The 112,651-nt window shown below is 45.3% G+C and overlaps 3 protein-coding genes and 1 non-coding gene across 7 annotated transcripts; 1 reads left to right on the plus strand and 3 right to left on the minus strand.

Moving 5' to 3' along the window:
- Positions 1-13,299: 13,299 nt before the first annotated feature.
- TMEM128 (transmembrane protein 128) lies at positions 13,300-22,628 on the minus strand. The gene is made up of 5 exons (XM_068543227.1): positions 22,514-22,628; positions 20,720-20,861; positions 17,390-17,548; positions 15,224-15,332; positions 13,300-13,954 (listed from the first exon to the last, which is right to left on the minus strand). Exons 1-4 carry the CDS (start codon positions 22,608-22,610, stop codon positions 15,233-15,235), a joined length of 498 nt encoding a protein of 165 aa, XP_068399328.1. The 5' UTR covers positions 22,611-22,628; the 3' UTR covers positions 13,300-13,954; positions 15,224-15,232.
- Positions 22,629-42,966: 20,338 nt separating this feature from the next.
- LYAR (Ly1 antibody reactive) lies at positions 42,967-61,727 on the minus strand. Its single transcript, XM_068542284.1, has 9 exons — positions 61,610-61,727; positions 56,299-56,473; positions 54,793-54,907; positions 51,622-51,729; positions 51,421-51,504; positions 47,825-48,224; positions 47,027-47,113; positions 43,716-43,801; positions 42,967-43,218 (listed from the first exon to the last, which is right to left on the minus strand). The coding sequence occupies exons 2-9, from the start codon at positions 56,418-56,420 to the stop codon at positions 43,084-43,086; spliced, it is 1,137 nt and encodes a 378-aa protein (XP_068398385.1). The 5' UTR covers positions 56,421-56,473; positions 61,610-61,727; the 3' UTR covers positions 42,967-43,083.
- Positions 61,728-61,853: 126 nt separating this feature from the next.
- Positions 61,854-85,550, plus strand: ZBTB49 (zinc finger and BTB domain containing 49). 4 transcript variants are annotated; one of them, XM_068543230.1, is made up of 8 exons: positions 61,854-61,931; positions 67,437-67,607; positions 69,542-70,644; positions 73,607-73,653; positions 79,719-79,792; positions 81,277-81,359; positions 81,451-81,612; positions 84,546-85,550. In XM_068543230.1, the coding sequence occupies exons 2-8, from the start codon at positions 67,456-67,458 to the stop codon at positions 85,208-85,210; spliced, it is 2,286 nt and encodes a 761-aa protein (XP_068399331.1). In that variant the 5' UTR covers positions 61,854-61,931; positions 67,437-67,455; the 3' UTR covers positions 85,211-85,550. The 4 variants fall into 4 exon arrangements, with proteins under 4 accessions (XP_068399331.1, XP_068399330.1, XP_068399329.1 ...); XM_068543229.1 differs by lacking the exon at positions 61,854-61,931 and adding an exon at positions 61,952-62,073; XM_068543228.1 differs by lacking the exon at positions 61,854-61,931 and adding an exon at positions 66,774-66,867.
- Positions 85,551-95,432: 9,882 nt separating this feature from the next.
- Positions 95,433-95,505, minus strand: TRNAG-UCC (transfer RNA glycine (anticodon UCC)). Its single transcript has one exon. It is a non-coding gene; the product is annotated as a tRNA-Gly (tRNA).
- Between the last annotated feature and the right edge of the window lie 17,146 nt (positions 95,506-112,651).

Raw genomic sequence — 112,651 nt, forward strand, 5'->3', positions numbered from 1 at the left:
CGGAGCTGACATTCTGGTGGAGACACACTCAGTGGATAACTATTTAACTCGCTGAGAAGCTAGAGAGTATCAAACATGAGGCAGACTCATGAGGCAGACTCAGCCCTGCCTTCCAGGAGCTCATGACCCAGGACTGCCTAGGGTGGGAGAGTTGGGTGAGCCCTGAGTCTGCCAAGAAGGGTGAGAGGTTCCTGGAGGAGGCACCGCCTGTACAGTTGTTTTTGTGGGAGTTTTTTAACAACTTAATTGGAGTATAATTGCTTTACAATGGTGTATTAGTTTCTGCTTAATAACAAAGTGAATCAGCTATACACATACATATATCCCCATATCTCCTCCCTCTTGCGTCTCCCTCCCACCCTCCCTATCCCACCACCTGTACACTTTTGATAGGAGTAGGAGCTGGCCAGGTGACACGGGGCAGGGCAGAGGAGGGCATTCCAGAGAGACGATGAAGCACGTGCACAGAAATGAGCGTGAAAAGGCAGGTGAGGACTAGGAAACGTGTTCATCAGTATGAAGCTTAGAGTGTGCCCTTCAGCTGGGTGTCCCCAGAGCCAAGCCAGGTGGGTGCTCAGTACATAAACCAAAGAGTTAATGAATGCACAAGTGGATGGAAGCTGTATGAATAAGTGAAGTGTCGTCTTCTCATCAGATCAATGGGAGGTGGGACTCGGGATGTGTTTCCCCCCCAGTGCTCTAGCCCCTGACCTTGCTTCGTTTTCCTTCTTAGCACACAGCGTTACCTGGAATGTGTGTATATCTGGGGCCTGTCACTCCCACTGTAATGAAAGCTCTATGAGAAGGATGTGGCCTGTCTTGTCCACTGCTGTATTTCCAGCATGTAGAACAGTGGTGCCCAGCACATAGTAGGTACTCAATAAATATCTGTTGAATTGTGTCCCCCCAAAAGATGTTGAAGTACCTGTGAATGGGACCTTCTTTGGAAAGAAGGTCTTTACAAATGATCAAGTTGAGGTCATTAGTGTGGGTCCCAATCCAATATGACTGCATCCTTATAAAAAAGGGAAATGTGAAGATAGACACATACAGAGGGAAGAGGATGTGAAGATATAGAAAGAATGTCACCTGCAAGCCAAGGATTATCTGAGACTACCAGAAACTAGGAGGGGCCTGGAACAGCTTTTTCCCTCTCAGTCCCCAGAAGTAACCAACCCCTCCGACACCTTGATCTTGGATTTCTAGTCTTGAGAATTGTGAGATTATAAATTTCTGTTGCTTAAGCCATCCAGTGTGGTCTTTGTTAGGGCAGCCCCAGGAAACTAAGACACCCAGCTTATTCCTTCTGTGGTCCCCTGGGGACCTGTTCACCACTCCATCCCTCTATTTCCCACATGGCATAATCTATTTTTTAACTGTCTTTCCTATTCTGAGCTCCCTAAAGGCAAGAACTACATCTGGTTCATTCTGTTCTCTAAACCCAGCATGTGTTTTTTTTCTTTTTATCTATTGAAAAATGGGTCCTAAGCACCTCTCATGTGCCAGGTATGGGACCAGGCCTGGGGGCAACAAGATGAAACCCACAGTTTATGCCAAATGCCACAGGAACCTGGGAGAGAGAGAGCTTAGTTAGTGTCTGACAAGTGGCCAGGGCTCCGTGAATGCCCCAGAGTCCCATAAAAACCACCTCTGCTTTTATTTCACTCTACAAGTTTACAAAGCACGTGCACATCCGTTATCTCTTTTTCATACATCAGCTCAAGTCAACACGAATGCGGAGGGAAAGGCAGCACCAAGTGGTGGTTAAGGGGATGAGCTCTAAAGCCAGGCTGCGAGGTTTGATTCCTGTCTCCATCACTTCCTGCTGTGCGACCCTGGATGAGTTACTAAGACTCACTGTGCCTCAATTTCCTCATCGGTAAAAGGGAGCTCTTAATAGTAACGACTCTTACAAGTTTCTATGAGGACAAAATGAGTCGATACATATGAAGCACTTTGGAAGGTGCCCGCCAAATACAATGTACCTAAGACCCTTTGTTATTTACTGAGCACCTACTATGTGTCAGACCCTGAGCTGACGCTGTGTGGCAGAGGCTGCCAACTGTCCATTAAACACATGCTCCCCTTCCGGAGCATAGAGCTGTCACAGGGAAGTGTCTGCCCAGCCAGGGACTCAATTCCCAGTGCAACTTGCATCTAAGTGGACCAAATGACTCAGTTCTGGACAGTGGGGGTGCGGACAGAAGTGACACACACACTCGGGGTCCTAGCCCATGAAAAACCCCTACACAATCCTCCATTTTCTCCTCCCCCCCCACCCCGCCGCCACCAGCCAGATGTTGACAGCAACACCCAGGGCAACCTTGGAGCCTCGTGCTGAAGACGGCGGAGCCTGTCAGCCGGAGCCCCCAGTGACAGGTGAAGCACATTCTCCCTGCTGAAACTGGACCCTACATGAGTGAGACATGAGCTTCTATTGTGCTAAGCCACTGCAATTTGGAAAGGTATCTGCTACAGCAGCTAGCATGACCCTTAACTCGCTTAGAATACAAAGATAGATAACACACAATCCCCATCAGAAAATCAGGTGGGACTCCCTGGTCTGGGCTACCTCGATTCTTTTTAATAAGCAATGAAATGTAAGTTTCTGGACACCAAACAGAGAAACTGAAGTCTGTCCCCTTTCCTCTCTACTCAAGACAATGGGAAAAATTGATTGAGAGATTTACCCACGCTGCTTTCTGCCTTCTGCGGATGACATTTTTTCAAAGGTCTGAACTGCACAGGAACCTCAATGTCTTCTGATTGATCCCAGCTCAGCAGTGGGCAGACATGGGGGCGTGAGAAATGGTGGGCTCTGATGGCATCCAGGCCCCTGGCGTTCACCTCTGGAGCACGTTACCCCACCCACATTCCACGGTGAGAGCTGGTCGCAGGGCTCACCTAGTTGTAAGGGGCTGGGAATGCCTTGACCAGGCAGCTGCTCTCCTGTGACAATTCGGCGCCTCTTGGATGATGCTGAGAAATGCTGCCCTGAAACAGGGGCTCCCCAATTTCAATGAGGATGACAGAATCCCCAGAGGGGAAGAGGCCAACCAGACGTGCTTAACTGCCACAGATAACACGGGCACAGTTACTCTGATAGGCAACAGGACCCGAGTGCCAATTAGCAGATTTTGCCCCACTTATGTTTGCCGGTGGCTACATAATCCCAGAGTTCCTAAGAATAAGAGAGGTGAGCAGTGTATTAGCTTCCTAGGGCGCTGTAGCAAAGTACCACCAAGTCGGTTCCGTAACAGAAATTTCTTGGCTCACAGTTCTGGAGCCTGGAATTTGGAAATCAAGGTGTCGGCAGGCACAGGCTCTCTCTGAGGGTTCTAGGGAGGAGCCTTCCTTGCCTATTCTAGCTTCTGGTGGCTGCCGGCGATCCTTGGCGTTCCTTTGCTTACAGTTGCATAACTCCAATCTATATCTCTGTCATCACATGGCCATCTTCCCTCTGTCTGCGTCTGCCTCTTCTCCTCTTTTATAAGGACACCAGTCATATTGGATTAAGGGCCAACCCTCCTCCAGTATGATCTCATCTTAACTTACATGGTAATTACATCTGCAAAGACCTTATTTCCAAATAAGGTCACATTCAGAGATATCAGGGGTTAGGACTACAACATAACTTTCGGGAGGCATAATTCAACCTACAACAGGCAGCCTATTAAAGCATTATTGGATCTATATAACTGGAAAATCTCTAGAGAAGGTAAATAGAGACCTATCTTGAATCATTATGCAAGAGAGTCAAAAACTCTCAATTCCCACACCTGAGCCAGTTCACAGACCTGGAACCCTTGAATGAAGAGGGGGCCGGTCTCCTCGAGAAAAAGCTCTGGAACGCTGGCACAAATATACTGGGGATCTTCCTCCAAGGCTCCCCAAAAGGACATATAGCATTACAGCAAGGTGATCATTCACTGGGGAGAGGTCCAAACCAGGTCTCCTTTTCTTAACCTTTTCTTTTGAAATAATATTAGATTTACAGAAGAGTTGCAAAGATAGTATAGACTTTCCTATTTACCCTTCCCCCAGCTTCCCCTAATATCTTACACATCATGGTACCCTTGTCAAAATGAAGAAATTAACACTGATGTAAAACCGTTAACGAAACTACAGGCTTTATTCGAACTTAGCTACTTTTCCCACTAATGTCATTTTTTCCTACACAGATCTTTTGGAAAACACTAGATATGGGCTCTGAGTGGATGCTAAGTCCTGAGGATTGGTGGAGTCCATGGTCATTTCTTTTGCTGGGAAATAAATTCCTTGATCAGAAGCCAAGAACACCCTGACAATTTTATATGAATCTCCCTGAGTGTACGGATGGGAAAGCTAGCAGAAGCACCATGGGAAGGAAAGGCAAATACATCTTCAGGATGTGTGTCTCATCCAGGAAGGACAAGTCTCCACCCCCTCCACGACGGAAGGGGCGCCATACAACCAAACACCCACCAGGCAGGTCTCCCCAGGGAAAGGGGCCACATCGGCAGCTCAGCGTTGACCTCTGCTCCTGGCATCTGTTCCAATGTGACATACTAAACCACCCAACTTAGTAGTAAATAACAACCATCATTTTGTTGCATTTTGTGGGTCAGAATTTGCAGAGGACACACAGCAGGAATTGTTTTTTCTCTGGTCTACAATGTCTAGGTCCCTCCCTGGGAAGACCTGAACAGCTGGGGTGACTCAATGGCCAGGGCTGGAATCATTTAAAGGTTTCCTCACTCACATTCTGGTGCTTGGAATAGGATAACCCGAAGGCTGGGCTCAGCTGGGACTCTCGACCAGAGCACCCCCACGTGGCTTCTTTATGTGTGGCTTGAACCTCTCACAGCGTTGCGTCTGGGTTTTGAAAGGGAGCATACCAGGAGGGAACATCTGGCAAGCAAGCATTCCAAGAGAACTAGCAAAAGCTGTATGGCCTTTACGACCTAGCCTGAGAAGCCACATAGCATCATTTATGGCATCCTATGTTGGTGAAAGCTGTCATAAGCCCACCCAGATTCAAGGGAAGGGGATAAAGATTCCCCCTCTCAATGGAAGACGTTTCCAAAATTTTATTTTTTCAGATCATCACAGCAGGTTCTGCACTCAGCACTCTGTTAACCACATCAGCCTTGGAGAGGAGATTTCTGTGTTGCTGAGCACATGCATGGCCTCCATTCCTGCCACCGTGTACCTTGTACATGGTCCCGTAGAGCAAGCACTGGGGTGGCTAGGCAACGAGGCTGACGGACTCCCACAGAGCAGCCATTTCATCCCGCTGCTCTGTAGGGGACGCCGCTGGTGAGCATTCACATGAGATGCAAATCTTCATACCCTGAATCCATTCTGAGAGGTCCATCCACACACTTTTCCCCAAAACCTCCTTGTAACCAATCTTCAGATTTTATTTCCAAGTCACTGGATATCTAGACAAACTGGTAGCCTGTTAGCAACCACCCATGAGTTCATGTATATTTGTACTCTGGACGTCTCTCAATCCAGACAAAGTGAACAACCCTATGTACCACTCAACATTCTGCCCACTGGGAAGACTTTCCTTTACCACCCTTCCCTTCAGGGATCCCTTTGGGTGGGGCTGTAATGCTGCAGCTGTCCAGGTGGTTGGACATCATATCATGATGGTTGGTGTTGTCATATCACATAGAGCCACCCGTAAACTAAGCCTGAGCTTTTTCTCATCAGTCATGAAAAAAACCCCATGAGACCATAGGTGTGAATTAAAGGAAAGGAGACAATGCAGGAGGAGTGGTTTCAAAGGAACCTGAGCCACCTGTGCATGCAACTTATTCATGGTTTTCAACCCTGCTCAAGTTCAAGTCTTCTACATCATTCCTACTCAACAACGTATCACTGCTGGGCATGCCCAACCTTGTGGTTTGGTGGGTCAGACGACTCCAGTCCATGCCATAGATGGACGTTCAGTCTCTACCAGGGCTTAGTAGCAAGTGAGAAGTTATTTCTCAAAAGGGAGGTAATAATCTACAGAAGAAGGTATGGATTTGCTCTAAAATCCTTGTGGTCTGTGCTGTGACCCTCCTAGTGGTTTGTGCTAGAGTCTCCAACATAAGACCACTATTTGCCACAAACACTTCAGGTGCCATTGGCTTTGTTGGGTTATAAGATCCAAGTGGGAGAATGTGTGCACTACAGCCTGGAGATGCTTCCGAGCCTTCTCTTGCTCCAACACCCACTCAAAATGGGCAGCCTCGTGAGTTCCTCAGTAAATAGGTTCAAAGTAACACACTTAGATGTAGTCTATGTTGCCTCCAACGTCTAGAAATCCCCATAAGTATTTGCCTCTTTTTTAATGGGAGGAAGAACAAGGAGCAGCACCTTGTCTTTCATCTTGGAGGTGATATGCCAACACGTTCAAGATCACTGAACCCCCAGAGACTTCACCAAAGTTATAGCCTCCTGAATTTTAGTAGGTTTTCTCGTCCACCCTGTTTCAGATAAGACATCTAAAGTACTGGCTGCTTCCATCATCAGTGTAGTGGACCAGTACGATGCTGTGTAGAATGTCAGATAATCCAGTTCTGTATTATGGGAGATAACAAGAGTCAGGTAGCTCTGAGGCAAGGCTGTGAAGGTGCACTGTTAGACCTGCCTGGGAAAAGCAAAAATGGTACAGCCTCCACTATTATGGGATCCTATCATTCCAACTGCTGCTAGGGAGACCAGTTCTATAACAGCATTCCTGCCTCAGCATGGCCTACAGAGGACAGTCACTGTTGACCAACTCAATGATGCCTATCCCTTCTTACTGGCATATTTCTTATCTCCATGATAAATGGAGAGCCTTTGGGGTCCTCCAAAGATCAGCTGGTAGGTTTTCTAATCTTACGTGGTGGACCCATTTGAGCACGCCCACTTTCCTGAGTCCGTTGATCCCTTCCCCTACAATGTGTCATGGCGATCCTGGCATCTCTACTTTGTTTAATGTGGGCCATGACTTTTTCCAAGTCTCCAAGAACCATAACAGCAGTGGATTAGAACCACCTCTTCAAGCCCTTGCCAGGGTGTTAAATCCTGTTTCAAAAGGGAGCAACCACACTGACGAACTCTCCCTTAACCAATGTTATAGTCTGCTTTTAATAAAGCACCACCATGATTTACTCCCAGGCACAGGCTCCTGAAGTATTTGTCAGTATATGTCATTCAGGTCCTGAAGCACCTTTGCCATATGATCCCTCTCTCTACTTAGCAGGCCAGCACATCCCCAGTAAGGCTATGCAAGCATTTGATCCAGAATAATGGATGGGTGGCCAGGAGGGACATGGGGACAATTCTGGAGGCGACCAAGCATTGCTTTGTAAGGTTCCTACCGCCTCTGGGGCCTCAGCATGGTCTTCAAGCAAGGAGTGGCTCTATCACCCAGTAAGGGAGAGGTGGCCCTTCTGTAGGTCCAGAAGGTTCTGAGGGATCTAGGAGTCCAAGGTTCTCAGGTGCATTTCACCAGTTATCCCCTTCCCAATTCTCAAATTCCTGCTCCTTCCCTATCAGGGCTCTGACTCTGGTGGATGATATTTTCCTAGACTGAGAATTCAGCCTTCTCTGCTACTCTGCCACTCTCACAATTCAGTTCTGTGCTGATCCCTAGCTATGTCTACCCTCCAGCTCCAGGAGGTAAAGATTTCTTTAAATGCTACCAAGAAGCTCTTCTGGGACTTCCCTGGTGGTCCACTGGTTAAGAATCTGCCTTCTAATGCAGGGGATGCAGGTTCGATCCCTGGTCGGGGAACTAAGATCCCACACGTCATGGGGCAACTAAGCCCACACACCGCAACTACTGAGCCCAGGCGCTACAACTAGAGAGCCCATGCGCCTCAACAAAGAGCCCGCGTGCCGCAACAGAAGATCCCTCGTGCCACAACTAAGACCCGACACAGACATAAATAAATAAATAAATAAATAAATAAATAAATAAATAAATAAATAAATAAATAAATAAAATATTTTTTTAAAAAAAGCAGCAGCAGCAGCAGCTCTTCTACTTCTCACTCTCTGAGACTTGTTCTAGTGGAAGAACCACCGGCTTCCACTAAAAAAAGGATGACACAGAGGGCAGAATAGAGCCCAGAGGGTAGAGCCTAAAGCTCTGCACAGTCCTAGGAAGCAGCACTGGTCCCTAATCAAGAGAGGGAGACATACGCCCAGCTGGCTTTCAGAATTTTTAGGGAACAGAGGCCACGTGCCTTGTTACCCCTCTTTGAACGGGAATGTTATTGCGAGCACCCTATGTCTATCTCACCCCTGTATGTTTGGTGTGTAATTAGCAGGTAACTTACCTTTAAAGGTGTGCAGATTGAGAGGACCTTGCACCTGATGAGGCACCTTTTATTGATTTAGACGATGAGATCCGGGAGCTCAAGCCTGAACCTGATGCTGTAATGGGATGAAACTTCAGTGATTCCTGAGGATAAATGACTTTTGCATGTGGAAGGAATCTAGAGAATTTATGAACAGAGATTAGACTGTGGCAATTTTCAGTTTTCTTTTTTTTTTTATTGAAGTATAGTTGACTTACAATGTGTTAGTTTCTGTTGTACAGCAAAGTGAATCTCATATATATATATAAAATTCTTTTTCATATTCTTTTCCATTATGGTTTATACAAGATATTGAATATAGTTCCTTGTTCTATACAGTAGGACTTTGTTGTTTATCTATTTTACATATAGTAGTGTGTACCTGTTAATCCCAAACTCCTAATTTATTCCTCCCCCATCCCCATTCCCCTTTGGTAACCGTATGTTTGTTTTCTATGTCTGTGTCTGTTTCTGTTTTGTAAATAAGTTCATTTGTATCATATTTTAGATTCCACACATAAGTGATATCATATGACATTGATATTTGTCTTTTTCTGTCTGACTTACTTCACTTAGTATGATAATCTCTAGGTCCATCCATGTTGCTGCAAACAGCATTATCTCATTCTTTTTTATGGCCGAGTAGTATTCCATTGTATTTATACACATCTTCTTCATCCATTCATCCGTTGATGGACATTTAGGTTGCTTCCATGACTTGGCTGTTGTGAATAGTGCTGCTATGAGCACTGGGGTGCATGTATCTTTTAGAATTCAAGTTTTCTCAGGATATATGCCCAGGAGTGGGATTGCTGGATCATATGGCAACTTTTTTTTAGTTTTTTAAGGAAATTCCCTACTGCTCTCCACAGTGGCTGCTAGACTATGGCAATTTTAAAACACGACCTCCTAATTTTTTGGTACTCCTCCTTGAGGATGGGGCAAAGCCATGTCCCCTCCCCTTAAATAGGGGATCTGTGACTGCTTGACCAGTAGCATAGGATGGAAGTGACACTCTCAGCTTCTGAGCCCACGCTTTAAGCAGTAGCTTCCATTTCCTGTCTCTAGGAACACTGTGGTAGGTGGAGTAATGGCCCCAAAGACGTCCACACCTTACTCCCTGGAACCTATAAATATGTTGTGTTACCTGGCAAAAGGAACACTGAAATGAAGTAAGGATTTTAAAACACGGAGATAATGTTGGGTGACCCAGGTGGGTGGGCCCAGTGTATTCACACGGACCCTTAGGAGTGAAGGAGGCAGCAGAAGAGTGGGTCAGAGCAATGTGGCAATGGAAGAAGAGGCAGGAGCATTTCAAAGTATAAGAGGGATGTGTTGACCCACTGTCCTAGGCTTTGAAGATGGAGGAAGAAGGCTACACAAGCAAGAAATGCACGTGGCTGGTGTCTCCAAGATGAGAACGGCCCTCAGCTGCCAGCCAGCTGGGAAATGGGGATCTCAGGCCTTCAGCTGCAAGGGACTGAATTCTGCCAACGGCCTGAAAGAACAAGAACGTGGACTCTCCCCTAAGAGCCTCCAGAAAGGGATGTAGCCCTGCCGAGACCCATATTAGACTTCTAACCAAGGAACCGTGAGATAATCAATTTCTGTCATTTTTAGCGCTATTGGTGGCAATCTGTTACAGCAGCATCAGAAAACTAACGTAAAAGCTCACCCTTGAATCCCAGCTACTATGCCATGAGGAAACCCAAGCGGCCCATGAAGAGGTCCAGGCGGAGTGAAATTGGCGGCCAGCACCATCTCGCCAACCACGAGGGAACCACCTTGGAAGTGGACCGTCCAGTCCCAGTTGAGTCACCCCATGCATAACAAGCTGTTCCTATCAATTCCTGCTCAAATTTCAGATTCCTGAGCAAAATAAAGGGTGGTGGTTGTCCTAAGGCACTTAGTTTTGGCGTGGTTTGTTATGCAGTGATAGGTGATAACCGGAACATACAGACAGATGCACGTGGAAGTCAGCCCAGGGTATGAGAAGGAATCCCAGGTTTTGTGGTGGCACCATGACAGGGGTGGAGGGATTACGAGGAGTCCTGCTGGTCCTGAGAGAGAGAGGGGATCAGGCTGAGGGCTGGGCGTGCGGGAGCAAGGGAAGCAGTGAGCTGAATGAACTCCAGGGTCCACTCCTACTCCTGAGTGTGGGCTGGGGAGGGGCCAAGTTCCTGACATCCTTTTGGACTCTATTTTTATACATAAAGGAACATTATACACACTCTTTTGCGTCCATACGTCATAATACAATTTTTTTTAATGAGGAACACAATTGGATATCATGAGCCTAGAGAATTCTTCGGTGGAATTTTGCTGTAAAGGGGACCCAAAAAGTGGTTAATAACTGGAGAAGCGTGAGGGAGCCCTATCTTGGGTGTTTGTTTGAAGATGGTAAATAGCACAACACATTGGTATGTGGATAGGAATGATGCATCTCAAGGCATCATGAATATACCCAAAGTGAGGTATAATAAGGTTTGCCAAAGCTACAGCTCTACTAAAAACTAGGTGCTCACATTGCTTTAGAAATAAAATAGCTACACATTACATTTCTGCCGAATTGGGAAAATCCCATTCCTCAACTTCAGAATTGAATCTGAGAGACTTAGAAGAGATCTTTGTGGCCTTTTTAGGAATAATTCACTCTTCTGTTCAACTCCCAATCTTCCCTTGACCGGAGCCTGCAATTTGGCTTCTTTCAAATTAGTCCTTAGTGTATGCGAAATATTCCTGATTGTTATTTATTTTTATGAATTCTATGTAAACATTTCTTAAAATCTACCAAGCTCTTTCCCACCTCAAGAAACACTGAGCTGAATCAAAGTCTTTAAAATATTTTTAAGTGAAGGGCAGTTATCCTAACTGTGGCCACAGAAGAGGGCATCTAATAACCCCTATTACCTAGGACCACCCCACCCCACCTCCCCAAATGATTCTACTTATAAAGATTTGGCTCTTAGCTTTTCCCTCGATTCCTTTCCAATGTATTTCTCTTTTACTTAAGCATAGCCAGAGACCTTTTCTTGTTGTTGTTGTATAAAACCAAAGAACCCTGAGACAGCCAGCATGTTAAATGCTATTAAGTCTCCTAGAAAGACCATTGCCTCCCAAGCTAGGTCCCAGACACAGATTTGGAGGGAGCCTCAATCTGGTTTTTACCCTAGGGAGCTAAGTTCGATTCTGCTATCTCTGTGTTCCCTGACAATTCGAACATTCTAGCTTCTGCAGAGACGTCTCTGCCCAAAGTGATTGGAACAGGATAGTTCTGGAACGAGGCTGCACGTTAGAATCACCTGGAGGACTCTTCACAAGACAGCCTTGTCACCAGCTGCAATGGGAACCTCTGAGCAGCAGGCCTGAGGCAACCAGTGTGCAACCCGGGTGGAAGACTCGGTCTTGACACTTGGGATTGTCAGTCAGGGACATTTTTAAGAGCACACGCTTGCTTCTACCATATCCCTGACCTTCACGATAAACATTCACAACTGTTAATTCCGTTATTCATTACTATTCTGAGTGGATGCTCCTCCCACAGGCTTGTTTAGAAGCAGCAACAACACTGCTTGACACAGTTTTTATTTAATAATTATAACAAGGGCTTCCCTGGTGGCGCAATGGTTGAGAATCTGCCTGCCAATGCAAGGGACACGGGTTCAAGCCCTGGTCTGGGAAGATCCCACATGCCGCGGAGCAACTGGGCCCGTGAGCCACAATTACTGAGCCTGCGCATCTGGAGCCTGTGCTCCGCAACAAGAGAGGCCGCGACAGTGAGAGGCCCGCGCACCGCGATGAAGAGTGGCCCCCGCTCGCCGCAACTGGAGAAAGCCCTCGCACAGAAACGAAGACCCAACACAGCCAAAAATAAATAAATAAATATTTTTTTAAAAAAATAATAATTATAACAATAGGAAAAGACCCACAAATAGTCTGCACAGCACTTATTTAATGGGCACAGGGACCAGGCATGATCCTGTTTAAACAAATTTATTCAGATGTCTCTTTGTAACAGAATCATCTCCTTACCACCCTAGCTATACCACAGTATCAGCACTTGGCTAACTGGATTCTAAGGACTGTATTACACAGAAAATCCCAGCCTTAGGTTTCTATCCAAGTATCAACAGTAAAACTACTTTTCAAGAAAAGAAAAATGGAAGGAAGGGAGGGAGGGAAGGAAGGATTTCTTGCAGAATCTGCCCAAAGACTTTGTGGGAGTTGTCACAGGGGTACGTCCCTTGGCCCCCCACAAGTTCCCTCCGGAGGGTCTGAATCAGTGCTCTAATCCTACTACCTGGGTTTGCAACCTCAGCCTTGCACTGGACCCTCACGTCACTGACTGACTTGGCCACCTGATTCTGACCTTCGCCAGACTTTGCTCCTTACTTTAAATGACTCTCTCCACACACCCTCACATGCATATGTACACAAACTGGGCTTGATTCTGTTTACCGATCATGCCTGCCTCTTCCCATTCCTGCTCTTTGATCTACTTTGTCTTTCATTCCCTCTCCATTACCATTTATTGAGTGAGCACCTACTGTGTGCCAGGCACTGTAGTAGGTGTTTCATAAACATCATTCTTATCACCCGCAACCCAACAACACAGATATTGTTCCTGCCTCACAGCTGGAGAAAGATTAACTGCTACTCAAGGTCAAGATTAACTACTACTGCAGGGTGTGATCCGAGCCAGACACAAGTGCTGACTGAAACATATCGTCACCTGAAGCCCCTTGGGGGTGGGGAGCGCAGAAACCAACATAAGGTACTTAAAATGTCACAATGCTTACGATGTTTAGGTTTAATGTAAACATATTTGCATTTGAAAGGGCAAATACTGTCTTCCATTGGTCTTTGAAAAGCAGAGTAGCCTTCTCTAAAAAGAAGCCTTATTTCTACAGTGAAAGCGCTAATAGCTGAAGACAGAAACAATTCCAAAGTCTGTATTAACAAAACCCACAAGAAAGTTATAGAAATACTTTATTTAAATATTAAGAAAAAAATTACACGTACTTAAGATGATTAAAAGTTCGTATGTTAAACAAGTGCTAAAAACCCAGTAATTTACACAGTGATAAAATCTTAAGTGATGGGAAAACACAAAATCCTTTCAACTGGTCCTCCTCCTAACAAAACTATTATAAAAATGGTATTATATAGGAATTGCTGAAGTTGGGTTAAAGGCACATGACACTATCATTCCTTATACACAGCCAGTCATCTCATACACTGAACTGCCCCCCCCCCTTAAATGGAAGAGTGAACAACATCTCTACACTATCCGGAGTACATTATGCATCTCTAATGAAAATTCATTTAAATTTTTACACCAGCAGTTTCTCCAATGATCCAAACAGATTAACACTGCAAATTAGTTATTTCTGTCTTGAATAGAATATTTCTACTTTGAATCTGAAAAATTCGATAATGAGTTTAGGAATATGCAAATGAAATATAATTTATTCTGATTTCAACTACAGAGCTATAAAGTTACAGTTCTTCCAAGGAAACCATTCACTTCATAGATGCAAAACACACTGTAGCTTTTCCATTATGTCTGCGGTGCTTTCAGCTAGCAGGATGTTAATCATTCACTTTAAACTGACATGCCCTTACACCTGAAAGAAAACCCAAGCGAGACATTCTATCTCAGGCTGTTGGATTTAATATTGAAAAGCACAGTTCAATCTCCCTGCCTACAACACTCTCTGGCTCTCTGTTAGCAATTATAAGTTGATGTCGGCAATAAGTCAAAAGCTCCTGAACACGTGGAAAAACTCAATACTGAACAGCCAGAAATTCAAAGGGGACAGGGTCAGATGAGGGAATGTTCTTGTGGCGACAGGTCAGCAGGGACAGAGGACATACTGTGAGAGTCCAAACGGTCCTAGACACAGCACAACGTGTGGAGGGGCCTCTGCACATCAGCATGTGTGTGCTAGCAGCTATTTTCAGACTAGCAACAATGAGAGGACATCCATTTCTTCTTTACCTGGTTATAGGGACTTTCCTTTAAAACTCCAAAGGGAGAACATGCTGTCTGCGAGCTGAAATGTCAGTTTTCTTTTGCACCCCAATAATTGAGTGCATTAACTTTTTCTTCTCTAGGCCTCAGTTTCCCAAGTTTACTTCTCTGGGTCTTAGTTTTCAAGTTTACTCCTCTGGGTCTCAGTTTTCAAGTGTACAAGTAAGTAAACTGACATATGGAGTAGATTTTCTCCAAGTTCTAACATAAGCAACATGAAGAGAGGGACCGTCTGTCTTTTTCACCATGTCCCTAAGCATGTACAGTGAGTACTCTGAACACATACTTATTCAATAAATGAGTTATCTGACAATTAGCAAATAGACCCCATTGTGAAGGCAGCAGGCCCAGGGACACAGTGGTCTCTGGGGAAGCAGAAATTCTATAAATAACATGGAAGGAAAAGGCTGATGTGCCATCCATCAGATTTTTATGAGGCAGCCAGGACAGTTAGAAAACAGACTTTTCTTCTCAACTGGGTAAAACTGCCCATTCTTCCCATATTCCCATTAACTAAGAACGATCTAGCCAATAGTCATCTGTATAGAAGTAGATGGAAGTCTACTGCAATAGAAAATGGATCAATGTGTGAACTTATCCATATTGGAAGGTGCAAATACTCTCTTCATGAGATCTAGGAAGGTCAGGGTGCCTTCTCTAAAAAGTAGTCCCTTAGAACTAAATTATGCAAATGGGAAGGGATCACAGTCCCTTCTACCTCAGAGTTCAATGGATGAACAGCTCTCGTGTAAACATGACTGAAATAATTTACTAGTCTGCTATTGCTATGTCCACTGAAAATTATCATGAAAGACTTTTTCAAATGCATTCATTATTAGAAATACCATTCCAGAAATCTTACCTTTAGAAATCATCCAAGGAGTGAGATCAACATTACAACCCCCATAAACTGGGTAAACAACAGCAGTGGAGTGAAAAATGACCACACATGCCATAAAGCAACATTGAAGCTGAAAAGAAAAGGACAAAATAGCCACACAGTTCACAACTATAGCTATACTCTATACAACTATATTCTACTGTAGAATCTAGATTTAAAGGACTCACTTTTACCCGGTTTGGGAAAGCTCATTCAGCCAGTAACTTTCTATATATAAATCATGTTTCTCAGATATGTGATTTAGCCAATATTGGAAATATCACAATTTCTTCACAAAGTACTCAGAACTGGAATCACTAAAGCTCCTCTAACGAGAGCTGGCCTGGCTTAACAGAGACTTCAGTCTCTTAACATTAGTATCTGTAAAGGAACACGAAATAAAATGACTACAGCCTGCTTTTACGATCTCACACACTACCAAACTATAATGGTAAAAAAAAATAGACGGTTAAAGTATTTTTCTGTTAGAAACAGAATGAAAAAGTAATCATTTATAAGCTGCTATTAAACTTTCCATTGAGAAAAACACTATTCCTGTCACCAAGGTAAGAATAACACACTTTCTAAGTGCAATGATTTTTATGAACTGAATTTTTCAGAGCAGAAGTTAATAAAGGAAAATTATAGTCAATTAAATAAGTGTTTCAGATAGTTAATGACTAACATAATATTTTGAGAAGTAGAAATTTAAATAGCTATAATCCTACTGTTCTTAAAAATACAATAACATTTCTGGGGGTGACATTAGCCTTATAAGAAATTGTAAAATAAGACAACTGTCTACACTCGTCACCGAAGGGTTAATAAAAAACCGCATCACAATGTAACATATGTCAAACACCCATAAACTTCAACTACAGAAAATATATAATAGAAAAAATACATTTAAACTGAATATGTACAAAGGTGTGTGGTTTTCCCCAAATTAAAATGCAATTAATATAAAGAGAGGAAAAAAACCTAAAAGGCCATACACAATATTCAGTGTAGTTTTCTCTCTGGTTGGCAGGATCATGGGATTTACTTCCTTTGTGTTTTTCTGGAATTTACAGATTTTTCTTTAATGAGCAAGTTATAAAATACTTTTAAAAACATTAAAAAAACTTTTCATTGAGAACCTCTTAGCTTATGAAAAATGATGTTAATTGTGGCATTATTTATAACAGCGAAAGAATAAAAAAAACAGGGAGCTGGTTAAATAAATCATGATATGTCCATGCAGTGATAATGATGTAACTGTTAAAAAGAATGAGACACATCTATATGTACCGGTATGGAAGAATTCCAAACTCAATTTAAAAAAAAAAAAAAAAAAAGATCACTCTGGAAAACTGTTTGGCACTATTTACTAGAGTTGGAGGTATGCATACCCGATGAGCCAACGATTTCCCTTCTAGAGATATGTATATATGTATGCATGTACATACACATCCAACAGAAACACACACAGGCACACAAGACATACACAAGAATGTTCTTAACAGCATCACTCATAATAACCCCAAACTGGAAACAATCCAAATGCTATCAACAGCAGAACAGATAAACTGGGACTTGGTTATAAGACGGAATGCTGAACAGCAATGAAAACGAGCACCTGTTATGCACAATATGGATGAATCATACATAACGTTGCATGTAAACAGTCAAATGTAAAAGAATACATACTATATGAACCCATTTCTATAAGAGATGCAAAAGAAAGCAATTACCATGAAGGTGGGGACAGTGTTTACCTGCGGGCAGGAATGAAGGTAGAGTGACTGGGAGGGGGCACGGAAGGGGTCAGAGGGGGCATGGAAGGGGTTAGAGGGGGCCAGAACAGATCTTTCTCTTGACCTCGTTAGGGTTTACACCAAGGCTCACTGCATGATAATTCAGCTGTACATCTCAGATTCTTCCACTTTTCACAATGAAAATGATTTAAAAAGCAAAATGCAATATACATATATAGCATGTCACCATTTGTATTTTAAGTAACTAAATATATAAGTAAAGAAAGATACTACTGAAAAGGGAATCAAGGAGACTGTTTTCCCATTATTCCCTTTTTTTTTCCCCTCTTGAATTTTGTACCATGTACATCATTACCTGATCAAAAAAATTTTCATTCCAAAGGTAACTTACCAAATTCCTGCTACAATAAAAGTAGCAGTTGTAATAGGTATCAGCGTTGGATACTTGATATCATAATCTTCAATTCCACAATACCATTCCAGATAGACTATGCAGTAAAATGCAATCGATAAGCTAACAAGCAACAAGGCACCACCAAACAGAAACCAACTGTAGAGACAAAAATAATACCCTTCTATTATCCTCTTTTACATCCTCTGCAGCCTAATAGTAAATAATCTTTTTTGACACATCTTAAATGTGACATAGGCTCATATCGTTGCTGGCTTACCATATCAATGGCAGTGACCCCACTTTTGACAGTGCATGTACCTGAGAAAGGTTTTGTAAGTTTACCCTTGAATACAGGTGATTTGAATTTTGAGTCCTGTCCCGTAACACAGGGCCTACCAGCCAGGTATGACTCAGCCCTGCTACTAGAGAAAGGAAGCATCTTAACTTACTGAATCAGAATTTCTATGCCTATCTTTAGAAAGATGTTATTTGCAATTTTGCTACAGACTGTGTGCAGCATACCTTGGGTCTAGACAATATAAACTACTTATAAAGGCTCTTCAGATACCTGAAGCTGACTAGAAATTCAGTGATTGTTAAGCAAATATGTACACAAAAATAAAGTGGTTTAAAAAAAAAAGTGCTAATTGACAGCACTTAACAAATCAGATATCTTAAAAGTTTTCATTAATAGACTAAATATCTATTTCTAAGAAGAATATCAACTGGGGAAGGGGCAGAGGGACCCACAGTTACTCAATCCCAGCTTGCAGAAAGTCTAGATCTAATAGGAGATGGGTAGGTAAGGATGAGAGTGAGACACATGAAAGGATGAAAAAGTAAGACTTTAAACACACACGCACACACACTTTCATAAACTAACCGACAAAAAATGACGTTTTCTTTAAACATACAGGAAAGCTAGCGGCTTTCTGGTTGTTTCTGAAGTTTTGAGTGTGAGAGTAATAAAGATTTCAACAGATACCATCAACTCCTCCAAGTTAAGCAGGGTTTCTTGAAATACTGAAAATCAATTTGGAAGGAGTTAATTCATACTGCCTCTCGTAAAAGATTTCTAAATGACACCCTCCCGTTCCTAGAATATCTCCAGTCCTCCCCCAAGGGACAATGGCTTTTTGCTCCTTCCAACTCCACACAAGACCTGGCTCAGTGTGTGTGAGAAAAAGCTCATCGGCCCCTTCCTTCCAGCCCCTGCTGGTCATGGGAGGAGGCCAGATTTGGAAAATCAGAGGAATGAACCCTTTTCGAGAAAGCAGAAGGCAGCCTGCACGTACTGTCTGTGGGTAGCGCTCTCCCGCCACAGCCACCCCAACTCCCCGCTGCTTAGCGAGGCCTCAGCAAGAATGCAACACTACTCTACTCAAAATCCTCAGCCTTCGGCCATGTGTTTCTGTCTCGTTTCCTCTAAGCTGACACTTCTTTGAGGACAGGCCTATGACTCCCACTTTCTTTTCATGCCCCCCAGTCCTGGTCCAGAGGCTGAGTCCAGGCTCTGTCACACACCACCGGTGGGCTACTGGGTGCCACTACTCCTGTGGGCGCCCCCAAACACCTTACAGTGTAGTGAGCTATTCCTTACCTCACCATCTCCTTTAACTACTAAGAATACTTACTAGTATTCTCATATACAAGGATACATAGGACACAAATGGAAAAATCCTCTCATCTCTCCTGAAACCTCAAAAAGGCCTACCTCCTGAGGTTGGGCTGGACTGGGTGCCCCTTCTAGGTGCACCCACGGCATCCCGCACATACACTCGTACACGCAAACAGTACGCACCCCATGACTTACTCATCTATCACAGCCTAAAATGAGCTGGTGGAGGGTGAGAAATGTGCCTTGTTCATCACTGTCACCATAACTGGATACATCTCAGGCTCTCATTGAGATATTTCATGAACGAAGCAGCAGGTGCTACTGATGGTGCCTGAAACAACCATCCCTTCTTTTCCCAGCCCAAGTTCTAGACCAAGTGAAAGACACAAAGGAACCAGACTGATAAAGACCACCTGTCAGCTTTTTTACTGATGGAGCTACAAAAAGAAGACAGCTTTGGTGAATGGTGACAACGTTCTTCCTCACACTGAGACCCAGAAACAGACAGACTTACCCACTGGGTTTCAAGTCACAGTGAAAACCTAGAGACCTTCTCATGTCAGGGTCGCCCCATAAAATAATGGTGCAGAAAAACAGCCCAGAATCTGTGCTTCCCATGGGCAGCTGGCTCCCAAGAGGAAGAAGGTGCTGAGCTACATGTCTGGTTCTTCATCCCAAACCCTATCAGGAGGTCTAGCACCTCCCAGGGAAGGAGCCAGTGAGGGGAAGGGCCAGAAGATGGCAGTGTTTAGGGAAAGCTCCTGCTTGTGGAAGTAAGGAACGGGAACAAGCTTTCTCCCTCCCATAGTTTACATAACATCCCCCCCACCGTCCCCCACCTGCTTTCCCCGGACCACCTGCTCCCTTTCTCTCCTCAGGCACCCCTCCAGCAGTCACTGCTCTTCCTGAGGGCCTCTGCGGGAGAGACTGTGTGTCCCCCAATCCCCAACGATATCACCGGATCAAACAGTCCCGTCTGCACCTTTCTAGCCCCGCTGGTACTTCCAAACAATTACACTTGCGCTTTAAGCAAACCACCCCTCTCGATGCCAGCCCCAATGCTCACCAACACCTCTCCCTCTTTTTCTGTTACCTAGGGGCCTCCAGAACACTCTCCAATGTTCAGTGAGGACTCAGGAGTGTGATGAACAACCTTCCCCTCCATGTCAACTCCTGGATTATACTACAGAGATTTCAATCCTCATGAACGATGGACTATTTGACATCCTGCCTCAAAGCTCCTGACTCCTCCCACCAGTGACCTCAACTCTAATTCAATCACAGCCTGTACATGTAGTTACCTTGTTGGCTGTAACTATTCTCTGAAAACGAGCTCTGAGACCCAATTCCCACCCACCACACAATTCTCATTCCCTCCTCCCAGTGCTCGTGTACTTGATCTTCTTAAAGACCTTCAGTCATTCTCTCTGCATGGTTTACAAATGGATTAGGTCCTTCTTAAATTCACTACCGTCCTCATCCAGAAAACACCTGTGCTGAAAAAGCCCAGTGAAATAATTTCCAGCCTCACCCACTCTGCGGTATGTGCCCAGAATACACACTCTCTTTTTCAACTCTGCCTCACCAGCACCTCCAACACCATGCCCGGCAGAAAGTAGGTGCCTACTGAGCGTTTGAAGAATTCGGCTCACAAAACGTGAAAAATAAAACACACGTGTCTACCTTACGAAGCAATAAAGTTTTCTTACCTATTGGTGTGAAAGTTTTCTTTAACGGCTTGAAAGAAATCAACATAATAGGTCACAGCAATGGATGCCAAAATCCAGAATCCAGAATGGATATTAAGTCTCGGAAGAGGTTTCTCCTTTTTCTCAACAGGTGTAGAGGTTTCTGCAAACAACGGAGAGTTCAGCTTATGAAGTAACCATTAACTTCACAGGAAAAATTATACCTTGTTTTTTTTTTTGGCCACGCCGTGCCGCTTACAGGCTCTTAGTTCCCCAACCGGGGGCTGAACCTGCTCCCTCGGCAGTGAAAGCGCGGAGTCCTAACTACTGGACTGCCAGGGAATTCCCCCGTTTCTTCTTTTTTTTAAATTACACCTATTTGAAGTCAAATAAAATAATTTCCTAGAGCTTTCTAAGAACCACATTCTCTCCCATTACAGTACCAATTTCTTCTGTAAAGCCACCAAAATAGGTTTATATTTTCAGAAATAATTAATAGGAGCCTGCCATAAAACCTGTCCGACATAGTCAACTTTTTTGCCGCTCAATGAGTTTTGCAACCAAATTTATTTATACAGTCTTTTGGAAAGAATAATGTCATCTGGTAGTATAGGAATTTTAGTGCTATGCTTCATATATAGTCTAGGAAAGTGATTAGTCCTGCTAATCAAGAAAAATGCAAGTGGCAAACATTAGAACACAAAATGGACTTGATTTTCCAAAAACACTACTTAAACTACATATTTTAATTTTTTAAACAAACACAACCTTTTGGGGCAGCTCAAAAGAGGAAAGGGCACACTGGAGGTCCAGTCCCAACATGGCACTGTCTTAGACAGGTGATGGACAAGTCAAATTCCTTCCATTCGGGACCCAATCTGAAAGAATGGGTCAAATGGGGTCTAACAAGTTCCCCATGTGACTGACATGCCCTCTCTCTCAGTTCATGTGAGAACCACTAGTATGTAGCCAAGGTTCCCGAGCTTTTAGCTGACCATCAGAATTCCTGGGAAGCTTATTCATAATACAAATTCTGCGAGACACCCTCAAAATTTAGAAACCAGCATGCCTGCGCATGATGTTTTCTGCGTTTACTTTTTAAAAATAATAAATACACAAGATTTACAACATACAGGACAAAAAGATCTAAGGTGAAACCTCTCTCTTTATCCTTAACCCCAGTTCCCCAGCCCCAAAGCAGCTACCAGTAAGAACGTCTACTGAATTCTTGCATATTCTATGCATCTACAGGTAAACACACACAGCATGTTATCTGGTTTGAACACAAATGGTGGCATACCATACGTTGTTCTGCGCCTCCCTTTGAAAAGCATCCACATTGGTACATAAAAGTCTGCCTGCTGTGTCATGTATAAACAGCCAAGTGTATGTAACCAGCTCCCTGCTGACGGACAATTAGATGTTTCCAGTCGTTCGCTATTACAAGCAAAGCTGAGATGAAGGACTTTGCACACACGCCCTTGTGTACTGCTACGAGTACGCTCCTCTGTTAGGTTCTTAGAAATACAATCTGTGGATATTTTTTATTTTAATGGATATTGCCAAACAGGTGTTAAACCAGCTCTCCTAGGAATCCTGAAGACCAAGATGCGCAGGGCTACCTGATCTCTAAGGGTCTTTTACGATAGTAAATACCCGACTTGCAAAACTACTTGGTAAGCCTTGAAAAAACGAAACCCGGTCCCTCCTGACTGGGTAGGGCTGCGGGAGGCCCGCGGGGCCGGCCGTGTCCGGCGCCTCGCCTCCGGGAACCTCGGCGCGACTCGGAGCGCGCCAGGGCGGGGGGTGCCTCACCCGGCCCGGCGTAGCCCTCGCGGTCCAGCTGAACCTCCACGTCCCGCGGGAACAGGTATCTCCGCCGGAGTCGCTCCCGAGCCTGTAGAGAGTCCATCTTAGCACCTCCCAGAAACTGGGCGGTAGTGACGTCAAGCCCACCGGAACTTCCGGCATCGGTTCGCCGGCGGAGGGAGGGATTTCCTTTTGTGAAGGGGAGAGACTGTGTTGTCTTCGCGGTTTTAGTTCGTGAGAACGTACGGAGGGTTTGGCTTTGCTATCTCAGTGCTCAAATCCGCAAACATGATTTGAATTTCAAAATATTTATCCTTCCCCACCTAAAGATATCCAGTTTTGTTCCGAACTATGGAAGCCCAGAAGGATCAAGCTTACCGATGCCGGCGAATGCGCGCGGGCGGGTGTGCGGGGCCCTACGGGGGCACTTCGTTGCATTTATGCTCTGCGTCCTGAACCCCGTGGCTCCTGTATGCCCAAAGCATCTCAGCCCCCAGCTTCTTTCCTCCTCCTCCTCCTCCTCCTCAGGAGTCGCCCAGCAAACTTGAAAGAGTCAGAGGCCACCCAGGAGGAGGAAAGGACCGCTGGGCCCGGCCCGGGAACCTGCGGTGGAGTCTGGGCCTGGCGCTGACCGCTCGGGTGGGCTCAGGCAAGAAATAAACCTTTCTGGGCCTGTTTCCTCTTCTGTACAACGGGGATTATACCTGCCTCATGGATTTGTTCTGGAGTTATAAATGTGAAGCACCCGTATGTGGTTCGTGTTAGCCCTTTTCTTACGGCTTGTGAGAAATTGCCCCCAGCCAGAAACGTGAAAGCTAAATTTGTACTTTCCCAGAAATCCGTCGGTTCCCATCACTCACGCTCATAAACTGAAAAAGACCGTGTCACTAATTCACAAGTTTTCCTCCGTCAGTAATCCTGTTTGCTACTCTCCTGCCTCCTTCCTACCGTGTCATATGTTGAGAAATTTTGTGCTTAACCCTTCAAACTTTTGCTGAGCACCTACTGTCTGCTAGGAACTGTTAGGCACCATGCGAGGCAATGGAGATAAGATGGATAAGACATGACGTTGCCCTTGAGGAGCTCCTGGGCCAAAAATGACCACAGAGACCTAGTACAGTAGAAAGCAGTATTTATAAATGTATGGAAGCGTTTCGTTAATTCAGTCAACAAACAATTTCTGAGCAGCTACATCTGCTAAAATGCTGAGGACAGGGGTAAGTTAGAATCTAGTGGTGGAGACGATTTCCATCCAATGCCATAACAGAGATACTGCACATGGGGTTATGGGAGCACCGAATAAAGGGCAGCCCTTCATTCTGCTGTGGTACGTGGGGACCAGGGAGAGTGGCTTGAGGTAGGTTGAATACAGGGATGGATAGTCCAGAAAGCCACCCAGGAAGTAAAATCTGAATTAGTAGGCACTCTTTAATATCTCTATGTGTTGTGAGTGTTTGCAGAAGAAATGCAATAAATATTCAAGAAAAGAATGTCAAGTTTCTACAGGTTTATTTCTATCATTTCTTCAGCCCTTGTAGCAAACCCTTTGGAGCAAAGGATTTAACAGCTGGGTGGATCATATGGCCTTTGTACACAATACCTCCTTTTTCCCGTTTTGTTTTTTTCTTTTTCTTTTCAGACTCCTAAAGAACCAGGGTTTATCTCTTCAAAGCCAACTGGGGTCTTTGCCCTCCCTTCTCCTTTTGCTTGTACAGGGTTAGAAGCCTTGTTAACAGGAAGTGAATTCCTCTTATCAAATACAGTCTTCTGTTGATTGTCTCCTTGTAAAAAGGTCAGTGCTGGGTCTCCCTTGTAATTGAATATTCCCGAGAGCATCGTAACCATTCCAGGGTTTCCATATGTAGTATGTTTGGGTCAGATCAGTTTCCCCTTTGGTGGTTTCAGGGCCTTTGTATTTGGATCCGAATGCCTTTCAGCTTTTTTTTTCCCCCTAATATTTTAAATGCACTTCTTGCAGACCATATTGATGATACTTAAAAGCAGGTTGGAAAATATCCGGTATTTAATGACCACATCTTCATTGCTAGGGCCCATTAAATAAGTTCTTCAATGTGTGTGTTGTGCACCGAAATGATAGATATATGATATCAGATTGCTACCAACCAAGAAATTTCATTTTGACTGTGGATTACTTTTGGGGAAAAAATAAATTTGACTGTGACCTTTGCTGGCCTTCCCTTAGCAATGTGGTTAAATCCACGGTGTTTATAGACTATTGAATCCTGGCTCCATCAATCTGGATTCCTTGGGCAAGTTATTTCATTGTTCTAAGTATCAGTTTCCTCATATGTGACACAGTGGGTACCAGAGTGAAGATAAGTGTATACCAATTGTTTAGGCTAGTGCCTCGCACATTCAAGCAGTGGTAGTTATTAATTGGCCTTGCCAGGCTTTCTGGATTTGGTTCCTGCTTACCTCCTCATCAATTATTCCCTTCTCCTTGGGCTCCAGTTACTCTTTGTTGCAATTTTCCTTTTGCTTGTACTCTCCCAGTTGACGGGGGGCTACAACCATGTCATAGCTGCTCCCCAGTGCCTTGCAAACACCTGGCACATAGCAGGTGATAAAAGAAATTTTTACATATTGAGATACAGGGAAATCATTCTGGCTTCTACATGAGTTAACTTGAATTTTATGCTAACTAAAATAGCCTGTTTGTGGCATATCAAACCTACTTTGTACATCTGTTTTATTTTTTTAAATTAAATTATTTATTTATTTATTTTTGGCTGCATTGGGTCTTCGTTGCTGCGCGCGGGCATTCTTTAGTTGCGCCGAGCGGGGGCTTCTCTTCGTTGTGGTGTGTGGGCTTCTCATTGCGGTGGCTTCTCGTTGCGGAGCATAGGCTCTAGGTGCGAGGGCTTCAGTAGTTGTGGCACGCAGGCTCAGTAGTTGTGGCTCGTGGGCCCTAGAGCGCAGGCTCAGTAGCTGTAGCGCACAGGCTTTGTTGCTCCGTGGCATGTGGAATCTTCCCGGACCAGGGCTTGAACCCGTGTCCCCTGCATTGGCAGACGGATTCTTAACCACTGTGCCACCAGGGAAACCCTGTACATCTGCTTTAATTATTAAAGAAAAGGGCACATTGACCAGATGTAAAGAATGTCCATTTTAAAAATAAAGATTAAATGCCCCTCTTCCTGGGACGCCAATGCTGGTCCTCCTTTGATGATAAGACTCCCTTCCCAGGTGCCAAGGCCATTACTGTATGTGCTGTATGTGTATGCATTGGTGTTTTTTTGAAACCTTGAAGAAATGTATCCCTGACTTGTTTAATGTTCTTTGTTCTGACAAGATATAAAACTGTGCTGAAAACCTGCTTCTCCAGAGCAGTTTCTTAGAGTAATCTGGGAACCAGGCTTCCGGGCTAGTCCTCAGTTTGGCGCAAATAAAACTCTTTTCTAATTATTGATTGTTTGTTGATTATTTTCGTCGACATAGGAATTCCATTACCCGGTTTTCACTTTGACCCTTGGTCACAATTAACTCTGGTCTTTGGTGTAGACATCCCTTCCTCTGAGAAAACACTTTTCTCCCTTCTGTAGTACTCCTGCAATGTTCTCAAGAGGCTGACCCTGCCCTAGGAGAGGGCACATTACCCAGACCAGACCTGTCAGTCCCCAGGACTTAGGCTAGAGCTGTTGGGAAGACCTCTCTGAGGTCAGTGTGGGCTTGTCACCATGGAGACACACAGAGGAGTCCACCTTAGGAAGGAAGCTCTGAGATGCAAGCCAAGCCAAGCAGTCTCATAGCACTGTTTCAACCCCTGAATCCAGCCAAACCCTACTTAAGCTAGTTAAGAACATGAACTCTGGAGCCAGCTGCCTGGCCAGCTGTCATTACTGGTTCTGTCATTACTGGCTGTTTCAACCTTGGGCAAGCCACGGATCCTCTCTTTTGTCTACAAGATTGGGTAAAGATTAAAACTACTAATACATGCAGGGATTGGTTCAAGATGGCAGAATAGAAGGACGTGCACTCACTCCTTCTTGCGAGAGCACCAGAATCACAACTAACTGCTGAACAATCATCGACAGGAAGACACTGGAACTCACCAAAAAAGATAACCCACATCCAAAGACAAAGGAGAAGCCGCAGTGAGACAGTAGGAGAGGCGCCATCACAATAAAATCAAATCCCATAACCACTGGGTGGTGACTCACAAATTGGAGGACAGTTATACCACAGAAGTCCGCCCACTGGAGTAAAGGTTCTGAGCCCCATGTCAGGCTTCCCAACCTGGGGATCCGGCAATGGGAGGAGGAATTCCCAGAGAATCAGACTTTGAAGGCTAACAGGATTTTATTGCAGGACTTCGACAGGACTAGGGGAAACAGAGACTCCACCCATGGAGGGCACACACAAAGTAGTGTGTGCATTAGGACCTGGGGGAAGGAGCAGTGACACCACAGGAGACTGAACTAGACCTACCTGCTAGTGTTGGAGGGTCTCCTGCAGAGGCGGGGGGGCGGCTGTGGCTCACTGCAGGAACAAGGACACTGGCAGCAGAACTTCTGGGAAGTACTCCTTGGCATGAGCCCTCCTGGGGTCCGCCATTAGCGCCACCAAAAAGCCTGTAGCCTCCAGTGCTGGGTCCCCTCAGGCCAAACAACCAACAGGGAGGGAACTCAACCCCACCCATCAGCAGACAAGCAGATTAAAGTTTTACTGAGCTCTACCCACCAGAGCAACACCCAGCCCTACCCACCACCAGTCCCCCCCATCAGGAAGCTTGCACAAGCCTCTTAGGTAACCTCATCCACCAGAGGGCAGACAGCAGAAGCAAGAAGAACTACAATCCTGCAGCCTGTGGAACAAAACCCACATTCACAGAAAGGTAGACAAGATGAAAAGGCAGAGGACTATGTACCAGATGAACGAATAAGATAAAACCCCAGAAAAACAACTAAATGAAGTGGAGGTAGGCAACCTTCCAGAAAAAGAATTGAGAATAATGTTAGTGAAGATGGTCCAGGACTTTAGAAAAAGAATGGAGGCAAAGATTGAGAAGATGCAAGAAATGTTTAACAAAGACCTAGAAGAATTAAAGAACAAACACCTAGAAGAATTAAAAAACAAACAAACAGAGATGAACAATACAATAAATGAAATGAAAAATACACTAGAAGGAATCAATAGCAGAATAACTGAAGCAGAAGAACGGATAAGTGACCTGGAAGACAGAATGGTGGAATTCACTGCCATGGAACAGAATAAAGAAAAAAGAATGAAAAGAAATGAAGACAGCCTAAGAGACCTCTGGGACAACGTTAACACACCAACATTCACATTATAGGGGTCCCAGAAGGAGAAGAGAGAGAGAAAGGACCTGAGAAGATATTTGAAGAGACTATAGTCAAAAACTTCCCTAACACGGAAAAGGAAATAGCCACCCAAGTCCAGGAAGCGCAGAGAGTCCCACGCAGGATAAACCCAAGGAGAGACACACTGAGACATATAGTAATCAAACTCACAAGTATTAAAGACAAAGAAAAATTATTAAAAGCAACAGGGGAAAAACGACAAATAAAATATAAGGGAACTCCCATAAGGTAGGCAGCTGATTTCTCAGCAGAAACTCTACAGGCCAGAAGGGAGTGGCACAATATATTTAAAGTGATGAAAGGGAAGAACCGAGATTACTCTACCTGGCAAGGATCTCATTCAGATTCAACAGAGAAATCAAAAGCTTTACAGACAAGCAAAAGCTAAGAGAATACAGCACCACCAAACCAGCTCTACAACAATGCTAAAAGAACTTCTCTAGGCGGGAAACACAAGAGAAGAAAAGGACCTACAAAAACAAACCCAAAGCAATTAAGAAAATGGTAATAGGAACATACATATCAATAATTACCTTAAATGTGAATGGATTAAATGCTCCAACCAAAAGACACAGGCTCGCTGAATGGATACAAAAACAAGACCCATATATATGCTGTCTACAAGAGACCCACTTCAGACCTAGGGACACATACAGACTGAAAGTGAGGGGATGGAAAAAGATATTCCATGCAAACGGAAATCTAAAGAAAGCTGGAGTAACAATACTCATATCAGACAAAATAGACTTTAAAATAAAGGATGTTACAAGAGCCAAGCAAGGACACTACATAATGATCAAGGGATCAGTCCAAGAGGAAGATATAACAATTCTAAATAAATATGCACCCAACATAGGAGCACCTCAATACACAAGGCAAATGCCAACAGCTATAAAAGAGGAAATTGACAGTAACACAATAATAGTGGGGGACTTTAACACCTCATTTACACCAATGGACAGATCATCCAAACAGAAAATTAATAAGGAAACACAAGCTTTAAAGGACACAATAGACCAGATAGATTTAATTGATATTTTTAGGACACTCCATCCAAAACCAGCAGATTACACTTTCTTCTCAAGTGCACACAGAACATTCTCCACGATAGATCACATCTTGGGTCAACAAATCAAGCCTCAGTAAATTTAAGAAAATTGAAATCATATCAAGCATCTTTTCCGACCACAATGCTATGAGATTAGAAATCAATTGCAGGGAAAAAAACCATAAAAAACACAAACACATGGAGGCTAAACAAAACGTTACTAAATAACCAAGAGATCACTGAAGAAATCAGAGAGGAAATCAAAAATACCTAGAGACAAATGACAATGAAAACACGATGATCCAAAACCTATGGGATGCAGCAAAAGCAGTTCTAAGAGGGAAGTGTATAGCAATACAAGCCTACCTCAAGAAACAAGAAAAATCTCAAATACACAATCTAACCCTACACCTAAAGGAACTAGAGAAAGAAGAACAAACAAAAGCCAAAGTTAGTAGAAGGAAAGAAATCATAAAGGTCTGAGCAGAAATAAATGAAATAGAAACAAAACAATAGCAAAGATCACTAAAACTAAAAGCTGGTTCTTTGAGGAAAACAATAGCAAAGATAAATAAAACTAAAAGCTAGTTCTTTGAGAAGATAAACAAAATTGATAAACCTTTAGCCAGACTCATCAAGAAAAAGAGGAAGAGGACTCAGATCAATAAAATTAGAAATGAAAAAGGAGAAGTTACAACGAACACCACAGAAATACAAAGCATCCTAAGAGACTACTACAAGGAAGTCTATGCCAATAAAATGGACAACCTGGAAGAAATGGACAAATTCTTAGAAAGGTATAACCTTCCAAGACTGAACCAGGAAGAAATAGAAAATATGAACAGACCAATCACAAGTAATGAAATTGAAACTGTGATTAAAAGTCTTCCAACAAAGTCTAGGACCAGATGGCTTCACAGGTGAATTCTATCAAACATTTAGAGAAGAGCTAACACCCATCCTTCTCAAACTCTTCCAAAAATTGCAGGGGAAGGATCACTCCCAAACTCATTCTATGAGGCCACCATCACCCTGATACCAAAACCAGACAAAGACACTACAAAAAAAGAAAATTACAGACAAATATCACTGATGAATATAGATGCAAAAATCCTCAACAAAATACTAGCAAACAGAATCCAACAACACATTAAAAGGATCATACACCATGATCAAGTGGAATTTATCCCAGGGATGCAAGGATTCTTCAATATACACAAATCAATCAATGTGATACACCATATTAACAAATTGAAGAATGAAAACCATACGATCAACTCAATAGATGCAGAAAAAGCTTTTGACAAAATTCAACACCCGTTTATGATAAAAACTCTCCAGAAAGTGGGCATAGAGGGAACCTACCTCAACATAATAAAGGCCATATATGGCAACCCCACAGCAAACATCATTCTGAATGGTGAAAAACTGAAAGCATTTCCTCTAAGATCAGGAACAAGACAAGGATGTCCACTCTCTCCACTATTATTCAACATAGTTTTGGAAGTCCTAGCCATGGCAATCAGAGAAGAAAAAGAAATAAAAGGAATCCAAATTGGAAAAGAAGAAGTAAAACTGTCACTGTTTGCAGATGACATGATATGATACAAAGATAATCCTAAAGATGCCACCAGAAAACTACTAGAGCTCATCAATGAATTTGGTAAAGTTGCAGGATACAAAATTAATGCACAGAAATCTCTTGCATTCCTATACACTAACGATGAAAGATCAGAAAGAGAAATTAAGGAAACAATTCCATTCACCATTACAACAAAAAGAATAAAAATGCCTAGGAATAAACCTACCTAAGGAGACAAAAGACCTGTATGCAGAAAACTATAAGACACAGATGAAATAAGTCAAAGATGACACAAACAGATGGAGAGATATACCATGTTCTTGGATTGGAAGAACCAATATTGTGAAAATGACTATACTACCCAAAGCAATCTACAGATTCAATGCAATCACTATAAAATTACCAATGGCATTTTTACAGAACTGGAGCAAAAAATCTTAAAATTTGTGTGGAGACACAAAAGCCCCCGAATAGCCAAAGCAATCTTGAGGGAAAAAAAAAAAACCGGAGGAATCAGACTCCCTGACTTCAGAGTATACTAAAAAGCTACAGTAATCAAGACAATATGGTACTGGCACGGAAACAGAAATATAGATCAATGGAACAGGATAGAAAGCCCAGAGATAAACCCATGCACCTGTGGTCAACTAATCTATGACAAAGGAGGCAAGTATATAAAATGGAGAAAGGACAGTCTCTTCCATAAGTGGTGCTGGGAAAACTGGGCAGCTACATGTAAAAGAATGAAATTAGAACACTCCCTAACACCATACACAAAAATAAACTCAAAATCGATCAAAAAGACCTAAATGTAAGACCAGACACTATAAAACTCATAGAGGAAAACATAGGAAGAACACTCCATGACATAAATCACAGCAAGGTCCTTTTTGACCCACCTCCTAGAGAAATGGAAATAAAAACAAAAATAAAGAAATGGGACCTAATGAAACTTCAAAGCTTTTGCACAGCAAAGGAAACTATAAACAAGACAAAAAGACAACCCTCAGAATGGGAGAAAATATTCGCAAATGAATCAACGGACAAAGGATTAATCTCCAAAATATATAAACAGCTCGTGCAGCTCAATATTAAAAAAACAAACAACCCAATCCAAAAATGGGCAGAAGACCTAAATAGACATTTCTCCAAAGAAGACATACAGATGGCCAAGAGGCACATGAAAAGCTGCTCAACATCACTAACTATTAGAGAAATGCAAATCAAAACTACAGTGAGGTATTACCTCACACTGGTTAGAATGGGCATCATCAGAAAATCTGCAAACAACAAATGCTGGAGAGGGTGTGGAGAAAACGGAACCCTCTTGCACTGTTGGTGGGAATGTAAACTGGTACAGCCACTATGCAGAACAGTATGGAGGTTCCTTAAAAAACTAAAAATAGAATTACCATATGACCCAGCAACCCCACTACTGGGCATATACCCAGAGAAAACCATAATTCAAAAAGACACATGCACCCCAATGTTCATTGTAGCACTATTTACAATAGGCAGGTCATGGAAGCAACCTAAACGCCCAACGACAGACGAATGGATAAAGAAGTCGTGGTACATATATACAATGGAATATTACTCAGCCATAAAAAGGAACAAAATTAGGTCATTTGCAGAGATGTGGATGGATCTAGAGACTGTCATACAGAGTGTAGTAAGTCAGAAAGAGGAAAACAAATATCATATATTAACGCATATAGGTGGAATCTAGAAAAATGGTACAGATGAACCAGTTTGCAAGGCAGAAATAGAGACATAGATGTAGAGAATGAACATATGGACATCAAGGGGGGAAAGCGGGGGGGCAGGGTGGTGGTGGTGGGATGAATTGGGAGATTGGGATTGACATATATACACTAATATGTATAAAATAGATAACTAATAAGAACCTGCTGTATAAAAAATTAATTTAATTTAATTTAAAAATACATGCAAAGTGCTTAGTACAGTGCCTGGCCCATAGAAAGCTCTCAGTAAGTCTTTTTAAGTGAAGTATAGTTGATTTACAATGTTGTGTGTGTTTCTGGTGTACAGCAAAGTGATTCAGTTATACATATATATATTGTGTGTATATATATATATATATATATATATATATATATTCTTTTTCAAATTCTCATCCATTATGGTTTATTACAGAATATTGAATATAGTTTCCCCAATAAGTCTTAGCTGTTGTGCTTATCCATCGCTGAGACTTCACAGATTTCTGAACCAAAAAAAAAGGATTTTTTTTTCAAACGAATGCTAATTTGAGGGGGTTTCTGTTACTTGCAACACTGAGGCCCGACCAATACCACCCTATTCTCCCGTTGTACCATGTACCTGCCCCCATTGGTCCCTAGCTGGACTGCGAGTGCCTCCAAGAGTGACTTCACACATGTGAAGCCCTTAGAAAAGCGACTGACATGTGAAAAATGCTCAGTAGATGTTAATATATATCACTTGGGATACTGTAACCAAAAGTGGGGTCCAGCGGCTCGCTGCTCAAAAGCCAATAAAGAGGCAAGGTTGGTGGAAAGGAAAGCTTGCTTTATGTCAGATGCCGGCAACCGAGGGAGGGGATGGGGCAGACGGCTGTCCACAGGCCGACTGCCCCCCACGCACACAATCAGGGGGCAAGAGCTTTTATAGGTGGAGGGAGGGGGCTACGTGCAGAAACGGCACAGTCAGCTCCGACAGTCATCTGGAAACTGGTCACGCGGTGGTCTGATCAGCGTCATCTTGATTGTTTTAAGTACAGTTGATCTTCAGTTCCAGGGTCGGTTTGTTCCCATTTATTGGAGGCCAATTCTTGGAATTATAGGCAGGCTGAGGACATGGGGCAGCTTATGTCATGGCTACAGTCTGGTCATCATGTAGTTAACTTCTACCTGGTAGGGGTTTCAGGATCTACAAAACAGCTCGCAGGATATGGCTCAGAATATTATCTATAGCCCTTGAGGAGGAACTAAATGTCCTCAATAAAACAAGTCTTCCGGGGAGCAGTTCAGTGTTCAGCCTCTCAACCCTGGCCAGGATGCACGAGATAGGTCAACAACATCAAGAAGCATTTATTCAGCATGTATTGGTATGTGGTGCTAGGTTCCGTTCAGATCAAAGAGAACAATCTAGACATGGCCCTTTCCTAGCAGTACCTTGCAACACACACAGAATGATAATGATCCCCATCAGTGCTATGGGCCTCTTTGGTTTACAAAGACCTTTCAGCAACTCAGTGAATTAGGTAGGGAAGGTATGAAAATTATTTCCATTTTAGAGGTGAAGGAACCTCAGAGAGGTTAAGTGTCTTGCCCAAGGTCACACAGCTCGTAAGGGTCAAAGATCCATTTCAGAGCAGGAATCGCACACTCAAAGGGGTAAATGAAGAAGGTTCAATGAAAGGATTCTTTAACAAGCTAGGGGCAGGGCTAAGGGAACTGACAGTGGACTAGGAAGCAACCCTGAGTGTTATGGGTTGAACTGTGTCCCTCAAAGATGATTTGTTGAAGCCCTAGCCGCCAGTACCTCAGAATGTGACCTTATTTGGAAATAGGGTCATTGCAGATGTAATTAGCAAAGATGAGATTATCCTGGAGAAGGGTGGGCTTAATCCAAAGTGACTGTTGTCCTTATATGAAGAAGAAAGACACAGGGAGGCAAGGGGACAATGCCCTGTGACCAGGAAGGCAGAAACTGAAGTGCTGCATACACTGTGAGCTGAGGAGTGCAGAGGAGCTCGGAGGAGCGCCAGGATTGCCAACCAGCCACCAGAAGCCAGGAGGGAAGAATGGATTCTCCTCCACAGGCTTCAGAGGGAGCTCCGCCCTGCCATCACTTTAATTTTGAACTTCTAGCCTCCAGAACTGTGGGAGAATGCATTTCTATTGTTTTAAAAAATAAATAAATAAAGCGAGTCACATGAATTCTCTGGTTTCCTGGTGCATCTAAAAGTTATGTTTACACTATGCTGTAGTCTATTAAGTGTGCAATAGCATTATGTCTAAAAAAATCAATGTATATACCTGAATTTTAAAATGCAAGACAAAAAATTACAATAGTAACATGAAAGATCACCAATCACAATAACAAATATAATAATAATGAAAAAGTTTGAACTATGGCGAGAATTACCAAAATGTGACACAGAGACACAAAGTGAGCAAATGCTCTTGGAAGAATGGCACCGATAGACTTGCTTGATGCAGGGTTGCCACAAACCTTCAATTTGTAAAAAATGCAAGTGTCTGCAAATTACAGTCAAACGAGGTTTGAGTGTAAGTGACTGAACTACCCGTTTGGCAGTTTAATTGTAATTGCTGAGTAAATACCTAGTTTCCTAGAGTGTAAAGGTCTCTGCCAAGGCTCACAGCTAGCAAAGTGGAGCTGGGATTTGAACCCACGGAGGTTTAGGCTCCCACCCTAAGCACTGAGCTGCCGTGCTAATGACTCAGAGCTTCTCAGAACAGAAGGTGTGGAAAAGTCAGAGTGCCCGGGAGGGCTCATTCTTGCCGAATGCTGGCTCCCTGGTGCCAGACTCCCTCATCCTGTTAGAAACCCAGAAGGCAACCTGTGGTGACCTGGTTGCCCCTTTCCTACCCAACCCATGGCAGGCATTGCTAATAGAAAAAAGCATTTCTTCCCCTTCCTAAGAGAGGGATAAGGCCTCAAAATCCTCAAGAACACCAGAAAACCACCACCAATTGACTGGAGTTGATAGGTCAGATACAATCTATTTGCTGTTATTAGCTTGAGGGCTTGGGACATGCCAGACAACAGTACAGAACGCTAGCTGGAGACTGCTTTTATATCAGTAAGAATCTTCATGTCATTCCCTAAAAGACCCACTTCACTCATCTAGATGAACTGAAAATCACTAAAGTAAATATGCAAACATACATATATTAAACAGAATCCATAGGGAGACCCCTCTGCCAACCTTAGGAAAATCAAGGTGTTTCAAGGTCGTATTGGTGGGCAAATCCTGATCACAGAGGGTCAGCTGGGCTCTGTGACCTCCCCTTGGGCATCACCTCCACCAGCACAGCCACAACTCCTGAGGAACCTGCAGGCCCTCAGGTTAAGGAAACTGAACAAGGGGGAGAAAACACCAGCCTGGCAACGGAGAGGGGGGTGGGGGAGGGATAAATTAGGAGATTGGGATTAACATATACACACTACTAGATATAAAATAGATAACCAACAAGGACCTACTGTATAGCACACGGAACTATACTCAATATTTTGTAATAACCTATATATAACCTATATATACAGGTTATTAACATATATATACATATAAAACTGAATCACTGTCCTGTACACCTGAAACTAACACGATATTGTAAATCAACTTAAAAAAAAAAAAAAAAGACTGGCAACGGAGAGCAGAACTGGCTGCAAGGGAAGTTCATGAAACCCACACCATGAAACCCAGCATCAGGCTGGATGAAACTGGAAGATGGATATTAGGAACCTACACGCAGTACCTGCCACCACGACAATTCTTTGGAACCACCGCCTCTCCTTCCAGACCCACTATTCTCAAACATCCTCAAACAGTAGAGCACCAAACACTTTTGGGGGATATCATGAAATATGGATAAATTAAGCAAAAAATAACCAAGTGCTATAAAAGTTTATGCCAGCTTTCACAGCATCTAAACTAGAATCAAGTGGTGACAAGGGCCAAGAAGCTTAAGAAATTTTATGCAGGGACACCTTAAAATTGAGAAAATTCTATTACCTTAAACTTTTTCTAAAACTGAGAGATTGCCGTTTCAATTTTAGCTGTAAAATACCTCTCTGTTCAGGATAAAACTGGTTGGAGCAGAGCCATCATATTGCGTTACTATTAGTATCCCGATGTAAACTTGACGCCAGATCCCAAGAGCAACGCTGTTCTAACTACCCAGTAGGACTGAGTCTTTTACCTACCTTTGATCTACAATGGAGAAATCTAATATATGGACAACTACAGGCCTCCAACAGAAGTTGGCCTGAGGTCACCAGGAAGGCACAGCAGCGCAGGTCATATTTCAGCAGCTCACAATACTGGCTCTGTGGCCAAACAATGGCCTGACCTTCCCAGCGATGTCTGACCTTTCAACTCTGACAAACACATGTATTTACTCAGCAATTACAATTTAAGCTACTAAAAGGGCAGTTTAATCACTTATATCAAAGGGAATAAATTAAAGCTTCCCTGGATCCCAGAAGAAAAAAAGCTACATTAGCCTTTGACCTCTAAAACAAAGAAACTTCGCTTTTTCACCAGGGCATACAGTGGTTTCTCCGAAATCCTCATTGTCTGTAACCAAGACAGACAGAAGGAAGGTTCAGCCCCAAATTGCAAGTTGAAAAATCTAAAATCTAAAAGGACAGTTGTAGAGTACCTAAGTGGTTGTCATTTTTTAAGCTGAGGGAAATTGCTATTCTGATCTACTTTTAACATCATGCGAGACTGAAATCTGAAAACTTGGAGATGACATTTTCCAGTTTTATAATCTAGTGGTAACCCCCAGGGATTATACTTGACAGCATTGAATTTAACAGCTATTTAGAGGAGCTGGATACAGAGATAGAAATTTGAGAAATATTCAATTTCAGCGCATTTTGGGGCAAAATAAACACATATCCCCTCACATACTGAGGGTGGCAATGTAAACTGGGAAAAGCAGCCTGGAAAACAGCTTGGCTGTTATCTATTACAGCTGAAATCCACCTGATGACTCAGCAATTCCACTCCAAGGCAGGCCCTCAGCAGAAATGAGAAAGTGTATGTACCAGTATATGTGTAGATGTTGACTTCCTTAGACTTTCAGCTGCCCTCCCCCGCCCCCACCCCACAGGAAAAGCTGAACATCTCATTGACAGTAGAATGGAGAAATACTGTACAGCAATAAAGACAGCATAAACTCCTGTTACAAAGCAACATGGATGAATCTCATGGAATCTTTTTTTTTTTCTAAATATATTTATTTATTTATTTATTGGCCGTGTTGGGTCTTCCTTGCTGTGCGTGGGCTTTCTCTAGTTGCGGCGAGCGGGGGCTGCTCTTCGTTGTGGTGTGCGGGTTTCTCATTGTCGTGGCTTGTCTTGTGCACAGCACAGGCTCTAGGCGCGCGGGCGCAGTAGCTGTGGCTTGTGGGCTCTAGAGCGCAGGCTCAGTAGTTTTGGCGCACGGGCTTAGTTGCTCCGTGGCAGGTGGGATCTTCCGGGGCCAGGGCTCGAACCCGTGTCCCCTGCATTAGCAGGTGGATTCTTAACCACTGCGCCACCAGGGAAGCCCTCTCATGGAATCTTAAGTGAAAGAAGCCAGACACCAAAGGGTACATGCCCTATGATTCCATTTACATAAAATTCAAAACCAGGCTAAATCAATCCATGCTGACAGAAGTAAGGATATGCTCACCCTTTGGCTAAATAGTCTATTTCTTTGATTTGGGTAGTAACGGCATTTAAGTGTGTGCACTCTGTGAAATTCTTTGAGCTGTCCATATGCAGGTTTTTATGTTTCTGTATGTATAGACTTCAATAGAAAGCTTTTATCAAAAATACAGGTTTGTGTGACAGTCTTATGGCTGTATCTGTATCTTGAAAAATGATTATATATAACTGTAAACTAGAGTATTACTTCAGAATTAAAGTGGATTTCCACATTAAAACATGCCGCCTTACTGCCCGGTTTGGCCACTGTGGTTCTTTTTGCTTTAACAGTCCAGTCACTTGGAAAGCCATGTGCTGGAAAAAAGCAAGGTATCTAGAGGATGTGGCCTCTCCCTGGGGCCAGTGCCTCAGACAATCCATGGTAGACAGTGCAGTCTGGGCAGACTTCACACACTGGAAGATGAAATATTATCAGATACTTACTATGTGCCGGACACCTCGTGTACAATATTCCAATATCACTCTGTCTACCCTAGGAAGGCAGTATAATAGACAAAACCCCTGAGGTTCAGGGAGGCTACGTAACCTGCCCTTGGCTAATAAGATGAAGTCAGATTCAATGTCAAGTCTCATTCTGGCACATGGAGCCCTGTTTAGCATTTACCACCTCCCACTGCCTCCCTTGTGGGTGGGAATGAGAGTCAGGGTGAAAGTAGGTGATGCTGCCGAAATTCGGCCTCTGTTCACCAGTGACAAATAGAAACGCAGCCACAGTTTTGGGTGAAGTAGAAAAGAATAGCTTTATTGCTTTGCCAGGCAAAGGGGGCCACGGCAGGCTAACACCCTCAAAACTGTGTGTTCTCCACTGGAGGTGTATTGAGGAGTCTTTCAGTGTTCAAGGAGCAGCGCATGATCAGCTCATGGACATTCTTCTGATTGGTTGGTGGTGAAGTAATCAGGAATCAGCATCATCAACCTTCAGGTTCCAACGGGTTTGGGGTCTACGTGGCTTGTGGGCAGCATACAGTTAATTTCTTCCACCTGGTGAGGGTTTTAGTCTGCAAAACAGCTCAAAGGACATGGCTCAGAATATTATCTACAGTCCTTGAGGAAGAACTTGACTTTGTTTAAAGGTCCCTGACTTTGTTTAATGGCTAAAGTATGATTATTTTGTCCTGCCTGTTTTCCTTTCTTTCTGCATTTTCTCACTTCTCTGATTAAATTTATTCTTTGACAAAAGTTTTTCTAAGACAAAAGGCAGGCGGAGGACGTGGGTGGGGATCTCTTCCGGGAAAGCCTCACAGGGTCCTCCTTACAGTGAGGTGGCAGGAGTAAGAGAAAGATGACCCGAGACTGCAAGGAGTTAGTAAATACCTGTCACTCAATCCAGAGGGCCAGTAATAACCTAACGGCCTCCATCCCCACCCTAGGCGGAATGACTCCCTCCCCCGCTGGGTGTACCTTACAACTGGTTCATCTGCAGGACTTCTGACTGTGCTTGCCTTGAGGTTGTCTGTTTCCCTCTCCCTGAAGACAGGGCAGAGCCTGGCCCAGGGTGGGCACTCTGGAATTATCTCATTAGTCCCTGTGATTTAGAATGGTTTCAACAACAAGAGGGCTTAGAGCAGAACTGCAGGCTCTAAGGGTACTAGAGGATTCAGGTCCAAACATATGTTTGTGAGGAAAGGCAAAAATCAGTGCACACAACTTCCCAACAGAACCTCCTTCATTGTGAAATCCCACTGCATGCTTATGATCAATGATTCCTCTTCCGAACCTGAAAGGGGCGAGGTTCTCACGTGTACCAATTCTTCTGCCAAAATCCAGCTTACTTGAGAGAGAATGAGGATTAACTACACAACCCACCTCCTGCCCATGTGTCATTTAGGAATCAACATAAAGTAACACTGCTGTACCTAGGAAATGAGAAATACAACACACTCTCCTTGGCCAAGGAGAAAAGAAACTTAGAAGGCCTATTCTAGCCATCTTGAAAGCTTAATTAGAAGAAGGGATAAAGGCTGAATGTATGCTGAGTTCCAGTAACCACAAAGTACTGGTAAGTACATATAAAATGCCTTTTCTCTTATCTGAGTATAACTGATCTCTAATTTCCTTCCACAAGGAAGGAGTTATAATCTTAAGAGTGCTATGGTGTCATGGTTCTATATCCAGGTAAAAGTCAACAATATACAATTATCTACTTTATGCTGGAGTCCAGTTTCATCACCGAGACAGGGCAGGGGGCACCACACACACACACACACAAAACAAACAAAAAAACACCTAGGAGGATCAGTTTTCAGTGGTGGAATAAAGAACTATACATGTTTTCACCAATGGAGTTGAACTGAATAAAACTACTGATTTCTTAAAACTTTCCTTATTCAACTGCAAAAGTGCTATCTAAAAGAAAACAATCTATACCAAAGATTGCTTCTTCTTTTTCTTTTTCTCTCCAACTCCTAGAAATCTATTTCGGAAAAGAGAGGAAATTCAGGCTGCTTTGATACTGGGTTGGCCAACAAGTCTGTTTGGGGTAAGATGTTATGGAAAGACCCGAACGAACTTTTGGGCCAACCCAATACTATCAAAGTAAATTGTTTTAATAGGACCTAGTCAGCTCAAGGTTTAACCCTGAAAGAAAAATGACATGTTTAGAAGGATAATACAATAACTTTTTAAGGATATTCATAAAAATTTGCAGACCTGTTACAATGCGATTAACCTTGACTTTTATTAGTTTATTCTTATAACCACCCTGTGAGGTGGGTTTAAACAGAGAACTAAGAACAGGGTCTTTGAAAGCCTCTTTTTTCTTACTTCACACCGAGGTAACAAACCACTCGTACCTGCCTGGAGCAAGATTAACCTGGGGGAACTTGAGTGGTTTTGCAATTTTTAAACTCTCTCCACCTAAATGCCCCCTGCCTTCAGCTGCCTGAATATTTAGACTTCTGCATCAGCACAAGTCTGGCTGTCAAAGCCAATCAGAAGAAAGGGCAGCCCTGGGTTCACTCCTGCTTGGCCTCCCTTTCACTGTTCTGAGCCTCAGTTTCCTCATCAGACTGCAAAATGCCTTGTGTGTCTGACATAAAGGAGGACCCCAGCCGGCAATACATCTTAATCTTTTGGCGGGCAGAATACAGCCCATCTTCTCCCAAATCCTATTTGTAAACAGCATCACAGAAAATGGCCAGTGCACACAGTTGACAAATACCAGGAATGCCAGAAAGGAAGGTGTCCAAAAAAAATTTTTTTTAAGTGTGTCAAAATGCATGCCTGGCAGGTTTGGGGAAACCCAAGTGCCAGACCCATCAGACCAGCATAGGGACAGGCGGAACATGGTAGAATTCAATCTTACACTCAACTTAGACAAAATGAAGCTGTAAAGCCCAAAACAAATGTCATTAGATTGGTTCCAAATTCCCCAGAGTTCCAGTATCATCTGTGTTTGAGTTCAAGTCAGGCAGGCAATTGCCAAAACCAAAGGGTGGTCTCTGTGCTAAGACCTTGGGAAGGATCTGCAGATTGTGCTTTGCAGCCAGAGCCATGGGACAACTACAGGCATGGCGAGCCGTTCCTGCCACCAACTGCAGTTTCCAAAGAAGGGACCTGCCCATGACACTGACCATCAGAATCGCCACCTGCTGGCCTTGCTTCGTCCTCGCAGAGCTCAAGGGAGCTGAGTGGCTACCTCCTCCAGCCCAACGTTCTGCTAGCATTCTGGAACAGCCTTAAACGCATGACAGTAAAACTGACGGAAAAATAAAAGCCAACACAAATCCTGAAATACTGTGGTGCTTGTAGCACCCACAGGGAGTGGTGCTGTAGCCCCACCCCCATCCCCGGAGGATGACGGTGCTTGCTTCAGCTCCCTGGAGAGCTGCGACAGGGACGTCCTGGACTGGACTCAGGGCTCGGCTTTGTCCCGAACTATGTGTTCTGAGTCAAGCTTCACTTTCCCACTTTTTCCCCCTTGCTTCCAAAACGTCTAAAGCCTCTCGTGGCTCAGAAACTGTTCCTGCTAACAGTAGTCATGGCAACCACTGAATGGGTGTCTCTGGGCTTAGGTATGGTGTTGTGAGCTTTACACAAATTAGTCCCTTCACTCACAAGCCAAGAGGGACCTTTACTGTTCCACTGTCCAGATGAAAAGAGTGAGGTTCAGAGCAGTTACCTATGAAGGGACCAAGCCAGGGCCTGACTCCAGGCCTGATTCTAAAGCCCGGGTCCTCACTGCTCCTGACACAGTGCCACTGAGTCCCGCCATGACACAGCAGCACATCCCCAAATCAGAACAGAACACAGTGCAAGTCTGGGAGGAAAGCTGGCTCATCTGGGACTCAGAGGCTCACAGCGTATCTCCGTCTGCCCTGTTGCCCCCCTGCTCCTGTTAATCCCCCCCCACCAATCCTTTTAACACTTGTTCCATGCCCCATTCTTGCTTTCACCTGTAGTAAGAGGTATTAACGATGATAGTTAACACTGGTTAAAGGGGTGATTCTTACCACACACACCAGCTGTGAAGGGACTTGTGGGCAAAACCTACTCAAATATCAAAGAGTGGCCTGGCTCTCCTCCTGCACAATAAACTAAGATTTAGAGGACCAGTTCTGAAAGCATGTCAATCCAACTGGAGCACCGAATAATGGATTCAGTTTCAAACGAGCTGGTTCCCTATACCTGGTCACAGGCCACACCCCAAAATCTAGTCACCGACAAATCTGCCATCTTTGGCCGAAGATGGACTGGGCCAGAGCGGATGGGCCAAACCGTTACAGAGAAACCCCCTCTAAAGAGCAGAACTTCTGGCTGGGCAAGGATTATGACACACAAAAGACTGTTTCGACTGCTCCTGGATGAAATACTACAATTCACATGTACATTTAAACCACGCAAAAAACTAACCCACAAAACCCTCTAATTGAAAATGTGTAGAAGTGATGTAGTTAAAACAACTGCTTCCTAGTCTGACCAAGTTATTTTTTGACCTGTCACATTTAAAAATATTTTCACTACCACAAATTTAGAACTTGGGACAAGAATATATTTTATTTTCTCATATAAGTTCTACCAAAAATATATTTTTCTCTTAACTTAAAAATACAGCTTTGGAAAGCAAAATTTGAGTTGTTATAATTCATTACATGTTTTACAAACAGTTGTGAAAGGAAGAGATCAATGGAATGGATTCGATTTTTAAATATAAAAATGTTCATTTTAAAAGCTTGACCTTGTCCTTTAATAACTTCAAGGTGGGGTTCTTGCTGATTTTCTTGTTAAAGATGACCAGGAGTTCCTCTTCAGATTTGTGATGTTCATTTGTCACTGCATAATACTGAGCTAAAACCTTCACAAAGAAAAACAACTGTCAAATGGGTGTATTTGTCCTGAAAATTGACCTGCAATGTTCTTCCTCTGACCCACAATAAGGCCGACAGTGACAAATGAAAGAACCCAGGTGCTGGTTACACAAGGGTGTCCTGCTCGTGACAATTCATGTGGCTGTACACGTGTGAGCACTTGGCTGCATGTTTCAGACACTGATAAAAAGTTACAATGAGAAAAAAACATTGTTCTGCAATAATCAAAAGATAGCAACATATCTAGAGCAGTAATTTTCATATTTAATGTAGGCACTGTTCTGGCTGAGGAAGTGTGGATGGGGTTTGGCTCCATCCCTTCCCCACAAGCCCTGAGGGGCTAAAAGGAGCAACTTGAAAGTCACTGAGACACACACATACACACTACAGTATTTCAGATTTAGAAAAACAGAACAAAACTGTACATTTTAAAATAAAGAACTGATTCTCCCCAGCTTATATACACCTGGTTCATACTTCATACCTTTTTCCTTAGCTTTTTGATTGTTATTTCGTTGTCTGGGGCCTGTTTCAGAACTGCTTTAATAGTTCCCTTCCAGTTGAATTTACCTACAATATAGAGAATTACATGTAAAACACTGTATTTTGTTGTACTACCAAAAGGGTTAAGAAACCATTTCTGCACCATCTATTTGCTGCTACCCAGGAATGAAGAAGCCCAGAATGGACAGGATGCCACAGTACCGTGCTGCAGACACCTGACCCGTCCAATCACAGTGGCCTAGAAGCGCTGACTACCATCCACAGAACTCATTCTTAGAGTGAGCAGGTTAACTAAGTATCATTAAGTACCACCATCCTATAAATTCCTATAAAAAGATAGGACTTGTATCTAATGAACTTAAGATTTACTAAGGATCCACTAAGATCAAGGGGCTGTCTAAGCGCAGTAAGCAAGGCAAAGATGAGCAAAAGGAGCTGAACCTTGAACCAGAGAGGACAGCCACAAATAATTCCTGTCAGCAGGTTAGGACTCATCTAGGGAACCTCTGCTTCTGGGAAGATGAAGACATGTAGGCTGAAGATACATAATGCTAATGAAAGAATTCAAAGATTTAAATACACAGAAAGACATGCTATGTTCATGGCGTAGAAGACTCAAAACAGTAAAGTGATCAATTCTCCCCAGATTGATATACAGGTATAATGCAATTCCTACATAAATCACAGCAAGATTTTTTGCAGATATAAGTAAGATTATTCTAAACCTTCTAATTTTGAAAAAGAATTTTGAAAAGCGAGAGGAATAAGCCTACCCAATTTAAATCTTTGGATATAACTACTCTAGTCAAGAATGTGTGGTGGGGCTCCCCTGGTGGCGCAGTGGATAAGAATCTGCCTGCCAATGCAAGGGATACAGGTTCAATCCCTGGTCCAGGAAGATCCCACATGCCGCGGAGCAACTAAGCCCGTGCACCGTAACTACTGAGCCTGCACTCTAGAGCCCGTGATCCACAACTACTGAGCCCACGTGCCACAACTACTGAAGCCCGCGCGCCTGGAGCCCGTGCTCCGCAACAAGAGAAGCCACACAATGAGAAGCCAGCGCACCGCAACGAAGAGTAGCCCCCGCTTGCCGCAACTAGAGAAAGTCCACACACAGCAACGAAGACCCAACACAGCCAAAAATATATAAATAAATAAATATTAAAAAAAAAAAAGAATGTGTGGTGGAGGGACGGATACACAAACCAATGAAACAGAACCCAGAACAGAACTACACAAATATGCCCAATGGATATTTGACAAAGGTGCAAAAGCAATTCACTGAGGGAAAAGACAGCCTTTTCAACAAATGGTGTGGACCAACTGGACACTGATGAGCAAAGAAATGAACCTTGAACCAAGTCTCATACCTCATAAAAATTAACTCAAAATTGACCATGGACTTGGGTGTAAAATCTAAAACTGTAAGACATTTTGGAAAAAACAGAAAAAAAGTCTTTGGCATTTAGGGCTGGCAAAGAGAGTTCTTAGATGACATCAAAAGTATCATCTCTTAAAGGAAAAATGGATAAATGAGGCTTCATCAAAATAAAAAACTTTTGCTCTACAAAAAGATACTGTTAAGAGGATAAAAAGACAAGCTACAGACTGAAAAAAACTTGCAAACCACATATCTCACAAAGGACTAGTATTTAGAATATATAAAGACCTCTCAAATCTCAACAGTTAAAAAAAAAAAAATCAAGCAATCCAATTAGAAAATGGGCAAAGAACAAGAACAGACAATTTAATGAAGAGATAGACAAATGGCAAATAAATACATGAAAAGATATTCAACGTCATTAGGGATATACAAATTAAAACCACTGTGAGCTATTACTACATACCCATTAAAATGGCTAAAATAAAAAATAGTAACACCAAATGTTGGCCAGGGTGTGGGGAAACTGGACCCCTCACACATTGCTGGTGGGAATATTAAATGGTACAGCCACTCTTGAGGAAGTTGGCAGTTTCTTAAAAAACTAAACATGCAACTACCGTACTAGACAGCCATTGCACTCCTGAACATTTATTCCAGAAAACATGACACATGTCCACAGGAAAAACTGTACATGAACTTTATTCATAATAACCCTGAACTGGAAATAACCTAGATGTCTGTCAACAGATGAATGGATAACCAAATTGTGGTACATTCACACCAGACCACTGCTCACAATGAAGAGGAATGGATTATTGAGATGTGCGGTAACCTGGATGAATCTCCTGAGAATAATGCTGAGTGAAAAGAGCCAATCTCAAAAGGTTACATACTAAATGATGCCATTTATGTCACATTCTGAAACTATAAAATTATAGAAATGGAGAGGTAAACAGAGAGGTAAATGGAGGTAAACGGACAGTGTTGACCTCTGGGGTAAAGGAGGGGGTGGGGAGAGAGGAAAGTGGGTGTGGCTATAAGAGGACAGCAGGAGGGTCCTTGTGGGGATGCGAACGTTTGTCTCTTGACTGTACGAGGTCAACAGCCCAGTGGAGTTTTGTCCTACAGTTGTGTGAGGTATCAGCCTCAGAGGAAATGGGGTAAAGGCTACAGAAGGATCCGTAAGTCTGTATTATTTCTTACAACTGGACGTGAATCTACAATTATATCAAAACTGAAAATTTAACTTAAAAAAAAAAAAAAAGAAAAGCTTCACATAATCAAAGTTACAAGCTAAGAAATCTAACCCAACTTGGGCAGTTACTGAAGTTCTGTGAATAAAGTCTTGATTCCCATCGGGTCCTCGGGCCTGTCCTTGACTGGCAGGACCCTAGGGAGTGCTCTAGGCCTGAGCAGTGGGAACAGCTCTGCGGAGGGGGCAGCATTTAAGAGGAACCTTGGAGCTGACAACTGCGCATTCTGGCTGAGGGACGGGGTGGCCGTGGGGCTCCGAGCGCGGGGACAGCAGGGACAGACCCAGAGACGGGAGGAGGAACAGCCAAGGCCGGCTGGACCTCAGGGTACTTCTCGGAGAGGATGAGAGGCAGGGACAAGGAAGCAGGGAGAGCGAACAGGGCCTCAGAACCAGGGTTTATTTTAAGCTCCAAAGATAACACATGCTTCCAATCCAGACAGCTTTACATTCTATCCTTAAAGCTGGACAGACCCTGTAAGACCAACTCACACAGCTCTCGCTCATTACTTAGCAGTCACACCCTAGAGAGCGGATTTTGCTTCAAGTTCTTCCAGGTGCCTCCGGAGGGCATGACCATCAGACGGGCCCAGCTCTCCTCCTCCTCCCCCAGCCTAAAGAGGGCGGAGCTTCCAAATGATGGCAGCCATACCTTTTGCAGGAGCCTCATGGTTTTCCGGTTCTCCGTTCTCAGAATGTCCCGGGAGCTTAATCTTTTTCTTCTTAGAATCTGCTTCAACTAAGTAATTAGAAAGATTTAAAAAAATATTTCGCATTTATACTAGCGGCTACCATTTAATGAGAGGCCTACATGGCCAGGCCCATCACATCCATCACCCTGCTCATTCCCCAAGCACCCCAGCCCCGTGGGGTTTCTCCTCCAAGGCAGATGACAAAATGGGCAGTTGCGAGGTGATGGCACCTGCCCAGACTAAGCCCAGGACGGCCTGATCCCAAACCTTATGCTCTCTGCCTTACGTGGTTCAAAATGCAAGGTCTAACAGATTTTAGACATCCCAAACTCACAGCTTAAAAAGTATTTAACAAACCCTGGGGGGCTTCCCTGGTGGCGCAGTGATTAAGAATCCGCCTGCCAAAGCAGGGGACACGGGTTTGAGCCCTGGTCCGGGAAGATCCCACATGCCGCAGAGCAACTAAGCCCGTGTGCCACAACTACTGAGCCTGCGCTCTAGAGCCTGTGAGCCACAACTGCTGAAGCCCGAGCACCTAGAGCCCGTGCTCCACAACAAGAGAAGCCACCACAATGAGAAGCTCGTGCACCACAACGAAGAGGAGCCCCCGCTTGCCGCAACTAGAGAAAGCCGGTGCGCAGCAACGAAGACCCAACGCAGCCAAAGATGAACAAAAATAAATAAATAAATTTATAAAAAAAACAGAAAACAAAACAAAACAAAAAACAAACCCTGGAGTATATAAGCTAGCCACAAACCTTCCGAATGCTTCCGCTTTCTTTTCCCTAGACTGGTTTTTGTCTCCCCTTCCCGCTCCGCGCCTCCGTCCACCGCCCCGTCCTGGGTGCGCTCAGCCTTGCTCCTCTTCCTCTGGCTCTTCTTCCCTGCAGCCTCCTGCTCGGCCTCCTGTCCTGCTTTGCGCTTCTTAGGCTTCTGATTCTTTGAATCCTCTTGGTGGTTTTCTAATTTTTGTTCTTTCTTTCCCTTTTTTCTCTTCTTCTGCCGTTCTTCCTTCCTTTCTCTCTTATTCTTCTTCGTCTCTGCTGGCTCTTCCATGCTGTCATTTGCTTTGGAGGACGCGACCGTGGCGTCGTTCTCTGCACATGGTTTGGCCACTTGCTCCAGCGGCTGCTGATCTTGCCCCTTACTGACTGGTTCCTTATTATTAAGCAAAACCAAGAAACACATAAATACTCATTCCAGACACATATTGTCTCATGTATCTACTGAATAAATTCTTCTAAGGAAATTGTTATTATTTACCATTTTATAACTGTGACCCCCCCCCAAAAAAAACAGTTAACATGTAGCAGTAAATATACAAAAATGGAAAAAACTACCCCCAGCCCACATTCCTCTCTGCACTTAACATTTTCATTCCACTGGAAAAGTGAAGAATCCGTATGTCACGTAAAAGCCAGACCTTTAATTCTGGCTCGCTATTTGCCTTTTAGGTAGAAGACAAGCATGTAGGTGTGGCAGAAACCACCAGATTTATGCATCTGCAGACCTGGGTTCAAGTTCCAGCTCTGTTCATTACTAACCAGGTAACTCAGGGCAAGTTATTTATCTGCTCCAAACCTATTTCCTCATCTGTGAAAAGAAAGCTAGTGATATCTACCTGATACAGTTCATGTACGAATAAAATGAGAAAAGCGATGCTCAATAAAGCAGCCAGATGTACGGGAAGAGTTCTGTAAACTACTGAGTACTAGGCAGAGGTGCTGTTATCATCATCAGTGTTTAGATTGATGGTTACCCTTAGCGGACAGTCAGGGACACCTGGACAGAGTATAAAGTGGCGAGTAAGGAGCCATGGAAATGTGAGCTGGAATAAGATAAGCTTCCCATTTACTGCACCACCTTATTCAAACCAGCACACAGATTGTTTTTAAAAATGACTTCAGCAAAGCCAGCCCCACTGCCTGCTGTCCTCTGGCTATAAATATGCTGCAGTCTCTAGGCCTGCCCTTTCTCAAGAGAGGATGTGGAGCAATTCACTGAACTGCTCGGGGAGCCCTGATGCATCTGGAGGGGCAGGGCCAAGGTCAGTGCTGGCGGCTCTGGGGCTGCTGCAGGTGTGGTGGACAGTCCGAGGCCAGGGCCCACGTTCCATCCCTGTTAGTTACCGGCCAGGTGACTGGCACAAGTCACCGCAGTCCTCCTCCTTTGAGAGGCGAGGTCACAAGGGGGGAATGCTGCTCCCAAGCTGGACCAAATGAAGGCCTGGCTTTCACTGACAAACAAGAACTCTAGTGAGCTCCCACCTCAGGCAACCCTTAATGCCCAGCCCCCGGCTCAGAGTAGCATTTAAGATATTAATACTAAAGATTAAACTAAATAGTTGGAGTGTTCTCAGCAGCAGTTCAGAGAAGTCAAGTCGTCCATGTACGTGCGGGGGAGGCAGGGGATGAGTTCAGAAAGGATCTCAGGAGGAAGAGGGACACCCTGTCCTACAAGCTCCTTCCTAGGGTACAGTGTGTAGCGAGCATGATCACACCAGGGTCTGAGCGCCGCAGCCCCGAGACTGACCCGTTCAGCTAAGTCTCCAGCTGCTGCCTCGCCTCCACTTCCAAACCAATCCCCCAGCTGTTGGGAGAAGGTGGAGAGAGGGAGGGGAGAGAGCGAGGAAAGGAAGGAGGGAGGGAAACACACATTCATCCGCCCAGCAGCCACTCAATAAATGAGTGAACAAATTCACTCCCCATCTACTTCCTACTTCATTCCAGGCTCTCCTCCAACGTGGTCACCTCAGGGACGACTTCACCGACTCTCTCCTGACAGAGCGCCCTCCTTTACTCTCTGCCCCGTCTCCTGCCTCCCATTGCTTCCTGCCCCATATCACCACCTGACACCATAGCATCAACCCTTATACTCAGCTGTCTGTCTCCCCCACTAGAATACAGCTCTGGAGGGCAGGACTTGGGCCTGAGGATGGCTGCGTCCACAGTGACCAGGTGCGATGCGCACCAGGGTACAGAGAGTGTTGCAGCTGAGAAGAATATAAAGCCTCCAGCCCAACACCTCCCGGGCCTCTGAACTGTTTGCACCACAATCTCTAGGCACGTGCTGGGACATTTACTGTACAAAGGCAGTGCAATAACAAGCCTCATTTTACAGAGCTCAGAGTTTACCACGAGCTGCTTGCTGGTTATTTTATTTAATTCTTAGTATGTTCACGGCTTTAAAAAGGAAAGTGGAAAACACTTTTTTTTTTGAGCTCTGGAGTTAAACTAAGTAATTTTAAACTTTTGATTCTTAGTTAAAATGTAAATAACCTTTAAAAAGCAGGTGCCACATAAATGCCAATTAAATGATTGGTATTAAGGTTTCAAAGGCCTAGTTTGTATGTTTAGAGACAAACGCTAGATATACTGCCAAGAGAAAGTTTCATTTTTATCCCAATTTGTGGCCAAAACTATTCTCTCTACATAAAAAAGCAAATCAATTGCTGACAAGGTGACTAGAATAAAAGACCAGACAGATGCCACTGTTTTTTTGAAACACTAACAATGTGTCTCCAGATGGGACTTAAGCCCCAAGTAGGAGCTAAGTGCAACTGAATTAATGAGAAAAATGTTTAACAATGTAACCAAGAATGTGCCTACAAGATATCAAAGTAAGACTCTGCATGTATATTTCACATCTGGGGCCTCTCTGATCAAACCATTTTGACTGAAGGTGGTTGACTCATTCACTCCAACGACTTCTCCGTCCAGCAGAAGGAAGGAGACCAGCACTTACCAAGTGCCCCCTACCTGCTGGGCATGAGCTGGGATGACTGTATACCCTCATTTGCCTTCTGTTACCCCTCACCCCACACCTAAAAGAACACCTAGTCACCCTCTCTGTCCTCACCCTGTTTATTTTTCTTGGTGGCACTATCACACCTGAGATATTTTCTATTTTTTGTTTGGGGCCTGACACACATCAGGTACCCAGTAAGTACTGAGTATAAATACCCACTTTTATTTAAGATAAGGAAACTTAGGCTCAGAGAGGTTAAATAACATGCTCAAGATCAAACGCTTGGCAAACAGCACAGCAGGGATTCAAACCAGATCTGTCAGAAACCCGAAGGTCCCGTTCTTTCTAACACTTCCCGCTGCCTGATTTCTAAGCGGATCAATTCATGTTAACTGGTACCATTATCAAACATTGGGATTAAATACCTTTCTCTGCACAATAAGGAAATCTTCTCTGCAGTGCACTGTTTATTCCTTCCCATTAATGAAGGCACAGAGAGGCTCTCTGAAAAAGAAGGCTGTCCTGACCTCCAAAAATAAGACATTCCCATTTCATTATTACCAATCATTTTTGCCACACTACAAGTCTAGAGTGAGATCTGACTTACATTGCTGGAAGCTTCAGAAAAGATATTCCACACCTGTTCCAGGATGGATTCATTATGAACTTTTAAACTGTTCTTCATCCAATTCTGTATGGAAAAAAAAAAGAAAAAAACCCACTTGTCCCATATTTTGACAGGTATACATAAGCTGTCACCAATAGGCCCATAGCCCTTCCATTCAAGGAAGTCATATCAAATACATACCTGAAATTTCGCCCTTTTCCTGGGAACGTTGTCAAAACCACTAATTTGCCCTAAAAGTTCCCTCACTTTGGGGCCGACACTGGGTCTTTTTATTAATTCATTAATTTTCTACAAAAAAGGAAGATAAAACAAAAACAATAAATAATTGACCGATGAGTTTCATGAAAGTCAAACTAGAGGGTTCACACTTCACGTACAGATTTTGTATTAATGTCTATGCTTACAAATTCAACATAGTACTGAAAGTCCAGAGCGATTAGGCAAGAAATAAAAAGCATCTACACTGGAAAGGAAGAAGTAAAATAATCTCTGTTCGCAGATAACATAGTCTTATATGGTGCAAACACAAAAGATTCCACAAAAAGAATCTTCAGGACCAATTAACAAGTTCAGCAGTTACAGGATACAAAATCAACACTCAGAAATCAAGTTGCATTTATATACACTAACAGCAAACAAACTGAAAAAGAAATTAAGAAAACAATTCCATTTATAATACCATCAAAAAGAATAAAATACTTAGGAACAAACTTAACCAACCAAGGGGGTGAAAGACATATACTGAAAACTACAAAACACTGCTGAGAGAAATTAAAGATACAAATAAATGGAAAGATATCCCATGTCCATGAATTGAAGACAATATTATTAAGATGTCAGTACTACCCAAAGAGAGCTACAGATTCAAATGTAATCCCTATCAAAAAATGAAAAAGTTCTGGAGATAGACGGTGGTGATGGTTGCACAACATTGTGGATGTACTTAGTTGTATATACTTTAAAATGGTAAACTATATGTCATGTATAATCTATCACAATTTTTAAAAACAAAGAAAAAAATATACACAAACCAAAAGTGATCAAAAGAATAAGACAAAAATGGATATTCTAGGGACTAGGGAATAAATCTAACAAACAAACATGACATAGCAAGAACAGAGATGAAAAATAAATAAGTGATCTAGAGAAAGGGCTTATGGCAATCACCGTGAAGGCAGAGGAAAAAGGTAATTATTAAAGTTAGGGAGATGGCAATACATAAGAAAGATGGTCACTTATGAACCAACAAATAAAGACAAATAATGCAGCTAAACAAATATAGTGCAGGAAAGGGTCCCTGCATTAGGGAAGAACTGCAGCTACATATAAACAGACCAGAAAAAAACTGACATAGGATACAAAGAGGATAAGGCACCCAGGCAGAAAAACAAATCAAGAAAGCATGAACAAGGAAGAAGTCAGGCTAGCTCAGCACTGGCCAGAGCCGCGTGCGGAACCAGACGAGAAGCGCACCGGAGACCAAGTTTGGAGGAAAACACTGTGATCCATACCAAATAGGGTATTTCTCCCTGACCCACTATCCACTCTCCGTGTGCAAGCACAGAGACATCTGGAGGGATGCTCGGTGAACATTAACACTGATGGGATTCCAAAATTCAATCTTTAAAACTGGAGGGTTTAAGGATTTAAGGAAAATAATAAATACTCAAATCCATGTCTGTTGGACAGGTCGCAGCAGGACCCGTGCACTCTCCCAGCAGACCACATTCGGTCTTAGGTGTCTGCTAACGACGCCAGCTAGGGAGCTAGAGAGGACTCAGATGGGGAGCGGACCGGTGCACCAGGACAGAATCCGGAACAAAGTCCTCAGATCTCTAATAGAGTGGCACGGCTGCTGAAGCCTGACAGTTTAGAACAAGGGTGGGCAAACCTTTTTTGAAAAGATTTGAGGCTTTGCAGACCATTCAGTTTCTGTCCTAACTACTCAGTGCAGTCCTTGTAGCACTAAAGCAACCATGGACAATGTGTAAACAAATGGGTATGGCTGGGTGCCAATAAAACTTTACAAAGAGGCGGTGGGCCGGATCTGACCTGTGGGCTGTAGTTTGCTGACCTCTGCTCTAGAGGATTTCATTCAAGATGTGATGTCAACAGACACAGAACTCACACACCAGGCAGCTCCAGCGCAGGGGCCTAGGAATGTCATCTGGTGCTCAGGGAGAGCAGACATAGGGCCCCAAAGTGTGGCTGATGGCCGCCAGCCCAAATACCTCAGTTAAGACAAGGGGTCTCACCAGCTTCTCAACCTGCACTGGCAGACTTTGTTAGTCCTTTGTGAACCGATTTTCCCTCCCAGGAGTTTTCTAACTCAGTAAGCTAGTCAATATCAGAAAAATTCACATTTAAACTCTGTCATCAAAGAGAGTAACTATTTATTTGATTTCCAGGAAAATACAGAGTTTCCACACAGATGACATTTGTCTTTTCATTCTCCTACCTTCCTTTCTGAATCTTTCCTCCTGCTACTATTCTGTAAATGTGAATAACATACTGAAGTTATACCTCAGTAAATTACTGATTTCGTTGCTTTTGCCACTTTTATAATGTATGTTTTCATTTTATTTTAGAAGTAGAAAATTCCTCACATTTATGAAAATGTCTCTGTTTTGCCCGACTCTGATGACAGACATCACAGCTTAACGTAGTTTGAGTTATAAAAGTTGCATCATCACTAGATGCAGGTACAGATTAGAAAGCTTCCGTTCGGTTTTGTAGCCAAGGGAAAGTCAGTGAGAATTTGGAAATATTTTTGCAAGAAATCTGCAAAACATGTAAAGACAAAATACACTGCAGTTGTACTGAAAGAGAAATAAAGAGCTCTATCCTAAGACGTGATGTTTCTGGATGTTGCCTGCACAGATGATACATTTATTCTTGGTTTCTTAGGTGTCCCAAGAAAGTAGAAGATGTCAGATGAAGCTTCGTGATGAATCAGAAAGATCTTACAGGGCTTCCCTGGTGGCGCAGTGGTTAAGAATCCGCCTGCCAAGGCAGGGGACACGGGTTCGAGCCCTGGTCCGGGAAGATCCCACATGCCACAGAGCAACTAAGCCCATGCGCCACAACTACTGAGTCCGCACGCCTAGAGCCCATGCTCTGCAACAAGAGAAGCCACCGCAATGAGAAGCCTGCACACCGCAATGAAGAGTAGCCCCCACTCTCCGCAACTAGAGAAAGCCCGCGTGCAGCAACAAAGACCCAATGCAGCCAAAAATAAATAAAAATAAAAATAAATAAATTAAAAAACAAAACAGCTGAAGTCTTAAAAAAAAAAAGAGAGAAATAGTCCAAGTAAAATACTAATTAAAAAAAAAAAAAGAAAGACCTTACCTGAATCCATGCCTGCTGTTTAACATCACCTTTGTGGGTTTTACCTTCATACCCTTTGCCACCATACTTCTGATCTTCGCTTATGCATTTCACATGGTTTTTATAGTCATCACCCCTTAAAGTGAGACAGTTCCACCATTAGATTGATTCTCAAATTGGAGTCTCTGTCTAAAGCTAGCACGCTGCCCCAGCCTTCTGCCGTCCACACTTACATTCACATCTGTGTTCTGCACGGCCACCCCACCTCTTTCATTTACTATGCTGGTAACCTCCTGGTCACATCACATTTTCCTTCTTCCCAACTGTTCAAAAACCACCACCAAACTTTCCACCCATTTTTATATACAAATGTCTTAAAATCAAATTGATAGGCAGCATTTTTTTTTTTAGTCATACGTGAATATATACTAAATAAAAAAGAAAAGAATTCTCTGCAACAGGGTGGCTTTATCTTAAATTACAAAACCTGTAGGACTTCCTGGTAATATAGTAGGCAATCAATAATCAGTTGTAGACTAAGTTAAAAGGTGGTGTAAAATGGTGGTATCGGTCACAAAAAAGATCTCGGAGTCTTGGAAAAAAAGGAAACTCGATTCTGTCTCAAACGATCTTTCTGAAGCTCTATAGGGTCCTCAGGGAAACGTTGGGAAAAGGTTGAGGGCAAAGTGCCCTAAGGAGAAACAACCCAATTTTCACCTGTTCTATATATCCTTCCTCCTAGGATTAGGTATGAACGAAGACTTTAGCAGTTTCCAAACTTTTTTTGTTCTTGTTTTAAATATCACTGCTTTAGAAAGAAATTAAAAGGGACTGTCAGCAAATATCCCCCAAATGCCATAGAGGCCATTAGGGCAGATGCATCAAAAATGACCTTTTTACCTGAACCCTCTGAAGCTGAAGGGAATCAGTATGAGGCTGAGGTTGGCCAACTGCAAATGACCCTCCCGAAGAAACAGTGGATGAGCAAGATCCGTCCTGCCCCCTCCCCTCAGTCCTCCCCTTTCCAGAGACCCCCTCAGTGGAAGCACCTGACACACGGGGGGCCAGGACCTTCACTGCCACCATCTCCGCCGATTTTCTAGGGAGGGCCGAGCCTCTTCTCCCAGATAGCTCCTCCACTGTGAATTAATAAATTCATTTTCCGGTCTATAAATCCATTTCTCCACTGTGATCAGCACACCACACCCCTGAAACCCTACTCTACGTGGTCACCTCCCTGGGTCTGGTAACAGTGCCAAGGACACAACAGCAAGTGTCACAGACTGATCAGATTATGACGGAACCCATAATCCCCTTTCCCTGAGTCTTCTCTTTAAATCACCCTTAAAAGGCAAATGGTCTTGTAAGGCACTTTTAATTTTTTTTTCTTAATTTCTTTCCTCAAATTTGCCCCTTGCTTATTCTTTTTTTTTTTTTTTTTTTTTTTTTTACTGCTTTGTGGGACCAGGGCTTCCATAATTGGTCTGGACCTTTACTATGGATCTACCTGAATTCTGTGGAACTTACCAGAAGTCTTTACCACAGTCAATGCAGGAAAGACATTCACAGTTTCTGCAAAGAGCCACATGCTTTTCTACTTGTATTTTCTTCACTGATTCACCACATGCATTGCATGTAAAAAATACCATTTTTAGCTAAATGATTAAATATTTTTTATCCAAGACAGGTTTTAAGTCTTATCCTAAAAGAAAATCAAAAAGGAAAAAATATAATTATCATTGTAGTCTGAAGCTTCTTTTCCAAATATATGATTCAGACAGCTAGCTTTTCACATGAAAACAACAACACAACAGAATCAAAGTTGATTAGCAATCTACATAAACCTCTACCACCACATAAGTAAAATTATAATCAACAATAATAATATGGCTAACATTTGTTGAGTGCTTACCGTGTGCTGGCCTCTATTCTAAAAGCTTTACGCTAATGAACTTATTTAATCCTCACGGCAACCCTATGAGGTAAGGACTATTACTGTTCTCAATTTACATGAGGTATTGGGACTCAGAGAGATTAAGTAATTTGTCCAAGGTCACACAGTAGCAGAACCAGGATTTAAGCTTCACAGGCTGTCTCTAGAGATGAAGAGTTTTGGGGGCGTTAAATGAAATATCCTACCTTTCCCAATAACTTAAAGGGCATACATGCCTTCTCTTTCTCTCTAATGCCTCTAGGTATGCGCTGCAAATTATTTCAAGTCCCCAAATACAATACGAACACAGCAAAAGGGGAACTGAGGAAAATTCAGAAAGTGGAGAAGAGGCCTAAAAATAATTTCTATAAGCACAAAAAGCACTCATATAGGCATAAGTATGTAGCCACCAGATGTTAAAAATGAGGATGTGCCTCTCAGTTTTAATGGACAGGAGTAGGTGTGGCTCCCTGTCAGATCAATAAGAAAGAAATGCGACCATATTCAGGTGTCCCAATGCTGGGTGCTGCATTACTGGAGGGTGTTCCCAAACCCAAGTGTCCCGAGCACTGCCCCATGATTAAGTGGGTCCACACCTACACATAACTACCATTTTAAAAGTTCGCAGAGATGCTATTGTGGTCAACAAAACACGAATTCACCTAAAAGTGTGACAGAAGTCATAGTAACTTTCCAGGGTTATATAATTTTTTATTACTAGATTCTAAGAGTATTGTCATTTTACATTATAAATAAGTTTCACAGCAAAAATATTGAGAACAATTGTTTAACCCAGCACTTTCTTCCTCATGGTGAAGGTAAGGATCAAGTAAAATGATACAATTTGTTTCAGGATAAGACTTCATTTGAGAATCCTTCAGCACAAATGAGTGACTCCTGGGTCGTGGAAAATTCTCATGCATGCAATCACTGTCTCTCCTCCACTCCCACGTTCTGAGTCACTGCTGGAGAGGACATACCTAAGCAAGGATCAGGGCTATTCCCATCCATTCAACCCTGAATGGAAATGTACATCCTGGCTGCAACTCCAGGGTTTACAGAGGCCCAGCTGGTCTCTCTTGGGGGTCTCTTGCCCCGCGGAGCACTGCCCGATGTCAGTTTGCCTGATGTGCTACACACAAAACGCGGGTCCCTGACCCCAGGACCCCTTCCTCAGCTCACCATCAGGGTCACATGTGGTCAGCTACAGCCTAGCAGAGAATCCAGAGGAAAACAAACCTGACTGTTCTGGGATGCGCACCAACAAAGACCATCTTCTCATCTGATTATGGTAAAGACATGTGAAACAGTCACAAGTCCTGGGGGGCTGGCATCACTTGGACTATGACCCATTCCCCCGAAGCCAGCATTCTGCACCCAGCAGAAGGATGACAGATTACTGGCAGGCAACGGAGCAGCCACCCTGTCTCACGAGGAGAGAACAAGGCCAGAACAAAAGCCAACACCACACTGTCAAATAAATAGTCTCTAGCGGCACTCTGGTCTAAGAATGAGAGTAAACCATTAATTAATCACCAAGAAACGGACTGTCATCGTACACACAAGGTAGAAGCAGCTGCGATGAGACAAATTATCTGCTGGAAAATTTAAAAGTACTTTCATAATGAGATTCAACAATGAAAAAAGTACCCCCTCACTGAAGCTCTGGACTGGAGCTTTCCAACCTTCATTTTTGAGGTCTATTCTGTATCTTAATCAAGGGGGAGAGGGGAGGGGAGGAGGCTCAAGCAGCCTTTGAGATCCAGCTGGGAGGTGCCGGCTGCAGTGGAAGGTCAGGAATTAAAGGCCTGAAGAGGACCGCTGGAGACAAAATTTATCAACTCAAAGAAGCCAGTGATGTTGACAAAAAAGATGCTCGGAATATCTGTGTAAAACATGTTTTACCTCTGGGGATTAACCATACACAGTGTAAACATCAATTCAGGAGAGGATTAGAATTTGGTCACATGTCCGTCGGAAAAATACCCCTCCAAACGTTTTCATTTGGTCTTTTGTGGCATATGTTCGCATTTAGAAATTTGTTGCGATTCTTTAAAAAGGTAGAATACAGGGCTTCCCTGGTGGCGCAGTGGTTGAGAATCTGCCTGCCAATGCAGGGGACAGGGGTTCGAGCCCTGGTCTGGTAAGATCCCACGTGCCGCGGAGCAACTAGGCCCGTGAGCCACAACTATTGAGCCTGCGCGACTGGAGCCTGTGCTCCGCAACAAGAGAGGCCGCGAAAGTGAGAGGCCCCCGCTCCGCGATGAAGAGTGGCCCCCGCTTGCCACAACTAGAGAAAGCCCTCGCACAGAAGCGAAGACCCAACACAGCCAAAAATAAATAAATAAATAAATAAAAATTTTAAAAAAAAAAAAAATGGTAGAATGTGTAGCTTGCACAGTAAGCCAGAACTCAGTCTCACAGTGCCTCTGGATTTTTAGAGCCATCACTGCATTTTTATAGTTGATGAGCAATGGGGGCAGTGTGGCCACCTGCTTGCTAAGGAGATAAGGTCTGTAAGAAGCTTACCCCTTTCTTTTATGCAGTAAACACTTGCCTGTGTGCCTGTGTGGGGAGAGGAGGGAGGGGCTGCAAAACAGCAAGCTCAAAACCACCCTAACTGCACAGCCTGCCTGGCAAGTCTGAGTGCAGGGCTGACAATTTCGGAAGTGCAAACGCTACAAACTTACAAAAAGACACCCTGTGAAAATTCAGCTCCTCTAATTGAAGATAGCACTGCACTTCCTGAAACAAAAGACTCAACTCATTCAAACTTCACAAGACTAAATAAATGTGGAAGAAATTTAAATAATTAAACTTTCAAATGATGTTTTTGGTAAATTTGTAACATTTGTAGCTCATAAGTGAGAAAAGCTAAAAACATGCTGCATTAAGACTTTTAGGACACCTGTCTACTGGGTTCAGGTGCCATATATGTCATGACTGTCCATTTAAAGGAAACCAAAGTCTTTAGCCTAAAGCCAGGCCACACTGGGCAAGGGGACCACCCTTGTCACAGCAGAGTATGATGGGTATTGGACAGTAGCGCTGAGTTGATGGGCAACAGACAGCACCAGTACGGGGCCGGGAACTTGTGAAGCAATCCAGGCACCTCAGTCTCCTCTTACCAAGACGGTGGCCGAGTTCTGTTGACCTGGGCCTGGAGTCAGGGCCAGAGGATCTGAGCTGGAGTCCACATCTGCCAAGTGAAAACTAAATGACCTTGAGGTACCTAAACTTCGCAGATTCTGTTTATCTGTAAAATGGGTCTATTATCTATCGTAGAGCACTGTGTGGAAAGTTAAATAACCAGATGTCAATGATGGATCCTTATCCAATGGTATAATTTCTTGTGATCTATTAATCTGCACATCAATGACATGGCTCCCAGTCCCCTCCAAACACATGCTTCTTTAAATGTGACCCTCAGTCTACCCATCCATCTTCATAAACTCTCTCTAGTCTCCTATAGCTCCCCACCCCATGGGTGCCCACGCTACTACCCTGTTCCCTGATGACATGAACTCAGGTTTGTTCTGGGATTGTATTTGGAATGATTTTTTACCTTCTTCCCTACACATTTTTGTATTGTTTATTAAAAAAAAAAAACTATTCTTAAAACATTCCTTCGCATACACACACAGACCCAAACCCCACTGCCACCATCACACACCGAAACAGCCCACCTGAGGGGCCAAGCTGTCAACAGCCCCCAGTGAGCACTGTTACCTTGAGCACTCAACCCTCAGAACTTAAATTCTCCCATCTGTGAAACAATGCCATCAGGTCAACTAGGCCAGTCCTGAGCCCCCTGGGGGGTGGCGGGGAGGAGGGAGAATTCCAAGAAACAAAGGGTATGGTGAAAGGGAAGGACAGACAAGTACAAACTGTCCACCATCACATCTAAACCTCTGAATGTGGGGTGATGAGGGTCTGGATGTGCACTCAGGGAGGACCTCTCCCTTGCTCTGCAAAAACTCTAGGAGGCAGGTACACCCATCTCCACTGGACAGATGAGCCAGCTGAGGCTGGGAGAAGCTGAGCCGTGTCTCTCTGCCTCCCAGTTGCAGTCTCACACCCTCCCCACACACTACATCACCAGCACGGGTTTAAACACTGGTGTAATAACTATCTGTGCAAGCCTGTCAGGCACTATGCTAGGCACTGGTGGGGAAGGCTGGGGGCGCTCTTTGAATAAGTCCCAGATGGGCCCTCTGCAGGAAAGGCAGCCTTGCACTCACTCACACCCCACCTCATGCCCCTAATCTCTCCTCAGAGGCAGGGGCTGCAGAAGATCCTGACATTTATTGAGCATCTACTATGTGCCAAGCCCTATCATAGGCGGTTAACACGTTTGGGCTCATGTAATCCTCACAAGAATCCTCTGAGTTAGATTCTATATTATTCCCTTGTGACAGACCAGGCACGAAGTGGTTCAGTAACCTGCAGCAGGTCGCACATCCAGTTAGTGGCAAACCTGTTTTCACACGCAGCTATTCTGGCCCTAAGTCCCGGGCTCTCAAACACTATGCCCTAAGGCCTCCTCCTTTGGGACCCAGCTCCCCAAGACTCAGAGAAGGCAAGCGCCTCATCCCCAACATGCTGCAAGCCTTGCAGCCCAGTCCAGCGGTGACCAACCATCCTGGATGCAACACCCTCTGTGGGTTCCCGGCACGAGGACCTTTCCATTTTAAAACCGGGAGGAACTGGTCATCCCAAATCCGGGACTCCTTCCACTTCCCCAGAGTACGAATGGGACCTGAATGCATTTCCTCCTTCCATGCGTATAAGCCAAAGGAGAGACTCTCTAACGGTGGAAACGCAGGCATCGGCCACAGCGCGTCCCCCTCCCCACTCTCTGAGCCCCAGCCTCCTAGGTCGGACCTCTGGGCCACCGCCCCTCACCTCTCAGCCAGCGCCCGCCAACGGTTTCAACCGGCCGCGAGGAGCACGTGGAATCGCCACCGCCCGCCCAGCAGAGCCACCACCTCCCTCCAGAGCTTCCCCCAGCAAAACTCGCTTCTGCGCCTCCCCGCGCGCCTGCGCGCCGCGGCCACACCTCCTGGCGGAAGTGACGCAACCGGAAGCCGGAGGCGGATCCTGCTGGCTGAGGGGGCGTTGTCGGGGCGGTTCGGCTGCCGGCGGAGCCCGGCGAACGGCGCTGAGGGCGGTGGCGGCGGCAGGAGAAGAGGAGGCGGCGGGGCGGGGAGCGGCCTCCGAGGGGAAGGTGGGCGCTGGGCCAGGAGGCCGGCCTCGCGAGGGCGTGCGGGTCCGGCGCGGTGGGAGCACCCCGGAACCCCGGCTGGGCTCCCGAGGGCCGGGCAGGGCATGGAACCACCGCCGCGCTCGCATCCCCGGGCACCGCGAGGGTCAGTGGAGCTGCCGGGTCAGGCGTGTTAACCCACGGCCGCGCGGTGCTCTGGCTCAGAGATGAAGACCGGTCCGGGGCCTCGAGCGGGGCCTTCCCCTTCGTGCAGCTCCCCCGGCATGGAAACCCCACCCGCGTCCCCTCCCGGCCTCCTCCGGCTCGTTGCTGCCGGCCGCCCGGGCACCGCCCGCGAGAAGAAGCGGGTCACTCCCCGCCCCGGCTCGCTGCATCACGCTGTAGTTGATAATAGTGCTTAAGACTACAGAGCTCCTCCCCCCCAGCCCCACTGGCGTAAGACCTCTCCGTGCCTCGGTTCCGCGTCTGTAAAACGGGTGTAATAACGGTTCCTACGTGGTGGGGTTCTTGTAGGATTTCATGAGTTGGTGAATGTAAAGCAGTCAGCAGAGTGCCTGCGGCTTAATCGCTTGGCTGCTCTTCTCAGCCCTTAAGACAGGTCGCGCACACAGCGGTGGAGACTAAGTGTGTGTTGCTTCGATGAGTGAATGAAGGTTGAACGGGGTTTGAACAGAGAATTGTGAGAAGCATTAGGCCTAGGGTGGGGCTGTGTGAGTGATAAGGAGGCTTTCATTCTGGAGGTGAGCAGGGTTGGGAATGGAACAGAGGGTGTATGTGAGGGCTGCTATGACAAAATACCGCAACCTGGTGGGGGCCTTGAACAGTAGACATTTATTTTCTCACAGTTCTGGGAACTAGAAGTCCAAGATCAAGGTGTCAGCAAGATAGTAATCTATACTATCTTGGTATAGATTTGTAGCATTTAGAACAGGAGGATACCTTAGAGATTATCTGACCCAATGGACCCCTCCACTTTCACAGATGAAAAAACTGAGGCCCAGAGTCTCCATCCATCCCGAAACCATGTATTGAGCACCTACTGTGTCCAAGGCACTCTTCTAGGTACCAGAGATACGCTGATCAACAAGACAGAAGATTTTTTTTACCTTGTGACAAAGTGAGTTAGCTGCAAAGATATAGAGAGCCCCGTGCTTCTTGTATCACAACACAACGCCTGTGTTGCACGTGTTCATCCTCATGTGTGCTGTGCTTTACTTTGGTGCTTATCTCTGGGGTCACCTGGACAGTCAGGTATAGGTAGTAGACTGAAGAGGCTACTGACTTATTCCAAGGAAGGCCTTTGAGCTATTGCATGTAACTTGGAGTAGTGGTTAAGCATGTGGACTTTGGAGTCAGATTCCCTGGGTTTAAATCCCAATTCTGGGGCTTATTGATTACCTATTACTTATTAGCTGTGTTTGTCCTCTGTAACTCTGGTCAGGTTATCTATTGCTGTGTGACAAACTATCCCAAAACTTGGTGACTTAAAAACTGTTTTATTTTACCTCACGGTTTTGTGGGGCAGGAATTCAGGCAGGGCTGTGCTGGGTGGTTCTTCAGCTCCACATGGTATGGACTGGGAGTGGTGATCAGCTGGAGGGGCTGGTGTGGAGCATTCACTGTGGCTTTGCTCCCATATCTGGTACCTGGGAGGGAATGGCTGGAAGGCTGGGCTCAGCTGAGCCCTGCTCCTGCCCCATGCGCTCTCTCCAGCTGGGTGTCTTACAGTCCTGCTGTTGACGCAGGCCTTCTAGAGCCAGTGTCCAAAACATGGAAGGTGGAAGCTGTCTGCTTGTGGGGCTTGGGCCCAGAAATGGGCACAGCTTTACACCCTTCCTTTTACCTGTTCTGTTGATTAAGGTAGAGGCTGTTCAGATTCAAGGAGAGGAGACCTAGATCTCACCTCCCCTTGGGAAGAGGGTCAGAGAAGTTGTGGACCTCTTTTATCCACCAAATGCCTCATCGTCCTCATGTGTAAAATGAGGCTAATAGTATGTAGTATCTATTTTACAGTTATTCTGAGGATTAAATGAGTTAATATGTGTAAAGAGCTTCAAATACTGCCTGGCATAGAGGAAACATTTGATAAATATTTGTTGTTATTATTATTGTTGCTAGGTACATGATACATTATTATTCATAGCTGTTATTCATAGGACACATAAGAAATACAAGATGCAAATTCTTTTTCTGGAGTTTTTTATAATCTTATTGGAGAGGCACAGGATTGACATCATGAAGCAATTAGAGAACTATACTAAGTAATATAGAATAGTTACAATTTTTACAGTCAAAGTAAACTGTGGAATGGTTCATAACTTTGTATGTCACTTCTCTGTAGCTAGAGAATGTCTAATATAGATTCAGAATATTTGCTGTATTTTAACATTTAAGTCTTTGGAGGAAGGTTCTATGTTGTGTTTTTAATGTCCTTTTTCTCATGGGCATAAGAGCATGGGCTCCAGGGTTTAGGAACCAGGAGGGGAGATGATGGGAGGTGAGATTTGGAGATTCTGAGTTGAAGGGTCATACAGTTGGAGATGTTCAGCAGAAAGTTGGACATTTGGAACTGGTGGCTGGAGCTAGAGTTTCAAATTTAGGAATTGTCTGCTTAGAACAGGTGAAAGCTACAATAGATGTGATGGTGACGGGAAAGAGAAGGGGGCCCAGGTGCTGAATCTTAAGGGACATTAACGTGTGGGGGGCTCACAGGGGAAGAAGTGCAGCCTGGAGATGGGACAGATCAGGGACATAGAGAACCGGGAGCCTTCTGGGCAGGAGGAGTTCCACAGTGGAGGTGGGCAGGCTGCACCACCACCTGTTGTGGGAAAGCTTGGGGGGAAGGGACTGAGGGCAGGCCACTGTGGGGAGTCTTTCAGCACAGTGAGAAGGGCAGCAGGTTGTAAGGTGGAAAAAGGAGTGGTGAGAAAGTAAAGTAGGATGTGTAGATTGCTCTTTCAAACATGTGAGGGGGGGCCTGTGATGACTAGATATACCTGGGGGAAAGGTTTGTTGTCCTGTTTTGTTTTGTTTTGCTTTTTTCAACACGGGGCCATCTTGGCGTGTTTATAGGGACTGGTGAGCCAGTGGAGGACAGAGTGGAGCACTGAAAGGGGTGATGAAGCAGCGTCCTGGGGGGGGGAGGAAAAGGGAAGTTAGCTTTGGAAGGAGAAGGCGCACTTTATCCTTTGAGGTGAAGGGATTGAGGGGAGTGAGGGGGAAATTTGGAATCACAAAAAGAATTTAAAGGCACTCAGGGTATAGTAAGTTATTCATGGAATCAACCTTAGTGAAGTCAGGGTCACAGTCATTTTTATGGAAGAGGGAGACAGACGTGGTGGGAATGAAGAGAATGGAAAGGATTCAGAAGCACTACTGTGGGGAATGTAGACGGAGTTGAAAAGAAACAAATAGAAAACGTTACTAACCATCATTAACCAGCAGCAGAGATCAGCTAGCGTGCATTTTAGTGGTTGAGTATCTGCTGTGTGCCAGGTGAAGGTGGATAAGATGGTACCTTCAGAACTCACAGCAGAGTTGGAGACACAGGTGATAGGACATAATGACAGGTTATCTTACTGAAGTATTTATGCGGTAAGATCGCACAGATGTGACCCCAAAGTCAGACTTGAGGAGGGAACGGTGGGGAAGAAGAAACGTGGCCGGAAAGACTTCAGGAGCAGGTGACAGCTCAGCCAAACCCTGTTCAGAGAGTGGGCGTTATCTGGAAGGTGGGAGAGTCATTTGTAAACAAAGTACTCCCAGGACAGGAAGTATCAGAACCAGAGACTTTTGAGGAGAGAGCAAGGCAGAGGTCTGCAGTCCACCTGCTTCAGAATCACCTGGATGCGTACACTGCAGATGCCTCGGCCCCAGGGCTCTGCATTTTAACTGGCTCTCTACGTGTTCCTTCTAGATAACATGAGTTGAATATTTAATACATGCCAGGGGCTATTTTAAATGTTCACGTGGGTTCTCACAATTATCTCAATAACTGTGAGATAGGATGGGGAAAGTAGGACACAGAGAAGTCATTTGCCCAGTCATATAGCTAGTGAGTAGTGGGCTAGGGGTCCAAAACTGGCCAGGAACACAGCTTGTTTGGGGAGCTGCAGGTAGTTTATTTTGGAGGGCACACCTGGGATTAATAGGAAGTAAGCCTAATAATGATAATAATAATAACAATAATAGAAGTAGAGGCCATGTTAAAAAGATTTTGCCTTCATGGTTTAGTGACTTTTTCAGTAATGCTTATGTATTGAGAATGAAAGCAAATAAAGCAGGTAATGGCTTTTTAGTTTTTACTACCAAACTGCCATTTTAACTTCCACAGTCTCCTCTCAGTCTGACTCCATCTCTCCCCACTTTTCCTCTTCCAAAAATCATCTCTTACTAGACTCAGCTCCTCATCGTCAGAGCCCGTGTCTTAACTCATGAAGTATCTAGCTCATACTGTTTGGCTTCATTGTTGTGTACTTTTGTGTGTGTTTCCTCCCCTAGAATGTAAGCTTCAGGAGGGTGGGGACCTGGGGTGTTTTGCTTACCGTTGTAGCCCTTGAGCCTGGCACAGAGGAGTCAGTAAGTAGATGTTGAATGATGAAATTTTTTGTATTCATATAATGGCTTCCGTCTCATTCAGAGTCAAAGTCAAGGTTCTTAAAAGGCCCTGCAAGGCTCTACGTGGTCTGGCCCTCTGCTTGTCCTTCCCCTCCTTGCTTCTCCCCTCCCCCAAGTGTCAGGTCCTCCCTCTCCCTTGGCTTCAGCTGCCTACTCAGCTCTGGCTCAGACTTCATGATTGCCAGTGTTTCTGTTCCAGGACCCCCGGCTCATTCCCGTTCCTTCCTCAGGTCTCTGCTAAAGTAGCGCCTTGTCAGAGAGGCTGGAGGGACGAATGGATGGAGGTGCTGCTTTGCGGTACCTCTCTTATTGCCATCTTATGGTGTGTGTTCATTTATTTTGGCTTGTGTCTTATCTCCCCAAATAGGCTTGTAATTTTCCTCAACTTCTAGTTCAATGCCCCGTATACAGCTGCTCAATAAGTATTGATTTCATCTTATCCAGTTGGCCATTTCCCAACCTCATAAGTGTTTATATATGTATATTTTTTCATTGAAGTTATCTAAGTAGAAATGAGAGACGTGCATGTAGTATTAGCATGGTCATATTCTAGGTTTGCACTGCCAAATATGGTGACTATTTAAGTATAAATTACATTACACGTTCAGTTCCTCAGTCATACTCACCGCATTTCCAGTGTTCAGCGGCCATATGTGGCTCACGGCTGCTGTATTGAGCAGTGCAGATAAGGAACACGTCCATCATTGCTGATGGTTCTGTTGGACAGCATTGGTCTAGATGCTTCAGAAGCTATGTTTTTCACTCGTTTTTTTTAACTGTTGTGACAGGGAATCATGACAGTGAAGCTCAGATCAGCCACTGGGTTCGGGTGCCATTTGATTTCTGGTGATGGCGTCAAGAATCACAACTTATCCATGTCCTTTGTCCTAGGTCTCCTGGATGGTGGAGCATGGACCCAGTTGCTACTCACAGCTGCCATCTTCTCCAGCAGCTGCACGAGCAGCGTATTCAAGGCCTGCTTTGTGACTGTATGTTGGTGGTGAAAGGAGTCTGCTTTAAAGCACATAAGAATGTTCTAGCAGCTTTCAGCCAGTACTTTAGGTACATATTTTAGACTTTGTTCTTCCAATTGTATGGAGAGAAAGCTCTTCTAGAATGGAACTATTTTGACTAAATTTTATTTTCTCCTTGGATTTTACTCTCCTTATCTTTTGTAGCACATTGTGGGTTTTTTGCTATTGTATTGAATATTTAGAGTAACCTGAGAGGGAAAGAGCCTTTTAACTAAAATATATTTGGGGCACTTGAAACTATTTTGGCACTTTGTCTTTGATTTTAATAGTTCCAATTAATGTCCGTCTTCTGTATACATTTCTTATCCTTTCAGGATAAAAAGATTGAGGAATAGAATTTCTGGTAAGAACATTTCTGTGATAAGAAATCAGAACATTCTATACACTATTTTTTTTTTAATTAAAACATTTTAGTTTTTGTTTCTCATTTGACTATTCTAAGAAAACAGGTTTGAACTCAATTTACTTACCCCTGTAATCATTTTTGCCTCAGTGAAAGATTTACTTATAAATAATAATATCAAGCAATAGTATTTCATTTATTTTTAACATTAGATTAAGTATTCTACATACATTTTCTGATTAACTAGATTTATCTCTCTTTAAGCACTAAAGCTTCTTTTTCAGTACGTTTTTTCCCCTAAAATTCATACTATTTTACTGCTCTAGTAAACAACATATGGAACAGGATTTACTCATTCCTTGATAATCCGGAATCATCAAATTAAATCCCAGCTGTCATATATGCTACAAGTTGTATTATAGTGGATTGACTCACTGAGGTAGGCAGCACTTTTTGCCCGTGTGCAAAATGGTCCCCTACTTGGGCTTTGCCTCTTCTGTTTTCATAGAACAGTTAGGTTTAGATGTTGTGATACATTGGCTATTTTGAGTTTTCCCCACTCTACTTCTGATATGTACTTTCCTTAAGTACATATTAGAACAGAACTGAAGGCTGTTTGGGGGATGCAGGTGATTGCATTTGATAAAACGTCTTTAACAAACTTGCAAGACAATTTACCTGACTCAACTTGGTAGTTTTACATGCGACAAATTCATTCACCTGTGAACTTGACCTGTGCCCAGAACAAAGTGCCTGGGCTTTATGGTGCCTTTTCCCCCCATTAACTTATAGGGCTCTCTCACTGCTGGTTTATGGACCATTGGGTTGCTGAGAAACATCTGACAGCCAGATAAATTACCGCTTAAAAAATGAGTATCTATCAAGTACCTAGAGTAGTCAGACTCCTAGAGACAGAAAGCAGAATGGTGGTTTCCAGGGGCTGAGGGGATGGGGATAATGGGAGTTATTGTTTCACGGGTATAGAGTCTCTGTTTGGGATGTTGAAAAGGTGCTGGAAATGGTTAATAATGATGGTTGTACAACAATGTGAATGTACTTAATGCCACTGAATTTATCATATGAACCATACTCAAGTGTTTGATATTATGTGTATTTTGCCACAATTAACAAATTGAAATTTTAAAAAATGAGTGTATATCTAGGGTTGGTTTATTATAGCTATTTTTATTTTCAGATTTTTTAAGACAGATACGGAAATATTTTTGTATGTGTTTTATGGTCTGAGATATGTACTTTGTCAGACTAAACACAAAATATTGAAAAATGTGTGTTCTTTAGTTTTCTATACTCTGTTTGCAATTAGTAATACATTTGGATAATTACATTTTGAAAAAAGAACAATGAGTATATTTCAACATTTTATGTTGAAATTTCCTTGGAAGTTTGGATATTCAACACACTAATTCAGTGCATCCGAATTGCTTTATTGGATGGCTTGCCAAAGCCTTTTAAAGGATTAAAGCATACTTAATTTTAAAATCTTGGCATTTATAGAAGGATAGTAATTTTGAATATTAACATGAATATTATTTATTAAAAAAAGCTATCAGAATGTATGAACTGTTAACACTGTAAGCAGATATCCTTTCTTTTATCAGGAGCCTCTTTCAGAATTCTTCAGGTCAGAAGAATGATGTTTTTCACTTGGATATTAAAAATGTAAGCGGCATCGGGCAGATCCTGGACTTCATGTACACATCGCATCTGGATCTTAACCAGGACAATATACAAGTCATGCTGGACACGGCACAGTGTTTGCAAGTTCAGAATGTTCTGAATCTGTGTCACACATTCTTAAAGTCAGCCAGTGTAGACCAGCCACCCGGTCTGTCTTGTCACAGTACATTCTCCCTGCAAAGTGCTTTGACTCCTGATGCTAATTGTGTTATCAGTGAAAACTACGCCCCTCATTTGCTGCAGGAGTGCTCAGCAGGTGTTCAGCAGAGTAGAGTTGTGGATGAATCACATTCACATGCCCCAACCTCAGTTGGTCTTCATACTTCCACAGCTGAAACCTCAAAACAAGCCCCTGATACATTAGATGGCAGCTGCACAGAACTGCCTTTCAAACAGCCAAACTATTACTACAAGCTCAGAAACTTGTACAGTAAGCAGTACTATAAACAAGCCACCTGTCCCAGTCATGAGAGAATAATCGAGCAGCCTTTCACTTTCAGCACATCCTCAGACCTTCATGCCACGGAACACCAGCCCTGTGCTGTTGGTCCCGCCGAGTGTGTCCTGGAGTCCTCCGAGCACTTGCCTTCCAACTTCCTGGCCCAGCCTTTGAGTGAACCTACCCCAGACCCTGAGCCAGACAACGCAAGCCAACAACCTACCAGACAGATGAGGCTCAAGAAGGCCATTCACCTTAAGAAGCTAAATTTCCTAAAGTCACAGAAATCTGCAGAGCAGACATCTGAACCCAAATCAGATGACAGGTTAACCAAGAGGATAGAATCTGCCAGTGAACATAGTATAGAGAAAGTTAACAGCCAAAGTGCTGAAGAAAAAGAAAGTGAAGAGCTCATCAGTTCTGAGAATTTTAATTGCATGAATGAGATGGAGAGGTCCGAAGACACTGCGGCCCTGGAAGACCAATCCCAGACACTTCAGTCTCAGAGACAGTATGCGTGTGAATTGTGTGGAAAACCTTTTAAACATCCCAGCAATTTGGAGCTTCACAAACGGTCTCATACAGGTACACTGATTCGGTCCCCACAGGCAAAAGGAAAGGAAATAATGCAGACGATCAGACACCACTGCCTGCTCCTGTTTTTGTAAGAAGTTTTGCTATTGCTTGATGATGTCATTGATATTTACCCAAAAAAATCAAAGAGTGTTAGCTATTTTTTATTTTATATTTTTGGTGATGCCTTTTAAAGAATAATCTTCAGTTCTGTAAATGCTTTCATAGAGCCAGTTTAAAAGGATGGTACACTTTTCATTTTAATTTTAATTGCGGTTGTATATGGGAAACTTTCCATCTCTAAAGTATGGCAAATTATTTTCATGCACTCAGAATTAATTCTAAAACAGATAAGCAATATTTAGTTCTCTCTTTAGAATTAGATTGTTTATTTTTTAAAAGCATAATGTAGGTTAATTCAGACTGAAGTAATTTAGTTTGAGTAATCCTGAAAGCTTTGGAAGGTCATTTGAATATCAGATTTAAAAAATTGTGATTTGGGAGGCAGGAGGCAAACTTTTTAATAAGGCTCAGCTTTAACCATTTGATATTTTCAAATGAAAATCCTTCCATCTGAACATTGGATTTTCAAAGTTTTGTTACCTTAATTCATACCTTAGTTCATATAATTCATACCTCCCCTTTCCAAAATGTTTATTTTTTCCAAAAGCTTTAAAAAGAAGTATTATACAGTATATATACATTATGTAATATAATACATATATATTACTTTCCTTCCTGCATTTAAGCATGATGACTCTAGTACACATTACAAATTAATGGCAATTATCTTAGAGGCATGAGAAGGAATATGTTATAGGATGCTTCTAAAGTAACTGCTTTTCAAGGTGCTTGTGTAATTGTGACCATTGATGTGATGTTCTGTTATCACTTTTGATTCCCTGTTTGCTTAGGTGTTTACTACCTCATTGCACTGTTGAGACTGAATTAATATTTATGAAAGCCCTTTATAAATTTTGGTGTATTTGAATATAAAATACTATCATTATTATTACTCCATATGAAGGCAGTATCATTGACTCAGTTTTGCCCTGTAAAAACTTAATTTAGGTCATTCTGTAATTTTCTGGAGCCTAATGATCACTATAATTTTTATTTGAGAAACTTACCTATTTAACTTTAAAGGAAACAAGAATTGTTTATTCTGCAAGAACATCTTTGGATAATAGTAGTCATACAGTTATATGGCACAGCTGCTTCCTGGGACATAAATATATTGAGAAGGGCAGCAGTTCTCAAAGTATGATCTGGGGAACCCTTTCAGGGGGTCATTGAGGCCAAAACTCTTTGTATCATAATGTAGGATGCTCCTTGCCTTTTCCTTCTCCTTCTCCTTCTCCCACAAGTGTACAGTGGAGTCGGCTAAAAGCTGCAGGGTCTGTGATGAGGCCTTCACTCTGGTGGCCAGTGAAAAATGTCTAGTCGTGTGTTTCAAAAATCACTCCATTTTGATTTCTGATATGGTCTGTACTGCCAAATACAGCCCATATGGACAAGAGCTCTTTAGGGTCCTCAGTTGTTAAGAGCGTAAAGGGGTCCTGAGAACACAAAGTGTGAGAACCACTGGAGTAGGGTTGTTAACCCTGGTCACTTGAGAGTCTTAGGAACTAGTGATCTCTTTTTCAGACTCTCATATCTCATAGGGCGGACTTTAACGTAACATCTATTATCCCCATAACTTCAGACATAAATGTAGTCCAAAATACACCATCTATATGATTATAATTACAGTTGACCCTTGAACAACGCAGGGCTGAGGGGCGCTGATCCTCTGAGCAGTCGAAAATCCTAGTATAACTTATAGTTGGTCCTCCATGTACTGGTTCCTCCACATCTGCAGACTCAGCCAACTTCCATCATGTAGTACTGTAATATTTACTATTGAAAAAACCCCATGTATGAGTGGACCTGTGCAGTTAAAACCCTGTTGTTCAAGGGTCAACTGTACTTGGGGTCAAAAGCTCCCCCCTTATCATTGAGGAAGCCATTAAACAGTTTTTAGGAAAAGATCAAAATAAAAGTACCTTAGCAGAAGCCCATAAAGCTGGCACACCCCAGCAATACAGTAGGAAGGGAAACATTTGTGTTATTTTTTTAAAAGGCTCTTAATGAAAGCACTTGATTTGAGGAGAGTGGGAAAAATGGAAGGTTCTTGGTCTTCACAGTCTGTTTATTAGGGTTCTGGAGGTGTTAAAGGCAGTACCTGAAGTACGTTTTTAAACAGATCATTTTCTAGAGACTGTCTTCAGAACTGCTGTGGTTTATTTGTAGTAGAGTCCATTCTCTCCATCTATTCTGTACCAAAGTTAATTATTCAGAGTTGCTGAAATCAGAGGGGGCCAAGCAGTCAGCAGGGGAACATGTCTCATAATGGAATCTTCTTTTCCCCTGTCAGCACGTTTCAACCAAAGCTGAAAGGCAGTGGGGAGGGGATTTTTCCCATCACACTTTCAGGAGATCCCACTCTGCTTTGGGCTTTCCCAGGTTCATACCTCGTGTGGTGTGAATGAGTCACCCTGGTTCTGTTAGGAATCGGTGGTCATTGCAGGAGTCAGGCTGAGGACGGGTGACCAGGTTCATGCTGTTCAGCCAGAAAACTCACATTTGATTTTCAACTGAAGGGAAAGTCTGTGTCCAAAGCCTAAATATGGTTTGAATGCAGATAAATACGTTTGATTTCAACACAGGTGTAAATTTGGAGAACAATTTAATTTTTTAGAGAAAAGTAAATATAGATTTCACTTTTATCATCTCTGCCTATCATCTAAGGGTGAGAGAGATGATGAGGATGAGGATAGAGGCTCCCCATTTTCATACTCTGATGATGAAGTATGTAATGCTGTGGTTTGAAAGGTGGGACAAAGGAGACACTTTAAACATTTTAAACAGAAAACTACCCTGCAGATGTTACTCATGGTTTTACAAGTTGTTGTTTTGTTTTGTTTTGTTTTAGGTGAGAAACCTTTTGAATGTAACATTTGTGGGAAACATTTCTCTCAGGTGGGAATACTTTTATTTATTGTTAATAATTGGAAACCTGAAACCCAGTGTTTATTTTTATTACAGATAAGACATACTTTTTGACTTGGGAGAGAAGCCTCTGATGATATCTGTAACTTAAAAGACTTCAAACTAAATCAAGAAAAAATAATTTTCAAGAAAAGAAATTTCTAGTTCATTGGGCGGAAAATACCATTTTTTATAAGTGTGTGAACTCTCACAATACCTTTTTCCCCCATTAAGGATGGGTCCATTTCTAGTATATTTCTTTTCTTCCACACGTGATGTAAAGCATATTGAGCACCACTTGGGGGCTGCAGATTGTGCTGGGCTGGATCCAAGACAAATGTCCTTATTCCTACTGAGACACTAGATGTTAGGATGTTGGAGAAAAGACCAAACACATTCCATTCCCTGCTTTCACTACCATTACACATGTATTCTCTCACTCAGCCGGCATGTGTTGTGTCCTCCTATGGGCTCTGTACTGATCTGGGCACTAGACGTAGAGAAACCTAGAGATTGAATGTTCTAGAGAAAATTTTGAACATGATAGAATGGCTGTAGGATCCTGCTTTTCCTTCTGAAATGGAAGGTAACTCTTCCCCTGCCACGTGCCGGGCATTGGCATTCCAGAAGCTTCTCGCAGGGGCCCAGTGCACAGTCCTGCAGAGGAAGCAGTCACCCCACAACTGTTTTACACACGCGTGCTAATCCTGGAGTAACAGCATGTGCAAATGCTGTCTTACTGGGGAAGGACCTTGGGGCTGGGCCTCAATGGAGGACTCGAGCCCTCGAGTCTGGAGAGGGTGGCCCCGCGGAGCACGGTAACGGCAGGAGCGCGGCCCCTGCTTTTGTCACATCCCCATGGAGCCGGCTCTTCCAGTTTACCTTTCATCAGTCTCCCACACACCCAGACCTGCCATCTAATTACTTCTCACTCTTCCTACTGGCTGCAAGCAGTGATTCACCTCATCCTAACGTGTTCCTGTGTATTACTAGTCCAGGCAGGGTCCGTGCACCCACTGAGTGTTCAGTAAGCTCCTGCTGAACTGAGTGGAGGGGTCGTTGCTCTACCTGCCTCTCTAGTTGAGGCCTGTGCTTCTTCCTACCAGCCTCACCTGGGGGTCGGAGCTTGGCCTCTAGAGCCAGACAGTATGGATTTGGATCCAGCCTCTGGTTTACTGCTCTGACCTTGGACAAACTACCTAACCATTTGGCACTCAGCTTTCTTAGCTATAGAGCAAGGGTGTGAGACCCCTGACCCCCATAGTGTGTGAGGAGTCAGTGAGTTCATAAGATGATTAGCATCACGCCTGGCTCATAGTGAGTCCTCAGGACACGTCACTAGTCCCTCTCCTGTTGGCATCACCTCCCTTCTCTCCTCTCTCTGTCCTCTCTGCTCTTGTAGACCAGTCTTCCTAAGGTGCACTTTCTCCACCCCACATCCCACCATTTTAACCTTTCTAGTTTTGGTGTAGTGGGAAAGCGTAAAACCTGGATTAATGACCATTAATAATTAGCAATCTCTACTCTGGGCCTCATTTTTCTAATTCTTAAAAATAGGGATGATACCACCTCATGGGACTATTAGAATTAAATGAAAAAATGGACATGAAAGTCCTTTATACGTTTACATTGTGATAACAATTTAGGTTCTGTCCTTTTCTTGCTTGAAACCCTTCCTTGACCTAACCAAATAAAGTGTACCCAGACATTCAATCATCGAGTCTGCCTTCAGCCTTCTCTCCTGGCGTTAATGCCGGGGCTCACCCTCAGAGATTCTGACTCTGTTGGTTGGGGCTGGGGCTTGAGTGTTGGTACTTTTTAATACAGTGGTTTGGATGGCAGCCTTGTCCACTGCTTCAGACCTTGTCCTACACTTTCCTTCTGGAGTCCCACCAAGGGCGGCCCTGTCTGATAGACGCTACAGAAATCCTCCTCTTCTGTGTTGGTGTCTGTATGTTTATCAGATTTTTATGACTGTAAAGTTATGTATAGTTATAGTTTACAGATGTATATTGCTGTTTTATTTCATAATGAAATTTTTGTGAATAAGCTCTGCCATGTGCTAGGGCACAAAAACAAGTAAGGCTTCAAGGAGCTTTGTGTTTAGAGGAAGAAACAGTTGTATAAACTGATAAAGCACAATGAAACGCTGCAAGTGCCGTGACACTTGTATAGGCAACAGTATGAAGAGGAGAGTAGTCATTTCTACCTGAAAGCTGGCGGGGGGCGGGGTGGGCACTGAAGACAGGGAGTCATTGATCAGCCTGGAGTCTCTGGCATTCCAGGTGGAGAGAGCAGTGGTGGTGTTTACACACGGATACTCAGTAACCTGTCCTTCATTTCCCATACGAACTGGAATACGTGTGGTTACAATGGACTGGAAATATTTTCCTTTCTGGAAGATTTAGAAAACAGACCTACCAATAAGAATTAATCTTTTATGCTGTGTAGTATTTCGTAGTGTTAGTCTTTTTTTAAAAAAAGGTCAGCCACAACCTTAATAATGAGTCAGCAAGCAGTTTGAGACCTCAGCTTTAAAAAGCTGTGATAAGCCTAGATTGTGACAACAAACTATGCACGTATTAATATAATTCTGGACACTGTACGGGCCTGGATCTCAGCAAGTAAGAGTCACGCAGTACTTCAGAGTATGAATGAGGCTCCATTTGGAGCCACGTGTCTCCCGTGTGGAGGAGAACCTGGGCCATTTGATGCATCCAGGGGAGAAAACTAAGATAGTGACAGGTCTGGAGTGCCTGTCACATGAGAAACAGGAAAAGGGAAACAGTGTATTTAGCTGTCTTTGGGGGAGAGGAATGGAGACAAAGCATTGTCTCTCCAAGGAGGCAGAATAGAAACACTGAGCAGCTGCTGCAGAAGGACAGGTTCTGAGAGGCTCGGTGCCCTCCCAGCAGCTCCTGTGTTGTGTCCAGGGCATGACTGACGGGATACAGCATCCCGTGGGAGGCTGCTTAGACACATTCCAGGGCACTGATGTGGCCCGATGCCGGGGGTGGCAAAGTTTCATACCATCCATGGTGAAAATGCAAAAAATAAGAATATTTTAATGAACTTTTAAAAAATTTTTAAATTTTCAACTCTGAGGCGATATTTCCCACATTTTCAGTGTTAAATGTCCTTTTATCAATGTAATGATCATTGTTCTTTAGGTGATATCTGTATGTTAGTCTCCACATTTTTTTGGTTTTGTTTCAAAGTCTTAAAACTTCTAAACTAGATTACTTTTAAGATCTGAGTTCTCTTTCTCTATAAAGTTTTACGGTTCTCTATTTTTTACATAAACAATCAGCAGCCACTAGAAGAGTACTCTGACAGAGAGTCTCTGCTTGGTTTGATCATGTTTAAATACTGTGAGGTTCAGGTACCTATTAGAAGGAGTTTATTTTTTAAATTGCTCAACAAATCAGGTGTTAACGTCTTTTCTACAACAGAGTTTTTCACTTCAAAATTCTGACAGCTCCATCCTAATTTAAAATGGTATCCACTTAGAAAGGGTGGAACTTCCTTTTGTGCTAATATTTTTCAGCCCAACAGCAGCACAAGCTTTTGAGTCCACAGACAAAGCTGCATCAGAATATTCCATCCCAGCTATAGGGGCTGAGGCTGCTTCCCTCCCAGAGCCTCTGTTTATTTCCTGTAATGTGTGAATTATACTTTATGAGGACATTGTGACGACTCACTGAAACACTATTTGCAACTGCTTAGCAAAGTGTTCCATTCATAGTAAACTCTTAATAAATGAGGGCTACTAGTATTAGCATTTACTGGAGTTTTCATGGATCCAACTATAGATGATTTCTAAGATGTGTAACTAGTAATAAAGCATAGCAAAGTTTACCAAAAATAAAGACTCTTGACTAAAGGGCAAATAATCTGGGCCCCAGTGTGCTGTGTAATTTGGAATAAATTATCTGAATGCATTATTGGATTTTTTTTGCCTGAATCTTTCCATTATTTAATCTACTTTTATACCATTTATCAGACTAATTTGTGCTCCTTTATTTGGGGGAATGATAATTACTTTCATTAGACATGTCCAGTATTAAATAGCTAAAGAAACATCTTAAAGTTTGTTTTACTGTACTATAATATTTACTGTACTATAATATTAAGTGGAAGATTATTCAGTTTGAAAACAAGTAATTGTTAACTTGTTTACTTTGAAAACAAAAGTAATTGTTTACTTGTTTACTTTGAAAACAAGTAATTGTTATGCTATATTTAAAAAAGAAAGATGCAGCGTTGCTAAGAATCAAATCAGAATGCATTTCAATCATAATACATAGTTTACAAAATAGCTTAAAACAAGAGGGATCTAATTTAACTGTTGAGCAGATGGTGCTATTCAAATTGTTTTTTAAATGACAAGCTTTTCTGAAATTTGGAAATGACTGATTTAAAGCCGTCAGTGGTGCATTATCTCAACTCCAGTGAACTGGTTCCTGGATGGCAAAGTGGCTGCTTGTCATACTGAGAATTCAGCACAAGCTAGTTTATTCACAGAAACTTGCACGCCCTCATGTAAGACAAGAGTTTAAACTCAGACAAACTAATATTAATTTCTGGCCTACCATGAGCAACTAATTTATTTATCTGAATCTCAGTTTTACACCTAGAAAATGGAGATAATAATACCAATTTCTAAGAGTAATTTAGTTATACTGTACTTGTAAAGGCCTGAGTAGACCAAATATCTATTGCTGTTGACATTTGCTGTTTTATTACTGTTATTAATAGTCATTCAGTTAAAAGCTGGGTATTTCCCAGTGTTTTGCCAAATTCTTTCTCTTTGGTTATCCAAAATAAACAAGTTTTTTTCTAAGCTATATTTTTCATATTCTGAAATGTAGTATCTAACTTAGTGTTTCCCAGAGTCTGATAGACATAAAGAATCTTCTATGTTATATAACATAAAAGCTACAGACAACATTCTTTATACCTGTCCACAGGTTCAGAACCACCTTCAAACCTATAACCATGAACTATCTTTGCATTTTGTTTAAAATATACATAGCAAATTTGCAAATTTACATTGCCAAGTTTATGAGTTGGGTATTACTGTTCATTCTCTTTTTTTGGCTAATTTTGTGCATAAGGCCTGCAACATTATTACCCTTGGATACAGTCATCCTATTCAGTGTTTCTTGTAACAAAACACTATAAAAAATTAAGTTGGGAAATGACAGATTGAGAGTATTAAATTACAACAGTGGAAGATTGTGTTTCCAAATCCTAATTTGAAACATTTGCCAGTAGCTTTTGTAATATCTGAGGCATTTGCAGGTTTAATTTCACTGTACTTTAGGCAATTTAATATTGATTTCCTATTGATTAGTACATGGAAATCTATTTTGTGATCTCCATTTAAATCAGTTATTCTTCGTAAAGCCCCGCTAGTTTCAGAGATTAGAAATGTAAAAGGCCTGTAGCTGAAGGACTATTGTGAATCTCCTGATTCGCTTTTTTGCACAAAGGTGAAAATGACCAACCTGTCAGGCAGAACAACTGTACTGCCAAGAAGAAATACTTTTTGGAAATGTCTTTCTTTATAAACAAAAGCTGTTTTTCAGGAAGAAACAATGAGTACTGAAATAACCAAGTACAAGTGCTACCTTTTTTTCAAATGATGTTGCATATAGGTGGTCCAGGTTTTAAAAATATATGAAATAAAATACGTCAAGAGCTGTTTACAACACAAGCTTAGCGAACCCTAAAGCAGCCTCCACAGTGCGTCGGGCCCATTTTAGAGGGGTGCGACACCGTGCACACCTGAGGTGGACGGACCAGGGGCTGGCGTGGAGCAGAGCTGAGAGGCTCCCCTGTTCAGCTCACTGCTGGGCGGGGCTCCTGCTGACTCAGAACCAGGCCGGGCCTTGATCTCCTTGCATGTGGCTGCTTCTGAGTCGTGCATCCGGCGTCTTCGTTTGGAAGTTGGACTGGAACCTGGCTAAATCTGCCAGTTTCCCTTTTGAATTTATGTGCTCTTAAAATATTTTTTTCACTATTGGCATGTTTTTTCTTTTCCTTTTTTACAGGCGGGTAACTTGCAGACTCACTTACGTCGGCATTCTGGGGAGAAACCATACATCTGCGAGATCTGCGGGAAGAGGTCAGTGCTGGGCTTGTTCATTCGCACGTCAGGAGCAGTCTCGGCATCTCTGAGCCACGTAGGGGCTCACTGTCACTCAGGAACACAGTAAAGCCAAAGCCTCTGGATTTTCTTGTGACACACATGAGAATAGCAAAAAGAAATGGAAATGTTAATTAAAGGAAAGAGAATCTAGGACACAAGTCTTAGGAAATGGGATTTTACATGAAACAAAATTATCTTATGCCAAAATTTCCATTCATTCCAAAAATGTCTGTTAAAAGACATGACTGGCCCCCACAGAGGTGCCTGTCTGGTAGGGGTAATGAGACTTGCAGCCTGAATGCCTGGAATCAGGAGAGGAGGTGGTAGGAGGCACCCCAGCTGCGCACCCAGACCTGTGAAGGGCCGAGAGTTCAGCCACAGGAAGGCCTGGCAAGCCTGAGGGCTGGGGAGGCCTTGGACTTGGAAAGTGAGACTTGACTTGGTGACAGTCTCCCGCTGGAGGTGGAGAGCAGTGTGAGGAGATGGTCCCTCCTCTGGGCACACCGGCCTGCAGCGTGGACTCCCCGCCCCTCACTGGGGGTGTTTGTCGGGAGTCCACATACTCTGTCATCTATTGGTTGGTCATTCTAGGACAGCAGGCAACAACCAGGACAATACTAGTCACACAGTGTTTTCTTCATTCGTTTAACCAGTCATTCATTCAGCATTTATTAGTCACCTACTGTGTGCTAAATGCTGTGTTGGGAACATACAAATTCTCGGCCCCTGATAAGTTTGTACTCAGGAGTTGGGGGCGGGGTGGGATGGGCATAGGACAACTATAGTACAGTCCTCTGCTGGCATGGGACAGCACTCTTGATTCGGTTCCAGGAAGACAGTTGTCTTTGCAGATGGTAGAAAACAAAGAAGTAAAAGCTACCTAGCCTGACATGTCTCCCTTTCTGCCATAGCTGCCTGAACACTGAAGGCCAGGTTTCGTGCCCAGGTCACGTGTACTGCCTGTTTGCGGCGCCTCTTAGCATAAGCCCCCTGCTGCTTCGCTTGGGGTCCCTGTTTTGCAGGGTGTTTTAAATGTGAGCCTTCTGAGCTCCATGCATTTAAAATCATGTCTCTATGCAACACCTTCCCCCAAATGCAACCTCTTATCCTGCTATCGAGTGTGGTGGGAAGGCAAGAGCATAGAGCTTCATACTGGGGGTTGGGTTGGAATTACTCCCCAACTTAGTGATCACCTCTGAGGAAGAAAGGTTAGTGAAAGTAGGTAAGAAACAATGTTTTAGAAACAAAACACTTGAATCATTTTCTCCTTTCCTTTAAAAAGAGAAAAAAAGTAAACTTTTTTTTTTTTTTTTAAACCTCTCAAATGAAATCAGGCCACTCCTCATCACATTCCGAAGTAACAGAGGGAGCAGCCCATCTCCTCCCTCAGCGACTTGCAATTAGGAAGATTTGCAGTGACGTAGAAAGGCTCTTAATTGAATTTCCAAATTGCATTACAGGTTTGCAGCCTCTGGTGATGTCCAGCGTCACATCATTATTCACTCAGGAGAAAAACCACACTTGTGTGACATCTGTGGTCGAGGTATAGCTGAGGGTTTCCCTTTTCTTCCTTGAAGATTTCTGATTAAAATGTTCTCAGTCCTTCAATTTAACCCCTGTTGTGGTCTCTCTAGGGTTCAGTAACTTCAGTAATTTGAAGGAGCACAAAAAGACACACACGGCTGATAAAGTCTTCACCTGTGATGAGTGTGGAAAGTCTTTTAACATGCAGAGGAAGTTGGTAAAGCACAGAGTTCGGCACACGGGTGAGCGGCCTTACAGCTGCTCTGCCTGTGGTAAGTTCCCGCCCGCCGCAGACCCGCGGTCACCTGGTCATCCCTGTGGGGAGGGCACCGGGGTCTGTGCCGACTCCGTCCTGGGCTGTTAGGGGTCTCAGATAAGTCGTCCCTTTTTTCATGGGTAAAACGGAAGTGATGCTGTTTCTTAACCACCTTGGTCCTCTGATTCGTCTGCATTTGTGTAGCAGACATTTACTGAGTGTCTTCAAGGTATCCGGAACTGTCCTGGGTGCTCCAGTTACACAGATGACTGATACTGAGTCCCAGGTGCCCTGTGCTCCTGGTCTGGGCCCGTGGAGGGTTGGCAGTTGGGAAAGCGGGGGAGAGCGTGGGGTGCAGCAGCAGGGGCTAGAGCACGGTGGCCTGCTGGGGCCTCGGGGGCACACGGTGGGCTCAAGAGGGAGGTCTTCTGGAGATCATATTGTGTATCATGAAGCAAAGGTCATTTCTACGGCATTTGATGCCTCAGGAAAGTTATCAGGAAGGAAAGGGAAGGCTGGCAGCTCTCAGTTTCCAGGCACATCACTGCACAGATGAGGAAACTGGGATTGCAAGTTAGGTCGCCTGGTACCTGTGATAACAGAGTGTTGGAACCTCTGAAGAACTGGGAGGGCCTGTATGCATGTGTGGTGCAGGTGTGCACATGTCCACACATGTGCCCCTGACAATGTGGATTGAATTGCGGGCAGATGAGTGACTGACCATTTTTACGATTACCTGTTTAGAACAAATAGGAAAAATGCTCAGAGTCAGGCTGTGGGGAGCCTGGAATTGGGGCATCCTCGGAGTGGCTTGCTCTAGTTGTGGTTGGTATCTAAATTAGGGCAGGACGCGTGGGATGTAACCAAAGGGAGGCAGCTTTGTTTGTGTCTCCCACTTACACTGTGTACAGATCTCCTGGACACCAATGTCGGCAGCTCCATTACTATTAAAGGATAAAACTGCATCACTTTAAATCACAATTGCAGTCTCAAATCACTAGTTTTAAATGTCAGTTCTAAATCATTATTACAGCTGTGAACTTGATTTCAGGTTCACTGTTCTCTTCCTTCCCCAGCCAGGCCTGCTGCTGGCTAAGACCCTGTAGACAAAGCAGTGCAGCAGGACCCTCTCTTCCCCCCACTTCGTTTCCACCCCTCCAGCCACTCACTGACTATGGTATCTGACCCTAACAAGGTCAGCTTTCAGGGAAAGGGGGAGAGAGAAAGGGAGCAGGAATGGTCTTACATGACAGGTTCAAAGCTTTATAACACCTTTATTGAGATAAATCCCGTACTATAAAATCTAGCCATTTAAAGTGAATGATTCAGCGGTTTGGGTGTATTCAGTGTTGTGCTACCCTCACCACCATCAATCTTTGAACCTTTTCCTCACCCTAAAGAGAAACCCCACACCCATTAGCAGTCACGCCCCCATCCCCTCCCCCCAACCCGAGGTAACCCTTAATCTACTCTCGGTCCCTATAGATTTGCCTGTTGCAGGCATTTCATATAAATGGAATCATGTAATACGTGGTCTTTTGTAACTGACTTCATTTCACTTAGCAAATCTGCTCTGAGCATTCATGTACAAGTTTATGTGTGGATGTATGTTTTCATTTTCTTGGATTCAAAAGACAGTTTCCGTTTTAAGGTGGCTTCCCATTCTGAGCTTTGCTGAGTTTAAAGCTTGGTCCTCTCTCTGCCTCTTCCTTCCCTCCCTCCCCCGTCCCTGTCCCTCTCTCTCCAGCATTTCATGCTTCTTCTAAAGACAGCCTTCCCTTCCACTCTGTTCTCCTTCCCCAGCACTCAGCTGTACTTTTCCAAGATGGAAAGGTGCATTTTCTTTCAGCAGGACTTTTTCCTTTAGCGCTTGGTTTTGTAAAAGCAGTTTCCTCCGAGGAGACTTTCTCTGTTGGCGCCCCGTCGCCTCTCTAGGCAGTCCTCTTAGGCTCCAGGCTGGCTCACTTCCCATCTGGGGACATACTCACATTCCTTGCTCTGGGGGATTGCAGGCCCACACCTGGAGGCAAGTGCTGCCCCACCGTGACCTCCCGATGGACACACGTCGAGCCTGGCTGCCCTGTCGTGACTTGAGGGCAGAGGGGAGACACCTCCCATATCCTCTCTCTCGCTGGGAACTCTACTGTGGCTGCAGTTTATACACGTTAAGGACCCTGAAAATAGTTAACACCTTTTGCCAACTAATTCCACTACTGAGAATTTATCTTAAGGAAACAATGAAAAGAAAGATGTTAGTTGAACCTCAGGTATAGTAGCAAATAGTTGGAAGCAGCCCAGATAGCCCACTGTTGCTTGACCAGGGCTGGATAGCTGAGAATTCAAATATAATGACATAGGAATACGTGAAAAGTTCTAAAACATGTGTCCATGTGAATTGTGTAGTTTGTTTCAGTCCTTGGTAAATGTGTTATGACTTCTATAAGGTTATTTATTGGTTTTTCTCTTCCGATCTTCTAACTGACTCTCATGACGGGACTAGATCCCCTACCTCTAGCTTATACCCAGAGAAAGGAAATAGGACCTGGAGAAGGATGTGTAAAATTATGTTAAGAGCTGAATACATAAGTACCTTCAGAAAAGATGCTTCTAAACTATAGATTGGCTGTGTTAGATTTATGAAAATCTGAACAAAACTCATGCGGTTTCCCAGTGTGGGCGTTCGGGGCAGGCGCTCAGGCCCACCCAGCAGGCGCTCCTGTGCAGGGAGACAGGGCTCCAGATCCCTCGCACAAGACGCCCAGACCAAGGCTGCAGGTTGGAGGGGCTACAGCCGGAGAAGAGTGGAAGAGTCTGGAATCAGAGTGAGCAGGTGACAGCAGGGCTCAGCTGAGTTCACGTGAAAGCAGAGTCCTTTGGGGTTTAGCAGGGGTGGAGGGGACTCCTTCCAGAATGTTCTCCTCTGAAAAGATCCCTTTTTTCTTCTTCCAGGAAAATGTTTTGGAGGATCCGGCGACCTCCGCAGGCACGTCCGCACTCACACAGGGGAGAAGCCGTACACGTGTGACATCTGCAGCAAGTGCTTCACCCGCTCTGCCGTGCTGCGGCGGCACAAGAAGATGCACTGCAGGGCCGATGACCAGGGGCAGGACGCTCTGGAGGAGCTCACGCAGGCCATCGAGACCTCGGACCTGGAGAAATCTCAGAGCTCGGATTCTTTTTCTCAGGACGTGTCCTTGACTTTGATGCCCGTGTCTGTTAAAATCCCCGTCCACCCAGTGGAAGAAGACTCAGTGGCAGAATTTGACGGCCACTGTAAGTTCCGGTCCCTGGTTCAGTCTCACGGAGCGAGTGAGCAGGAGAAGCTCAGCTTGGGTCCCCTCAAGCTCGCCAAGCCTCACGTGCCGCAGGCGCAGCACCAGGCCTACAGCTACTCAGACGTGGAGGCCTCGGCTGGCACGGAGCCGCTGCAAGCCGACAGTATGGCCGCGATCCGCTCGTCCCTGGCTGCCCTGGACCACCACTGCGCCGACCCCCTGGGCAGCCGCGCGTCCGCCCCTGCGTACAGGAACTCGGAGGGACAGTTCTTCTCCAGCATGACCCTCTGGGGGCTGGCGATGAAGACGCTGCAGAATGAAAGCGAGCTGGACCAGTGAGGTCCTCTGTCAGCAGCTCAGCATCAGAGGCGGCTCTAGCCCGAGAGGCTAGACTCTGTCCCTCCCGATAGGGGGTGGTCGTCGGAAGTGCCTTGAACTCAGCGTGTGGGAAGCAAGGCCTCCTGGCACATCGTGCAAGTGGACGAGGGACTGAACAAGCCTTGCGCCCCAGAAGGCTTGAGAGACCGTCTCCCAGACGTGGTGTGAACTGCGTGTAACTACTGTACATTTTGGTCGTGGTAAAGGGAAAATATATGTATATAATAATACAGATACTATTTTTGCATTTTTACATGATTGAAATTTGTAGCGTTTTGTATTTTTATTTACAAAAAGATTTTATTTGTATAGGAAACTCATACTATAATTTAATTTGAATAAATAAAAGTTGCCTTTCTGTATAATATTGTGTTTCCACAAATATTTTTATTAACCCAAAGACCATAGTGGTATGAAAAGAGACATCAACGAGGGCTCTCGTTGTGCCAGGTTCAGTTCTTCTGCCGTCTTGGACAGTGGGCTTTGGGAGCCCTCAGAACAGAGCCTGAGTCCTGGCTGCCACTTCCTGGTCAGGTCATGGGCAAGCTCCTCAACCTCCCAGATTCTTCTCTGGGTTCGCTTTTCTGCAGTGTGAGATGAATAACTTTCAGCATTCTTACAAGGCTCAAATGATCTCGTCCACTTGAAAATACCTGCTCAGGGTCTGGTTGCTGACAGAGCTTCTAAACGCGTCCAGTCTCTCAGCCGCCCAGCAGACCTGCCGGCCTCTGCGGGACAATGAGTCGCGTCTGTAGCGCTGTCGCAGGAAGGTCAAAGTGAGAGCAAGTGCATTGAAAGTGCAGTTACCGGTGTGGGCCGCGGAAGTCACTGGCCTATAGAACTGCTTGCACAAAGGACTAGGATGCTTGAGGGTGCCTCCAAATACCGTTGTCATCAGCTCTGGCCCGGAAGTAAAATACAACAAATGAGAGAAACACGGGTAGGTGAGGATTTTCATGGAAAACCCGTGGTTGCACAATAGGATGTCAGCTCTGAAGTCAGATTCAGGTTCAGCTCCTGATGTTCCCAACCGTTAAGGGTGCCGCAGTCCCACAAGGCTGCCCTGAAGATGGAAGAGCCTGAGGTCGCGGGGGGTTGCAACCTGCACGAGGACATGCAGCTGGTAAAGCTGAGGCCCACGGTCTCCTTGGGGCCGCGCCTGGCTCTGAACTTGATGCCTGGTAGTCACACATGGCGAGTCATCGCCCTCTGCCTTCCCACTTATCCTCTTTCTCATCCCCGCCGCCTCTTTCCAGCTCCTCCCTCTAGTACTCCAGCCCCAGCAGCCCTGCATCCCCACCAGGACCTGGAGCCCATTGGTCAGCTCATCTTCTCACTGCCCCTCACCCCTCGTGTCCCTGTCTACCTCTTTCCCAGGCTGCACCCCATGGGCCAACGTGCTGTGATCCACCCGCCGGCCTCTTTATCAAGCTTCCCTGGTAAAGCCTTGCCCTCTGCCCCTGCACGTGGGGAGCTGAGCCAGGCTGGTGAGAAGCAGCCATCCTCTGGTTTCTACCACAAAACTCATTCCTGGTGAGCCCGGGGTCCGTGTGGCCTCCTTCCTCATTGATCGAGGCCCTGTGCCGTCCTGGACAACTTCTCAGTCTTCGCAGTGTTCTCCAACCTCCCCGCTCCATCCTCCCGCCCATGAGCTTGCTTCCTGTTTCTCTGAGGACTTAGAAGCAAATAGGAAGGCCTCCTCAACCTCCCCCCACACCTACCAAATCACTGTGCCTGTAGATTGTACCCTCACCTAACTGCTGCCTCCCCCCACCCCGCCTCTCTATACCCGGGCACCCGGCTTTGTTTTTCTCATTAGGACTTTACACTTTCTAACCTACGATAGATTTCTCTTGTTTCCCCACCAGGAAGTAAGCACCTGAGGTTTTTGTCTCTTGTTCTCTGCTCTATCCCCAGTGCCCGGACAGTGCCTGGCATTTAATAGATGCTCAGTAAATAATTGTCAAAGGAATGTTCTTGGCATTCCTTTTAGTCACAATATTGGCCTGCCTGGATTGGTCCTCTAATTTCCTTTCCTCTCTGGCAGCCTGTTCAATCAGTTGACCTTCGTCCCAACTACTCCACTGGAAGGAACCTTTCTGCCCAGGTCTCCATTGCTCACCCAGTGATCAGTTCTCAATCCCCATCTCAGTTGACTCTTGGGCAGTACTGACAGCTCAGCAGTGAATTGATCCTTCCTCCATGAGACAAGAACCAGGACTTCCTGGAGGACCAGTCGCTCTAGGTTTCCCCTCCCCTCACTGCTCAGTCTCGGGCTCCTGTTCCCCTCCTCACTGGCCCACATGTAAAAGTTGGGGTGCCCCAGAGCACAGGCCTGGACCACTCCTGTCCTTTGTCTCACTAGACCTTCTCCTCATGTCTAATGACCTTAAGTGCTATCCGTTTGCTCATCTCTCCCAAACTTGTGTCTGTCCTGGGCCTCTCCCCAAAACTCTAGAATCCTGTACCCAACTGCCTACCCGTCATCTTTCTCTGAATGTCCAGTAGACATCTCAGAAAATTTTCAAAACTAAGCTCCTCATCCTCTCCCCTTCTCTTGCCCACCTCATTAAATGGCAACCCCATTCTTCCAGTGGCTCAGACTAAAAACCCGAAGAGTTACCCCACTTCCATCAGTAACATTTATGGAGCGCCGCCTATACACCTGGGTTTTGCCCAAGGCACAAAGAATAAGATTGCCTAGGCTGAGGTAACCTTAAATAAATCTGCTTGACAAGGACAATAATTTGTTCTTGTACAATAAAAGTATAGAAAAAAATTAAAACCAAAGCTTTAAAATTCATATTTCCTGCATCTTTCCTTTTCTCCCCTTATTACTCTGCCCAAAAGACTTAACCTAAGTAAGGAAAAACTTAGCATTAGTGAAAAGGCTTGGAAGTGTGCTAATGTGTTCTTGGACGGAAGATTATCTTGCAGTAGGCCAGGCCTTTGTGTTGTGCACATAGCATGGACCATCCTCAGCAAGAATAAGAGTGTGTGTGTGTGTGTGTGTGTGTGTGTGTGTGTGTGTGTACATGTGTACGTGTGCACACGCACATCATTGACCCCAGAGTCAGGAGACCTGGATTGTGTTCTCAGCTCCATCACCAACTGTGTGACAAATGCCCTCCTCTCTCAGGACTTCAGTATCCAGACAGTGGAATGAGGTTTTCTCAGTTTTATCGTTCTGTGAACATTCTCTAAGGACAGCCCGTGACTAGGTTCCTATAGAACCTTCCTGGGCCAAGAACTGCCTTTCATTACAGAAGTGGGGTTCAGAGGCCAAGAGATTGGGCAGGTCTCCAGAAGGACCCCAGCATCTTAGAATGTCTGAGCTGGAAGAGACCTTAGGAATTACATCCTGTTTCCATGGGTCTCCACTTTCTATGAGGTCGAATGGAAGCCTTGTTAACAATGCAGATCTTTGGAAATTTTGATTCTGTAGGTCAGGGCCAAGGCCTAGGAGCTGCACTTTAGCAAGTTTCCCAGATGATTCTCAGGCAGGTGGTGTAAGGACAGTAGTTGAAGAAACTCTGCTCTAGTCTGAGTCCCTCATGGGGTAGATGCCCTGAGTTGGGAGGCGACTTACCCAGTCATGATAGCAGCATCGTGTTTGTCTTGTGCCAGGCACGATGGAAACACTTTACCAGTGTCAACTCGTTTAAACTCCATGACCCCCTGCAAGGTAGATCCTGTGATCGTCCCCAACTACAGATGAGGAAAGTGACCCCCGGGAGGTCATGGAACTTGCGCAGTTCCGCCCAGCCAGGAGTTTGGGTCCCAAGGTCCTGGGTGAGTTGGTGGCCCCAAAGCCAGGATCAGATCCAGCCTTGCTTGCCTGCCCGGGTGGGTGATGCGTTTTCAGAGAACAACCTGCTGCTGTGATATTCATGAAACATGACCTCGCCTCTGCGGGAGCTTATCACACCCTCTTCTTTTTAATTTCTTTTTTCTAAGTAACATGAACAAAAGAGAAAAATCAGAAAATACAACAAGTAAAAAGGAAAAATATTTCCATCACCCAGAGGTGATGTTGATGACAAATGTGATTCTAGTCCTGACGCCAGCTTGACGCCTGCTGGGACACCCCAGCCTGGGACACCCCAGCCTCCGCACTTCCCATGCATCTTCTCATTAAGCCCCTTCAACAGCCAGGGATGTAGAACACTGTTTACATCTTGGTTTGTTTCCTCTGCAATCAGATACAAATAAATTTAGACACTTCACCTTTTTTTAAATCAGCTCGTACCATACACACATCTTGTTGCTTTTTCACAAAGCCGATTGTCGTAAATATCTCTCCTTGTCAAAGAATGTGTTGACCTCACTGCTCTGATTCCCCATCTCATATCCCATCACGACCCCTGCAGTTTGAGGCTGTTTGTGAAGGTTCCAGAACAGTTCTAGGCAGATGGCAGGTGCTCCACAAAAAAAGCCCTCTTTTCCTTGAAGTTCCAAGGAAATCTACAGGCCACTCCAGCTGTTTCATGTTGTGTTTTCTTCTCGCCACCAGATGGCACTATAGCCCCTCACAGTAAGCAGAGACCATGACCGGAGGACCTCAAATGCCAAGGCTGGCCCCAGAGGCTGCTGGGGCCACTTGCGCTCACCTGAGCCCCCCACCCCACATAGAAGCCTGTTGGCAACATAACCTTCTCCTCCCCGGTTGGAAGGATGTGTCACTAGGAAGGGAAGTCACTTGCTCATTTATTTTTCAACCTTGCTGAGCGCCAACAAGTCTGAGTCCCAGACTCCTGGGTTCAAGTGGCTCTAAGAGCAGATGCCACAAAACAGCTGTGTGAACTCGCCATGGTTCTCTGGGTTCTCATGTCTCCTCTGTACGAATGGGCTTTAAAAATAGCTCCAACTCACACGGTGGCCGTGAAAACCCAATGCTAAGTAAAGGAAGCCAGACATAGAAGATCACATGTGATGCATGATTCCATTTATATGAAATGCCCAGAATAGGTAAATCCATAGAGAAAGAAAGCAGATGAGCAGTTGCCAGGGGCTGGGGGAGGGCGGGATGGGAAGTGACCGCTCATGAGTTTGGGGTTCCCACTTGGGTTGATGAAAAGATTCTAGAACTAGATAGTGGTTGTTAAGGACTGAATTGTGTCTCCCTCCCCAAAAAGTGAGGCCGTAAGGCTGGGACCCGATCCCATACAACCATGTCCTTATAAGAAGGGACCCCAGAGGTGATCAGGAAGTGGGGACCGGGGCTTCCCTGGCTCCTAAGGGGTGACCTCAGTGAGTTCACCCACAGGATGCCTGGAGGGGTGAATCAGGATGGGTCTGCTCTCCTCCCTCTGGCTTCAGGACAAAAGTATCCTGTGTCCTGTGCCCAGAGCTGGTCTCACCATCTCCTGAGAACCCTCTAAACCAGCTGGGCCTGGCCCATGACAGACGAGAGAAAGGAAACTGTCTCTCTCACAGAACCCTGGCTTTCCAATCTGTTGTCTTGCTGCGGTATTTGTTCTGCATGCCAAAATCAGAATAGTACCTGGAGCTTTCTCTTTGCTTCCTCTGTGATCTTCCTGACCCCACCTCCACCCAAGGCAGATAGAAGTTTTTGTTCATCATGCGGGAGGTTCTCAGAAGCAAACGAGAAACAAACTGAATAATTTTCCAAGCAGTACCCTTTAGAGTTAAACATACATAATGCAAAAGCATAAACGTGATTCAGCCTGGGGCCAATAGCAATGCAAAATAATTCTTGTCTACGGACAGGCAGACCCTGTCCTGTCCAGCAGAGGTTCAGCTGGCTTCTCCCCTGATGTAAAAAAACAGCCCTGCCTCCATTTCATATCATTTCAATATTCCTGACCTGAAAATGTGTCGGTTCTTTGGAGTCTCTATTGAACCAGCTAGAACATCTGCCCAGTTCCCTCCCTGATTAACAAATAAAATCTACAACACATATTCATTTTTATATCTATGTGAGAGGCATGATTTTTTCCTCTTTTTTTTTTTGAAAATTATTTCTAACAGACTTCTGAAAGTGAAGGTTGATCCAGAATAGACAAAATTTTCTCCTGTTTATTGTTTAATTTATGCCTGTATTTGGTAGATTTCCAAACATAGAGCGTATTAGTTTGCCTGGGCTGCCAAAACAAAGTACCGCAGACTGGGCGGCTGAAACAACAGAAATTAATTTTCTTCCAGTTCTGGAGACTGGAAGCCTGAGATCAAGGTCTTGGTAGGGTTGGTTCCTTCTGAGGCCTGTCTCCTTGGCTTGTAGACCGCCGTCTTTTCCCTGTGTCATCGCAAGGTCACCCCCTGTGTGTGTCTGTCTCCTAATCTCTTCTCCTAAGGACACAAGTCCTATTGGATCAGGGCCCACCCATATGACCTCATTTTACCTTAATGGCCTCTTTAAAGACTGTATCCAAATACAGTCACATTCTGAGGTCCTAGAGGTTAGGACTTCAACATATGAATCTGGTGGGGGGCAGATCATAATTCAGCCCGTAACATAGCGCAAGAAACAGGAGGGGGTGGAGTCCCTGGCATGGAGGGGTGGCCAGGAATCCTGCTGGGTGACCTGGCAGAGGCAGCTGTGCCCGTGCCCCCAGGGGCTGCCACCAGAAGTGTGCTGAGTTACCCAGTTCATGAATCTGCCTATGATTCTGAGAGACCACAGCAGCAAGGCCACTGACAGACAAGTCTGACTGCTAAAGGAACTTGGTCATTTTACTTTTGGTCACTGAGATTCTCCAATTACCAAGTGATTTTATCAGGGCCCTTGGCAGTAGACAGCCTGACCCTTCAACTGTAGGAAAAAAGAGAGAATGGACCATCGGCTTTGAGAATAGAGTCTGCTTCCCGCCGGCTGACCTGTTGGGGCTGGTTTGGCCTCAGGGTTTCCCAAACAGTCGTGGCCATAGGATCTTTAATCCGTCACGTGGCAGGTGAAAGCCCAACCCACAGAGCAGAAGAAACCGATTCACAGAGGATGGGGCCAGAGGCTTGTGTACACGGCCCCTCATCCCTCTATTGCCCACCAGCCTTGACCCCGAGGAGGCTCCATGAGGCCCCCCGGGGACTCCAAGGAGAACAGCTTGCAAACTGCTGGCCTTGGGGTTACTGCTGGGAGTGTCACCGCAGTTCCTGCCACCTGGCCCCTGCACGGTTCCATTATTTTGTTCTTTATTAAGACTTGCCTTGCTCCAAGAAGACTATAGAAATATAAATAAACTTTTATATTTCTAAAGTATACAAGGAGACTGAGACAAAGAGAACACAGAGGCAGGGGTGAGGTGAAACGGGGGTGTGTATATAACATACAATGTACACTGTTCAGGGGTGTTATGGACTGAATGTCCACGTCCCCCTCCCCAATTCATATGGCGAAGCCCTGACCCCCAGTATGGCTGTATTGGGGGATGGGGCCTCTAATGAGATGATTAAGGTTAAGTAAGGTCACCAGGGAGGGGCCCTGATCCAATAGGATTGGTATCCTCAAGAGAAGAGACACCAGAGATTTCTCTCTCCATGGAAAGGCCATGTAAGGACATAGCAAGAAGACAGCCACATCCTGCCAAAATTCTTATGCTGAAGTCCTAACCCCCAGGATCTCAGAACGTGATCCTATTTGGAAATGGGGTCATTCAGATATAATCAGTCAAGTTAAATTAGATCATCCTGGAGTAGGGTGGGCCCTAATCCAATATGACTGGTATCCTTATAAAAGGAGAAATTTGAACACAGACACACAGGAAGAATGCCATGTGACGATTACAGTTCTGTTGCCACAACCAAGAAAACAGGAGAGAGATCTGGACCAGATTCCTCCTTAGTACCTTCAGATGGGCCATAGTCCTGCCATCACCTTGATTTTGACTCTAGCCTCCAGACTTTTGAGGCAACAAATGTCTGTTAAGCTCCTTGGTGGTGGTACTTTGTTATGGTAGCCCTAGCAAACTCTCAGTACGCATACAGTCCTGCCAATTTACGCACGTGAGAATTGCCTTCAGCCATGAGATTCCTGGCGGCCAAAGGAAAGAGGGAATCTGTTATTGGAATCTCAGCATTTCTTATGGGCTAAGCTGGCCACCTCAAGAGAAGTGCTGGGTCCAGGGTGCCCAGCACAGTGCCTGGCACCCAGGCAGTGCTCAAAAATAAATGTTACCTGGCATTTTTATTTTTAATTTTTCTTATTTTTTATTTTTTAGCCACTGATTTCTATGAAATCATCACTTTGGGAAATGGCAGACTAAAATCTAAGTTTCCCTCCAGCTCTGTGGTTTTAAGATCTTACAGTCCTCTTGCAGGGGCTGGTGATGGTTTTCATTGCAGAGGAAGAGCTGGTATGGGAATCCGAGGGCTGTGGGCTTGGGCCAAACCACAGGGCCGGGCCAGCCAGGTGCCGGTGGGGAGGAGCCCTGTTCCCAGGCGTGTGCCAGGGGCCATGCCAGCATGTTTGTAGCTGCTTGCCTGCCTGCACCTGCGCTGGTGGACAGATCCCAGCTCACCGAGCTCACACCGACTTCAGGGTTCCCCCAACACTGTGCTCCAGGCAAACAGGGCCAACCAGACCAGCTGCACCAAAGAGGAAGGATGAAATGATCCCCAAAGCCCCTTCAGAGTGAATGGTCTAGAATTCCATCATCTGTGTCATGGGCCTCCAGACCGTGCTTCTTTAGCCTTTATGCTTTCATTCTCACAGTCTGGAGGGTCTTTGAGTTGGTCTGAGTGTCCATCTCTCGCTAGTTCGTGCCCTCCTTGGAGTGGACGTGTAGTGGCACCTCACAGCCCCTGACGCCATCACTCACCTGCTGAGGCCTCTGCAGGGCACAGACCTTCGCAGTGACACCCAGTGCAGTGTTTACCTTCTCATCCTCCAGCCACCCGAGTGCATCCCCTGGCACTTGGAGCATAGTAAGTTGCTTGATTTTGTCAAGTAGAAAACAAATCTGACCTTATATCCATTAGGATAGCTACTATCAAAAAAAAAAAGAAAATAACAAATGTTGGTAAGGATGTGAAAAAATTGAAACCCTTGTGCAGTGTGGGTGGGAATGTAAAATGGAGCAACCACGATAGAAAACAACATAGAGGCTCCTCAAAATTTTTTTTAATTTAAATTTAAAAATTAAAATTTTTTAAATTAGATTTTTAAAATTAATTTTTAAAAAATTAAAAATTGACCCAGCAAACCCACTTGTGGGTATATATCCAAAAGAATTGAAAGTAGACAAGGTATTTGCACATCCACGTTCACAGCAGCATTATTCACAAGGGCTAAGAGGTGGAAACAACCCAAGTGTCCATCAACAGAAGAATGAATCAACAAAATGTGGTCTAGATCTGTCTATTCAATGGAATATTATTCAGCCCTAAAAAGGAAGGAAATCCTGGTACATGCTACAACATGGATGGACGTTCGAGGACATTATGCTCAGTGAAATAAGCCAGCACGAAAGGACAAATACTGTAGACTTCCACTAATATGGGTACTTAGAGGAGACAAGTTCATAGAGACAGAAAGTAGAATGGTAGTTATCAGGGGCTGAGGGAGGGAAGGATGGGAAGTGGTTTAATGAGGACAGAGTTTCAGTTTTGCAAGATGAAAAAGTTCTGGAGATGGATGGTGGTTGAGGTAGCATAACGATGAACACAACTGAACCGTACACTTAGAAATGGTGAAGATGGTAAATTTTATGTTATGTGTTTTTACTACAATTGAAAAAAAAGAGACAAGCACATATAAAAAACAAACAAACCAATCTGGACTTAGGTAAGGAGAGACTTTTCCAGACAGGATCTTTGCAAGAGTGGGGAGGGACAATCACATTAGGGTAAAGGCTGGGATCACGAGCTGAGCAAGCCTCCCAGGGCCAGGCAGGGGAAGGGCCCTTCCTCCACAGGGAGGTGCCAACATGACAAGGAAGAGCCTGGTGGACGGAGTGGAGGTAGAGTGATGGGCAGTAGATCAGAGGGCGTCTTTCCTGCCATCAGCCAAGTGTCCTTGGGAGGCCGTTAAGAGGTGTAGTATGCTGGCCCAGGCCAAGGGCAGCCAGACTTCAGGAGCCTTGGGGGAGGGGAGAAGATTCACTAAGGTTTGGTGAAGTCAGATGACCAAACATGGGCCTGTCCAGGTTGGTCAGTGGGGACAAACAGTTCAGCTGATCTTTTTATTTTTTATTTTTTTGGCCATGCCACGCGGCATGCGGGATCTTAGTTCCCCGACCGGGGATCGAACCCATGCCCCCTGCAGTGGAAGTGCAGAGTCCTAACCACTGGACCACCAGGGAATTCCTCAGCTAATCTTTCATGAGCAAAGGATGATAATTTGGAGGGTCTGACCTTGTCACAGGTAAACTGGGGGGGCGGCGGGGAGGATCTGTGAGTTGCAACCGAGTCACCTGGGGAAGGTTGGTGCTTTGCAGTGAGCCGTCTTTGCAGAACACAAAAGGGTGAGAGGGTTTCTAAATCTTCGCTGTTTTCCAGGGGCAGGTAAAATTCAGCATCGTCGATTTGAGTAGGATGGAAGTGATTAGTGCTGGGGAGGACCTGTTTTTTTCTGGCACAGAGCAGACCCTCAATAGACACTCATGAACGAATGAGTGAATGAATGAATGAATGATTTGGTAGAAGGGAGCAAGCACTATGGGCTGCAGTGGTCTGAGTGAGGCTCCCCAGAGAAGGCGGGATCTGAAGTGGGTGTGATGGATGCACAGGAGACGGGTCACCTTGAAGATCACAGCAACAAAGCAGTTGCAAGAGACAGGAAGGCAAAACCATTGTTCATTATATATTATACGTGAGGCCCTAGGCAGTTCCGTCAGGAAAACAGAAACCTCTCTAGTTATTTCAAGCAGAAAAGACAAGGAATTGACTGCTTACAAAGCCAGAGGAGCGAATGTCCGGCCCTGCTCCAAACTCTTCTAGAACCCTTTTTCTCTTTCCCACCCTGATTTTCCAGCCTTGGTTGCCATGAGGCTCTGGGGCTCAATCTCCCTGAATACAAAGACTAAGTCCCAATCTCTGCCTGTCGCAGCCAGATGCCCCCTCTGCTTGCCATTGAATGGAGCCTTCCAGTGCCCTCCTTGTATTTCCTGTGAATCCCCCAGAGGAGACACTGATGGAACCCAAGCTTTCCAAACAGACCTCCCGCCTGTACAAACAAGATCAAGGGAAGCTGGGCTCCAATCCAGCTGCACCCATCAGAGACCAGCTCCCCTCACTGGCCTGGCTACTTTCAGGGCTTGAGGGATGGAGGTGGTGGCCTGGGGCAAGCCAGAGACACTGGGCCCTTCCTGGAGACAGTGGTAGTGACCGAGACGATGCTCAGGTCTCAGAACAGGGCCCTGGCCTCTCAGCTGGTCAAGGTGATGGATGGGGGATCCAGAGGAGGCTCAGGATGCACACAGGGTGTTCCCACATCGCCCCCAAGGTCCACGACAGTAGCAGGTGACTGAACAGGAAGCAGAAGCTCGTCACTCAAACTCCACTACACCTGTGCCGGGCTCCACCTGGCTCCCCACACCCAGCTCCCTCCACGCAGACAATCCCAGCAGTTGTCAACTGCTCATGGGCCACCCATGGGCCACCCATGGACTGCTCACAGACCACCCCCGGACCACCCATACTCTCATATGGCAATACCATCACCGTCACCTCCTGCCCAGGCATCCCTGCCTTCCTCCCCTACTCTCTGCTTCCCCTCAGCTCCTACCCCACAATTCAGCTCCTGCAATAAACCTTCCCCATCCCTACCCAGCGGACAGTTGCCTATGAGACAGCACAGTATAGCAGTCATGGTTGTGACCACTTGTCCACTCAAGTCCATATCCCAGTCACCTCCATCCTCGCTGGGTGGTCAGAGGCAAGTTCCTCCTGGCTTCAGTTTCCTCGTTCATACCCTGGGTACGTCATACACCTACCTCATGGGGCAGGTACAAAGTGGGTGTGGGATGGTCATTCACAAGCTCACCTGATCCAGGTATGCAGATGTGCTGTTATCACTCCTGGCGCCCTTCCCTCCATCAGGGACTGTGCTCCCTGGTTTTCGTGCCTGTCTCACCCACCATAGCAGGGGCTGAGACCGTCCACTGTTACAGCTGCCCTTGGCTCTGTGCCTGGCACCTGTTCATCCCTGTTCACGGTGATGGATATGAATGTGCCGGGACACGTGGGCTCCAGAATGTGGCAGGCAGAGGAAATTAGTCTCTGCTTCCCCGACATCTTGCACACAGGCAGTGTGAAAAGGATGGTTGGGGTCTAGAAAGACCTCCAGCAGAGGCCCAAGCTTCTAGGTCAAAATACCAAGAGCCTTCTAGAAACGGACACATTCGCCCAAGGTCCAGCTGTTTGAGCAGCACGTTCATTGCCGGTGGCGCAAGTAGACCCTCCTGTGTACAAGACTCATTGTGATAAACGTTGTGAGGATCAGTCCCCTTGCTGCTGTCGTTCATTAGAGCAGATTTTCAAAGCACAGCTTGCTTGTAGTGGAAGCCCAGGCTGGAAAGGAAGATTCCTCAGGATTTCTCACTCCTTTATGGGGCTTGGTGCTGTCCTACCAGGTTTTCTTAAAGCGAGGCCACCTGAGCCCTCCCAGGAGGGAGGATGACAGCGAAACTAGTTTATTGAACAAGAGGCTCCGCGAAGGGCAATGGAAGCGGAAGAGTGTTTGCTTTCTCGTGTCTGCCCCTTTCAGCCTGGTCCCCAGAAGAGATCCTGGCAGATCCCGCAGTTTCCCCAGTCACTCTTGGAGGATGTTCCATGTGCCATTATCCAGCTGTTAAAGGGCCAGTCCCGTCGGCTCTCAAGGCTTCAATCTGACATCTAATTTACAAATTCTCTGCCCAGGTTCTCGGGTGCGGAGCCGTGCCCCCCGGCTCTCCCACCGTTCCTCTCCCCGCTTGCAGGCTTCTGCGTCCTGGGAGCTGTGTCCGGCTCCCCCAGCACGTGTGTCGGGGCTGCTGCAGAGAAGGCAGGACAGTCTCCCGTAGCTGGTGGAGCTGGAGCTCACTCTCAGCTGTGAAATGACCTTGGCCATGGCAGACACAGGCCTGCAGTCATTCTGTGCCCACTTGTGTGGCTTCTTTGGAGCCTGCCCATCCCCACTGCCCGAGTCACTGGAGCCGATAGCTGCTGACAACACCCTGTCGGGCCCTGGCTTCCAGAAGGCCCCCCTGCACAGATGCCTTCTGTGAAGCCCTGGGGTCAGCTCAACCATGCCCCCAAGATCTCCAGGTCCTCACCCCCGGACCCTGTAAATGCCACGTTATACAGCAGAAGGGACTTTGCAGGTTGATTAAAGTTATGGATGTTGAGATGGGGAGTTTATCCTGGATTATCTGGCTGGGTCCTAAGCATCATCACAAGGGTCTTTATAAGAAGGAGGCAGAGGCAGATTTGACACAAAAGGAGGAGGCGACGTGACGGCAGAACCAAAGAGAGATTTGAAGTGGCCAGACACTGCAGACCCAGCCTGGTAACCAGGACGTGGACCTCCTGGAGGTTACGATGTAGTGGAAGGAGGCAAGTAGGCAAACAGCTAGCAAGGTATTTTCAGAGAATGGTAAATGCTATGAAGGTCATACAACGGGGTGGCCCATTACCCACCCTGGAGAGGGCCGTGTGGGGAGGAAGGTGCTTGAATGAGATGCCAGGTTTCCCCGCTACTGAGTCCCTGTGTGTGTTGGGTCCTCAAGTACATGTGAACTAAATGCAGGTATGAAATGCAGGCAGGAGAACAAAGTGCAGCCTTGCCCCGGGGCCCCGGAACACTCTTGCAAAACTCCTGAGTGGTTTCCTTTCTTTTCCAGTGTGTTGGTGCTACCTGCTCATTCATTCATTCATTCATTCACCTAACAGTTATCTTTTGAACACTCCTTACTCCAATTGTGTGCTACGCATTTTGCCATCTGTCCCCTCATTCGAGCTTTGTAGGCCTCACCCCAGGCCACTGGGCCCACCAACCCCAGGACCAGTGGGCTCAGCAAATGCCTGCCTCCCCTTCCCGAGTCAGGCTGTCCAGCTCCCCCCTCAGGAGAGCCCCACCTGCTCAGGTGGGGGCCCCCCCCATCGCCAGGAAAGGTTAGTTGCAAGGCATTTCCCAGGTCTGCCCCCGCAAGAGTCGGAATCCCCTGGTCCAGGATGAGGGTCTGGGAACGTGCAGTCACAGCCCATTTCTGGGGTGCAAGTTTGGGAAACACTGCGTTTCAGTCAAGCTTCTCACACTTTGCTGTGCAGGCAGCTCCCTGGGGCTGGTTAAATGAGATTCTGGTTCAGCAGCAGCTCGGGGAGGGCCAGAGTCTGCCTTTCTAACCAGCTCCCCGATGGTGCCCATACCGCTGGATCTTGGACCAGCACTGAGGAGAGAGGAGTTACCAGACTATAGTGCTTCACCATATAGCCCTTCCTATGCATGAATGACAGCTGCTTTCTGCGGAGCCCTTCCTGGGAGCCCGGGAACATGCTAAGGGCTTTGCATGCAACCCCTCGTTTGATCTAGTAATAGCCGCCTTTTACAGATGAGGAAACTGAGGCGTAGGAAGTTAGGGACTTGCCAAGTCATGGAGCTGAGGATGTGGAGAGCTGGAGTCTGAACCCAGGCGGTCTGATGCCAGGACCAAGGCTTAAAGCAGCAAAGGAGGAAAAGGGATAACATTTTCTGGGCAACTGCGTGTGTCAGGCCGGTGTTGTTTAGTTCATCATCGCCTCTAATCCTTACAATCGTCCTGCGGTGGACTTGTGAGTGTCCTCAGTTTACGGAAGAGGAAACTGAACAGCGGAGTGGCTCCGTAACCAGCCCAGAGTTAGTCAACGCCAAGTGGCAGGGCTGGCACTGAGCCCAGCTCCCTGACGTCCACGCTGGGACCTCTCCGGCCATCCACCTGGGCGCAGCCTCTGAGCAGAGCACAGAGCTGGTGCCGCTCAGTGACCTGGCCCACGGCCCGCCTGTCACCCTGCCAGCTGTCCCTGTCCCGCCATAAGCCCTGTGTTACTTTCCTGCAGCTGCTGGAACAAATTACCACCACTGGCTGGCTTGAAACAACAGAGCTGTATTCTCGTACAGTCCTGGAGGTCAGAAGTCTGAGGTCAAGGTGTTGCAGAGTCTCTTCCAGCTTCCGGTGGCTCCTTGGCTGTGGCCGTGTCACTCTAATCCCGTCTCCGTCATCACATGGCTTCTCCTCTGTGTCTGAGTCTATGTCTCTTCTCCTTTTATAAGATATGGGATTAGGGCCCATCCTACTCTGCATCATCTCATCCTAACTAATGACATCGCAAAGACCATATTTCCAAATAAGGTCACATTCTGAGGATCCGAGTAAACGGGAATTTTGGGGAATGCTACTCAATCCAGTACAAGCCCACTGTCTGCTCTCGACCCCAGGCTGTAGCACAGAACAAGAAGACAGGAGAGGCTGGGGGAGCCACTGGCAGTCCCCACACTGCCCAGAGCTCTGTCACATATGGGACCAGCTGTGCAATTCCATCCTAACAAAACAGGGACTTTTGCTCTGGTTTGGTTCATTGTCCTTTCTAGAATTTCCCCTCCAGGACTCTTGCCCCTGCCTGTGGCTGGGAGCTGCCAGGCTGCTGCTGTGCTTATAAGAGGTCAGAAGCAAAGAGTATGAACAGGCAACGGGGGGGCGGGGGGAAATGTCACCCACAGGAGGACATGTCGCTAGTTAACAAGCCTGGAAATGTGTTCATCCCTCTGGTGGTCAGACAAATACAAACAGACACAGGATACCATTTCTTGTCCTTCAAATTAGTGAAAGATTTTTGGTTTTGTTTTTTAGTGGTAATCGTCAACGCTGGCAATGATGTTGGAACAGTCACTTTCATATAACGCTTATGGCCCCTTTTGGAAAGTAATATGATAGTGTTTCCCAAGAGCTGCCAAAAGACACATGCCATTCCATTCAGTGATTCAACTTCTAAACATCCCTCCTAAGGAAATAATCAGAGAAGTGGTCAAATTTTTTGTTCAAAGATGTTATTACAGCATTTAAAAAAATCATGGTAAAAAATAAATTGGAGATAGCTTAAATGTCTAACCATAGGGGATTGATTGAGTAAACAATGGCATATCAGCTTGATAGAAAAATGTTTACAGAGTTTGTACTAACTTGGAAGAATGCGATGCTAAGTGAAAGAGGATACACAATTGTATATCCAGCAGGACCGCAAATGTGTACAAAATTGTGCAGAAAGAAAGGATTTGATGTGCTTGTAATAATGAACCTCTTCAGGGAGACTGCATCTCCCTGGAAGAGAAAAAAACCCAAGTTGGCAAGGGGACTGTCTCTGGGACAGAGGTGGGACCTGGGAGGTCACAGCCTAAAAATTATCCCCCAAGACGAGGAGCGCATGGTTGGATGTGAGATTTTGAAGTGTTTCGGGCAGGTACCATGGCCACACTGGCCCCCACCTCCCTTCCCCACTGGTCTCCTGGTCTCCCCCATCACTTCCCTCCATCCTCCACCCCGCAGGCAGACTGATTTTCCAAAACACAAACCCGGTCATCTCACTCCCATGCCACAAACCCTTCAATAGCTCCCCACTGACGTCAGGATAAATCCAGGCCCAAGTTGGAAGACCAGGTGCTTCCCAGTCAGCTCACCTGTCTCCCCAGCCTCACCCTTCTTGCCTCCAACCATAAGCCATTCTCTTCCATTCCTCTGTGCCTTTGCTCATGCTCTTCCCTCTACCCAAAATCCACTTCTCTTTCATTTCCTCCTAGTAAACTCCTACACATCCTTCAAAACCCAAATCAGTTACCACCTCCTCTCTGATCTTTTCTCTGACTGTCCCCAAGTGAGTTGGAGTTTCCCTCCTCTGCCCCCACAATCTCTTTTGCCCCCCATCCCCATCCCAGCTCTCACCTGCTCTTACACTGTAATGACTTATTTGGCATCCTGTCTCCTTCTCCAGGCTGTGAATTCCTGAAGGGCAAGGTCACTTCTTCACCTAGAATCTTCAGAGCCCAGTATTGGAGCCAGCCCACAATAAAAACCCATTGAACGGGCTTCCCTGGTGGCGTAGTGGTTAAGAATCTGCCTGCCAATGCAGGGGACACGGATTCGAGCCCTGGTCCGGGAAGATCCCACATGCCGTGGGGCCACTAATCCCGTGTGCCACAATTAGTGAGCCTGCGCTCTAGAACCCGTGAGCCACAACTACTGAAGCCCGCAGGCTTACAGCCCGGGCTCCGCAACCAGAGAAGCCACTGCAATGAGAAACCCGCACACCGCAATGAAGACCCAATGCAGCCAAAAATAAATAAATTAAAAAAAAAACAAACAAAAAAACCCATTGAACGTTTGTTGAATAGTGATTACATGTCATGGCTGACCAAGAAGTTCCATGAATTTACTCATTGGAATGACTGTCAGAAATAGGAATTAGGATCCTCATTTAATACCCAGGGAAACTAAGACTTACAGTGCTTAAGAAATCTGGCCAAGAGAGCAAGAGGCAGAGCAGGTGTTGTCTGAATCCAAATACCTCGTGTTCTTTCTACCACACCTGTATTAGTTTTCCTGGGGCTGCCATAACAAAGTACCACAAACCGGGTGGCTTAAAACAACCAAAATTTGTTCTCTCACAGTTTCAGAGACCAGGAGTCCAAAGTCAAGGTGTCAGCAGGGCCAAGCTCCCTCCAAAACTCAGGTGCTTCTTGGCTTGTGGCTGCATCACTCCAGTCTCTGCCGCCATCCGCATGGCCTTGCCTCTGTCTCTCCTCTGAGTGTCTCTTATAAGGACACTGTCATTGGATTTAGGGCCTACCCAGATAATTCCATCTGCAAAGACCCTTTTCCCAAATAAAGTCACATTCTCAAGTTCTGGGGGTTAGTTGGGAAGTGGAAATTTGGGGAGGGGGTGTCAACTTTCACTAATTACATACACCTATGAGTGTATTTATGACCTGTTTTAATTAGTTTCATTTCTATTCGGTGGGTTTCATTTTAATCCAGTCGATGTTGGTTGTACAGCTGCCATGGACCAGGCCTGACAAATTCCAGAGATGAAGGATGTGGGCCCCTCCTCATAAAGGGTCCCCGCTCCAATGAAGGGGTGAATAGTTGGGGTGTAACTCTCCACACATAGGCCTGGGGTGGGGTTGCCAGAAAAGGAATCATTTGAGCCCAGTTGGGTGGTTATTCAGGAACAGCCAAGGGACCAGCCTGTCAAGAGCACAGCATCAAGAGGAACCTGGGACGGTCAGCCCTGGAGTGGCCGGGGGCGGGAGGGGCTTGTCCAGCCAGCCTGCAGTGGAGGATGCTGGGAGAGATGCCAGGCAACAGGCTGGAGACGTGGGTCAGCCCTGGTCATGGAGGGGCCCCAGGGCTGGGGGAGCTGGACTCCGTGAACTGGATGTATCCTCCCCAGGGCCTCAGAGGTCCTGGCCAACCCCTCCCATCCTCACCCTCTGAGCGCTCCCTGGGCCCCAGTGCTCGGCGGGGCTCGGCTTTCCTTTCTCTTGACCTAACAGATGCCCTCGGCTGTGGCTGTTTGGTGACATCCTTGGGGCCTCCCCAGGAATATGATGCCAGGTGCCCCTGGGCTCCTTCTTTACAATAAAGAAAACTGGCCACCTAGCCCCTACCATCTTATTAAAGGACGGGAGGTGGGGCGGGAGGGGTGAAATGGGGGGGCGATAAATGCCTGCCCCCAATGGCCTTCTTCAGTACTTGAGCTATTGTGAAGGTCTTCTCCATTCTTCCCCCACCAGCCCTCCCTCCCCGAGCTTTGTGAATCAGAAAAGACAATCCGATGACATGAAGGGCAAACACATAAATATCCCTCCCTGCCTTTGGGTGAATCCTAAACATGTTCCCTGTGTGTATGTTGGGTCCTTTCCACAAGAGCCAAATTCCTTCGGCCCCTCCCTCCCACCCATTTTGATCTACCCTGAGCTCCTGGGGTCTCGGTTGTCGAGACTGCACTGTGAGTTGTTGGGAAGCAGGACCTCTGTCTCCCGCTCTCTGTGCCTTTTGACTCTGTCCCTCTCCCCACTCCCCCTCCTTCCCCAGGCTCCTCCTCCTCCTCAGACCTGGGTGTTCTCTGCAGGGTGCTGTGCTCTGACTCTGCCCCTTCCCTTCTGTGCCTCCACTTGCTCATCTGTAAAATGGGGATAGTAGTCACTTTTACTCCACTTGTTTTTAAAATTGAGATAAAATATATACAACGTCGAATTTGCCATTTTAAGTGGCGTGAAGTACATTCACATTGTTGTACAATCATCACTGCCATCCATCTCCAGAATTCTTTCATCTTCCCAAACTGAAACTCAATCCCCATTAAACACTCACTCTCCACACTCCCTCCCCCAGCCCCTGGGACCACCATTCTGCTTTTCTGTCTCTGTGAACTTGTCTCCTCCAGGAACCTCATATAAATGGAATCATACAGGATTTGTCCTTTGTGACTGGCTTATTTTATTTCACAAAACATCTTTAATGTTCATCCATGTTGTAGCTTGTGTCCGATTTTCCTTCTTCTTTTTTTTTTTTAATAAGTTTATTTATTTATTTTTGGCCGTGTTGGGTCTTTGCTGCTGTGCGCAGACTTTCTCTAGTGGCGTCGAACAGGGGCTACTCTTCGTTGCGGTGCGCGGGCTTCTCATTGCGGTGGCTTCTCTTGTTGTGGAGCACAGGCTCTAGGCACGCAGGCTTCAGTAGTTGTGGCTCGCGGGCCCTAGAGCGCAGACTCAGTAGTTGTGGCACACGGGCTTGTTGCTCCGCGACATGTGGGATCTTCCCGGACCAGGGCTCTAACCCGTGTCCCCTGCACTGGCAGGCAGATTTTTAACCACTGCGCCACCAGGGAAGTCCCGATTTTCCTTCTTTTTTAAGGCCAAACACTATTCCATTGCACAGATAGACCATTTTGTAATGCCACCTTTCTCTGCCTCCGGGAAAAAAAGTCACAAAATGAGGAGGCAGTTTAGCAAAAGTTTAGAGCAGGGACCCTGAGGCCAGGCTGCCTGGGTCCCTGTGTGGCCACTTATAATCTTAGGCAAATAACTTCTGTGTGCCTGCCTCAGTTTCTTCTCAGTAAAATAGGTTGATAATGGCCCCTCTTCACAGGATCAAATGAGCTAAGTTTTGTAAAGCACACAGGACAGAGCCTTGCTGAAGGAAGAGCCATCAGAGTGGTGTCAAATAAACTAGCAGGAGGCCATCCTCTGTGCTGCCTGCTGAACCTACCTCGCCCACACCCTTCCTTCCTGGTCCTTTCTTGTCCAGGGTTTGGAATTGTCTACCCGGCTCTGCCTTTCCCTCTGCGACGGGGGAAAGACCTCGATTACCCATAACGGAGGACCTTTCTTTCGCAGCTGGAGTCCAGATGCCGATTTTACGGTTAAGGCATCCTTTACTGTCTGCAAGGCCTGAACACCGTGGGTAGCACACAGGGTGGAGGATGGGGACCGCAGGACTTGAAGCTGATGAGAGACCCCAGCCTCAGCCAGGCCAGCCCACCATGCAGAATTCACAGGATCCTCCTCCAAGAGTGTGGATGTTGAGCAGATTCGAGGTAAACTCCTAATACGGGCTGCACCCCAGCCCACATGCCCCAAGCAGTCTGAATCTTCTAGCTCTGTACAGTTGTCACCTTCTCCATGCCAGTTTTTCCAGACCTCTGTCCACTCCTCTTCCGTTCCCCCCAACATAGAGAAAAGAATCAAAGGCATATGGGTTCAAAAACCACTTTCACTGCTTGCTGCTGTGTGACCTTGACCAAGTTGCTTACCTTCTCTGGACGACTTTCTTCTTCCTCAAAGTGGGGATAATACATAATACTTTCTGCAGAGGAGCACCGAGGGAATTCAGTGAGGTCAGGAAGGAAACAGCGCTGGTCCTTTCTCTGGTTTGCCGCCTTGAACCTCTGTCTCTCTCGCTGAGCTGGCCACCTCTGCCTCAGATCGAGGTTGATTTCGTGGGAGCTGTGCACCCCGCCTCACAAGGGAGGTCCCCACGTCAGGATTCAGTGGCCTCCCCTTCGTGTCCCACACACCCAGCTGTGCCCGGGAACTGCTTGCCTCAAGTATGTGCCGCCGAGAGACTCACACACCTGTCAACGTGGATCCTCCCACGCGTGGTTTTTAGAATTCTTTGACAAGAAGCAGTGAATGTTTATCTTTTGGTTTGTTTTTGAAAAATGACAGGAGTAAGAAAAACCTCCGAAGTACCTGGGGCCCCGTGGAGGGAGCCGGGGGAGAGACACTCAGCAGAGTGACGGGTGGCTGTCAGATGATGCGGGTCTGGGTCTGGGACCACAGCCAAGCCACATATAGGGGCTGAGCAGCTGCTCCGTGAGCACAGCTGGAGCCGGTGGAGAAGTGGTGCCAGAGCGGGTTCTAACCCAGCACCAGTGTCTGGCTGGGAGCGCAGGTACAGGCATCCCACACCCGATGACACCACTTGTGAGCACGTCGTGGGCTGAATGGTGGCCCCGAAAACATGTCCTAATCCCTGGAACCTCTGAATGCTACCTTATTTGGCCAAAGGGCCTTTGTAGGTGTGATTAGGTTAAGGCTCTCCAGATGAGATAGTCCCAGATTACCCAGATGGAGCCTAAATCCCACAAGTGTCCTTATAGGAGGGAGATTCGAGACAGAAGTAAAAGCCATGTGAGGATGAAGCAGAGATTGGAGTGATGAAGCCACAAGCCGAGGAAGCCGAGGGCTGCTGACGCCCCACAAGCTGGAAGAGGCCGGAAGGGCTGTCTCCTAAGGCCTACGGAGGGAGCCCAGCCTGCCAACACCCTGATTTCGGACTTCTGGCCTCCAGAATTTATTCTCCAGAGAGAATAAATTCTGCTGTGTGAAACCACCCAGTTTGCTGTATGTGTTCCGGCAGCCTTAGGAAACGAATACGTGAGCTTCGTGACTTTGCAGGAATTCATCTTCTAAGCTTCAGCTTCCTCACTTGCAAATAGCACCTAATTTATACAGTTTGTAAAGGATTACCCAAAGTATTTAGGTTGAATCGTGTTAAATTGACATTTTTGCAAGTCAGAAATAATTGGATATTGGCAGTTTCATTTGAGTCAACCCAGTGATCTATGCAAAGCACTTAGAATAGCATCTGGCCCGCAGTAAGTGTGCAGCAAATATGGAGACGCACTCCTAGGGCCAGGAGAGATGACTCCTCAAATGGGACTGATAGCTTGGGGTGGAGTGGCATTCATACTGGGCTCTGAGGGATGCGTAGGAGCTTGTGTGGCAGAAAATGGGGATGCTGGGGGCTGGGGGAACACCTCAAGGAATGGGTCAGGGAGGGAAAAGTTGGCTTTGGTAGGTGCTGGTAGGGGACTGAGGGAGCTTCCCTGGGGAGGGGGTGCAGGGGTGATGTAAGCACCTACTGAATACAGAACCCTCCACGCCTGCCCAGCCACCAAAGGGGAATCTCCTCCATCCTGTAATGGTGTGATTTTCCCAAGACACTTGAATGTGTCACTCTTCACTGGCGTATGCGACCCTGGGGAAGAAAGCTAAGATCTCTTTAGCCCAGGTAGGAAATTCCTGTGGCCGCTGAAACAAAATACCCAAAACTGCGTAGCTTAAAATAACAGAAATTAATTTTCCTACAATTCTGGAGGTCAGAAGTCCAAAATCAGTCTCACTGGGCCAAAATCAAGGTGTCAGCAGGACCACATCCCATCTAGAGGTTTCCTTGCCTTTTCCAGCTTCCAGAGCTGGTATTCCTTGCATTTTTTTGGCTGGTGGCCCCTTCCTCCATCTTCAAAGCCAACAACGTAGCATCTTACTTCCTTGTTACATGGCCTTCTTATGTGTCAAATCTCCCTCAGCCTCCCTCTTCAAAGGGCACCTGTGATTACATTTAGGGTCTGCCTGTATAATTGAGGATAATCTCCCCATCTCAAGATCGTCAATGTAATCAAATTTGCAAAGTCCCTTTGCCATATAAAGCGACATGCAGATGTTCCAGGGATTAGGAGCCGGATGCCCCTGGGGGCCATTGTTCAGCTGGCCCAGCTGGCATTAAAGGCCCCTCCGGTTGGGCCTCTGACCCCCTCCCTCAGCAGCATCGGCTCCTCCCCTTCTCACCTGCTCCGCCAATCCCTGCTCAGATGTGCCAAGGACCCGCTTCTTCTGGAATGCTCTCCCTGCCCCTGCACGGGGTTCCTCTGTCCGGAGACCTCAGAGTGACACCCCGGGGCACTTCCTTAGCTGCCCTCTCCCGGTGCCCCCAGAGCAGCGCATCTGTACCCCTCTCTTGCAACATTGGAATCCCAGGCCAGTTCTGGCCTCACCATGGGAGGGTCACATCACAAACAAGCATGTGTCCAGGTGGGACCTGCACTTGACCTTGAAGAAAGGGACAGGTCAGGTGAGAGCAATCGGGGGTGCTGAGAATGCCCGGAACAGAGACACGTCAGGGGCAGAGGAAGTGCACCTTCTCATGGGTCAGTACAATGAACACTTAAAGCTGACATCGACTGGGCTCTTACTACATCCCTGCCATGCGACGATTCTAACTTAACCCTCGAAACATCTCCACAGGGGAGAAACTCTCATCAGGTCCATTTTGTAGATGAGGAAGCTGGGGCACAGAGAGTCTCAGTAACTTCCACAAGGTCACACAGCTGGAACCTTGATCTTGAACTCTAGCTTCCAGAACTGTGAGAAAATACAATTTGTTGTTTAATCCCCTCAGTCTATGGTATTCTTGCTATGGCAGCCCAAGCTGATGAAGACGCTGTATGCTTCCATTTATATGACCTTCTGGAAAAAGCAAAGCTGTGGGGATGGAGAACAGAGCAGTAGTTGCCAAGGGGTTAGAGATGGGAGGATTTCACTACAAAGGGACAAATAGAGGGAATGTGGGGGGATGATGGAACTATTCTCTGTGCTCTGAGAGTGATGGTGATTACACAGCTCGTAGAACTGTACCCCGTTAAAAAGCAAAGTTTTCTCTGTATAAATTTTAATTTTTTTTTTTTTATGACATGCGGGATCTTAGTTCCCTGACCAGGGATTGAACCGGTGCCCCCTGCAGTGGAAGCACAGAGTCTTAACCACTGGACCGCCAGGGAAGTCCCTGTGTATAAATTTTAAAAGAAACAAAAAAGTGTGCTTTGTATCACAGAAAAGAAAAAGAACCCTCTGGCTACTGTTTGGAGAATGGACTACAGGGGCTAAGAGTTGGAGCAGGTTGGTCACCAGGCAGAGGCGGTGATGGTGAGGCTCGGGGGTAGCCAGGGAGGCGGGGGGATGCGGTCAGGCTAGGGCTGTGTTTGGAGGTAGGAGTGACAAGATTTGCTGACGGACTGGATGGGGACCGGTGAGGAAAGGAGCGGAATCAGTGATGGTTCCTAGGTATCACTGTGCACCTGCCTTGGTGGAGAAGATTGGGGCAGGAGCCCTGTACCAGTCAGTACTCAGGTGAGGGACAAAAATCCTCCTGCTGCTTTAGGCAGAGAGCGATTTCATCAGGGAACCAGACGCATACACAGTCGTTGGAACAGCTGAAGGAGCAGGAGTGACTTCCAGGGCAATCGCACTGAACTGGGTCATCAAGAAAACCACGGTGAGCCACAGTCAGGAAGATGGTGATGGAAGAGACTTGTCCTGTTCTCTGCTCCAGGAACACACTGCCCTGCAGAATGAAGGCTTTTGTGCTGCCACCTGCCTCTCCGCCTAATTCCATTCCAAGGCCAAGACTCATGCAAGTGCATCTAACTGATGGTATTAGTCTCCTAGGGCCACCGTAACAAAGTGCCACAGACTGGGTGGCTTCCACAACAGACATTTATCTTCTCACAGCTCTGGAGGTTGGAAGTCCAAGATCAACGTGTCAGCAGGCTAGGTTTCTTCTGAGGCCTTTCCCCTTGGCTTGTAGATGACCATCTTCTCCCTGTGCCCTCACATGGTTGTCCTTCTGCGTGTGTCTGTGTTTGAATCTCTTTTATAAGGACACCAGTCATACTGAATGAGGGCCCACTCCGGTGACCTCATTTAACCCTAATTACTTCTTTCAATTTAAATGACCTCTATTTCCAAATGCAGTCACAATCTGCGATATAATAGGAGGTAAGATGGGATTCTCCCCTAGAACCTTTTTAGGGAGCTGCCACCTTGATTCCAGACTTCCAGCCTCCAGAGCTGTGAGAGAATAAATTTCTGTTGTTTTAAGCCACACTGTCTGAGGTAATCTGTTACAGCAGCTACAGGACACTAATACACAAGGCTTCTGAAATTCTCACAAAATGTACCTTTGCCTCATTGGCCCAATTGTTCAGTAGAATGTTAGAGCCACAAGGCCCCTCCAAGATCTTCTACAGCATCCAGGGCAGGGCTGGGGAAAAGAACACCTCAGCTCAGATCCCAGCTTTACCTCTTGTTGACAGCGTGACCTTCGGCAAGTCACCTAAGCTTTCTGAACCAAAATTTTCTTTGGTATAAAATGAGGATGATGACATCTCCTTCATGATATCATCATGAGATAATAATGTACATTGAACAGCTCAACACAGCAATTGGCATAAGTTGCCCAATAGATTCTGTGTTGTATTTCCTCTGGCCCATTCATCGTCCTTGCGCCACTGTGGTACTTGTTAGTCGATCGGACCATGGCTTTTCATCTTTGTGAGTAGAAGTCAATTAGGTGGTGTTTGCTACTGATGCAGGAGTCCCAGAGAGCTTAGTGGGATCCTCCAGGTCACTAGGGCCACCCTGGGAAGCAGCCAGGCTCCAGTGGCAGCCCCGGTGTCATTAGGTTAGGTTGGTTCTGGTAGATGCTGTTTTATTAGCGAACACTGGATCCCAGCTAGAAGCTATGGCCTATGCTCAGAGTCAGCCATGAGCATTGAAACAGTGCTTCATGAGCAATAAATATCTCTGGGCTTGTTAAGCATTTCCAAGAGACTGGCAGGTGTCTTCCTCCAAATTGATCTGGATAAGCCACATGGCATCCCTCGCTTTCCCTAACCTTCTGATGAATTACTGTAAATGTCTGTCTTCTTGACAGTTTGGGAACTCATAGACTGGTCATCCATGCTTGCTCACTGGCTCAGACTGCATCTGGGTGAGTCCTCTTTTTTTTAATCTTATAGCCTGAAAAACTGCTTCCTTAGTGTAGAATCCAAACCCTCCTTCCCACCCCCAAGGTTGTGGCTGTAGTTCAGGGCGTGTCCCCTCTCTGGTCCTGCCAGGCCCCCTGACACTGGATTGAGCCATTATCAACCATTAACCCCTTGGCTTGAAAAACCTGTTCCTTGAAGTCCTTGAGGGCCGGCACGGGACTGCAGGGAACCTCTGTGGACCTCAGTATCCTCATCTGTACATTGGAGACACTCATAGTCATCGCCTCATAAGATGTGGTAAAAATCAGGAGAATCCAAATGAAGCACCAAGGACAGGGCCTGACCCACGATCAGTGCTCAATAAAGGCTAAGACATACGATTAATGTCCAGAAAAAAATAACGCTCCCTCCAGCGGACACAGTGCTTTCGAGTTTGCAAAGTGCTGAGTTAGATATCATTTCATTGCCGCTGGGCGGCAAGCCCGTGAAGGCAGATCAAACGACAGTGAGGCCTCTGATTCGTGGGTGAGGGAGCAGAGCTCTCAGCCCCACGGTCGGGCGGGAGGCAGCTGAGCAGGGCTCCAGCTTGGAAGCCTGAGCTCTTTCCACATTTCTCCGTGGGAAAGACTAGCCAGCCCCTGGAGAGGGAAGCTGGATTTCTGTGACAGCACTTGGGGAGCAAAGGCTGCATCTACTCATCTCTGTGCTCCTGACACCACACGTGTGACTGGCTCGTAGGAGGACACCCTCAGTTAGGTTTTGGTTGTTGTCGAAGTTTTGTTTGTTTTTAATTTTTTATTGAAATATACATAGATATATACATACTCTTTTTCAGATTCTTTTCCATTAAAGGTTATTACAGGATACTGACTATAGTTCCCTGTGCTATACAGTAGTAGGTCCTTGTTGTTTTTCTATTTTATATATAGTAGTGTGTATCTGCTAATCCCAAACTCTTAATTTATTCTTCTCCACCCCTTTCCCCTTTGGTAACCATAAGTTTGTTCTTTATGTCTGTGAATCTATTTCTGTTTTGTAAATAAGTTCATTTGTATCATTTTCTTAGCTTCCACATATAAGTGGTATGATATGATATTTGTCTTTCTCTGTTGGACTTACTTCACTTAGTATGATAATCTCTAGGTCCATCCATGTTGCTGCAAATGGCATTATTTCATTCTTTTTTATGGCTGAGTAATATTCCATTGTGTGTGTGTGTGTGTGTGTGTGTGTGTGTGTGTGTGTGTGCATTCCACATCTTTATCCATTCATCTGTCGATGGACATTTAGGTTACTTCCATATGTTGGCTATTGTGAATAGTACTACCATGAACATTGGGGTGCATGTATCTTTTCGAATTAGAGTTTTCTCTGGATATATGCCCAGGC

Source organism: Eschrichtius robustus, chromosome 4, assembly GCF_028021215.1.
Source record: "Eschrichtius robustus isolate mEscRob2 chromosome 4, mEscRob2.pri, whole genome shotgun sequence".
NCBI lineage: Eukaryota > Metazoa > Chordata > Mammalia > Artiodactyla > Eschrichtiidae > Eschrichtius > Eschrichtius robustus.

What these genes read in the sequence shown, in the direction of transcription:
- TMEM128 (XM_068543227.1), bottom strand. Translation starts at nt 22,610, where the DNA reads ATGGACTCTCTACAGGCTCGGGAGCGACTCCGGCGGAGATACCTGTTC. An exon ending in GAAAACTTTCACACCAATAG is followed by an intron (nt 17,549 to 20,719) that starts GTAAGAAAACTT and finishes TTGTCTCTACAG; the next exon opens with TTGGTTTCTGTTTGGTGGTG. An exon ending in TTTATTGTAGCAGGAATTTG is followed by an intron (nt 15,333 to 17,389) that starts GTAAGTTACCTT and finishes TTTTCTTTTCAG; the next exon opens with CTTCAATGTTGCTTTATGGC.
- LYAR (XM_068542284.1), bottom strand. Translation starts at nt 56,420, where the DNA reads ATGGTATTTTTTACATGCAATGCATGTGGTGAATCAGTGAAGAAAATA. An exon ending in GGAAAAGGGCGAAATTTCAG is followed by an intron (nt 51,505 to 51,621) that starts GTATGTATTTGA and finishes TTTTCCATACAG; the next exon opens with AATTGGATGAAGAACAGTTT. An exon ending in TCAAAAAGCTAAGGAAAAAG is followed by an intron (nt 43,219 to 43,715) that starts GTATGAAGTATG and finishes TTCTTTGTGAAG; the next exon opens with GTTTTAGCTCAGTATTATGC.
- ZBTB49 (XM_068543228.1), top strand. Translation starts at nt 66,824, where the DNA reads ATGGAGGTGCTGCTTTGCGGTACCTCTCTTATTGCCATCTTATG. An exon ending in TCTCTTATTGCCATCTTATG is followed by an intron (nt 66,868 to 67,436) that starts GTGTGTGTTCAT and finishes CCTTTGTCCTAG; the next exon opens with GTCTCCTGGATGGTGGAGCA. An exon ending in TTACAGCTGCTCTGCCTGTG is followed by an intron (nt 81,613 to 84,545) that starts GTAAGTTCCCGC and finishes TTCTTCTTCCAG; the next exon opens with GAAAATGTTTTGGAGGATCC.